Here is a 114942-nt window from a genome sequence, read left to right as displayed (position 1 = left end):
TCTCAAGAGATGGAGAAAATAGCATAAAAAGGTAAATTAAACAAGTTGGCATTTGTTAATGCCAAGTGAAGGAACAGGTATGTGCTACAAGAGTTCAAAGACAGGATTGCTCAGTGAATACCCAGGCGGTTCACAAAGGCCTCAGAGACGTTTAGATATATCTTGTGCCTTGAAGGATGGTAAGACTTAAGACAGAGAATATTCCAGGCACAAGAAAAATATTCTCCAGAAAGTCCAGAAGTGAAAATGTTGTTTTGTTTCTGGGGTTTTTTTTTTGACGTGCCTCGAAGCACGTGGGATCTCAGTTCCCCGACCTTGGATCGAACCTGCGCCCCCTGCAGTGGAAGCATGGAGTCTTAACCACTGGACTGTCAGGGAAGTCCTCAGAAGTGAAAATGTAAAGGACCATTTGAGAAACAATAAGTTTGACTTACAACCAAGGAAAAGAAAAACCAAGAAAAAGAAAAAATTTTCAGAATTTGGAGGTTCCTTAAATGTCAAGCAAAGGAATTTGGGCTTTGGACAGGGTAGGCAGTGGACAGAGGGGAAGAATGTAAACAAGTGAGTTGCTTCAAACTGTTTTTAACTTTTTAACAGCACCACCATGACCAAATTCATGAATAGGCTGGCCAGCCTCCTCTGGACCAACTTTCCCCTTTCTCTTTGGCCCTGTGTTCTGAAAAAATCCTCCTGGCAGAATTAGTAGAGCAGAAACAAAAGGGCAGAACTGATAGGATTAGTCTTTTTCTTCTAATGGAACCAAAAAAGAAGGGCAGAAATGAAGTGATAGGATTTGGAGTGTTGGGGGAAGAGATGAATGAGGCAAGGATTCTATCTTTCAAGGAATTGATACTGAAAATTTACCGAGTGTACCAAGCACTCCCCAAGGCCCCTACTGGTGAACAAGATGGTCATATTACCTGCCATCATAGAACCTAGCAGGATGACTCTGAATTTCCACCCAAAGAGAATAATGATATTGCTGACCGAAAGTCTAGAGGAAATGCAGTTGAGGAGTTGTTCGAGTTTTAGATGATGTACCACAGAATGAAGAGTTCAGTGGTAGAAAATGTAGAACTGAAGCTCAGGCTGGCGACAGAGCTATCGAGGTGATGGTTGGCTCCACACTTAAGACCTGATGAGTTCCCCAAAGGAGAGAAGAGACTAGACTGGGATAAGGCAGCAGGAGAACAAACAGCAGAGAATGAGAGGAATGACCAGAAGGCCAACCAACACAGGACCATATGGTGGTGTCTCAAAACCACAGGAGCCAAATAATGGTACTGAATACTGCAGAAGTCAAAGAAAACGAAGAATGAGAAAACACACTGGATCTGCTCACTCTAAAAACAGTTCCTGTTGTTTGTGACTTTACCGTTATGAAAAGATGCAGACCAGCTGCTGCTGTTGCCCTGCATTCCACTGCTGTCCTGGAGGCTTCTCTGGGGGCATCTTCTGCTTAATATTTCGTAGCATTGTTCTTGACACCCTCCTTTGTTCTAAGAGATGGAGATACCTTGAGCATCTTTATGTTCTTGGCACTTAAACTCTGCACAGTAGACTTTTATGCTGGTCCAAGAGCCATTTCATACTTGCATTTATTAATGACAACTGACTAATCTTTAAAGAATGGTAGAAAATAAACAAGATTTATCTCAGAAACAATGTTTAGAATGCTAAAAGTTTTGCAATATTTATGAGACCATCTAAAATTACAGAATTAGTTCAAATTCCTCATGTATTTGCAGACATCTGGAGATAGTGTCATTTAAAAAGCAAAAACCCAAAAGACACAGACCTACTAGAGAATGGACTTGAGGATATGGGGAGGGGGAAGGGTAAGCTGTGACAAAGCGAGAGAGTGGCATGGACATATATACACTACCAAACGTAAAATAAATAGCTAGTGGGAAGCAGCCACATAGCACAGGGAGATCAGCTCTGTGCTTTGTGACCACCTAGAGGGGTGGGATAGGGAGGCTGGGAGGGAGGGAGACGCAAGAGGGAAGAGATATGGGGATATATGTATATGTATAACTGATTCACTTTGTTATAAAGCAGAAACTAACACACCATTGTAAAGCAATTATACTCCAATAAAGATGTAAAGTAAAAAAAAAAAAAGCAAAAACCTAGCAAATGGTGGCTATAAATACAGGGTTTTTATTTCTATTTGGAGGATTAATCAACTAACTTTTTATTTATTTTGGCAAGATTCAAGGATGCAGAAATATTCACAAAACAATTAATATCCAATGTAACCACTGCCTATAATACACATTTGTCATTTCTGCTTTGGATAGATTTAAAAAAGGGAACATAAAAAAAGTTGAAATTCCCCTATTCTCATTCCTAATCCCATTCCCCTCCCTCTCTTGAGACAATCATAATTATCAACTTGATGTTTATCTACTGAGTCCACATTTTTATACATTGACTCTATAAACAGTAAGCACAATAGACCATATATACATACATATAAAAGGAATTGCTGGCCCATAGGGTATTAATCTTTATGGTAAGTTTCAATATCTAACAGGGAAAGCTGTCCTATCTTTTTCACTATTGTTTTGGCTCTTCTTGAATGTCACTTTTAGAATCAGTTTGTCTAATTCATAAAAAAGAATCTTACTGGGATTTTGATTCAAATTGCATTGGATTAATAGATTAAATTGACATCTTTTCAGTTTGGATTCTTCCCAAATGAGAACATATCGTATTGTTCCTTTCTTTTCAGGTCTCCCTTTTACATCCTTTAATAATGTTCTATCATTTTCTCTCTAGGTCTCTAGTACCTTTGGCTATTTTTTCTGAGGTAATTTATAATTTTTATTGCTATTATAAATTATATCTTTTTTCTGTTTTATTTCTAGTTGGTTATTTTTGACATATGGGACAATTATTGATTTTTGTATTTTGATCTTAGAGCCAGCAACACTGCTGCATTTTGTTTTATAAATATAACTAGCTTTTCAGTAGATGCTTTTGAATTTTCTATGTAACTAATCTCATCTGTAAAAATCATCAATTTGTCTCTTCCTTTCTTATGTATATATGTGTGTGTGTATATTATATGTGTGTGTATATATATATATATATATATATATATGCAGTTGTTTTTTGTTTTGCCAGGCCGCATGGCTTGCAGATCTTAGTTCCCCGACCAGGGATCAAACCTGGGCCCTGGGCAGTGAAAGCACGGAGTCCTAACCCCTGGACCGCCAGGGAATTCCCTTATTTTCTTGTCTTAAAATCATTATAAAAATTATTACTTCAGGGAATAGTAGCAATGATAGTGGGCATCCTTGTCTTATGCTGGACTTCAATAAAAAATGCTTTTAAAGTTTGATGTTTGCTGTAAGTTTTAGGTAGTTGCCCTTTATTACACTATAAAACTTTCCTTCTATTCACAGGTCTTTTAATTTTTAAAATATATGAATAAGTGTTCAGTTTTATCAAATACTTCTTTATGCATCTGGAGATGATCAAGTGTTTTTCTCCTTAATCTGTTAATATGGTAAGATTATAGTGATAGATCTGATAATATTGAATCATGCTTGTATTTACTCAGATAAACTCTACTTAGTTAATACTTAGGGCTTTTTCTCTCTTTTTTAAAGACACTGATGAATTAAATTTGTAACAAGAATTGTGCAACAGGATAATATGGAGCATAACTGATATCCTGTCCTCAGAGGTTACCAGAGGCTACAGTCCTTAGAGGATTTCAGTGGGGATATTGTCCTGTTGAGAATAGTTACTCAGTTCTCCAAGACTAAGTTCAAATTAGGCCCAGTTCTTGACTTGAGACTCTGGTTCCCACAGGGGCAATACAGGTTCAGCCAGTTTGATAACTTTTACCATTGAGGGTTTAAAGGGAGGACCATGAAAAAATAGGTCACCTTGTGGAGGAACAGAGAGTTTATAACATGCCATACCCCCAACTAAATCTGAAAGTTGTGATCATATCTTGCCTGGAAGTTGATGAACCACTCAACTGGCAGAAGAGACATAGTGAGTTTGAGTAGCATCCTCTGCCTTGATGTGGAAAGTTTGCAGGAGTTTCTCACAGGTCAGTGGTCCCTAAGAAGATGGCAGAGGTGTTAGGAGTTTTACTGGTAGCCCCTAAGATGGACACAGCCTTGTAATAGAACCCAGGCAGCAAAAGACTGTAGGATATGTATGGTGGAATGTGCTCAGTTGGGGCAAAAGAAATTGAACTTCGTTCAGATCCCCCCGTCCAACTTCCTGCCGGGACAAAGCCATAGGACCCCTTTGGAGAACTAGCTTTTGGACACCTGCCACATGGAGGGAACTGATGTGATGCCAACTGGTATTAAACAGGAATCCAGGACAACCAACAGAAAGGGGACAGAAATGTCTCCATCATTTAGCTGGGATTGTTCATATAAAGGAACCATGATTATGTACAACTCATATAAGGGAAACAAACTTCAAGGGCAGTCATTTTCCCCTCCTTCCACCTTCCCAACCCAATACCAAAGGAGTAATGTAGTGGTTCTCTATTGCTGTGTAACAAATCACCACAAACAGAGTGGCTTAAAGTAACACAAATGTATTAGCTCTCAGATCTAGGTATCAGAAGTCCAAGTGAACTCAGCTGGGTTTCTGTGCTCCAGGTCTCACAAAGTCGAACTCAAGATTGGCCAGCTTGAGCTCTCATCTGGAGGCTCTAGAAAAGAACCTGCTTTCTAGTTCATTCAGATTTGGGCCCATATTCAGATTGTGTTGATTATAGAACCGCGGCCCCCTTTTCCTTGCTGATAGTCAGTGGGGGCCACTCTTGCTTCCTGAAGGCTGCCTGCATTCCTTGACACATGGCTCCCTTCATCTTAAAGGCGGCAACAGTATTTTGAGTCGCCCTTAGATGCATATCTCATTTTATTGTGCTTTGCTTTATTGCATTTCACAGATGTTGCCTTTTTTTTGGTTACAAATCAAAGGTTTGTGGCAATCCTGCATTGAGCAAGTCTATCAGCACCATTTTCCCCACAGCATTTGCTCACTTCATGTCTGGGTGTCATGTTTTGGTAATTCTGGCACTATTTCAAACTTTTTCATTATTATTATATATGTTATGGTGACCTGTGATCAGTAATCTTTGATGTTAATATTGTCATTGTTTTGGGGCGCCACGAACCACACCCATATAAGAAGGCAAACTTAATCGATAAATGTTGTGTGTGTTTTGACTTCTCCACCAACCAGCCATCCTCCTTTCTCTCTCCCTCTCCTTGGGCCTCCCTATTTCCTGGGACACAACAGTATTGTAATTAGGGCAATTAATAACCCTACGATGGCCTCTTAGTGTTCAAATGAAACGAAGAGTCACACGTCTCTCACTTTAAATCAAATGCTAAGATTAAGATTAGTGAGGAAGGCATGTCAAAAGCCAAGACAGGCCAAAAGCTAGACCTCTTGCACCAATCAGTTAGCCACGTTGTGAATGCAAAGTAAAAGTTCTCGAAGGAAATTAAAAGTGCTACTCCAGTGAACACACAAACAATAAGAAAGCAAAACAGCCTTATTGCTGATATGGAGAAAGTTGTAGTGGTCTAGATAGAAGATCAAACCAGGCCACAATATTCCCTTAAGCCAAAGACTAATCCAGAGCAAAGCCCTAACCCTCTTCAATTCTATGAAGGCTGAGAGAGGTAAAGAAGTTGCAGGAGAAAAGTCTGAGGCTGGCAGAGGTTGGTTCCTGAGGTTAAAGGAAAGAAGCTGTCTCCATAACATCAAAGTGCAAGGTGAAGCAGCAAGTGCTCATGTAGATGCTGCAGCAAGTTATCTAGAAGATCTAACTAAGATCATTAATGAAAGTGGCTACACTAAACAACAGATTTTCAGTACAGATGAAACAGTCTTCTATTGGAAGAAGATGCCATCTAGGACTTTCATAGCTAAAGAGGAGAAGTCAATGCCTGGCTTCAGAGCTTCAAAGGACAGGCTGAATCTCTTGATAGGAGTTAATGCAGCTGGTGACTTGAAGCCAGTGCTTATTTACCATTCTGAAAATCCTGGGGCCCTTCAGAATTTTGCTAAATCTACTCTGCCTGTGCTCTATAAATGGAACAACAGTGCCTGGATGACAGCACATTTGTTTACAACATGGTTTACTGAATATTTTAAGCCCACTGCTGAGACCTGCTGCTCAGAAAAAAAGATTCCTTTCCAAACATTATCACTCACTGACAATGCACTTCGTCACCGAAGAGCTCTGATGGAGATGTACAAGGAGATTCACGTTGTTTTCATGCCTGCTAACCCAACATCCATTCTGCAGTCCATGGATCAAGGAGTCATTTTGACTTTCAAGTCTTATTATTTAAGAACTACATTTCATAAGGCTTTAGCTGCTATAGATAGTGATTCCTCACAATGAATCTGGGCAAAGCCAATTGAAAATCTTTTGGAAAGAATTTGCCATTCTAGATGCCATTAAGAACATTCATGATTCATGAGATAAAGTCAAAATACCAAAATTAACAGGAGTTTGAAAGAAGTTGATTCCAGCTCTCATGGATGACCTTGAGGGGTTCAAGACTTCATTGGAAGAAGTAACTGCAGATGTGGTGGAAAAAGCAAGAGAACTGGAATTAGAAGTGGGAGCCCGAAGATGTGACTGCATTGCTGCAGTCTCATGCTAAAACTTGAAGAGATGAGGAGTTGCTTCTTACGGATCAACAGAGAGTGGTTTCTTGAGATGGAATGAAGATGCTGTGAAGATCATTGAAATGACAACAAAGGATTTAGAAAATGCTATCAAACAGCATTGTGTGCTGCAGAGAAATCGTTCATGAAGAGAAGAGTCACCAATGTGGTAAACCTCACTGTGGGCGTATTTTAAGAAACTGCCACAGCCATCCTAACCTTCAGCAACCTGACCCATCAGCAGCCATCAACATCGAGTCAAGACCCTCCACCAGCAAAAAGACTACAAGTCGCTGAAGTCTTACATGATGGTTAGCAGTTTTTAGGAATAAAGTATTTTTTTTTTTGGAATAAAGTATTTTTAAATTAAGGTTTGTACATTGATTTTTAGACATAATGCTACTGCACACAATACTCTACAGTATAGTATAAACATAATGTTTATACTCAGTGGGAAACTAAAACATTTATGTGACTCATTTTAATGCAATATTCACTTTTCTGCAGTGCTCTGGAACTGAACCCACCATGTTTCCAAGGTATGCCTATACTTTGAATCTCTGACTCACCCCTCTGCTACCAGCCAGAGAAAACTCTGAGCTTACAGGCCCCTATGGGACTTCCCTGGTGGCACAGTGGTTAAGAATCTGCCTGCCAATGCAGGGGACATGGGTTCAATCCCTGGTCCAGGAAGATACCACATGCCGCGGAGCAACTAAGCTCATGCGCCACAACTACTGAGCCTGCGCTCTAGAACCTGCGAGCCACAACTACTGAGCCCATGTGCCGCAACTACTGAAGACCACGTGCCTAGAGCCTGTGCTCGGCAACAAGAGAAGCCACTGCAATGAGAAACCTGAGCACCACAACAAAGAGTAGCCCCCACTCGCCGCAACTAGAGAAAGCCCACGCACAGCAACCCAACGCAGCCAAAAATAAAATTAAATTAAAAAAAAAAAAGGCTCCTATGATTAGAATTGGCCAACCCAGACAATCTCCCTTTTGCCATGCGATGTAACATAATCATGGCCCTGCTGACAACTTGGTTTCAGACTTCTGGCCTCCAGAACCCTGAGACAATAAATTTCTGTTGTGCTGAGACCATCTAATTTGTGGCACTTTGCTAAGACAGCCATAGCAAACTAATATAGTTAGTTTCCGAGACTTACCACTCAGAATTATGACTACTGTATTTTGTATTGAGTGAAAAATTATGGTACAACTCAGAACTGAAAAATCTGGCTTAGGCAGAGATAAGTGTCTTTGAATGACAGGTCCACACGGACTTCAAATTAAAATCTCACGAAAGTAGTACTGCCCTGCAGGACTGTGAAGTAGTCTTTGATGGCATTAAAATCATCCTCCCAGGACAAGTTGGGGTGGTGGTTGCCATGCTCAGTGGATGCCTTGAGTGAGTCAGAGAATTCCTGCCCTGGAGGTCAGCAGTCTCTGCTTGACTACTCGCTTTAAACTGTTGCTGGTTGCTGACGTGTTTGCTATTGTCTAGCATCTACAACTGGCTCCAGATGATTCCACTGTTGATGCTCAAAGTGGTTAAAAAGACACTGTGCCTTCTCCATGAGAGGAACTGCCTCATGGGCACATGGACCTTCAAGTTTTTCCTCATGTGGCCAAACCTAGAAGGGGAAGCCAACTTCTATTTGTCTAGCTCCTAATTCAGGTCACCCTAACACTTGTGGGCTTCTTTTTTTTTAATGCCATGATATTTTCTGTTTCTTGTGAGCCAACACTATCACTTACATAGATTATGTCAGACATTTTGGGTCAAACTGTTCCCTAGAACCCAAAATAAACAGCAGAAAGTTAAACCAAAAAAGCACGAATGACCCACCTTGCAGTATATGCTCAACCGAGGATAGCTCAGGATACTCATTGGCTGAGAGTCTTGGCAGCATAGTACACTTACTCTCATTGGCTGGAGCAAACAGGACAACTGCCTTACCAGCTCTAATTGGCTGTGACCATAGACGGCACTGAAAGGATGAGGGAAATAGATCTGTAAACAATATTATAATGGATTATTATATAACTAATGAGGTTGAAAATTTAACTCACCCCAGCTCAGACAGGCAAATAAAAAATAACACTTTAATTTTGCCTACAATTATTTCTGAGGCTGTACTTGGAATTTAATAGGAAAATTAATTAAATGTCCAATATTATTTAAATCTGGTTATTTAAATCATTTGAACAGTGTCCAGTCTCTTTTATTTTACTATTTTTAAAGGTAAGTCATAATTATTTTTTTTTATTCTTGAAGTATAGTTGATTTACAATGTTGTGTTAGTTTCAGGTGTGCAGCAAAAGTAATTCAGTTACACATACATATATATCTTTTTTTTCATATTCTTTTCCCTTATAGGTTATTACAAAATATTGAGTATGGTTCCCTGTGCTATACAGTAGGTCCTTGTTCGTTATCTCTTTTATATATAGTAGTGTGTAATCCCAAACTCCTCATTTATCCTCCCCCATTTCCCCTTTGGTAACCGTAAGTTTGTTTTCTATGTCTGTGGGTCTATTTCTGTTTTGTATATAAGTTCATTTGTATATATATATATATATATATTTTTTTTTTTTTTTAGATTCCACATATAAGCGATATCATATGATATTTGTCTTTGTCTGACTTAGTTCACTTAATACGATAATCTCTAGTTCCATCCATGTTGCTGCAGTGTCCAGTCTCTTTTAAATAGAAATGTTCATAGGAGCTTGTGGTATTTAACAGTTTATCCTAAGAATTTCAATGATTAGTCATGCAATAAATAGTCTGGTTTTAAAAAATAAATAGGTAGGTAGGTAGATAAATAGAAATGCTCATCTTTCTTTTAGCTCTCCCTCATCCCTTGCTTTTCTAAGTTGGTATTCTAGTATTGGGGTGGGAGTGGAGGTGGTCCTGGCACGTGTTGTTCTGTCAATTCTGCTCACATCTGTTGCTTTCCAGCCGGCTGATGTCCTTTGACCACCTGGCTATTCCACAGTCTGTTAGTTTCTGATGCCACAATCTAGAGCTTATAGCCCCAACCCTACTAATAAAGTCTAACCCTATTCCCTTGCTCTGTGAGCCCCTTGGCTTTATCACTTACTCACTGCTTAGATTTGGGGGCTCCCTGTTTATTTCTGGTACAAAAGAAAACATCTCTTTCTTGATTTCAAGTTATGCTATATATGTACTTGTGTGTATTTAAATTTATATTTATATGTATTTAAATTTTATTTGATGTTTTATGCAGCATCTCTAAGTGTTTGAAGGGAGTATACATATTTCATCTACAGCAGTTATTAATCAGAAAACAGACTAAATTTTGAAAAATAAAATTAAAATAAGTAATACACAAATTATCTTTGTTAAAAAAGGGGGCATCATTATAGATAAGATCAAATCCCCGTCAAGTCCCACCCACACTCCTGTCCCTCATAGAAATATATCTGTAACTTGCTTTTTTACCCAACTGCATGCTGTGGAGAGCTATCCAGGTTGGCGCAGACCTACCATACCCTTTAACTCAAACCACCACATACACAGTTTGAGTGTACACGTTATAAGCCATTCTTCTATTCATGATTCAGTGTTTCCTGTTTCTCCCTATGAGGAACTCTGCAATGGACATGCTTGTACATGTTTTCTTGTGCACAAGTGCCAGTGTTTTTCAAAAGTAGAGACTAATATCTGGCTCACAGCATATGTATATTTTTATTTTATTCAATATTGCCAAATTTCCCTGTTCAACATGGCTGTCAGTTTTATATTCCCATTAGCAGTGTGTATGTATGTCTTTTCACACCCATGTCAACCCGTTTTATTAATGGCTTTAATTTTTGACAGTATAATGGTTGAAAATTATCTCAATATTCTAAATATAATCAAATTTTTTTGATAATTGGTGACATTCAGCTTCTTTTTATATGTCCATTGGCCAATTGTATTTATTTTTCTATAAATAACATCCTATGATTTTTTTCCATGTTCCCATTGGTTTATTTGAGTTTTCCATTTTTGTAGGTGTGTCTTATGGATCTAAAAACTAATCTTTTCTGCATTATATGTATAGCAAATATTATCTCCTAATCTGTTGCTTGTCTCTGAACTACACTTAAACATATTGGACATATTATTGAAGGCTTATGATGCCTTTTGTAGTAGAGAACTTTTACATGCTGTTCAAATTTATCCATCTTGATGCAGTCAAACATATCAATTTATTCCTTTACGTCTTTTGCATTTAGGGCCTAGTTTAAAACGACTTCTAGCTTCCCAGCCATAAACATATTCTCCTACGTTTTCTTCTGATATATTTACGGTTTTGTTTCTTTACATTTGGGTCTTTAGTCCCTCTAGAATTTATTTTCATGAATGGTGTTAGGTAGAGAATCTAACTTTAGCAAAACAAATGATCAACTGTCCCAAAGCCATTTACTGAGTTGTTAGAACTTCCCCACTGAAACTGACTCCATCTTTATTGTACATACCACTCTAACTTGGGTGAAATAGCCATCTGCAGGCATAACCCACACTATGAAAAGGCTTACATGTCGACTGCTGACACTAGGCAAATACACCAGACTTATTTAAGAGAGCAGGATGTATCCTTAAAATGAGAATAGTAACTTAGTTATTTCAGAGCCTCTCTGGAATAATACAGTTGTCCCTTGGAATCCACGGGGGATGGGTTCCAGGACAGCCCCACACCAAAATCCATGGATGCTCAAGTCCCTTATATAAAATTCTGTATTTGCATATTATCTATGTGCATCCTCCCACATAACTTTAAATCATCTCTATATTACTTGTAATACTTAATACAATATCAACTATGTGTAAACAGTTGTACATACAATCTGATTGCTATGTAAAAAGTTGCCAGTGCACGGCAAATTCAAGTTTTGCTGTTTGGAACTTTCTGGAATTTTTTTCCCCGAATATTTTCCATCTGAGGTTGGTTGAATCCCCGGATGCAGAACCTGTGAATACGGAGGGCCAACTCTATATAGTAAAGGAGGGTTACATTTATATACAGGAGGTATATAAAAAGGAGAAACAAATAGTAAGAATTTGATCAATTCACTAGAGAAATACATAAAATTTTCCAGGCCTTTCCATAGTTTGAAAGAAATAGCTTTCTACATTAGTCTACTCCCTTCTCTCTGATTATATGCCCATTAAACTTTCAACTAGCTTATCCAGTTTCATAGGTACCTTGATGCAAAAGGAGGGGGATGCCCATAAAGAAGAAATGAGTAAATCTATCTTTCTGAACTGAAAAATTGATACTCTGTTGTACAAATCAGTCCTTTAAGAGACTTTAATCGTGTAGTTTAAACAGGTCAAGCCATACAGTTTTCTGGAATTCTAATTCTGTGGTTTTATCTCCAGTGCTTGCATAGTGCCTGGTATATAGAAAATACTCAGTACATTTTTTGAATGAATGGATGGCTAAAACCATCACTGTTGTTTGGTTACGTTAACAGCTGAAATGCTATGAATCATAGTCGTTTCCCCCCCAGTATTACCGTGTAAATGATTTCTTTCTGCAGTAGAATACAGGCCTGCAGCTTGAAGTAGAGCTCATCACATTCAAGGCAGACCGCAAATACCTCATTCATTTACTCACTCATACAATAAAAATTAACTAAGTACCCATTAACCACGGTGCTACGCTCTGGGGAATACAATTAAAAAACCAAAAAACAAAACCCACCACAGTTCTTGTATTTAACCAGAGCGTAAGGTAGAGGGAACTGCAATTGCAGGTAGTTGAAGTTCTAAGCAGCAGATTGAACACAGTGGGGAAACCAAGCTATCTGCACTCAGAAATGAGAGAAGACTAGCAGTCCTTAACTGGAGAGGACCATGGACCTCCAGGGTCCCACTCATTCAGCTTAGGTTCGTGTGTCAAGTACAAAGTTAAAAACTCCAGCCCTTCCCAGAAGACTGGGGAATCACACAGATTAGCGGACCAAGAACTGTTGGACATTTAGGTGCTTTCCAATTTTTTGCTATTATCAATAGTTCTGTGATAAACTTCCCTAGATAAAAATCCTTGTGCACATCTTAACTTCCTGCAAGTGGATTCTTTGGGTCAAAGAAAGGCTATGTCAATTTACAGTTTTATGAGTGCTGTAAGAGGGTACTTGTTTTCCCATACCCTTGATTACTAAATTTGGAAAGATATGGAGTTCTAGGTCTCTATGAAAATGAAAACAAAATGTTTGCCAATTTTATATGTTGAAAATTTCCATTTACCTTTTCATTTCAGAATTATTTTCATCTGTTAAAAAAACTTGTATGGTGTTTATAGAAAAAGGAATTCACTTTACATTATATTACAATGATTGCTGGAGTCTTGTTTGTTTGTATTAAAATTCCTGAGTTGATGGGACTTCCCTGGCGGTCCAGTGGTTAAGACTCCATGTTTCCAATGCAGGGGGCGTGGGTTCAATCCCTGGTCAAGGAACTAAGATCCCACATGCCACTCGACCGGCCAAGAGAAAAAAAAAAAACAAAAAACTCCTGAGTCGAAGCAGAAGTGCGCTTTAACTTGTGGGTTTAAGGCAGAGGTGTCTTAGAAGGAAAAAAGATGGAAAAGGTTAAGACAAAAATGTAATACGATAGGAAATGGAGACAAAAAGAGCAAAAGTGAGAAAGGAAAATGATGGAGACATGAGAGGGCCCGACTCCTGCCACCATGTGCCCTGCTTGTACTTGCCCACTTTCTTGTGTAGTTGCCCTGTCTGATGTTTTCGGTTCAAACATTGAGCAACTACAGCTTCTTTTATCATTAGAGGAGGAAATGAAAGAGCAAGCATAATTACAGGCTGAGGAGTAATTACTGGAGCCAAAATGAGAAATCAGCACAGAATGTTTCTTTAAAGGGAAAATCCACATGTTGAGACTTGCTAAGTAATCAGGATTCTAGGGCTCTGACCCTCTGACATTAGTCATTCCTTCCTTTTCAACAGTTCCCTCTCTAGTTTTCTAACTGGTCGTTGTGTTGTTAATAAACACAGCAGGGCCCTTCAAATCTCTCTGAAAAGTCTGAGAATGAATTCAAATTCTAATAAGCAGCATTTCTGAACGTTGAAAAAGAAATCAGTTGACTACTTATTTTATTTTTCTTCCTCTTAGGATTTTCCCCCTTTAAGGGAATTCACTGAACTAACATTTAAAACTTTGAAGAGGCTTTAGTTTTAAGATGACAGAAGAGGAAGTTTCTCTATAAATAAGTTTAAGGTTTAGAAAACCAACGGTAGCAAAGTCTTCCTCTAACTACCAGAAAATGCTACAATCTAACCGTGGTTTTGTTTTGACCTTAGAGGCTCTCATTTCTTTTAAAAATCTTGGTCAGGTTGTTTTCTATCTTTCATCACCTTACTTAAAGTGTCTCATCACTTTTAAGTTATTTAGAGACATAAAACTAAATATGTCACATAAAAATAGGAATAGGGACTTCGCTGGTAGCACAGTGGTTAAGAATCTGCCTGCCAGTGCAGGGGACACGGATTCGATCCCTGGTCTGGTAAGATCTCACATGCCGTGGAGCAACTAAGCTCGTGAGCCACAACTACTGAGCCCGACGTGCCACAACTACTGAAGCCCGTGCGCCTAGAGCCCATGCTTGGCAACAAGAGAACCCATCACAATGAGAAGCCCGCGCACCACAAAGAAGAGTAGCCCCTGCTCGCCGCAACTAGAGAAAGCCCGCGCACAGCAACAAAGACCCAATGCAGCCAAAAATAAATAAATAAATAAATAAAAATAGGAACAAAAATTAATAGAGTAATTTCAAAAAGTACATTTCTGACTATTTTTTAAAGTAGGGCTGGGGTAGGGGGATTAGGGATATGTTGGTCAAAGGGTAAAAACCTGCAGTTAGAAGATGAGTAGGTTCCGGGGATCTAATGCACAGCACTGTGATTACAGTTAACAATATTGTAGTATATATTTCAAAGCTGCTAAGAGACTGGATCATAAATGTTCTCACCACGAAAAAGAAATGATGATTATGTGAGGTGACGGAGGTATTAGTTAATGCTATGGTGGCAATCATACTGCAATATATGTATCAAATCACATGTTGTACCTTAAACTGACACAGTTTTATATGTCAATTATATCTCAATAAAAATAAAAAATAAAAGCAAGTTAAAAAAAAAACCCAAAACAAAAAAAATACAAAATACAAGATAGACCAATGAATATCTATTTAACAGAGTATTCCATCACTGAAAACTTTCCAAACAATAAGTGCTGGAGAGGGTGTGGAGAAAATGGAACCCTCCTGCACTGTTGGTGGTAATGTAAATTGGTACAACCACTATGGAGAACAGAATGGAGGTTCCTTAAAAAACTAAAAATAGTAGCAAGCTCACTCCTGGACATGTATCCGGAGAAAACCATAATTCGAAAAGATATATGCACCACAATGTTCCTTGCAGCACTATTTACAATAGCCAAGACATGGAAGCAACCTAAGTGTCCATCAACAGAGGAATGGATAAAGATGTGGTACATATATCCGTATACAATGGAATATTACTCAGCCATGAAACAAGAATGAAATGATGCCATTTACAGCAACAGGGATGGACCTAGAGATGATCATACTAAGTGAAGTCAGTCAGACAGAGAAAGACATACATCATATGATACCACTCATATGTGGAATCTAATTTTTTTAAAAAAGATACAAATGAACTTATTTACAAAACAGAAACAGACTCACAGACACAGAAAACAAACTTAACGGTTACCAAAGGGGAAAACGTTGTGGGGGTGATAAATCAGGAGCTGGGGACGAACACACGCACACTACTATATATAAGACACATAACCCACGAGGACCCACTGCATAGCACCGGGAACTCTGCTCAGTACTCTGTAATGACCTATGTGGGAAAAGAATCTGAAAAAGAATGAAAATATGTATGTGTGGAACTGAATCACTTTGCTGTACAACTGAAACTAACACAACATTGTAAATCAACTATACTCCGATAAAATTTATAAAGAAAGAGTATTGTAAACCTAAAGAAACAGGAATCCAGTTCAAGAGGCAAAGCGTCTATTCGGGATCAAAGAATTGCAATTTGGGGTACCCAGATTTAGACAGAAACCCAAATAGGGTCTTGATTGCTGGAGAAGGGCTCAGGGTTTTTACGGGGAAAAGAGAGGAAGATGAGGTAAGTTGTTTTTTAAGAGGAGTTCGTTGGTGTAAGATGAGGTAATCGATCAGGTGAAGTGTTCATTGGTAAAAGATGAGGAAAAGCTAGCGGTCTCTAGGTCAAAGTCCATTGATATGTCCTGGTCCTTTCAGCAGAATATTCTCATTTCTTTGCTGACTTCTTGGATTGTTGGCAGTTTGGTCCAGTTCAGAAGTCAGAAAACAGGACATGCAAGGCAGTTCCTCTGGAATACCTGCTCCAGATCTATTTAAAATGGCTCCACTTATGTCATCTTCCATGGTACCAATTTACTTGATTTGTGATGTTTCTACATCAGTGGATGTTTAAAAACATTTATTTCTAAAATTTCAGTAAAGCCAATATGACTTCAGTTGTGGAAACAAGTCCCTTAAAATTTAAACACCAATTTTTAAAAAAAAGTAGAGTCCTTATCACAATTAAAAATAAATAAATAAGGTTAAAAAATAAAAAGGAAAGTAGGATCTAGATCAGAACTGTGTCCGGCATAGCCATTTAGCAATAATGTGGAAAGGAAAGCGGCCATGACCAGCTGTGTCAGGAGTCTCTTGCATTGCCACTGCAACCCTCTCAGCCAGGCATCAAAATATTTTAAGCAGGAATTTGGCTGTGGTCCTTAACTCATTTTTTTAAAACAAATATTTATACAGTGCAAGATGTTTGAAAGACAGCCTGATCAAGACATACAAAGTCCCTGCCTTTTTGGAGCTTGCAGGGCAGTGAAGGAGAAAGGCTAGAAACAAACAAGTAAATATATAATTGCAAATTGGGATGAAGATTTGGAAAGAAAAGAAATGGGTTCTTAAAAGAGAGACTAACAGAGGGGCATCTGGATGTAGATGTAGACACAGCCTTCCTGAGATCTGCATTAGGGGAAGCTATCTAAGCAGAGGGTGGGGAGAGCTTTGCAGGAGACAGAAACTCTGACAGAGACACCATGAGTAATGATCACTTGATTACTCAGAGAGCTGCAGCATTTGGGGACATGTTAATATTTTCTTCTTCATATATGTGTCACTGCACAACAGTTTAGTATTTTGCATAGGGCTATGTTCTCTGGCCTTTAGATTGACAGCTCTGCACAGTGTGGGTTGACTCACGCTACCCACTGAATAAAGGACTATTTCTTTGAGTCTGCCTAGTTGGGGAAGTCCCCTTGGTTAGATTGCTTCACCCATGGATTTTGCATTCCTAGCATCTAACGGAGTGTCTGCCATAATCAGTGCTCAATAAATATTTGTGGAATAGTGAATAAAAGACCAAGTGGATGAATAAATTTTCTACTACATTCAAATGTCTATTTCCATGTGTCCAGTGAAACCACTCATTTAGTTATTCAGTCATTAAATGAATAATCAATGAACAGGGCGTGCCAGGCATTGAGCCAGGGCTGGGGGTACAAAAGTGAGCAGAAACAGACAAGACCTTGCCCTCGTGGAGCTTATAGTCTACATATTACAAAAGTCAGAGGTAGAAAATTAATCAATCACATATTGTATTTTCTTTATTGTCAGGAGAGACTAGGCACAGTGTCACACCTTGATTTAGTCACATAATTTCCAGAAGCCCAGAGCAGGGCTCCTTGGTGAGTTGAAGCCAGAGTCTACTATTCAGGCTAAGGTACAGATGGTGAAACCCTGGACTGGGGTTGGCCTCTTATAAGAAACACGGTTCTGTTGCAATCCAGAGGACAGAGTGCCCACAACCAGGGAGTAAGTCTGATTTCAAGTGACAGTGACTTTTGGAGCCAGGCTCCACCCTTCGCCCAGTGCCTGCAGATTGGGGTGGCGATGAACTGAGAAGAAGCAAAGCAGAGAAGATTCCGCAAAGACGGGATTAGAGAGATGCCACGGGTCAGCATCAACATCTCAAGAATGTGCCATGGGTGGTCTCACTGCCCTTGTTTCCAGGAAGGTTGCCCTTTCCCATCAAAGCTGACCGTTAGGTCCCCTTACTGAGGGCTGGGGTGGAGGTGAGGGAGTGGAGGGGTATCTCAGGCCAGGTTTGCTCCTAGAAAGGGAATTACAACCTTCCTGCATCTCTGCATAGATTTGGCAGTAGGACCCCATCCTTTTGTAACCTCCCTATCAGACCACCACGGAGGTTAGACTAGTCACTCAACAACCAATCTGCACAGAGGAACTTGTGCCGAGTAGACTGCTCAGCTTCAAAGCTCACTGCTCTTTGCTTATATCGCATTTAGAATAAAACAAAAGCTTCATAAAGAATCAATGTATCTCGGACTGCTCACATTGAGAGAGAAAAAAAATTTTTTAATGAATTTATTTTTGGCTGCGCTGGGACTTTGTTGCTGGGCACCGGCTCTCTCTAGTTGCGGTGAGCAGGGGCTGCTCTTCGTTGCGGTGTGCGGGCTTCTCATTGCGGTGGCTTCTCTTGTCGTGGAGCACGGGCTCTCTAGGCGCGCGGGCTCGGTAATTGTGGCTCGCAGGCTCTAGAGTGGAGGCTCAGTAGTTGTGGCGCATGGGCTTAGTTGCTCCGCGGCATGTGAGATCTTCCCGGACCAGGGCTCGAACCCGTGTCCTCTGCATTGGCAGGAGGATTCTTAACCACTGCGTCATCGGGGAAGTCCGAGAGAGAAATTTTTAGGAGAATTGTTCAGAGAAACTCCTTTCACTGAGCTGATGGCTACTGTTCCTTCCTCAAATGATAGATTCCTGTGACTTGATAGCTCTAGTTCTCCAGACCCAAAGTAAAGAGGGATACATCAGATATACTACACACACACACACACACACACACTATGCATTTATGTGCACTAACAAGAAAGTTTTACCTATTGAGTGATTGTTTTCTAAAAAAGAGGCTCTAAAGATTACAAGTATAGGTTCCACGGCCATACTGCATGGTGTTCTAGCTCTGACACCAACTCTCCCATTCTCTGCATGCCTCAGTTTCCTCATCTATAGAATGGGGATAACAGGATTATTGCAAGGATTAAATAAGTTAATACACATACTGTTATTATTGTTTATGATAATAATAGGGAATCCCCCCTAAAGGAATTTTAAGGGCCATAAAAAATAGTGCTGTTATCCAGTCCTGACTGCCTTCTTTCTTGTCTCTCTCAAATGCTAAGCTCTTTCCTGCCTCAGAACTTTGGCCCTTGCTGTGTCATCTTAGAAACCTCTTCCCCAGTCTTGTGCATGGCAGACCCCCTTTCATCCTTGAGCTCTGGGCTCAGATGTCACCTCCTCAGAGGGGCCTTCTTAAAAGCAGCCCCTCCTCTATCCCTCGAGACTATCACATTCTCTTTTTTCTTTTTTTTTTAATTTGGCTGTACTGCACAGCATGCGGGATCTTAGTTTCCCGACAAGGGATCGAACCCGTGCTCCCCTGCAGTGGAAGCGCAGAGTCCTAACCACTGGACCGCCAGGGAAGTCCCCTACATTCTCCTTGTTTATGCTCTCCACAGAGTCGATCATGCTCTGAAGTCACCCCTGTTTACTTCTCTACTTGTCGATTGTCTTCCATCACCGGAACTTAAGCTCCACAGGGGCAGTGATGTTGTTGTCTTGTTTGCCATGACATCCTGAAGGCCTCGGGCAGTGGTTCTCAAAGTACGGCCCATGGACCCCCTGGAAGGGTCTTCTAAGGTCAAAAGTCTCTTCATAATAATAGTAAGACTTCCTTTGCTTTTTCACCGTGTTGACTTCTGCCCTGATGGTGCAAAGGCAATGGTGGGTAAAACTGTTGGCCCCTTGGCATGAAGTCAAGGCCGCGGCACCAGCTTTACTAGCAGTCATTATATTCTTCTTCACCTCCATGTACTCACAGGAAAGAAAAAGCCAGTTTCACTTACAAGTCACTTAAGAATGTCCTCGAAGAAGCAGTCAAAATTATTTATTTTATTTAGTCATTACCCTTGAGTACATGACTTTTCAGGATTCTGTATGATAAAATGGGAAGTACACATAAAACACTCTGGCTGTACACTGAAGTATGTACATTGGTTATTTTCAGGAAGAACTCACTCCTGATTGAGTTATGAGCTGGAGTAAAGTGCTTTTTTCATGGACATAGTTTTCAGTGGAAAGAACAACAATATATCATGGACAGGAACACGGAACTAAAGATGTGGTTTTGAGAATTACCAGCTTAGAACTGATAGTGAAAGATAATGTCTAATAAATATCTGACACTGGTTTACCCACTGGCTGACAGACAAGGTTTCTGCTCTCAAGGAGCTTCCTTTTTGTTTTTTTAAATTTATTTTTAAATTCTTTTATTTTTGTCTGTGTTGGGTCTTGGTTGCTGCATGCGGGCTTTCTCTAGTTGTGGCAAGCGGGGGCTACTCTTCGTTGCGGTGCGCGGGCTTCTCATTGCGGTGGCTTCTCTTGTCGCGGAGCACAGGCTCTAGGCGTGCGGGCTTCAGTAGTTGTGGCTCGCGGGCTCTAAGGCACAGGCTCAGTAGTTGTGGCGCGCGGGCTTAGTTGCTCCGTGGCATGTGGGATCTTCCCAGACCAGGGCTCGAACCCGTGTCCCCTGCATTGGCAGGCGGATGCTTAACCACTGAGCCACCAGGGAAGCCCCTCTCAAGGAGCTTCTAAGAGGATAAAGAAAGAGTAGAGGTCAGGATTGAGGTTTGCTGAATATTCGAAGCTAGGGGCAAGGAAGAAAAAGAGAAGTCAACAGGAAACCACTTAGGAAATGCATTAGTTAAAGAAACATTTCTGCAAGCAGTACTGCTTATTATTAGCAAAGCAGAGCGGTTACGGGCTACATGCCAAAATGTTCAGACAATCCTCTTATAACTGTAACTGTAATGGTTTTATCCAGCAAAATGAGATTCTACTCACACTAATACTACTTTAAAGGATCTTGCTTTTCTTCCTTTAATAGAGAATCCTTGCTTGCCCAGAGAATTCTCAATACGAGAACATCCTGAATTAATGGGCAAGTGTCAATACCACAGGTATCCCTAATTATGAACACTTTGTCAGATTCACAATAAGAATGACAATTAATTTTTCATCCCTGTGTCACATACATCGTTGTATTCATTCCAAAAGTGACTTAAGTAGATGTATAACTGATTCGCTTTGCTGTACAGCAGAAACTAACACAACATTGTAAATCAACTATACTCCAATAAAAGTGAATTTTTTAAAAAGGGACTTACATTTAGAGTGCAATCACAAACCTTATACTTTTAAAAATAATCCTCTTAATAAACTCAACTTGCATTTTTCTTCCCCAAAGACACTGGCCACAACCAGAGTTTAAACAAGACTTTCTCCCGTTGTCCATGTTGTGACTGTGCATGCATTCTGGGTTAGCCCATAGTCTGAGGCTGTTGAGCCTGAATCAGTGCCCTATGAGGCAGATGCTGGAGAAAACAAGTCTCATTTTCATAGGCTGAGGGCAGCAAACTGCATTCCTTCAACCTCAAGTGTCATGGAGAAAACTCTTCCAATTAGAAAAGAAGGCTCCCGGAAAAGCATATGGAACATTTTTAATTTTAATTAAGATTTTAGAAATTATGCATTGAGATTTTAAAATAAAATTTTAGAACTAATTTAAATAGAAGGAGTAACAGATCTAGGACAACCAGCTGTTCCACATTAGGAATAATACTAGAAATTGGGGCCAGAGAAGTGGCCCAAAATGTCCCTCTTGGTCACTCCATGTTTAGCAGCAACCCCTATTTATTTATTAATCACATGTATGTATGTATATATGCATTCATTCTTTTAATCTTCCTGAGAAGTTCTGCAAATGGCTTCACCATTTCCCTCCTCCTGAGCTGTTTTCCTCACGCTTTGCTTACATCTTTTCTGGTTCCAGACACATATCTTGGGTCAGAGAGTCCACTCCTAAAACTTCTAATCTCACCTGTAGTGACTTCCAAAGCCTCCTTGAAGCCACAAGATCACCTGGTTCAACACCTGTACCTTGAAATCTGATCATTCAAGATTCCAGTCCAGGGGGACATCCCTGGTGGCACAGTGGTTAAGACTCTGTGCTTCCGAGATAAACCCACGCACATATGGTCACCTTATCTTTGATAAAGGAGGCAGGAATGTACAGTGGAGAAAGGACAGCCTCTTCAATAAGTGGTGCTGGGAAAACTGGACAGCTACATGTAAAAGTATGAGATTAGATCACTCCCTAACACCATACACAAAAATAAGCTCAAAATGGATTAAAGACCTAAATGTAAGGCCAGAAACTATCAAACTCTTAGAGGAAAACATAGGCAGGACACTCTATGACATAAATCACAGCAAGATCCTTTTTGACCCACCTCCTAGAGAAATGGAAATAAAAAAAAATAAACAAATGGGACCTAATGAAACTTCAAAGCTTTTCCACAGCAAAGGAAACCATAAACAAGACCAAAAGACAAGCCTCAGAACGGGAGAAAATATTTGCAAATGAAGCAACTGACAAAGGATTAATCTCCAAAATTTATAAGCAGCTCATGCAGCTCAATAACAGAAAAACAAACAACCCAATCCAAAAATGGGCAGAAGACCTAAATAGACATTTCTCCAAAGAAGATATACAGACTGCCAACAAACACATGAAAGAATGCTCAACATCATTAATCATTAGAGAAATGCAAATCAAAACTACAATGAGATATCATCTCACACCAGTCAGAATGGCCATCATCAAAAAATCTAGAAACAATAAACGCTGGAGAGGGTGTGGAGAAAAGGGAACCCTCTTGCACTGTTGGTGGGAATGCAAATTGATACAGCCACTGTGCAGAACAGTATGGAGGTTCCTTAAGAAACTACAAATAGAACCACCATACGACCCAGCAATCCCACTACTGGGCATATACCCTGAGAAAAACCATAATTCAAAAAGAGTCATGTACCAAAATGTTCATTGCAGCTCTATTTACAATAGCCCGGAGATGGAAACAACCTAAGTGTCCATCATCGAATGAATGGATAAAGAAGATGTGGCACATATATACAATGGAATATTACTCAGCCATAAAAAGAAACGAAATTGAGCTATTTGTAATGAGGTGGATAGACCTAGAGTCTGTCATACAGAGTGAAGTAAGTCAGAAAGAGAGAGACAAATACCGTATGCTAACACATATATATGGAATTTAAGAAAAAAAAATGTCATGAAGAACCTAGGGGTAAGACAGGAATAAAGACACAGACCTACTAGAGAACAGACTTGAGGATATGGGGAGGGGGAAGGGTAAGCTGTGACAAAGCGAAGAGAGAGGCATGGACATATATACACTACCAAACGTAAGGTAGATAGCTAGTGGGAAGCAGCCGCATAGCACAGGGAGATCAGCTCTGTGCTTTGTGACCACCTAGGGGGTGGGATAGGGAGGCTGGGAGGGAGGGAGACACAAGAGGGAAGAGATATGGGAACATATGTGTATGTATAACTGATTCACTTTGTTATAAAGCAGAAAGCTAACACACCATTGTAAAGCAATTATACTCCAATAAAGATGTAAAAAAAAAAGGACTCTGTGCTCCCAATGCCGGGGGCCTGGTTAGGGAACTAGATCCCTGGTTAGGGAACTAGATCCCACATGCATGCCGCAACTAAGAGTTCACACGGCACAACTAAGGAGCCCACGAGTGCAACTACGGAGCCTGCCTGCCAACAACTAACGAGCCCACGTGCCGCAACTAAGGAGCCTGTGAGCCGCAACTAAGACCTGGGGCAACCAAATAAATAAAATAAATATATAAAAAAAGATTCTAGTCCATTCTCAGCATTAAGTATCCCAAAACAATAAAAGATGGCTTAAATTGTTTGTTTGTTTTTGTTTGTTTATTTATTTTTAGGCCATGCAACGCGGCTTGTGGGATCTTGGTTCCCTGACCAGGGATTGAACCACTGGGCCACCAGGGAATTCCGTTTTTATTATTTTAATAAATGCACACAAAACAAAAAACTCTTCAACCTACCAACCATTTATAATGCCATCTCTGTTAATCTTTACTGTTAAAGGTAAAGGTTCCACAAGCACTTGAAGAGAATGTGTGTCCTCTGCTTGTTGAGAAAAGGGTCCTCATGAAACCTATTAGACAACTTTACTCTCAGGCCACTTGCTCTATCCGCCTCTGATAGAGGTGTGTTAAAAATCTCGATTATCCTTTTAATTTTATTATTGCTTTTTATGTTGTTCATGATTGTTTTCTCTCTGTTACACTTTTTCTTTGCTTTTTTTTCCCCCCTCTTTTCCAACTTTCTGTTGAAAAGATGCAAGGGAGGATCTGGATGCCTTGTTCCAAACTCCTGCTCTGATGGAAAAAAACCCAGTAACTTCTGGCACAAATGTACTTTTTGAAAGTGGAGAGATAGATTTAGCCCCTCATGCACTCTCCTGCTTTGCCTACGTGAAGTCCAGAAGTTTGTCAAAGGATGATGAGTCCTCATCCTTCACCTGTCACCTCTGCGTTTCTGGCCCTTCCTGAATGGGAGAATGGAATACAGGAGCAATGAAAGACAGGGAGACCGGGAGGGTGAGGCAGAGCACAGGCAGCTCCTGTAGTTTTTAGTGGATAATTCAACCTTGGATTTTAGGGATAGCTCTTTTATTCCTCCTTCCCTCTCTCTCTCTCTGCTTTCCTTCCTCTAAAGTAACATTGAGGTTTAGGGGGAATTCTTCACGGAATTAATAAAAGCTGCTGTAGGGAAATGCATTCATTCATCTGTCAAGTATTTAAGTGCCTGCATTTGTATATAGCAATGAATAAAACAGACCCCTATCTTTGTGAAGCTTACACTCTGGTGTGGGGACGGACAGTAAACCATAAATATATGACTATGTTAAAATGGTACAGTATAAAGTTACAAGTTCTATGGAAAAAAGAAAAAAGTATAGGGCAGGGTAAGGAGAGTCCAGATTGCTGGGAGTGAGGGTGAGGTAGGCCTCATGGAAAACGTGAGGTTTTGAGGAAAGACTAGAAGGAAGTGAGTTAGCCACACAGACAACAAAGAAAGAGCTTCCCAGGCAGAGCTGGAGCAAACACCCCAAGCTGTGAGCACGCCTGCAGCGTGCAGGGACAGAGTGTGAGGGCCAATGGCGGGGGCAGAGGAGGGGCTGAAGGCTGAGGAGAGATGAGGTCATATGCTACATAGCCCTGAGGCCACCCCTTGGATTTGGATTTTTGAGTAAAATGGGGGCATCACTGCTGGGTTGCAAGCAAAGGGGTGACACAACAGGACTTCTCTGGCTGCTGTATTGTGAACTGTGGGGAGTTAGGGTAAAAGTGGGGAGATCCTTTAGGAGGCCATTGCAATATAAGTGGAAATGGATGAAGAGGTTGGATTCTGGATCTGTTGGGAAGGTAGAGCCAACCAGCCTGCCAGACTGGGCAAGAAGGTAAGAAAAAAAGAAATGTCAAGAATGACTCTGAGATTTTTCATCTGAGCAAACGGTAAGGGAATGTTGAATGAGGAGTGGGTTTGGGGTGGGGGAAGATCAGTCTGGTTTTGGGTATGTCGGTTTGAGATATCTATTGGACTGCCCGGCGGAGATGCTGAAGAGGTCATCAGACTAACGAGTTGTGTATGAGATGCTCCAAACTTTCCACTGCACATGCTCTTCTTGTCCCTCCGCTAAACTCCAAGACTCTCGTGGGCAGGGGAGGTCTGGGAATTCAAAGCCCCTAAGAGAAGACCTGCGGTAAGCCAAGTAACCGAGAGGCCAGGCTTTAATCACAAAGCTCCTCATAACCAACTCACCTCATGGCCCAAACTCCAGCCATCTCCTTCGTATTCTCCCCACATGGGTGGAGGCAATCCTGCACGAGCTGTTTGAAGACCAGCTTTTTACTTTCAGTCCATTGCAGAGTGATACTTTTGTAAAAGACAAAATCAAATGCCTGGCTATCACAGCAGTACCAAACTGCTATAGAGGTTTCTCAACACTTATTCTCAATTTCTGTACTTGCTTTGTTTGAACAGGTAACAAACTGCTCATGGGCTGGCACTGGTCCACAGACCATACCTTGAATGGCACTGGCCTAGAGGACTTTTATGGCCCGCATGATCCAGGAGTAGTTCATAAACCCTGCGATGGTCATTCTTTGAGTGAACTTCATTTCTAGCAGGTTCTAGATGTTCATCTTGACTTCCTGATTTCTCTGATCCCTTAGGGCAGGGAAATTCAGACTGTCCCACTTGGATGTGCATCTTCACACCGGGAAAAAGGGGGAGGCCAAGGTTGGGTTAGAATGGAGATAAACATGACAACATTCAAGAACCCATGATGAGAGGCCATACTTCTCCGGAGCCACACAGTGCTGTGTCAGGGGAAAAGTGGACAGAAGTTTTAGCTCATAGTTTCCTTGGCAAAATCCCTGAGTTTCAGAACAGCACTGAGCTTTTTCGAGGTGTAAGAAATTCGCAGGCTTGACACCCCTGTGAGGAATGCTGTTTGAGTACAAGCGCTGGATGTCCTCAAGATGTTCTTTGATTACAGAAGAATGGTCCTCTGTTTGGCTGAATTCTCCATGACAATCATTCTGCGATAATAAGCAGACATTTCCTTTCAGCACAGAGGTTCTCACCAATGTCCATAGTCCTGTGTGTGGTCACTGGGAGACCCTCTAGTGAAGCTCCCTCTTCCTATGGTTTTATGGAGGTCCTGGACCATTATTAGAGTGAGTTTTTCCTAGGTCCTCTTATTGAATATCTGTAGAACCTTCATATTGATGCCTGGCTCCAAGACCTAGACATGACCTTGTAGTCATTGGTGATACTGCTTCCTTCATCTACCGACTCAACTTGAAGAACTGGGGGAAGTAGTGGGGATGAGGTAGTGACTGAAGAGGTGTAAGGTTGCTGGGGCAAGGGGAGCATTGGGTAATTGGGGATGACCACAGTCAGGGAGCACAAAGAGGATGGTGGAGGGCAAGGTAGGCCACCTCCCACTTGGTTGGAAAGTTTGTTCCTGGTTGGAACTGGTTCACTCACCCCAAGCCAGCAACAGCCCCATGTTTGGACCCCATTCGTGAGTCCCCAGGTCCATCAGATCATTCCCTCTCTTCCATCCACCTCACTCGCTGGGGTTTGGCGCTCTATGGAATGCAAGGATGGCTGGCGTCAGGCTAGCCACTAGCCTATTTTCACTTTTAACCAGTTACGTTTACTTATTGCTTCCTGGATTGTAAAATCTATCAGATAGATCAAATCCTCCATTTTTACCCCTTTTTACCCTCAGAAGTTCACTGGCATGCTTTTAGCTGCAAGTATCAATTAAAAGTGGCTTAAACAAGTCAGGGTTTATTTCCATGTGGAAGAAGAAGACTGGAGACAGGCAGCTGATGACATTGCTTAAGCAGCTCAGCACTTCTGGATGAGGTTCCTTCACCGCTCCTTTACCAGTTAGCACAATTCCAGATATCCACGTTCTGTGCATGTGGCAACATGGTAATAAGAGAATTTAGCATGTCTAGCCTCTAGAGGGTAGGTGAACAAAAACAGGGATAGGTATTTGGTTAGTTGGTTAGGAAACCAACTGTGTCCTCCATAGCATTTTTGCCTATTTTTCTCTGTATAATGTTTTGGTAAATTGTATAAAGCATTCTGTTTCTAACAAATATGGCCAAGGCGTCACTCCGTAACTCTCTAAGAACTCCAGTCCCAAGGTTAGTCTTGCTTCCGAACTCCAGGCAGAGAAAAACCTGGAGAGTCTGCTCATTCCTGTGGTAAACTGCAGTTCTGGATATCCCAGGAGATCTCAACAGACTAGTTGATTTCGAGCCTCCCATCTCTTGGGTTAAGGCCCACCCATCACTCTCCTGCACGGAACTGCTGTCTCTAATTTTAAACTGAGAAAACAGGAATTGAGAAAACAGGAAACTGACTTTTTGCGGAGAGTGTAAGAACAAACAGGAAAGAAATGAAGACATTTGGTTGATACAGATCATTTGATTTTAAAAGGGAAAATAATCTCATGTAGGTAACAAAAAAATTCAAAATTTAGAAGTGAATATGAATCTAAAACTGCTCTTAAAAAATAAAGTCCTATTTATTTATTTAAAAAAATTTTTTTGGACCATGCTGTGTGGTAATTGTGGTATTGGTATTTCCTAACCAAATACCTATTCCTGTTTTTGTTCCCTGACCAGGGATCGAACCCGTGTCCCCTGCAGTGGAAGCATGGAGTCCTAACCACTAGACTGCCAGGGAATTCCGATAAAATTCTTTTTAAAAAAGGCGTAGTCCTGGTTGGTTAAATAAATATGCAGGCTTGTTCTTGTGGTATACCTAGTATTTATGAGATATTTTTAGTTAAATAGAAAAATGTGAATTACTTTGTGAATTACTATGCTTTGGGCGATGTGCTGTTTGCCAAATTAAAAACAGTATAGCAAAAAACATCCTCCAAATACCCATAAATAATTAGTTGAATTGGCAATAATTCACCTCCTAGTGATTTCATGTGAAGTGTAAAGCAGACTGGATAAATCAAATGAAACCGTGTCTTCTAATATAACAAATATGAAAATTAATGTTTTACATAGACTTTTAAAAAACAATATATGAGTAATGAAGTGCATATGAACAAGAAAACAGTTCACATAAGGACCAAACAAAACCTTTCTCATTAATTTAATCTAATATGCTCTCAATGTAAGTGAATGAGAAATTACAATTTTAATCTGAAAAAGCAGAATCAGGGGATTTTGAAGATGGAGGTTCCCTTGGAAATCACCTGGATCCAAACCCTCATTTTATAAATGAACAAACTGAGACCTAAGAGGCAAGGGAGTTGTCCAAAGCCAAAGGCCACCCTGGTCAAAAAAGGCAGAGTCTGGACTGGAAGCCACAATCCTGATGTCTAAGCCAGCCCTGCTCCCAAACAGACTGGCCTTTCTCTTGGCAGGTTTCTTTCCCCTTTGTTAATCTCAGCAGTGACAGAGACAAGAAAATGCGTAACTGATCACCCTTGCAAGATTATTTTTTTCCAAAGTATGCTGGTGGTTCTCAAAAGTTAACTGTTGATTTTATCAATAGCAACCCACATTTCAAGTATATTCAGGAGCCAAAAACAAAACTCCTTTTCAGAGTAAAAGATCATCACTGTTACAGAAGTATGTGCACTTCCTCCAGGGTTACGCAGGGATATTTGGTGCTTTACAATTTTAATCCTATAATAATAAATTAGCATTATGAAAAAAGTCGTAGACTCACACACAAAAAGCCCCCATTCATGTCAAGCAACATTCAATATTGCTTGAAATATTGCAGTTCTGCAAGAGCAACAGAATTGTCTATACCCTGGGATCCATTTCCTTAACTCTCACACACTGACCACTCAGCTTTCTCCAATCCACTTTTTGCCTCCATCACACCACTGAAACAGCCTTACTAAGGTCCACAGTAAACTGTCAATAAATACAGTGGTTATTTTTCTGTGCATGTCTACCCTGACCTCTCAACAAAACTGTCACCTTTGGCCATCCTCTCTCCCATTATATCATCATCCTTGTTTTCCTCCTACCTCTTTGACTCTTCCTTTTCAGTTTCCTTTGCAGAATTACCTACCACTGCCAGTAAATGCTGGAGTTCCTGAAGGCTCAGTTGTAGACTTTTTGCATTATACTGTCATCCTAGGTAAGCCCATCCTGGTCTATGCTTTCATCCTCATCAGGCATACTCCAGTTTATCTCCACTGCAACCAAAACTCTCCTGTCCCCAAGAAGACATACAGATGGCTAATAGGCACATGAAAAGATGTTCAATATTGCTATTAGAGAGACGCAAATCAAAACAACGAGATATCACCTCACACCTGTCAGAATAACCATCATTGAAAAGTCTACAAATAACAAGTATTGGTGAGGGTGTGAAGAAAAGGGAACCCTTGTGCACTGTTGATGGGACTGTAAATTGGTGCAGCCACTATAGAAAACAGTATGGTTCCTCAAAAAACTAAAAATAGAACTCCCATAGGATCCAGCAATTCCACGCCTGGGTACATATCCAGAAAAATATGAAAACTCTAATTTGAAAAGATCCACAAATCCCAATGTTCATAGCAGTACTATTTACAGTAGCCAAGATATGGAAGCAACCTAAGTGTCCATCGACAGATGAATGGATAAAGATGTGGTGCATGTGTATACACACATACACACACACACAGAGACATACAGAAAATGGAATATTACTCAGCCATAAAAAAGAATGAAATTCTGCCATTTGTAGCAATGTGGATGGACCTAGAGAATATTATGCTTAGTGAAATAAGTCAGAAAAAAAATGAATGTATATAGCAAAACAGAAACAGACTCACGGATATAGAAAACAAACTAGTGTTTACCAGTGGGGAGAGGGAAGCAGGGAGGAGCTCCTTAGGGGTATGGGGTTAAAAGAAAGAAACTACTATGCATAAAATAGATAAGCAACAAGGGTATATTGTATAGCACAGGGAATTATAGCTATAACCTTGTAATAACTTTTAATGGAATATAATCTGTAAAAATACTGAATCACCAAGCTGTAAACCTGAAACTAATGTTGTAAATCAACTATACCTCAATTAAAAAGAAAACACTCCTGACTTCTAGACTTGTATATTTGATTACTTGATTAATAATTGGATTTCTCAAAGATGCCTCAAAATCGAGATGGCTATGTAGGAACTCGGGCTCCATCCTCCCCACCCCAACCGTCTTCTCACGTTTCCTACCTCAGAGAGTGGCGCCATCCTCTAACGAGATGCCCAAATCAAACACGTGTGATTCTTGACTTCATCCCCTCCCATGCCCTCCATTTCCAATCCATCTCAAGTCTACTTGATCCCATCTACTAAATCCTCTTGATCTACCCACTTCGTCATCTCACCACCACCCCTTCAAGCTATCACGTCTCCTAGCATCTCTCTGGTTCTCTTCCAACTGTTTCAAAACGAAGGGGTCGACCGTGTTGACGTTCAGAACACTCCCTTCTTGCTCTTACTGGATGCCTAACAATGCCTACAAGGTATTCTATGGTCCGAGGCTGGCCTTCCTTTCCAGTCTCGTGTCATACCACATCTCCCCTTCCCTAAATGTAGCCGCTATGCTCCATCCTTTTTGCGGTTCTTTAAACTCATCATAAACTCCTCCAACCAATGGGTCTTTGTATGTGCTATTCCCTTTTATCAGAATGCAATCCCCCTCTTTGCTTAGCTAACTTCTATATGCCCATCAGATTTCAGTTGAGTTGTTCTTTCCTCGTGGACGCCTTTGCTGACAGCCAATCCTGGGCCAGATTCTTTTGTTACATGCTCCAGAGAACCACCTTCCTTTTACTATTTGAGTTTGTACTAATAAACTCACATTTTAATTAATGTCTATCTTTTCTGCTAGACCAATATTTCTTAAGATCACAGGGAACACAGGAGTGTCTTTGCACAGTGTCTAGCACAGTATTTGGCACAAAATATATGTTCAATAAAACTTGTTGAATGAATGAAATGATCATTGTATTCCTGATGTTAGCAAGTATAATCCAGTTCAAGTTTGGAAACAGAAAGTGCAAAACAGAATCTATCTAATAAATCTGGTCTTCATTCGTTTAATCAGACTTTCTCCTTTGGCCATTCTGCATATTCATTCACCCAACGACTATTCACCGATGGGGTCAATGTGGAGTGTCGATTAGTGCTCACTTTTAAGTAGATTATTTTAGAAAAGATGACCACTGATTTGAAACTAGCAAGATTTAAAAAGTATTTTTAAAAATGCAACAGGAAAAAGCTTGCTTCATTTCATAGAAAAAGATTTCTCCTTTATGTTATTTTAAAAGGGAGATGAGGATTTTGTTTCATTAGATGCTGCATATTTGGGGGCTGGACAGGCCACTGTTACCCCTGCATATACACAGATGCCATCCTTCTTCTGCCGGTCCTAACATGCGACTTGAAAGTAAAAACATCAGGTTCTCTTTATTTATAACAGGTAACAGCTGAAGTCCAGTCATCGAACATACAATAAAAAACAAATGCAGTTACATCCGTAACAAAAGGACAGCCAGCATGCTTTCTTCCATAGCACTGCATTTCTGGTTTGTCTCTGTGGTTGGTCCTTATGGTCTGGAACATTTTTCCCCCAGGAATTTCCTTTTCAATGGGAAGACGGTCTTCAGGGCAAAAACTGTTTATCAGGCTCTAGTTCCAGGAGTACATATTTTATTCACTTATAAATACGTACCCTCCCATGCTGTCTTGTTCCAACCTTCCTTGCATTCCTATTGACATCGGTCATTTATTATAACTCTCCCCCAACATTTATTATAAATCCCCTCCCCAAGTTGTATTTACAGTTAAGAAGAATTTGTACATGGCACAAATCAACTCAGCTGTTAGTGCACAGAAGTCGCATAATCCTCTGAAATACTTTTCTCCAGCTTTGGGGAAATAATTATATGTTAATTTAAACATACACAGAGAACATTTCTTAGACAAACATAACTCCTGAGGTCCATCTGGCAAGACAATCTGCTTTGTATTTCTTAGCACAATAAAATGTATCTTTGAAAACAGAGAAGAACCAAAAGTATTTAAAACAAAAACAGAAAACCACACATAAAAATCACACAACAGATTGACTGATACATTGAAATTCTGTCAAAATAAGATTTTCAGTGAGGCTTTTCACTTCAAACAGGCCAGGAAAAAAATAATCCTAAACGGCATATTTTATACACGTGGCTTTGTCCTCGTAAGTGTTGTGTTCTCACCTGAAGTTTCTAAACAATGTTTAGAAAAAGAATTATTTATTACAAGAGGGATTACCTGTTTCAGTCAATTTATGGTGAGAGGTTATCAACAACTGCTTTGAATTCTCAAATGTCAAAAGTTGGAAGGCAGAAATAGATTTTGCAATTAAATAGGTGGCACAATTATTTCCTTCAGTATCATGTATTTCCCCCATAACATTTTTTTAAATTATCCCTTTAAAAAACTCATGGAACTTGTTAAATATTGACTGTTTCTCTACTTCTCTCTCAAATCTTTCCTCGTATCTTCATCAAGCTTCTGCTTAGTCTTTGAGTACATTTGCCTTGACTTGCTGCTCAAGGATTTTCCTCAGCCCCCTTAGAAAGGCTGACATAGTTCACTCCAAATCCTTCAGTGCCAAAGAAAGCTCCACGGATGCCTCACACGTGGTGGGTAGGGAATGACGGCGGGAAGGTAGTCTTAAGAAATTACCAACACGAAATGCTCAGAGGCCAGAAGAACAGTCACCAGGATAAGAAGAAACCTGCTCAATTCCTCCCGTAGTCCTTTCTTTGAGCCATTTAAACATGGAGCTATTTTGTTTTTTAACTTCATGTATAGTTTCTAGAGTTCACTGAGAGCTCAAAACAAGAAAATACCTACAGAAACTGTAGTTTTTTTGATAACATCTAACTTCTTACATCAATTTTCTACTAGAGAAATGGTACTTTTAGAACCGGATTTTGGCTTATGGTCCCCTTTACTACACTTTGCTTTCTAGAAATGTTATTTCATATCTATAAATGAAAAAAGCAGGAAGTTATACTAAAACAACTAAAATATCAATAGAAATGCTAGCTTTAAATTCTGACTTGAATACTTTGGCCTAAATTCTAACTGGGCTCACATTGGGGACCACCTAAGAGCAAGTAGGGGAGTCCTAAGTGTCCTTCCTTAAAAACCACTACACGTTTGTAGTACAGTGATCTGAATTCCTTTGTCACCATTACAGAACTTTAATTTCATGTACTTCATTTGATATAAGCAAACATTCTGTGTGCTTCATAGAATCATCTTTGAAAAGAAGCATGAGCCATGTTTTAGAGAATTACGTTTTTTAAAAAAGGTACTGTAAAAGAGAAAGTCATATTTATTTTATTTTTACTTAAAATTTTTTTAAATTTTTGGCTGTGCCACACGGCTTGTGTGATCTTAGTTCCCTGACCAGGGATCAAACCTGCACCCTTGGCAGTGGAAGCGTGGAGTCCCAACCACTGGACCACCAGGTAAGTCCCAAGAAAGTCATATTTATGAATAAAATTTCCTTTGCTTAACTTCTTTCAAACCATCATTTAATGTATTTTGCAATATAATTTTTGTTTCATCTTTGAAAGTAACTTGCACACTTAATACTTTTTTTTTATCTTCTTCAGGCGACTTTCTTTTCTCTATGAAAACCTAATTAAGGACGTTGCATCAATTTACTCTTACTTCCTTCCTGTTCACTGAGTTTAATATGGGTATAGGCAAGAATGCCAAATAGTGTACATAACATGCCAAGACCCTGATTAATGGACAATGGATCCTTAAATAAAACATATCCTCCAAATAAAGTAATGCAGAACTTGAAGTGTCCAAACATGTTATAGCTGAGGTTTTTGGATAAGGATAAAAAAGAACAAGCCAGATGTTATATTCACACACACACACACACACACACACCACGAAGCATAAGGATAAAAAAGAACAAGCCAGATGTTATATTCACACACACACACACACACACACACACACACACACACCACGAAGCAAAAGCTTCCTGTGCCTGGAGAGAAGTGCACGAAACGCAGACTAAACAGCGGCCCCACCCCTGCCCCCATCGCCCCGCCTCCCACCCCATCTAAAGAACAGGAACTTCAGTGAAGTGCTGGCTTGATCCTAGCTTCTTCAGGTAGGTTTTAGCAAGTAATCAGTGACAGGAGACTGCCTCAACTCTCCTTGTTGACCTCTCCAAAGAAGAGAAAAGGGGCTGCAGTACAAGGGTGGGGAAGGGATTCAGAACAAGGTACAGAGAAGGTCTTTTGTAGAGCAATTTGTGATGCTGTTTCATGGCACCATTTCTAAACTTCCCTTGGCAAATAAGGTGAGACGTGAAAGGTGCCAGATGGCTGACACAAGGTCAACACAGCCAGTGTGCTTAAGTTTAAGAGGGAATCGGGGACAGGGGATGGAACACCACCGAGCACCAATACATGCCAGGCACTACGCCAGGTGCATATATAACACCATTTTATTTAAGCATCACATTTCCCTTCACTGTGGTATCACTCCTCCCATCTACAACTGCAGAGGCTTGAGGATTTTAAGTAACTTAGATCACAGAGTTAGTAAGCAGCAGAGCCAGAGGCCAAACATAGATGGGTCTATTTAACTCCAAAGTCCATGTTTGAGATGAGCAGACTGCCAGTAACTTGCTGCTGGATTAGGATGTTTCCAAATCACTGTTCATTTAAAAGACAAACTAAAGACACACAAATGGTTCCTTTATAAATTATTCTCTTCCTGTATTTTAAATAGTTTTTTATATATGGATTAGTACTTTATGATTTTTCAGATGTCTGATATGTACCCATCTACTCTTCCCAAAAACAGTACTAGAAAGAGCTACCACTCTGTACCTCAGCATCATTGTGAGGATTAACTAAGCTAATATACGCGAGGCTTCGAGCACCCAGTAAGCACCCGATGGGTCAGCTATCAACAGCAGTACTTACGCATAATGAACACCTGCCAGGTGCTGGACACATTCTCTCCAGCACTCACCCAACTCTGTAGGTACCACAACCCCCGTTTCATAAGTGATGAGAGTGAGACCCGAGATCTACCACAAGTCACGCAGGCCCACAGGCAGCGGCGGGGCCGGGCTGGCACACCTGGACCTGTGCGACCTCAAAGCCCAGGCCCCCTCCTCTGTTCTGAGCCCAACTAAGCAGCTTGGAAGTTGCTTCCGAGCAGGAGAGCACGGGCTGAGTCACCAGGGTACCTGTGCTGGCCCGACCCAAGAAGGGTAATTTTCCTGCGGGGTGGAGGACCTTCCCGAGGACGTTAATTATAACCATAATAAAGCAGGCTTCATTTTCAATTACGAGCTATCTTCAAGTGAACCGGCTCCCGCACTTCAGCATTTCCTTACTCCTCAGCCTCGCTTTGAAGTGCTCATGATCTGTTAACAATATTTACATGAGAGGAAAGGCAAATTTAAAGAAATGCTTCAGTGAATCCTTTTGTAAATTAGAAAAATAACACAGAACAAAACAGGTGCAATCTATACCCGACATCTCCAATTCCTCTCTCTAATTCTCCACTCTGCTCCGGTCAGCTTCCACCTGGACACACTGAAGTTCTTGTCAAAACCTCCACCTCACCACATCCCTTCCTCCATTCCTTTCCAGCCTTCCTCGAGCTTGACCTGTCAGCGGCCTTGGACACAGCTGACTCCTCTTCCTCCTCACTTGGCTTCTACACCCTGTCCTCCTTCCTTCCACCTTGATCACTCCTTCTCTGCCCCTTCTGCCTGGCTCCTGTCATCTCTCCAAACTCTAAACACCGAGGTGACCCAGGACTCGGTCTTTGGGCACCTCTTTTTCTTCCACTTGTTTGCCTGGTAATCTCAGCCAGGCTCACTGCTTCAAACCACATCTACACACTACTGACTCTCTCCGGAATACCTCCAACAGAGACCTCGACCTTGAACTCAGATTCTTTTTACCCAAAACTGAGCACTTGGTCTTCCTCCCCGCTCCCAAGCCTCCTGGGGGCTGTCCTATTTCAGTCCATGGCAACTCCACCCTGCCAGGTGCTCAGGCCCAAACCGGGTGGCAGCCATCTTTTCTCTCTCATTCTCCACATCCAGTCTGCCAATAAAACCTGCTGGCTCTACTTGAACATATATCCAGAACCCAATCACTTCTCACTATATCCACTGCGACTGTCCTGGTACCAAACCGCCATGGCTTCCTGATGGTTTCTCTTCTTCTCTTGCCACTTTCAGTACAGTGGTTTTCCCAACCAGGGGTGATTTTGTCACCTGGGCAAGGTCTGGACACAGTTTTGGTTTTCATAATTGGGGAAAGGGATGCTACTGGCGTCTAGTGGGTAGAGGACAGAGATGCTGCTAAACATGCTCCAATGGGCAGGACAGGCCTGTCCACTGGACCAAAAAGGCCAATAGCACTGAAGTTGAAAAGCACCCCCGGTCTGTTCTCAACACAGTAGCCCAGAAGGATCCTATTAGAACAGACAGAAAATCATGGCATTTCTCTGCTCAAAACTCCAACGCCGTCCCCTCTCACTTGGTGTAGGAGTCCTCGTGTGAAAGTTCTGCTCAGTCAGGCCCCCTGTTACTCTTCAGGGACAAAGAACCCACCCTTTGTTCTTCCCGCTCCAGCCACACAGACTTCTTGTTTCTTCCAGCCTCTCACCTGCTGTCCCCTCTTCCTGGAACGCTACCCATCCTGCCCTGCACAGAGCAACCTCACTTCCTTCAGGTCTTTCCTCAAAAGTACCTGTCTTGCTGAGGCCTTCCCAACTACCCTCTGTAAAACTGCAACCCTGTCCCCAACATTTCACATCCCTTTTCCTGCTTAACCTTTTTCTCCTTATCACTTAACACAATCTAGCCCTGTATATGCCCATTTCTTATTTTTCTTGTTTATAGCCTGTCTTCCTTCCCAGAATTTAAGCCTGTGAGAGCAAAGATTTTTGTCTCTTCGGTTCACTGCTATATCTCCAGTGCCTGACAGACAGTAGATATTCAGTATGTGAATATTTATTAAGTCAAAGAACAGTTTTTAGGGGGCATTCAATAAGTATTTGTTGACTGAATGAATGGATGCTCTTAATCAGGGCGCATACTTGGATGCCTTGATCTAGCAGCATGGAGCATAAATCCTGGGGCTAGACTACCTGGGCTCAAATCTGGACACCACACTTCTCAGCTGGGTAACTCCAAGTGAGTTATTCAACCTCTCTGTGCCTCTACTTCCTCTTCTGTAGAACAAAATGACAGAATTTATCTCTTCGAGCTGCTGCAAAACCTAAATGCTTAATACACACAAGATGTTTGCAACAGTGCCTGACACAAAATAAACATTTATTAAGTGTTGTTTAATTTTTAAAAAATATTTATTGGGCTTCCCTGGTGGCACAGTGGTTAAGAATCCGCCTGCCAATGCAGGGGACATGGGTTCGAGCCCTGGTCCGGGAAGATCCCACATGCCGCAGAGCAACTAAGCCCGTGCGCCACAACTACTGAGCCTGCGCTCTAGAGTCCGTGAGCCACAACTACTGAGCCCACGTGCCACAACTAATGAAGCCCGCACGCCTAGAGCCCATGCTCCACAACAAGAGAAGCCATCGCAATGAGAGGCCTGCGCACTGCAAGGAAGAGTGGCCCCTGCTCGCCGCAACTGGAAAAAAGAAAGCCCGTGTACAGCAACAAAGACCCAACGCAGCCAAAAATAACTAACTAAATAAATAAATATTTTTTTTTTTTTTTGCACAGGCTCTGGACGCACAGGCTCAGCGACCATGGCTCATGGGCCCAGCCGCTCCGCGGCACGTGGGATCCTCCCGGACCGGGGCACAAACCCATGTCCCCTGCATCGACAGGCGGACTCTCAACCACTGCGCCACCAGGGAAGCCCTAAATAAATAAATTTTTAAAAAATTATTTATTTATTTGGTTGCGCCGGCTCCTTAGTTGCGGCACGCCGGCTCCTTAGTTGTGGCATGCAAACACTTAGTTGTGGCACGTGGGACCTAGTTCCTGGACCAAGGATCGAACCCGGGCCCCCTGCATCGGGAGCACAGAGTCATAATCAATGCGCCACCAGGGAAGTCCCCAGGTATTGTTTTTTTAAAAAAATTATCATTATTATCACTGTTATTTACTGATAGTGGGCAAATATGCTGCTTTTTTACTTTGTTGACATCTCGGTGTTCACTCATTAAAAGCAAAATGTTAAAAATGGGCAGTTGAGTTTGATTCAGACATTCAAGTCATGACTCCACTTCTTGATTTGAAGTAATATCGAGAAAAGCAGGCACACCCATAGCCAGACAAGTACAAAAACAAGCTCAAAAGTCAGAGCAACTGGTCTGAAATTATTTTCTGTTATTTGGATCAACCACATCTTTACCTTATTATTATCAAACTATCGAGAACTGAAAAGTGATGGAAAACATAAGTATCCACCCCATTATTCACTCAACAAATATTTATTTAACCCCACTATGCACAAGGAATGGTGCTCTACGTTAATTCTGATAAGGGAAAAGGTCACCTATTCCTTAAAGAAAATTCAAAAGCATTCATCATACAGAAAGCTAACCCATTTCCCCAGTTCACAGTTCTTTAAATTTCCACAGACTCTAGTAAGAGACTAAAAATAACTCACTCTACTCAATTTAGGCCATGCAATAGAAAGTGTGAGACTCAAATAAGGAAATCAGTGTGACAGAGTTTTGGAGAATATAAAAGACTACACATTTGTAAGTTGTTAGGAAAAGGATACGTGACTGGTGAAGTGTTCCCAATGATCCAATAAATCGATAAGTTCACCATGAAAGCTATTACTCCAGAGAGCAGGACCATCAGCTACAAATAAACCAGAAGAATCATTAATGCAAAGCAGCTGCAATCATTGCAATCATCAAGTGAAAATACACTTCATCAGGCACTTCTATCAACCATTAAAAACAAGATTTTTAAAAAGAGAGAATCAAGTTGGGAGATAGCAAGAACTGAGGGTTAAAGAGCAGAATGAGTAGTATTCACAAATGTAATTTTGTCTACAAAATGCAATGGAAAATTCTCCAACAATATCCTGCCTCTGAATGTAAATCTCCAGATTCATTTTTCTTATCTATCCAAAGAAAAATTATTTTGTAATAATTTCTTATTATAAAAGTAATATATATTCATTACAGAAAAACCAGACAATAAAGATGAGCAAGAATATAAAGAATTCTTTTTTTCCTTCTAGTTTTATTGAGATATAATTGACATACAGCACTGCGTAAGTTTAAGGTGTACAGCCTCATGATTTAATTTACACACATTATGAAATGATTACCACAGCAAGTTTAGAGAACATCCATCATCTCATGTGAATACAAAATTAAATAATAGAAAAATAGAAAAAAAGTTTTTTTCCTTGTGAAGAGAACTCATAAGGAATTCTTTAAATCTCAACCACTCACCACTATTAATACGTTGGTATATATCCTTCCAGATCTTTTTTCCATTGAGTTTATATTTATTCTTATTTAAATTCAATCAGTAGGCATTCATCAGGTACCTATAAAGCTAGGCCAGGCCTTGTAAGGAACACAGTGGGTTCCTGCCCTCAAAGATCTTAGAAACTGCTTGAGCACATGATAAAAATCTTGATAATCATAGCTTATACTTATATAGTACTTATTATGCACCAAGAATTGTTCTAAATATTTTACATATATTAACTCATTTAATCATTGCAAACAGCCATGAGGGAGTAAAATATCTTCCCTTTTTACAGACAAGAAAACAGAGCACAGAGAGGTAAAGCAACTTGCCTAAGACACACAGCCAGTAAGAAGGGCCAAGGTACTGGAGGCCCTGCTCCTAACCTGCTCTGCCATGCTACCTCTTAACCACATGAAAGAGAGAGTGCAATACAAGGTGAACAGCTCAGGCAAGAAAAGAAAATGAGTCCTGAGCTCTACCTCGTTAATAGGCAAACAGACGATAGGTTCTGTAGGACTCTAGACAGGAGATGTCCTTCTGGGCTGCAAAAGCAAGAACAGTCTTTGGATTTCAAATGCATGTTTTGATTAGAGAAAGAAATAACAGGGGCAGGAAACAGTATGGGTCAAAGCATGGAGGCGTGAAAGCCCAGGTGTGTGCATGGGATGGCGAGTTAACCGACTTGGCTGAGGTGGGGGACCAAAGCAGCTGTACCACTGTAGACACACACAACACTCTGTCCAAACGTATCCCACAATTTCATTGTAAAAGTTATAAAACCATTTTCTATTTCTGAAATAAGAGAATCTAGAGAAAATATTAGTTACAATTTGAATAAGAAGTTTAAATTCCAAAGAAAATGTCATATTTGAAGATTCTTTCTGTCCCATGTGGGTTTTCTATTTTTAAATCAGTGCAGTCAGAAGACCAGGCCAATTGGATTTGCAGCCTTTTTAGGTAGAAATAGTAACACCTTATTTGTTTTACAACAGTGAGTTCCATTAAATTTTCAACTAAGAGAAACTTGCTCCTTAAAGATTTTAAAAACTGTTTCTAGAAATGTGTCCTTGTTAATTTTATTGAGTTCACAGAATGTCACATGCCTATTTCTTGATGACCTGGCACATCATTAAAAACACAATTACATGCTCTACTTTGAGGCAATGATGCCCTCTAGGGACAAGAAGGAATGCAGGTGACTTTCCCTTATTCAATGGCCTCAGACTGGCTACGCTCTTGTTTCTTTGACGTTTTTTATGGCCTTTCTGCTGAGGTCCTCTTTTCAAATCTGTCAGAGGGCCAGTCACATAAAGCCTCTCCCCTCCTAGTCTAAGGTGCTCAAGCTGCAGTGGTTGATAGGCAAGATGACCAAGATGGGTAACTTTTGTAAAAGTAAGAGGAGATATTACCTGAGAGATGGTCCACTGATTTCTACCTTGGGAAAAAAGTGCAAATGCTAAAGTATATGAATTCGAAACAACGATCAATCTGCTCCCAGGCAGCCTCGCAGGGTGGCTAAGAATGTGGACTTTGGATCTGGAATGCATGGATTCAAAATCTGGCTCTGCTGTGGACCTTGAGTCAGTTACTTAACGCTTTGTCTCTCAGTTCCCTCATCAGTAAACACCTAATAAAGTTGTTATGAGGATCAAATAAGTTAATATTTGCAAAGAGCTTAGAATAGTGCCTGGAGCAGAGTAAGGGCTATGCAAGTTTGATAAATCAACACCACCAGCAAAAAAGACGTTCCCACTGACTGTGTTAAAAGTATGGGAAGCAGGAGTTCCTTTCCTAAATAGGGGGATTATACTTTCTAACTTTATTAAAAAAATGTCCCCAAAGTACAGGTCCCTTTGATCTGGCAATTCCACTCTAGGACTCTAACCCATAGAATAAAAAGTACCAGTTCATGAGGACACATGTACAAGGATGTTTACTGTAATACTGTTCATAGGGTTAAGAACTGGAACTATTATACAGGTACTGAAAGAATGATTTCAAGGGATTTTCATGGGACATTGTTAAGTGAGAAAAGCAAGATACAGAAAATCATGTGTAATATGATCCCACTTCTGTAAAAAAACCAATGTGCAATTTATGTGTACATACGTGCATTTGTGGCTGTGTATGTTGTATGTGTTTACATGTGGGTATGCACAGCACGGAGAAAAACACGGAAGAACAAACACTAGAATGTTAACATGACTTATTTCAAGGGACATGGGTGAGGTAACGGGATGTTGATGTGTGTATGGGTAGGAGGGCTGAGGAAAAGGAATCCATGATAAAAGCTGCATATGTAGGGAATTCCCTGGCAGTCCAGTAGTTAGGACTCCACGCTTCCACTGCAGGGGGCACGGGTTCGATACCTGGTAGGGGAACTAACATCCCACATGCCATGCGGCGCAGCCACAAAAAAACCTCCCAAAGGGCTTCCCTGGTGGCGCAGTGGTTGAGAGTTCGCCTGCCGATGCAGGGGACACGGGTTCATGCCCCGGTCCGGGAAGATCCCACATGCCGCGGAGCGGCTAGGCCCGTGAGCCATGGCCGCTGAGCCTACGCGTCCGGAGCCTGTGCTCCGCAACGGGAGAGGCCACAACAGTGAGAGGCCCGCGTACCGCAAAAAAAAAAAAAAAAAAAAAACCCTCCCCAAAACCCAGCATATATAATACGGTTACATACATATGAAATTAAACATACACACACATGCGTGTGTCTGTGTATATGAAAGAGATCCATGAAATGACCGTCACCAAAACGGTAAAGGTGTTTATCTTAGTGTGGCAGGATTTGGGGAGACCTTCACTTTATAATTTTATGTATGTTCAAAAATGCATACAATGAGCATGTACTACTTATACTATTACAAGAAAATCAACAAAGTTATATTTTCATTATTTAAGAAACAAAAAAAATGCCCAAAGTATTGGTGGGCAATAGCCTGGCGGGCTCAGTACAGTAACCAGACATCAGAAGACCTGAATTCTAGTCCTGGTTTGGCCACTGACTGGCAATTTAACCCTAAGCAAGTCCCTCAATCTTTCTGTGCCTCAGTTTCTTCATCTAATGAATAATCCTTACCTTGCCTCCCTTAAAGGGTGATTATAAAGACTAAATGTGAGAATGGATCTGAGCTAGTGCTCTGAAAACTAAAAATTGCATTAATAATGGAGAAATTATTATTATCTTGTTTCTTAGACACCAAAACAATTATAACTTACCAAAGCAGAGACTGACCAGGGACCAAATATTCCTCCTTCTGCAAACACTGGCTCAAAGAAGGGCACGGCGACCAGCAACATGGCAGATGACATCGGGGCCTGGTAGTACAGCAGCTGCATCGAGTTTACTTGCAATTCATGCTGTTTGGCTCCTACCCACTGAAAATTAGGAAAGAGAACGAGTTAGGCAGAAAAAAACAGCATCACTCAACAAACAAAAGATGCAACTCTAGCCACAAACATGGGAATGTGAGGCAGGGCGGGGGGAAGAGGAAATGCCTAATGAGTCTATAAGATTTCAAAGATCAATAATATATATGTATATTATATTAAGCTCCCTGCATGAAAGGAGCTTTATAAATTCAATGTCTGATAATCTATTTTCTTCTCAATTATAAAGGAGAAAAAAAATCCTCTTTTCCCTCCTGATCTGAGTAGATGGGGAAAGTCAATGCATACCGGGGCCCACAGGCATCAGCGATCTTGGGAAAATTAGGCAGGAATGGAAATTTCTAAGCAGGGTAATATTTATAAGCAGGATAAGCAGGAATACAGATGCAATGTCAGACTTCATTTCTTTCTAAAAATGGCCCCCAAAACGAAGACTGGGGGGCAGGGCAGACTCTAATTACAGATTGACAGAAACCTCAGTTATCCCAGGTGGCTGCCAATATGTGTGGCTAGAAAGGTATGTGAGGTCTTTTCATCTACTTCAGAAAACCCAATCGATGGTAGAAGGAACTTTCCTCCTTATGGCTGACGTTTCGGTGGGTAATCCCACACCAATACTCCTCAATAAACTAAATAATCACAAACTTTAAAAGACTATCCTTCGGTAGAACCAACACCCCAAAGCCTCAAATCCCATCAGTTCTCAAAATGCTTCACAAATATAACTGAAAAGGAGGCTTTAAAGAAAGCTTGATAGGACTGTCTGAATAAGATCTGGCAGGAACAGCCAGGCTTTTGAATAACTGCTCCTACATAATCCTCTTTCCTGTAGGTCCGGGTATACTGTTACATAAACTCTAAGTCTATAGAAATTCACCAAGACAAAAAGAGAAGAGCAAGAAATCTGAAGCATACTCCTGTCAGCCTTAATGAGAGTCTGCTGTGAACATGAAGGACAAAGAATTGATTCTTTTGCTTGGGACACTGCAGCAAGCAAAAATGAATGCAGAGGGTATGTGCACAGCCCTGTGCTGCTCCAGCAGCCTCTGTGGGCAGCTGTGTGTCTCTGATACAGGACAGACAGCCTGGAATGGTGGTGACTCTGAGGCCACCACGTGCCCTCACTGCCGTGCAGCCTGGCTTCTGCCCACCAACCCTCTCGTGAAACTGCTCCCCAAAAGGGCACCTTCACCTCCAGTGGCCACATCAAAGGACTGCCCTCGGTCCCCTTCCGGCCGCAGCCCTCTGCAGAACCTGCAGATTTCTCTTGGAAGAACTTGGCTGCTGGTTCGCGCTGCTTCCTCGCTCACCTGTTCCTTCACTTACTACCTGTAAGAGAGATGTCTGGCTTTCCTTTTTTATCTCCCTCACTGATCTTTTACTATCCGCTGACATCTACAGCTCTGACCTCCTTCCTTGAGCATCCTTTAAGTCCCACCTTCAACAAACAGCTTACTGGCCATCTTCAGTTATATCACCTGAAGGAGCTTGTTTAAGATTAAGCGGATTAATTCCTTCTCCAAATTAGCTCCTCCTGTGCTGGTCCGATAATTAATGATATAATCTCCTCCAAGGATCAGACTCCTTATTTTCCTCATTCTCACATTCAGTCAGGTCCTACTAATTCTTTCTCCAAAAGGCCTCTGAAGTCTGTTCTTTCCTTTCCACGTCCAGTACCACTGTCCTTATTCAGGCCCTTCCTGTCTTCCCCTTAAACCATGGAGCACTTCCTGACTGCTCTGCCTGTCACCCTGTCGTCCCTCTTATTCATCCTTCACTGCCACCAGAGTGAAGTTTCTAAAACACAGGGAGTGATCAAGTCACTGCCCATCTGAACTCCTCTCCTGGTACCTGCAGGATAAAGGGCACATTTCCTCAGCATAACACTCAAAACTCTGCCATCTGGTCTCACCCACCCCTCAGCCTTGTCTTTCCACCACGCAACTCCAGTCCAGTCCCACCAAACAAATCAAGTTCTCCAAAAATGCTCTGTACTTTCACACATCACTGCAAAGAAAGACCTCTGCTCTATTTCTTTGCTAAGCGAATTCCTGTGCATTCTTCAATTTAAATTGTTAACCTTCCCATAAAATCTTACCTCACTACCGCCCTCGTGCAGAACTACCCCTTCTTCCCTGGTGCTCCTCAGAACTTTCCTCATACTCTGAGCTATACCACTTGTTATCAGCTGTCTCCACGTGTTTCTGCAATGCTGGATTATAGCTGCCCTTTATCTTTGTATCAAGGTTGAGCATAAAGCAGAAGAAATGTCTTTTGAATGAATGAAGGAGTCAACCATCTTTCTGCCACTAAAACTAATAGTTGGTCACTCATCTCTTAATTCTTTTTAATGCCCTAGCAGTATAAGAAGAAATAACTTAGAAATTATACCAGGTTACAATGGGAAAATACAACTTTCCTTAAAATGAATTTTGGGAGGGAATACACCTATTCTGTACCAGTACTTTTACCATTTACTGATAATCAAAAACTCTGCCCATGACTTAGTCTATAATCATTCCTTGGTCAATCTCATTTCAGATATCTACCTGAGAGATACAGAATCCTTTGATTCCACCCTATAGCAATTTTGAAACTTGTGTGAACAAAAACGGTCATATTGGCATGGGCAGTGAGTACTCTGAATTGAAGTGATGTGTAAAGAATACAAGAAATTCTAACGTTCAACAAATGAAATTTCTTGCTATATCTAATAAATAATCCATACTGGGTCAAAAATAAAGTCCGTTTAACAAAAAAGAGAAATAGGAATGTTCACTGACTGTATCTAATTAAAAAGTTTAACTTTAAACTCACTGAAGTATGCCCAAATGCAATTTTCTTAAAGCACAAACCTGAGCTTCCTCTGATTTCTCTCTGCAGTAAAAGACAGAATATCTTGAGGCCAAGTGACAAGATGCAGCGGGTGCCCCACCCTCTCATGTCACTGCTCTCTTTCATTTAAACTGCTTCTCTGCCACTAAGAAATGTTTTCAACCCCAGAATTTTCACATAACAATGTTTCTGAAATGACCAGTACTAGAAAATTTAAGATGCTAAAGCTGTATTATTAAACTCCTAACATTCATAACAAGAATGCCTTAGTTTATAACCAGTGGACGTTTGTGAAAAAAGTAAAACTGGTCACACATTTTGGCTCTGATTCCCCATACGCAGGCACTGGAAACCACAATTTCCAGTCCAAGGTTTTCAGTACAGAGAAAACACTGTTTCACTGTACCCTTCGCCATTCACTATTCTTTCCTCCAATATATAAGAAACAAACAAAAATACTTGTTGAGATTTTATGGTAATGAAGTAAGTGAATCCATGAACAAATGTCAAATAAATGGCTGTTACAGGCAAGTCACCGCGCTAGTGCAAGAAGTGAAATACCCATTGCTATAAAATATTGACGGAGAAAAATGATTAGAATATACGAGCTGTAACAGCAGCATATCTTCTGAGGCAAAGGTCTATAAATCTCAAATTTTCCTTTCCTGTTCAAATTTTTGCACCTGTACTCACTCCTTCACAGTAATGTCTTAATTAAAGAGTAAATGGTAAATACAACCAATGGACTCAATCCTCAAGTAAAAAGTCTTACTATTCATTTTGTAAAGATTTCCCAGAAAATAATATACCATCACCCCAAACTCAGACTGTTAAGCATGGGTAATATACACTTACAAACAGGTAGGGAGGTACTTGGTGAGCATCATACACCCAAGTTTCTCTGTCTCCTTTCTTCTCTTCAGTCAGACAATTTATGCAATTATGCTTTCTTCCCAACAGTCTATTGTCTCTATACTGTATTGTCTAAACCTTGGGGCACAGCTTCAAAATTTATGAAATCTGCTAAAAAGGGCACATAAAGAAAAAAAAAATTACCAACCACTTGATAAAGGGATGTAACTAAAACACCAAGAGCAGCAAACACCGTTCCAAGGAAATTAAACTTCACATCGTAATAAGAATTTAGGATTACACCTACAGTTATAGGAATCTGTAAAGAAAAAGAGGTAAACGTTGTTCAGATTAAATTTATGAGACATAAAATTAGTATTCCTTTCACAGTGTCTTGAAAGGTTAATCATAAAAACATCATTAGGAAACAATGAACCTCTATAAATATTTTTTCCATTTAAAAAAAAAGGACTGGTAATCCTATTTTTTCAAAATGAAATATGATAATTCTATATTTACGCTCACATTTAATTCTATTTAAAGTAAAATTCTGGGTAAAATGAGTCGATGCATTGCAGTTTGCAAGAAAATACCACATGCGTGCACATAGTAGTAAATGGACCCCAAAACCAGTGTCTAAACAATATATAAACATATAACAAAAGCATTAAGATTTTAAATGCTGTAAGTTATGAAGTGCTAAAATTATTTTAGTCTTATTTAAAGACGCTGAAGCCTCTGCAGTATGTCGCCGCAAACATATCCTGAGACTTAACATTTTACGTTTAGCATAAACGCTTTTCAGTTTGAGCTTTTGCACTTAATCCCATACAGATTTGCATCACCCAACACAGCTTTCTTTTCTTACCGATCATAGCATTTAAGGATTTCCATCAAACAGTAGTTATTAAAACTCACACAAGCACACTCTACTGGGCTAAAAGCCCAACAGAGCGCCAAGATGGCTTTTTTTCACCTTCCCCAAATAAGCCTGAAGTTCACTTGCTCACAAAGGACTCGAGTGGATTTCCAGACCACGGGAAAGAGCGTGGCGCAAGGGTAACCATTCAAATTTCCCGGGGAGAAAGACTGTCCAGGAGGTGGGTTGTTAAGAGGTGCGCCTCGCCCAGCTGAAGCTACTCACCAGCGTGAGCTGTATTTTGGTGGAGAAGGTTTTCTTATAGCAGAAGGTCTGGATGACTATGATCACCGGCGTAGTCATGGCCTTGGCCAGCTGATAGGTGCCTATGGTGTTGTTCTGCAGAGATAAGTTGGTGAAGACCACGAAGCCACAGAAGCTGAGGGCCAGGAGGAGAAGCTTGGAAGGCGGCAGACTTTTGGGGGCAAACATGTCCAGTTTCTGGCAGATGTACAAGCCCAGCCAAGTTACCACGAAGTGCACCAGGGTCAGGCTCATGTTGGGGAAGCCGTAGTGGACATAGATCCATTTATTGAGGAACACGATGCAGATGGACACCAGTAGGTTGAGCAGGAGCCCGGCGGCGATGCGCCCTCTGCCTCGTACTCTATCGGCCAGCGCTGCCATGACCCCCGCGGAGCCGGGGCCCTTCACCCTCGGAAAGGGGCGGCCGGCCTACCTCCAGCTGCCCTTTGCCTCCTCCGCCGCCGCCGCGTCCTCGCAGCCCCCGGCTTTACGGTCCGGCCGGGGAGAGGCATGCAACCTCTGGGTCCCTGGCAAGCTGCAGCCTCAGCGGATCACACATGCTCTGCCACCGCCCATTCAGCCGGCGACTACGCGGCAGCACGTCCCGCGCGCTCCGCCCCCTTCCGCCCTCGGCCACGTGACTCGGGGAGCCCGCGCTTCCGCCCTTGAACAGTTCAGGAAGCGGCCTCTACCTGCGCAGGCGCGTTGAGTTCTGGGTGCGGAGAGCTGCGTGCTTGGTCCAGTACCTCCTGGGTTACCTAAACCTGGCTGCGCCAATCTGGGACCCCTTTCTTGTTTGGTATTTTCTGTGTCGGTTGAGTAGACTTGCTAGGTATTCTTGGTGCTGAGCAAATTTAGCCCTCGCCAAGCACGGGAAAGCATTACTTCTTGAACATTTTACGTTCTTGAAACCATATTTTTAGACATTTTATTTTAAAAATCCAAACATAGAGTAGACAGTATGATGAACCCTCATATACTCATCATGGTTAGTAAACTATTCAGATTTTTTTTTTGAATCAATGTTTGGTTTTTCATCGTCCTAGAAGTGTCCATTTTACTTAGATGTTCTAATATACTTGGTCAGAGTTGTATATGGTATTCTACCATATTTTCAATCTATTTCATCTGTTGTCACATCACTTTACTTATTCTAAGCATTATGCATTTGAGTGAAATTCCTGGGTTAAAGGGTAAATTGTTGTTTATAATATTTGAAAAGGTCAATAAAATAGTTATCCACAAGAATAGAAATAGTCAAAACTTTCCCCAAAGATTGTACCATTTTACATTCCCCAGCAATATGTCCCAGTCACAGTTGCTCCACATCCTCCCAAACATTTGGTTGTTAGTCTTCGATTTTAGCCATTCTGATGAATGTATAGTGGTATCTCATGGTTTTAATTTGCATTCACCATTGACTTGAGCACTTTTCACAGGCACATGGTTAGGTATGTCTTCAAGAATCATCTGTTGTACTATTTTGTCCGCTCTTTAAATTTTTTTTGGCCTTTTTATTATTATTTTTTTTTGCTAATCAAGTGATGCATTTAATGAAAACCACCTAAGATAGTAAAGGAGACATGAGCTAACTGCAGAGAATTTCTGTTGTAGAATACTTCCCCTCCACTACCACGCTGGACACCACTGCAGAGCAAGTCATGGCCAGTGAAGCAGCGGAGCTGGATGTGAGGAAGCTCATTGGCCAGATGCACTGAATTCAACGAGGCACGTGGAGATGAGGAACTTGCAGATGTAATATCCCAGCTAGATGGATGTGGTTTGGAACCCGTGCTTTGCTGCAAGGGCTAGTAACCCTAGGGCAAGTTATCCAATATCCCCCAAGCAGCCTCATTTGGATCATGTCTGGTTAGACCCTCCTTATTCCAAAAGCAAAAACCAAACCAAAACAAACAAACAACTCCCCCTGAAGACAAATCAATCCCTACAGTCTCACTTTCTCTTCCTTCCTTCAACCCTTTTACAAAGGATAACACAGGGGCGACAGTTCTGAGCTCTCAGGAAATAGGGTCTTAGATGCTTTTGGAGGTTGAGAGGCTAGAACGGCAGTCTAGAAATTCCTTTCATCTTATGGCACTGATTCAGTTTAGACTTGATCTCTCCTCCTCTCCCTCCACCCGTGCTCTCTCACCCCCAGACGGACATATTGGCATCAAATAGCTCTAGCTTTCAATCTGTACTGGGATTTGCCAGCAGAAGAGACGTTGGTCGTTGTCATCCGTAAGTTCCCACTCCACCACCAGTTTTATAGAGGGGTATTCACTCTTCACGGGTAGTTTATTCAAGTAGCTGTAGGTCTTGTCTTTTTCAATGAGGCAGCTGATTCCACTCTTACAACCGTCAGGCTCAGGAATAGGAAAGGGAATGGCGAAACCCATCACAATGCCATGCACCACGGCTTTGCTACTTTGAGACTGAGTGCTACTGGTGAACGTGACATTGACACTGTAAGACTGTCCTTTGTGCAGTTGGCAGGGTTGGGTGGAGCATGGATTCACATTCACTTCCTTTATAACTCCGACCCCAGAACTGCAGTCCTTGAAATGCACCGGCTCGGCCAGGGCAGAGGCGCTGAGTGCCAGGAACAGGAACGCGGCACCCAAGAAACGCATCGCAGCTAAGACTGCAAGCTCAAGGAAAAAAGCCTAAGAGTTCTTTATATATGCTGGACACGAGTTTTTTTAGTCAGTTATCCTTCTGCAAATATCTTCTCCCAGTCTGTGGCTTACTTATTTTCTTAATGTCTTTGAAGAGCAGAGTTTTATATTTTGATGGTCTAAGTAATCAATTTTTTCCTTTATGGTAATTGCTTTCTGTCTCTTGTATAGGAAATCTTTACCTACCCTTGGGTCCCAAAGATATTCTCTATTTTTCTTAAAGGTTTTATGGTTTCAGCGTTTATATTCAGGTTTATAATCCATTTACATCATGTTTTCTCTTAGAGTCACATTCTCTCTTTTGGTCATCTCTCATTTATAAGTCCTACACGCTAGTCAATTCAACATAAATGCTGATTCATAAACATGCATTTACCATTTGTAGGCCTTGCTTATACTGATTTCCTAATCTGTAGTGCCCCACCCTTCTTGTGCTTGTATCTCTGTCTTTGCAAATTCAGTGCATTACCCAGACCCCAGCTCAAATGCTACTTCCTCAGAAACCTCTTAGCTGGAAATAGTTTCTCCCTGCTTGGATTACTTGTATTTTAAAATGGCATTTAAAAATATATTTATTGTATTTCCCCTACTGGAAGGGCTAGATGAGATCTTACGCACTGTGTATTCCCCAATTTATTCACTGCTTGCTGTGTGCCAAATACTATTCTAAGTCTGTACATGCTCCAACTTATTTTAGAGCAGGTTTGCTGAATGAGAGTTAATAAACTAGAAACATCATCAAAATAAAGAAAATAGCATAATATTATTTTAGAAAACATTCTTGCTATGTTCATCTAATTAACTGTAATATTTTAAAAACACCAAATTTTATGATGAGGACTTATATACCTGGCTTAAACATGTATCTACTTTCCATCCTCTTTAAGATTTCAGAGTACTTATGATCACAGGGAAAAAGGATAACAGGAAATTTAATTTCTTATTACATAATAGAGGGACGTTCCTGGAATTCATATGAACAGAAAATTTTAGTTTTTATATAGTTTTATTAATAAACACAGGGAATTATATAATACATTAAATTTTCAAAGTGTCACCATAATATTCTTAAAAGTACAAAATTAAATGCCTAAATTTCATAAACATTTTCCCCATAAGGCAAAAGAAAAAACCCAGTAATTACAAATATATATATTTTACAGAAAAACTTCCATTTATCATGGAAATTATTGAGATTACAAACAGCAGACGAATTATGACTGAATTTCATATCCTAATGGATCAAGTCCCTGGTCTAGGAGCATTAGAGAGGATTCTCTTAACTTCTGTAGCAATTTCCTTAGTTCTTCCTTAGAAAACACCTGATTTTTAAAAAAGAGAAAAATGTTAAGAATGAGAACAAAAAAGAGTGTGAATTTACAGTCATCTAATCAACCTGATTAGCTTAATGCAAGAAGAAATTCCTCTTTAAGGTTTATGTAGCCAGAGGCCAGTATATTAGGATAGCCCAGGACTTCAAAGCTACTTCTCTGGACCAGTCTATATACTTCAAACTGCTTAGAAATGTATACATATTTTGGATATAAAAGCACAAACATTAAAACTGGATCCCTACTTTAAGAAAGTCTAAGAACATCTAAAGAATATAAACACATCTCACAAACCTAAATATTATTACAGAGGTTATCACTAAAATTTAAAAGTGCAAATGCTCTAGAACTTACCAGATACAGCTTGTGGCGCTCAGAGGATACCATATCCGCTAACTGCAGGCATTCCTGATACTGACCGGTACTATGCAATATGGTGTGAAGCAGAAAACACAACATTGGCAGACAAAGCTTTCTCAGTAAAACCATTTGATATGTTCTTTCATGGTCTTCCTCAGCATCCTACAGACAGACATCAAGTAGTCATTCTAACAACTTTAAGCTAAATACCCTTACAAAAGAGTCAATGAATCAAACCAAAAAGCAACAGGTAAAAGCTAAAGTGTTTCTGTAAAGCTTGTCATGCTAACTAAAAATAAAACAAGGCAGGGTTTCTATCATGGTATCTTCAGAGGAGTCAGAAGTCTGAAAATGAAAACAGAATGCTTCTGAATTTGTACTTACTATGTTTAAATAAAAACATGCATAAAAGGAAAAACAGAGACTAGAGCAAAAATCAGAACAGAAAATAATAACCATTGCCCTGGATATATACAGAAGGAAACACAGATACCAGGAGGACGGAGAGGGCTCTTCATACCACCAGCAGTGATTCCTGCTGGGAATAAGCATCAGGATGAGGGGAGAGGTGCACAGGGAGGACAACTTCATTGCACATATTTTGTTTCTTTAAACAGAGAATGAATTTATGATGTCTTTGTATAATTTATTAAAAATAGAAAAATTAAAAGAATCTGGGGGGCTTCCCTGGTGGCGCAGTGGTTGAGAGTCCGCCTGCCGATGCAGGGGACACGGGTTCGTGCCCCGGTACGGGAAGATCCCACGTGCCGCGGGGCCCGTGAGCCATGGCCGCTGAGCCTGTGCGTCCGGAGCCTGTTGCTCTGCAATGGGAGAGGCCACAACAGTGAGAGGCCCGCGTACCGCAAAAAAAAAAAAAAAAAAAAAAGAATCTGAAGATTTGCATTGGGACAGAACTAACAGATACATGAGGATAACACTGTAGAGAAAACAGTGAGCATTCCTTTATAAGTATACAGGGGTCTTTCTAAAAAATTTTGTGGGTACTAAGAGTGCAGAAAAAAAAACAGACTTTTTTTTTTTTTTTTTTTTTTTGTGGTACGCGGGCCTCTCACTGTTGTGGTCTCTCCCGTTGTGGAGCACAGCCTCCGGACGCGCAGGCTCAGCGGCCATGGCTCACGGGCCCAGCCGCTCCGCGGCATGTGGGATCTTCCCGGACCGGGGCACGAACCTGTGTCCCCTGCATCGGGAGGCGGACTCTCAACCACTGTGCCACCAGGGAAGCCCCAGAACAGACCTTTCATGCCCACTACATTTTCTTATAAAAAATTGAAAACTAAAATAATTAAAATAATAAAAAGGTACCCAACCACAATAAAATTTCTGAAATAATCTTAAAAATTAGGAGGAAATCCATAGGACTCATAGTGTAAAACAAAACAGAAAACAGGACAAGCAAAAATACCAACTGGTCCTTTGAAAAGCCTAATAAGACACCTAATTAATTAAAAATTTTTTCCTTATGACAATATTAATCACTAAAAATCTCTTCATGTGAGAGACTATAATATTAAATTGCTAAAACATTTTCAAAGGTAGATGTAAGTGGAGGTTTGAAGCAACAGAATGTAATCTGGAAATTATACCAAGGAATAATTGTACTAAACCTGACATAGGTCAGGTTTCCACACATATGAAAAATTAGTGTCAACCTTTTTGTCCTGTTTTGAGATATAGATACATAGAAGCAAATATTAAAACGCATGCTTTGTATGTTCTTAGCTTTAAAAGGGAAAGCACCTTCATTTATTTTCTCAAATAGGAACTTACTACCTTTGGAGGTGGATTTAAAACACCTCAAGGTCTTACTCATAATTCATATTAATGAATCCTATAGGGGCCTAGTAAGAATAAGAAGACTGCTTCTTTCTGGGTCACTCCACTTGTGCTCCAATGTACTCTTTCCCCCTATGCTAAAGAAGCAAAGTACCCCTGGCCCCTAGACTCCTTTCCACCTGCTTACTGATAACCTCGTTTCATAGGATGGATTCTGGCACCTGCCTCTCCGAAATCCAGTTGCTGCCAAATATCAGGGTGTGATCTCTTCTGCTGACTATAGGCGATTTCCATACCAGTGGGTTGGCTGCTATCAACCATCAACCAACCAGAATCATGCCTGATGGGCCCAGCAATTTGCCACAAGGAAAAGGGAATAAATTGCTCTGCTACAACCTATGATATTTTTCTCATCTGAATAAAAAATCCTGTAAATTTGAAAAATCCTGTAAATATATAAAACAAAAAGATTCTTTCCATCAGGGACATGTAGTGCTTTATATGTGAGAAAAGCTCATTAACTGGTATGTGTTGATGTGTTTATGTACATATATGTGCATGTCCTATTTAGGATGGGGGTTTGGGGGTGGGGCAGGGTCTCTAAAGAGAGATGACGCTGGAGCAGACTGCTGAAGGAAGGAAGCCATCCATGCAGATATCTGGGGGAAAAGAGCACTCTAGGCAGAAGAACGGCAAAGAGGCCAGAAGGCTAGAGCAAAGTGAGGGGAGAGCAGTAGGATACAAGACTGGGGAGGCAGTCAGGGCCAGCGGATGTGTGATCTTGTAGGTCAAGAAAAGAACTCTGGGCTTTATTCAAAGTGTACCGAGAAGCCATCAGAAAGGTCTGAGTAGGAGAGTCATACCTCTTTGATTTTAAAAGGATTACTAGCTGATCTCTATGAGGAAGGGACTGCGTAAGGAAGAGTGGAAGCAAGGGAAAGACAGTTGAGGCTTCAACTAGAATGTGGTTGAGGCAGAGGTGGCGAAAAGTAGGTAAAGATGAGCTGCCTCCTCCATTCCCCCTGCCATCCCTGTGTGCCACCAGCCTCCAACACGAATGGGCCTGTTCTGCAGTTATGTAAAAAGTGAGGTACAGATGTAAGAGTCAGCATACAAGGCCAGGGCTTTGTTGAACAGCTGTGCCTTGCACATGGTGCTAGCCAGGTGAGTGAGTGGGGGCTGAAATCTAATCCATGCTCCAGTCTACAGGTCATGTGCACTTGGCATGGAATCTATCTGTGTAAGAGAATGGATACCGTTTCCTAATTTTTATACAAGTGATATAAGTGCTATCAGGAGCCCTGAATAATTTCCTGCTTTGCTGAGTATGTAAGAGTATTAAGCTAAACTCAACTCAAAATATCATTATTTATCATTTGATTGTTCAAGAAATCTCTTCTTGTTTGGATTAGATTTGAAGACATGATTGAGACTGAATATTGATTTTTAAATGTTTGGTAAAACAAAATGGTATCATTCATAGCCTTCCACTCCTACTCTATTTTTAAAACACTCCAGAGTGTCTGTTTTGTGACTTTCACTATCTTTTTTTAAAATTTATTTATTTGGTTGCTCCGGGTCTTAGTTGCAGCAGGCAGGCTCCTTAGTTGTGGCATGCGAACTCTTCATTGTGGCATGCATGTGGGATCTAGTTCCCTGACCAGGGATCGAACCCAGGCCCCCTGCATTGGGAGCTTGGAGTCTTAACCACTGCACCACCAGGGAAGTCCCTAATCTAACATTAATTAATACTTAGAATAACAAAGATTTATGTATAAATAAGGCATCAAGTCTTTTCAAACCTTAAATACCATTTAATTAGCATTTTGCAACACTAAAATTTTATCTTCGTGAGCAGCAGCATGAAATAGAAGAGAAAACCCAAGGAACGTGCTAAAGGTTCAAAACTATTTATGAAGTCAGCAGAGTTACTGTATCAGGAATAGTAGCAAACAGGGGCTCAAATCTAGTCTCCTGTCCCTAATGTTTTTGCTTCTGGTCAAAAAGGGAAGCCAGAGGAACTAGAAAAATGTAGTAGCAAAAACCAAAACAAAACAAACAATAAAAAAGGAGTGATGATCGCTTCTCAACCTTTTGGCTAAGATCAAGTGTGAAAAAGGAATGACTATACTAAGATTCAGGGAATGCAGAAGGAAGATACCAAACATACTCCTGTGATTTTTCTGTTCAAAGTAATATACCTAATATCCAAGAATCCAGCATTTACAATCCTTGGACAGATCATCAGGTCTGCAGAGGTAAAACTGAGTTACTCCATGTTTCTGTCATGCCCCATGAGCAAGCCTCAATGCCTTTCCCTCACACCATTATTACCTGCAGCATCCTTCCTTTCTCCCACCTCAGCTCATCCAAATTTACCCAATTCGTTCAAGATTCAGTCAAATGCTACACCTTTCAAGCATTCTGTCCAGATCTCTTCCAGGTAGAAGGAACCTTTTCTTTTCCTAAGCTCACAAAATGCTTCATCTGTGCTTTTCTTATGGTATTTGTTACTTCTGTAACTGGTTTCTCAACCCAGGCTACACATTAAAGCTCTCCAGATAGGGCTTCCCTGGTGGCGCAGCGGTTGAGAGTCCGCCCGCCGATGCGGGGGACGCGGGTTCGTGCCCCGGTCCGGGAGGATCCCACATGCCGTGGAGCAGCTGGGCCTGTGGGCCGTGGCCGCTGGGCCTGCATATCTGGAGCCTGTGCTCCACAACGGGAGAGGCCACAGTAGTGAGAGGCCCATGTACCGCAAAAAAAAAAAAAAAGCCAGCCAGCCCTATCTCAGACCAATTAACCCAGAATCTCTGGAAGTGGAACCCGGTATTTTTTTTCTAGTATTTAAAAAGATATTTTATTTGAAAATCATTTCAAACAAACTAAATTACAACAATAGTACAAAGAATATCTCAATACCCTCACCCTTTGTTCAGTCTTTGCCCTGTTTGCTTTATGATTTGCATCTGTATGTGTATCTATAAATACACATTTTTTTAACCCTTTGAGGGCAAGCTGCATAATCATGTTCCCTTACCTCTAAATACTTCAGTGTTTACTTCCTAATAAAGAGAAGTTTCTCTAATATAATCACAATGCAGTTAACGATGTCAGGAAATTTAACAGTGACATAATACCTTAACATCACTGACTCAACACTCTCCTTTATAGCATCTTTCTTCCTCCAATGCAGGAGCCAGTTTAGGTTCACATACTACATTTAACTGTCATGTCTTTTCAGGACTCTTTAAAAGTTTTTTTTTTAATACAATTTTTAAAGGCAACATTCCATTTACAGATATTACAAAATACTGGCTATATTCCCCATACTGTACAGTATGTCCTTGTAGACTATCTTACACCCAACAGTTCCTACCTCCCCCTCCACAACCCCTATGTTGCCCCTCCCTCCCCACTCCCCACTAGTGGTAACCACTAGTGGAACCAAACCAGTATTTTTTAAAAGTTCTCCAGATCATTTAAATGGACAGCTCAGAGGTGAGAACCACTGCTTTATATATGTCTTACTCATTCTACTAGACTTATCTTCATATCCATAAATTGAGTTGAATACATATATAATTAATTTTTAGGTCCAGAACTTTAAAAAATTAGATTTGGGACTTCCCTGGTGGCACAGTGGTTAAGACTCCACGCTCCCAATACAGGGGGCCTGGGTTTGATTCCTGGTCAGGGAACTAGATCCCCCATGCATGCTGCAACTAGGAGTTCACATGCCACAACTAAGGAGCCCACTGGCTGCAACTAAGGAGCCCACCTGCTGCAACTAAGACCCAGCACAATCAAATAAATACTTTTTTAAAAATCAGATTTTACTATCCTAAGTGAACATATTAAATATGGAAAAATAGTTTACCCAAGAGTCAAACATTCCTATATTCCCTAACAAGTATTTCAGGTTAAATTATGGGATGTTTAGTTATAAGTACAAAGGTTATATAGGATCTGTAGCTGCTCCTATTCAAAAAACTTTTAAAAAAAGACATTATTTTTGCTTTTAGCTATAAACAATGCACACAGCTTACCTCTCTAACATCCACCATCCACCCTCCATCAACAAACAACAAGACATTGTACATTTTCTCCTTCACATCAGCAGTTAGGGCATCCAAATGCCCTTTCCAAATACCATGATCCATCTGCAAAACAAACATAAGGCAGATATATAACAGACTATAATGTATCTGTAAAGTACAGACAGGAATATACATATATGGAACATCATTCTAAAGAGTTGACATTCAGTAAGCCAAATATAAAAACAAACATCGATGGATTGCAGTTCAATAAAACGCTAAAATGTTAACCATGTAAATGAGCACTATTGTCACCTGAAGGTATGTTTCATGTTTGGTTAATTATCTACAGAAAAGTAACTAAAGGGATGGTTTTTTTTCAAAGTAGAACAGTAGTAAGGAAGGTCACTTGTTATAATAGGAATATAACTGCTGAAAAAATGATCTCTTTAAATATATGACATGTATTTTTGAGATGCAATAGACATGTCTCATCTACATTCAACTTACTTCATATTTCTTTTCTTTGTGTTCATGAGCCACTTTCTCAGTAAAAGTTGCTTGAGGTGTCAAAGTAGGTTTTTGTGGAGCTGAATTCATATGCTTAAACCACTCATTAAAGGTTTCATGGGCTTCCTAAAATGCAAAATAAAAGAGAAATACAAAACAAAAAACTGTTCACATATGTTCAGCAAAGTTTTTAAAAATTTGATTCTTAGAAATAATTTTTCAGTAGCAAGAAGTAAAATCGTTTAATATTTCTTTTTTATACAAAAAAAAATCATGGTGAATAAGTGTTTTGTTTGTGATGTTCACATATTTACTTGTCTGTCTTCTTGACGAGCCTGTTAGCTTCTAGAGGGCAAGGATAGAAAGACATCCAGAATTAGTCCTAGAACCTAGCCAATCACTTCATTATTTGTTGAATGAATTTTGAATGAGTATGTTGTTATTTTAGTCACAATACAGAATATCTTGCTTTTTTCAGTTATTGCCAAAAGCAGAAATGTTAAAGTTGAGAGAAGCATTCAAAGAATCTTAAGAAAACATACATTTCAGACATCACACACACTATCTACCATGTGAAACGTCCTTAGTTGGTTAGCACTGATTAGAGGCTCAAGCAAATGAAGACCAGGTCTTGTCTTCAAAGTTCTTATGGATCAGTCAGTCCCACAGTCGCAAGGGAGCTAAGATAATGAGTCAATCACCACTTCTGGAAAAACAGTTCAAGGTCTGAGAGTGAATCAGGAAAGTCATCATAAAAAAAGGTTTTGTGGTTTTTACAATCTCACCAAGTAAGCTCTAATGCACAAGTGTTCTCGGATAGCGTTATCATCTTCAGCAGGAAGTGGGCTCTCCATTCCTTGCTCCTCCCACTGGTTATAGATTTCTGCTATTGAATCCTGAGGAATTTTCACAAATACTTCTTTTGCAGCTTCGTGCTTTTTTGATGCTGTGAAAAAGATATACAGTTTTTCAATACATATGGATTTCCGTGTAATGGTTTCTAAAGGAATCAAATTATTGGTTTGCAACTTTCACAGCTACCTGTAACCATTTCATGTCTCAAGGTACTTCTGTTAAAGGTCTGGGTGATCTCTCTACTTAATGGCTGGGCTTTTCCTTATTTCAATGTAACAGTCACAAAAGGATTCATTAAATGCAATTACTTTTACATACTTTTCTGTGTCTTAAAAAAAGGCAATTCAATTTTTTCAAAGCCTTGAGATTACATGCAAAATTGAGTAGGATATGAAAAGTCACTATTAAATATGTTTTGTTTCACAATACCAGCCGTAACAGTGGCTGTTTTGTACCTTACCCTACTGGAAGGGTTGGAAAAACAAACAACAAAGTTCTAGAACAGAACAAAAACTTAAAAAAAAAAAAAAGAATATAAAAATACAGCATACCCAAGAATTTCCTCATTATGGCATTGCCTTGTTTTAGTGCTTCCGCCCTCTGTGATGGGTCAAATACCAACCAGTCAATTACATCGATTTTTAAACGGTCCTCCTATTCATTTAATTGGAAAAAAGAAATGTCAACTGTGTTTTTTCTATGATATTCTACAAATTAGTAGAACCAGCTTATGTCTGTACTTCTAGTGAATATTTTCCCTCAGGTTATACAAAATAATGAAAGAAAATAGCTTTTCTTAGTTTATTTTCACATTTAATAGGTCTCTATTAAATTATAGAAAAAACTTACTGGACTGTGAATCTGGAATTATATATGTGATGTCCCACCAACTTAATCATGTAATTCCTTTAAGTGCTACTCTAAAATTTTTTTCTTTCCTAGATAAAACTTTCTATTCTTTTCTGAAAATAGGAATAAGTAAGCTACATAAAAGTTAGTGATTGATTGGGACTTCCCTGGTGGTCCAGTGGTAAAGAATCCACCTTCCAATGCAGGAAACTAAGATCCCACATGCTGCAGAGCAGCTAAGCCCACGTGTCTCAATGAGAGAGCCCATGTGCCGCAGACTACAGAGCCCATGCACCCTGGAGCCCACACGGCATAAACAGAGAGAGAAAACCCACATGTCACAGCTAGAGAGAAGCCCACGCACCAAAACGAAGAGCCCACCCGCCACAACGAAAAGATGCCACAATGAAAAGATCCCGAGTGCCACAACTAAGACCCGACTCAGCCAAAAAACAAAAAAAGTTAGTGACTGATCAAGTATCTAGAATAATCTGATGAGCAAAAATCCAATGCTCAGGTTTTTTCCATTAAAGAAACTTCCCTTAACATAATACTACTATTAAGCAATTCCTTACACAAGACCTTAAGTTTGCTGCCAATTTTTATAACTTGGCTGACAAATTCTTTAAAAAAGAAAGAAGCCAGAGTATTTTAAGGTAAAAGTTCACAAAAGCATAACATGAGGGATTATCAGGAGTTATATAACACACCTCTCTCTTCCCCTCATGTTACCTCAGTAGTGCCAGTATCTAGGGCTGGGGCCAGGTCATGATGACTGAATTCACCATTATCTTTCTTCCGAATATTCTCAACTACAGTTTTTGTTATAGTTGCAATATCCAAATCTAAAGAATTTTTTGAAGAAACAAAAACAAGAATTAATCGTTCACACTAATATCCTCTAAACAGTCACAATGATTTGGTAAATTTGGGATAACACTTCTTTAAAAATATGTAAAATATGAAAGACATTATAAAAGAAAATGCCAAAATTAAAAGATATTTCACATGAGTTACAGTATAGGTTATTTCATTCCTAAAACAGAATTTCACTGAAAACCTCATTCCTTTTTCACCTCGTAAGAGAAATAGGATTTAAAACTAGAAGGCTAAATGTTACCTAAGCCAAAATGATAATCTGCCTACAAAGCCCAGTAGATGTTCTCAACCATTTTTACCTGCTTCTTTAGCCAGCTCCAGGCAATGGTGGCGCTGTTCAAATTCTGTAACACCTTCCAAAAATAATGCATACTGGGCAACAGCGAGGTCTTGAGGCAAATGACAGGTATAAAATGCTATGAGATTTGTATGTTTCTCATTTATTAAAAGCTAAAAAACAAAAAAAGGATCAAAGTATGTCAATAATTAAACAAGTTCTAGGATCAACAGTGCTTTTTAAAAAGTTCACTTCAAAATTTCAAATATATTTAGGAGAGATTCATACAGATATAGATTTGTGCTGCTAAACAGAATTTTAAATTCCAAAAGAAAGTATTTATGACAATTAAAAGACCTTTATGGATTTTGATGACTCTCCTGCCACTAGATATTAAAATATTATCATTCTGATTTTTGTTTTCATTAAAATGGTAAAAAAATATATATAATTGTGGTTTCTCAAAGTTTACCTGTATGTATGTCTTTAAAACCTCAATGGAAACTTCTTCCTTCATAGGAAAAAAGATATAATTATTAAATTATAAATACAACTGCTTATGTGTACCAGCAATATATCTAATAAAAATTCCGCTATAATGATTTAATGACTTTTAATACTTACCACTGAGCAATAACTACATGTAATAACTAAGTGCTTAGCAAAGTTCATGTATTGCCTTACCCTAACTCTTTGTGGGTAGTTACTATTATTGTTCACATTTTACAGAGGAAGAAACTAAGACCTAAGGAGATTTACCCAGAATTACACAGCTAGAAGCCGCTGAGTAAGAATATGAATCCAGGATTCTTACTCCAAAACCCAAGCTTTCAACTACTGTATCATTCTGCCTTCTACATGTACTCTGACCAAAGTGTTACCATTTAGGACAGAAGAAAAAGAAAAAAGAAAACAAAGGTTTAAGATCTCAGAGAACTTAGTCTGGCTCAGTTACCTTAGCTGGTTGATTTAGAGTTGGGTACTGATGAGGATTAAAGTTATAAATTGTCCAAAATCCAGGTAACCACCAGCATTCTGCAGCCACAGATTAGAACCCTAACAAGTAACCTGCAGTGAATTATCATCGAGTGACCAGACCATATGAGACTATGGTCACCATTTCCAGAAAACAACAACCAAAAAGTAGCATGTTTTCCTGACAATAGGTGTATAAAGCATCAGTCTTGCAGAGAAGGGTATACAACTCATTTTTATTTACTTTGGTCTGTAGTCCCAGAGTGCGGAAAAACAAAATGAGGTGAGTCATGAAGCGAAGGAGGTGTCCAGGTAGATTGTTTCTGCTTTTGGAAAGCCATTTGCTAAATTCATCCATCAGACCTATAAGCAATCAAAGCAAAGATGCAACAATAGGGATAAAAATCAAAAGAAGAGATATAAACACTATCCAAGGACATTTACTGTATTCCTATACCACTACCAGTTCACTATCTCATTGTTAAGAACCATCATATAAAACAGACTCTGGATTAAATTCAAATTTTATTTTCTAAAAATTAAGTAAATAGTTGCATTCAGATACGTTTATATTTATACAGATGACAAAATGTGGTAAGTCATATGCACTGTTTTGATAACTTTTTACAAAATTACTAAAGAAAACAAAGAACTCATACAAAGTGAAATAAAATATATCTTACCATCAATGTCTCCCAGGATAAGGAATTTTTGAACTATATGATAATGTTCTTGATTCTCTTCCAGAACTCTCTGAAAAAGTTTTTACATTTTCCATAAATCTACTATGGTCATTCTGCAGTATGCACTCATTGGTAAGCTAAAAATGTCAACTTTTGAAGGAACATATACAAAGAAAAAGCTGGAGATGAAGGGTCTTAGGAGACCAAAATAAAGTAAAACATGAGAAAGATACTGCCCTTGGAAATATATACTCAAGGCTCAACGTTATCTTTGAAAGCAGAGAATTGCGATAAAACAATTTAATCTCTGTGAATGTTATGAAACTTTTATTTTTTATATTTTACTACAGTTTTCCTTGGCAGTCCGTGGTGAACCAGAAAAGAAGGGCACATGTGACCAAATCAAAATAAACTGTAAGATTTCCTTCAACATAAACAGTGGCTCTTGAAAGCATTCTTTGGGTATTCTCTTCTGCAAATGGCACCAAAAGTAACAAAACCAATCAAAATAGTGATTAGGCACAGAGCAGACAAAATTTACAAGTAACCTGCTGTTGGAATTTTTTCTGAAGCAAATAATTCATATATTTTTGGTCAAATATATTTTGATTTTTATTTGTCTAAATTTTCTTCCAATATTTTTTCTTTTTTACATTCAAATGTTTGCTCCCTCTGGAACTGATTTTAATACATGGCATGAAGCAGAGATCTAGCTTTGTTCTCTTCCAGATGGAAAGTCAATTATGTCCATACCATGTATGTAAATAAACCATCCCTCTTCCTCTGAAAGGAAACGTCATCTCTGTCATCTACAACTATTAAGTTCTCATATATATTTGGATCTAATATGGATTTTCGTATTCCGATGATCTATTTATTCCTGTGACAATTCGATACTGTTTTATTGTATCTTTATATTGTTTTATTATTGAGGAAGGCAAATACCCTATTAATTATTGTTCTTTTCTCACCATTCTCACTTATTCTTCTACTTGGAAATTTTCTGTTCAGAAATAATGCCCCAAAGCATTAGGTTTCAATGTTAATTTTGGAATGACTGATATTTATATCAAATCACCTCATCCAGGAATGTGGTATATCTATTTATTTGTGTCTTTCAATAGGATTCTATAGTTTTTTATGAAGGTCCTCAAACCCTTGGTTAATTTTATTCCTGGGTATCTTATAGTTTTGGTCAATAATTTAAATGGGACTTTTACAGGGAGCTAAATCCTTTTCTAACTAGCTGTAACAATTACAAAAAGGATATGATTTTTTTCATAACTTTGTCTTGAATTTAGATACTTTAAAAATTCTCTTATTAATTCTAGTAACTTACTGCATCTTGAGTTTCTAGATTTACACTCTCATCATATGTAAATGCTCCCCTGTTTCTAAATTTGTATCTATTCCTTGACTTTCTTGTTTTATTTTCATTCATTGGAATCTCCAAAACAACAGACTGGCAAAAAAACACTTGATAGAGAAAGCACTACATTTTTTTTACTATACAAAGAACTCTTATACAATAATAAGGAAAAGATAAAATCCAACAGAAAAATAGGTGAAAGCTCTAAATAGGAAATTCAAAAATGGTCAATAAACAGGAAAATTTGCTCAGCCTTATGAATAGACAGGGAAATATGAGAAGAACAGCGAGTTTCTATCTCCCAGCTAATCTGATGGATTGGCAAAAAATAAAAAAAAACTGTGATATCTGGGACTAGTGAGAATGCAGGGAAATGGCCACATTAATAAATTACTTGTAGGAGTATGAATTAATTGCTACAACAAGGAAATTAACTTAATATACATATACCCTTTAACCCAACATTCCTGCTTTCAGGAAACTTGTAAAGAAACAGGACTAGTAGATAAACATAAAAAAATAAGAATAAATAAATAAGAATGTTCACTGCAGTGCTAGAAGCAACCTAAATATCACCAAAAGGGGAATGATTAAAAAAAAGGATACGTCATTCTATAGAACATTATATACCTATTAAAAATAATAAGTTAGGCTGTTAAATCTATATCCACTAACTCAAAGACAGTATCATTAAATGGGGGGAAAAAAAGCCGTAGACTAATGTAGGTAGAATGATGTGAAAAACAACCTCAAAAACCAAAATCTTATACTGGAATATCTACATTATCTACATATATTTGTAAGATTATGGAGAAGGATATGTAGGATACATATCAATGTTTTATCATCTCAGTGAATGAGAATAACCATAAAGAGGTTGGGAGGAAGTTTTATAAAGGCCTTACTTATACATCTTTAGATTATTTTGTTTCAAGTACATACTTTGGTTATTTAAAAAAAAATTTTAAGAATATTACTTTAGGGCTTCCCTGGTGGCGCAGTGGTTGGGAGTCCGCCTGCTGATGCAGGGGACACGGGTTCATGCCCCAGTCCGGGAGGATCCCACATGCCGCGGAGCGGCTGGGCCCGTGAGCCATGGCTGCTGGGCCTGCGCGTCCGGAGCCTGTGCTCCGCAACAGGAGAGGCCACAGTGGTGAGGGGCCCGCGTACCGCCCCCCAAAAAAAAAAAAAAAGAATATTACTTTAAAAAATACTGGATTATTTTGAGATCTAGGAAAAGAAAGTCTTGCTAATTTGCCATTATATATTTTAATTTTTCAAAAAGAAAGGGATAAATTAGCTTACATGCATACCATATATTTAGATGAAACCAATCCTAAACCAAATAAACAGAAATGATGTACCATTTAAATATGCAGTTAAGTTTTTTCTTTTTAAAAAGTATCTCTTATATGAATAAGAGGTGAGGAAACAAAAAGAGAATATAACAAGATTTCACATACTTTTGTGCCTTTCAGCTACAGTGCACAATGTAACATTTAGTTTCGTATTCCAGTTATCCTAAAATATCGATATTTACCTTTTTATCAGTAGCTTGAAGTTCTTCAAAAACCTTTTCTAAAGTCCAACTTTGAAAGAAAGAACAAGGAAAGGGATAAAATAACGCTAATAAATAATATGAACAAAGACTACAAAATGAAACTTCACAGAGAATACTACAAATCCTCATGATGAAAAACAAACCAACTCACTCACTTTGCCTCCAAATATTCTCTAGGGAGTTCTTCAGTTTCATCTAGAGTTATTACTGATGTCCGGATCTCCTGTTCTACCAGACTGTCCACCATCACCCGAAAGTAGGCCCACACTGTGTCTTCCCAGGTGTCACAGACAGGAAGCAGCTTTACCCCATTCCAAAACAGAAACATGCATAGTCAACAAAAAAAAAGGAAAAGCAGTTACACCCACTTATATGGACTATAAAGTCACTATAATGATATAAGACATTGTGTATTGTAAAATATCATACCAAAATAACCTCCTCTCTCCACCCCTCAAACCACATCTCCTTTTTTTTTTTGGCTGCACTGCACAGCATGAGGTGAGGGATATTAGTTCCCCAAGCAGGGATTGAACCCGTGCCCCGTGAAGTGGAAGCTCAGAGTCTTAACCAATGGACCGCCAGGGAAGTCCCTCAAACCACATCTTCTAAGGAGTCTGAACTATTATGATTTTTTCCATGATGAGCACACAATAGCATAAATTTTCCATGCTGATATAAGATGGTGTTTCAGTGTTATGGTAACATTCCTCAAAACCACTGTAAAATGTAGGGGGTAGTAGGAGTTGTGAGCAGCACACACACATGTGTGAGACAATTCAGTCATTGTGCCTTTGTGGAACACTTCTGGATAAAGCTGTGGGAACCGTAAGTCATCAATAAATGTGTATTGGAATTTAATTTACAATTCTTAGAAACTGAAATTTGATTTCATGTATCAAACCATCATTTGGGGGACTTCCCTAGTGGTCCAGTGGCTAAGACTCCACGCTCCCAATGCAGGGGCCCCAGGTTTGATCCCTGGTCAGGGAACTCCATAGATCCCACAAGCTGCAACTTAGAGTTTGCATGCCGCAACTAATGATCCCATATGCGGCAAAGAAGATCCCTCGTGCCACAACTAAGACCCAGTGAAGCCAAATAAATTAATTAATTTTTTTAAAAAAGTAAGATTAAAATAAATAAATAAATAAAACATCATTTGGTGTATGAGATACATCAAACTAAGTACGTCAAGTTACTATTCTATTTCATGATTATCTCTATCATTGCTATTCTTAGTAGCTTAAGCTTATACGATTATTATATATGGTTATATATATGACATATATTATATATAATTTCATTCCATAGAAAAAAAAGAATTATTAAAATAAATCGCATACCTGCTTGAGATTCCCACTTAAAGCTGCATAAATTGCTCTCTCATATCTATTAAAAAGCTCCTGAAATATAATGAATATAAATAAAATTGAACTACTGTTTTTCTTAGTATGTCAACTTTTTCATAATCTGGAAATCTGCAGTGTCTTCTAAAATGAACTTATTTACTCACCTGACAGTTTCTAAACTTTAGTAAAAGATCTAGTAGGGGAATAAGAAGGAAGGACCCCTTAGTTTGATATAGCCAATGCTGAAATCTTCCTGAAAAGTCAAATATCTAAATTTCAAATACAGAGTGAAAGCAGATTCAAATCTAATGGATGCTTTGATTATTTATTATAGGCAAATTCTATTCCAGATAGACTCTGTATAGGTGTTTTCCCCTATAAAGTTTCTAAATACCTAATACTACCTGATAGTGACCTAAGAACAACATCCAAACAAGGCACACTTGGAGCCTGTCACGCATCAGTTTGCATCAAATTCCTAAGTAGAATTAATTATATTCATCAAATTATCCCATTTTACTTCTGGATTCTATTAATGACATTCCTGTTTTCTCATCATCCAAACAAGAGACTTCAGAGACTCTCACTATACAACTGAGTCCTCCTCTGCATTGTTTCCAGTTTCTGGTCCTGACCATTTTTGTTCCGTTCTTTTGTACTCTCCATATTAACCCAGGGCAGGCCCTTATTACTTAGTGTCTGAATAACTCTGACAGCCTCCTAACTAGTTTCTCAGTCTTTAGTTCATTCAATTTTAAGCCTATTTTCCACTGCCATGCTAATTTTCTTAAAGCACTGCTGTCATGTGCCCTCAAGGTTTTGATGGCTCACCACTATCTATGGTACAAAGTTCCCATTCCTTAGAGCAGCACTTGAGGACCACCACTGCCTGCTCTTAATTTACGTTTTTCAGTCATCTTCTCATTACAGTCAGTTCTGCTACAATGCTTGTTTTGAAAATGTGAATTTGTTCCAATGCAATTGATATATCAAGGAACGATTTGAACATAATATAAACTTCCCATTTCCTTATGCACAATTTCGTGCACAAGAAACATTAGCTGAATACTGAAAACACCTAAATGAACCAAGCCACTTGGAAATACACAAAACTGACACTCCTCAAACATCTACCAGCTCCCTGGGCTCTCCAGGTGTATGATAAGCTAAATCCATCCACATCAACTGTTACAATTTTGTTTCATTTCAGATAACCTCCTTCTATCACCTCTCAATAACTCACAAGCTGTAACCCTCTGACACCTCATTCCACAAGCAAACTCCAGTTCTTTTTCAAGGTAAACTGCCATATTTGTTGCAGTATTTATGTGTTTATTTAACAGTGTGACACTGTGCTATTATTATTAAGTTTTTAACTTTTTATGTGTCACTGGTGGTTTTTGAGTACTGTGCTCTTAATTCTATTTTCCCTAAAAGCCCTGTGGATTTTCTCCACAATTTGTCATGCTGTAGTGATTTTTAGGAATGTGTAGGTGGTGTCATGACAGAACTGACTATATTTCCCCTTGTGAGCCTTCTGCTCCAACCTGGTAAACCTACCTTCCCTTGACTTTTCCCAACCTAGGCATCCTACCGACAATTCCTTTCTCTGCTTTTCATGCCCAACAACTCAAATCCTAGTAATTTTTAAAAGATCGATTCAATTCTCTTTGGAAGCCAGCCCAGTGCTTATTCTGTGACTTCATCTGCTACCTTTTTTTGTATTTTTGCCTTATTTCAGTGCTTAATTCTTAGTACTCAGTGTGTCTGAATAACTCTGATTCGTAAAGCCTGCCCTGTTCTTCCGTTTGATTGGAAGCTCTTCAAAAACAGGAACTTTAGTCTTAAACTACTCTCAACATTTCATAGCATCTTCAGCAGGCCTTCAGTGAATTATAAGTAAAAATCAGTATCAGTAAATATTTTATTATATCTTACATCTTCTGCCATTCTCCAACAACTTATTTTCCAAATGCATCTATATGGATTCCCTTCAACATGTTCTAATTCTGTTCCTATAAAACAGTAAAAGAAATAAAGTTTATAGTTTAAAATGAGATCTCCTAATTTCAACAATTTCTAAAAACAAAAGCTATACTTCACAAAATTGCCATTTAGAGCTAACTCTCAGAATAAAATCAATTAAAATACCTCCATTAACATTGGGGTCATGATAGAGCTTCCAGCCTTCAAGTGTTGCAGCTCTCCATGCCTGACCACAGCGTTTGCAGAGTCGTTGTGCCTTCAGAAACAAGAAACAGTGGTTGGTCATATAACCAATGCAGTACTAAAGAAGTACTTGTGCCTTATAGAAAAGTACAAGCAATTTATGAGGATTAGATAACTTATGGCATAGATGTGACAAAGGATGGTGTAGACAATCAGTAATGGCGTTTCCCTTCAGCCATATGCATGTCTTTCTGTGGCCTCTGCCTGCCCGCGGGCCTGCCTGCCTGCCTGCCTTCCTGCCTTCCTTCCTTCCTTCCTCCCTCCCTCCCTCCCTCCGTCCCTCTGTCCCTCCCTTCCTTCCTTTCTTTCTTTCCCTAATAATCCATTTGCTGTTTGATTCTGGGCTTACCACTAGGTGCCCACGGTGCCCACAGGCATGTAATTCTGCTAGAAACAAATGGGCTAAAGAGGCTGATGACCCTTGATTTATGTAAAAGTATTACAAAAGCACTGTTAGTCTCTATAATGACAGGTGCTATTGCTCATTCAGCCCATAAAGATGATATTTCTTCATGTTAAATGTGACCAATCAGATGAGCTTGATATACCAGTGAGACAGAAACATGTTTGTTGGTCCATCATCTCTTTAGGAACCATCTCTCCCCATTTAGTTCATATGGTTTGAATAGGTCATATGATTCCATCTCTGAACTCAAGGATTAGGCATGTGATGTAACAAGAATCACTCCCAGGACCCTTGCCAGAGATATTGGGAAAGAGAGACACTCCTTTTGCTGGGGTTGCTAACTTGCAGGAGGATGTAAGGCTGGAGCTGTTGGTGGCCATCATGGACACAAATGGCTTCTTGAGAATGAAGCCACAGAGAGGAGTGTCAAGAGCCTGGGAGAGACAGTATCCTAAGGCCATCTTCTAAGTCCCCAAATCCTGCTTTTATAACCAGATATAACCCTCTATACTTCTCTGTTCCATGAGACAATCAATCCCCAACCTGTAAGTAATTTGAGTTGGGCTTCTGTCATTTGAACCTACAGAATCTGATTAATACAACCAGTTAAGGGACCTCCCTAGTGGTCCAATGGTTAAGACTCCACGCTCGCAATGCAGGGGGCCAGGGTTTGATCCCTGGTCAGGGAACTAGATCCCGCATGCTGCAACTAAGAGCCCACATGCCACGACTAAAAGATCTCACACGCCACAATGAAGATCCCGCATGCCATGACTAAGATCCAGCACAGCCAAATAAAAATAAATAAATAAATATTTTTTAAAAAATTGAACCAGTTAAAAAGTATCATACCCAAAACATCATTTTGGATTTATGACTTTTAAAAATTATGAAAGCTATGTAGCAACATGGAAAAATATTTTTAAAATATTTGATATGCTATCTAAAAAAGGCACGACAAAATCTGAATGCAAAACCTTAAAAACATTTTTCTAAGTGAAATTAGCCAGACACAAAAGAACAAATATTGTATGATTCCACTAACATGAAATAGCTAGAATAGGCAAATGCATAGAGACAGAAAGTAGATTAGGTTACCAAATGCTGAGAGAAAGGGGAAATGGGGAATTACTGCATAATGGTTATGGAGCTTCTGCTTGGGGTGATGAAAAAGTTTTAGAAACATAGTGGTGATGGTTTCGCAACACTGTGAATGTAATTAATGTCACTGAAATTTACACTTGAAAATGGTTAAAATGACAAATTTTGTTATATATCTTTTATCACAATGAAAAAATCAATACTGTAATATACCAAAACTATTGACTTGGGCTTCCCTGGTGGCGCAGTGGTTGAGAGTCCGCCTGCCGATGCAGGGGACGCGGGTTCATGCCCTGGTCCGGGAAGATCCCACATGCCGCGGAGCGGCTGGGCCCATGAGCCATGGCCGCTGAGCCTGTGCGTCCGGAGCCTGTGCTCCGCAACGGGAGAGGCCACAACAGTGAGAGGCTCGTGTAAAGTGAAAAAAAAAGATGTACAAAAAAAGGCTTGTAAGTAAATTTTAAAACCCCACTATCTGTGATTATGTAAAGGTAGTGGGACCTTGAGAGTTTTTATTTTTCAAGGCTTTCAATAATGTGATCACATTTTTGTTTTGTTTTTAAAAATACATCCTTACTTGCCATTGTGATTCCTAGTATCCTGCACATCACCTGGCAGAGTGGCTGGGACTCAAATATTTTCTGAACAAATGAGTACGTGTTACTTCTTTTCTTTCTTTCTTTCCTTTTTTTTTGGGGGGGGGGGCGCCGCGCCACCCACGTGGCTTACAGGATCTTAGTTCCCCAGTCAGAGATTGAACCCAAACCCTCAGCAGTGAAAGCTCAGAGGCCTAACTACTGGACCACCAGGGAATTCCCCTTCTTTTCTTAATTAAAAAATAAGAATGATGTTTAATAATCCAACACTTACTACTATAAAAATTACTTAATATATGCTAGTGGTTTGTAACACAGAAGAACAAACAACACTTTGAGCTAACATATTTCTATCTAAAGAACACTGCCAAGAGTACAGCAAAACAGGTACAGCATAATATCTGAAGCTTGAAGCTCCTATGCATCAGACTACCTCATCTAAAAAGTCCACAGAGGGCTTCCCTGGTGGCGCAGTGGTTGAGAGTCTGCCTGCCGATGCAGGGGACATGGGTTCGTGCCCCGGTCCGGGAAGATCCCACATGCCTTGGAGCAGCTAGGCCCGTGAGCCATGGCTGCTGAGCCTGCGTGTCTGGAGCCTGTACTCCGCAACGGGAGAGGCCACAACAGTGAGAGGCCCGCGTACCGCAAAAAAAAAAAAAAAAAGTCCACAGAGCCATCCAGTAAGCTGTCTAATCAGATACTTCACACCTTACACACAAGACCTTAACTATCACAAAGGAGGTTACTTTTTTTTAAAAAATAAATTTATTTGTTTTTATTTTTGGCTGTGTTGGGTCTTTGTTCTGTGCGCGGGCTTTCTCTAGTTGCAGCGAGTGGTGCGCAGGCTTCTCATTGTCATGGCTTCTCGTTGCAGAGCACAGGCTCTAGAGCGCAGGCTCAGTAGTTGTGGCACATGGGCTTTGCTGCTCCGCGGCATGTGGGAATCTTCCCGGGCCAGGGATCAAACCCAGGTCCCCTGCATTGGCAGGCAGATTCCCACCCACTGTGCCACCAGGGAAGCCCAGGAGGTTACATATTAAAGAGGTGAAGTTAAAAGGAAGAAATTTGAGGGGACCATAGTCTTCAAATGCTAGACAGTGTCAACTAGAAGAGCAATTAGGGTCAGACTTATTCTTAACTCTTAAAAATCCAAACTAGAAATAGGGACTTCTCTAGTGGCGCAGTGGTTAGGAATCCGCCAGCCCATGAAGGCAACACGGGTTTAAGCCCTGGTCCAGGAAGATCCCACATGCCGCGGAGCAACTAAGCCCATGCACCACAACTACCGAGCCCGCACGCCTAGAGCCCGTGCTCCACAACAAGAGAAGCCACTGTAATGAGAAGCCCACGCACTGCAATGAAGAGTAGCCCCTACTCGCCACTAGAGAAAGCCCATGTGCGGCAATGAAGGCCCAATGCAGCCATAAATAAATTTACTAAAAAAAAAAAAAAAGTCTTCATTCAATTTGTTAAAAAAAAAAATCCAAACTAGAAATAATGGGGCTATGCCTAGGGTATGCAGTACACTAACGGGAAGGCAAAGTTTGACTTCTTACAAAGGATTTTCTACCAGAGTTGTGCAAACTGAAGTACACTGCTTTCTGAAGCAATGTGTTCTTTATCACTAGAAATGTTGGAACAGGAGTTAGATCCAGAAATACTGTGAAAAAGATTACTGCATTGAGGAGGCATACTCAGTGGTCACAAAGATCCTTTCCAACTTACAGTCTGTGACTTTTTGATATTGGACAAGCAGGGTATATACATCATTTACCTCTTCTGTCATTCCAGCACGAATCAGAGTGAAAAGATATTTAAGTAATCTGACTTCATCTTCTCTATCCAGATCATCAAGGGGCATCTTCTGTCTTATGGGAGCATCAGGGTCCTACAAAAATTAATTAATTAATTAAATCATCAACTATAAATTCTTTATATGCACATACAATGTAAACATCAAGAGATGATAAATGTCTCCTGAATTACATACTGAAATAAATTCACTGAATTTACTTAAGTAACAAAGGGAACAAAGTGTCACAAGTGTCCCAAATAGCCACATAGTCAAAACAGACTCTATTGGTCCACAAAGGTGCATACTTCAGTCAGGCAAGCTGGAAACAGCCCTAGTCCAGCCCAGCAGCTCTAGAAATTCCACTCATAATTCAAGCTGACTTGAGCTTTACCCTGTTGTAGCAACTACATGGCCCAGTTAATCCTAAACAGAATTAGGCCTAGATGGAGAATGAGCAGAGGAGAAACTGCAGGAATCACAATGCACTCTGTGACTAGAAGGTGCTTAGCTGGTTCTTTCTGAGAACATATGAGAAGAGAGCCCAGTATGGGACTAATGCTACACAAAGCACACCAACACCCAACAAAAGAAATTTTAAAACAGATTTCTAATAAATACCTCCACCCTCAGTTATTCCTACCAACTACCTTTCAAGAATAAAAAGAAATGGGCCTTTGAACACTGGGGATAACACTGTGTCCTCATTTTTGCGGCAAAGAGCACACATGATCTACATCAGCAGTCCCCAACCTTTTTGGCATCAGGGACCGGTTTTGTGGAAGACAATTTTTCCACAGACGGCAGGGGGGGTGGGGGGGGGAAGGGGATGGTTCAGGCGGTAACGGGAGCGATGGGGAGTGACGGGGAGCGGCAGATGTAACTTCGCTCACTCGCCTTCCGCTCACCTCCTGCTGCGTGGCCCGCTTCCTAACAGGCCGCGGACCGGTACCAGTCCACGGACCGGTACCAGTCCACAGCCTGGGGGTTGGGGACCCCTGATCTACATGATGAATTTCAGATTAAAAGCTATTTTAATGTGACTTTAAAAGAGGAGTAATTCTTATTCCAAATGTTACTGAGTAATATGATTATCAATTAAAAAACTGGAAGGTGTAATAGGTCAATTGGCTAGTTTCACAAATATTTTGCAGACAGATATAATCATTCAATTTTGGAACAAATGGTTTCTTTCTGGCAAAAGGAAATCACCACTTTCCAGATGTTAAGGGTAAATGATTTTTAGTTGCTTGCTACAGGGGTAATTTTGCTACAATTTATTACAAGAACTTTCAGTAGTTTCCAAATAATTTTCATCAAAACACACTTTTGTTACCAAATGGAATTTTACCTATTTTTTCGACTGTTACTTACTTCTCTCACTCTTCACTATAAACATTTAATTCACATGCCTCCACCTATCACAAAGCTCTGTTCCTTCATTTCTACAATAATTAGACTCCCGTTCTTTTCAAATCCACTATTACTCCTATAACTCATATCCTAGAATGACCCTTCTAACCTCAAGCTAATTCACAAAGCTTTATTTTTTTCCTCTGCTTTCTATATAAAAGAACTTTCATAGGTCACCACCTTACAGCTGCAGAGTCGAACCTTGCTATAAAGTCAAAATTAATTTGTTTTAATGCTGGCAAATCAAGAACACTTTCTATACTTTCTTTTACAATTTACAATCTATAGGCCACAGATGGGTTCAAATATATGCCATCAAATTCAAACGCAACTTAGTAATTTTTAGAGTTAAACAGTATATGCAATCCTTCTGGAAACTAAAACAAGGATCCAAGAAAATAAAAATTCTCAGCCTTTAGGAATAAAAATCACTTAACTCTGAAGGCAACTTCCATTTCAAAGAACACTTACCAATTCAGTGACAAGAGGACGGACACTTCCTATGTAAGAAGAGAGCTGCCGCTGTTTCAAGGTATGCAGAGTATTTTCCCTGAAAGAATAAGTACAACTTTTTTTAAATGAGGAATTTTAATAGGTCTACTTAAAAAAATCAAGTCAAGGAAAGAAAGAGAGTACAAACTCAGAAAAAACACGCAAAACGCTAATATAAAAGGGCATTTTAGCTCAGATGACTAATGATGTTGAGCATTTTTTCATGCCTTATTGGCCATTCACCTATCTGCTTTTGTGAGGAATCTGTTCAAATCTTTGTCCTTTTTAATCTGGCTGTCTTCTTGCTACTGAGTTGTAGTTCTTTATGAACTACAGGTTCTTTATGTTTCTTCCAGTCTGCGGATTGCCACCAATTCCTCTTCTCAATGATGTCTTTTAATGAGGTTTTAATTTTGATGAAGTCAAATCAATCTCTTTCTCCTGATTACTGCTTTCTGTGACAATCACTTATTCGCCAAGTCACAAAAATGTCCTCTTATGTTTTCCTCTAAGAGCTTTACAGTTTTAGCTTTTACACTGGGGATTATGATCCATCTTGAATTAACTGTTGGGTACAGTGTGAGGGAGGTATCAAGGCTAATCTTTGTTCACATAGATATGCAGTTTTTTCCTGCACAGTTTGTTCAAAAGACATTGCTTTCCCCACTGGATTGCTTTGATGCCTCATTAAAAACTAAATGACCACAGAAGTGTGGCTCTGTTTTAGGATTCTCTATTCTCTTCTATTGACCGCCAAGAAAAGGAGACTAACTCGTAAAAAACTTGTAAAAACCTTAACAGGACATATTAACGTAAAAAATTTTTTTTCTGAAAATGAAAATTTCTCTTTCTCTCAAAAACCACAACTAACCAAGATTTAAGATTAAAAAAAAAAATTTGGTATCACTAATTTCCTAGTTAAGCAGAGAAAACACAATTGATTTATAGACTTGATACATATATAATGTTGCTGAATTCAAAGGCAAACTGAACTTTTTCTTTAAGTCTTGAAATAAACTGTCCCTTTAACCTAGGGGTACTTGCTTTCTGGTTTCAAGGTCTTACAATAATTTAGAAGCACTGAAGGATGCAGGGAAAAGCAATTAAAAAACAAAAACAAAAACACATACAAGTAGCTAGAAATATGGGACAATTGTCTTCCTGATAATCAATTATGATTATTAAGAAAATATGGCAGTGATTGTTTGAAAACTTGAATCAGACCATGTCATTCTTTTATTCTCAAGGTTTCCCATCACATTTAAAATAAAGTCCCAAACCCTTACCTGGGCTACCTGTAAAAGTCCTATATGAGCTGGCTCTCTTCAATCTCATTTCCTACCATTCTTTTCTTTGCTGTGTTCACACTGGCCTCCTTGTGCAAATGCTTTACCTTCTTAGAGTCTCTGTAGTTCCTGTTCTTGCCCTGAACACTTGTCCCTCAAATTTTTGCATGTCTGGCCTCCTTTATTTCTTAAAAACCTCTTACTCTTATTACCTGTTACTTCCTTAGAGAGGCCTTCCCTGGTCACCTCTTCTACTTAAAGTAACTCCCATTACCATCCTCTATCCATCAACTCTGATTCTTATTTTTCTTTCAAAGCTCTTAGCACCCAATAGGATATATACCTATTTGCTGTCTAACTCTCCTATACAATTATAAATTCCACAAAGGCAGGGTTTTTATCTGTTTTGCTCACAGACTGAGTTCAGTAAGAACTGAATAAATATTTGTTGAAAGATGAATAAACAAAACCAACATTAAATGACTTCAACAATAAAAGTTTAGTGACTTACCAATATACTGACTTTGCATAAAACTCAATATTATCCGAAAAATCTCCGATCTCATCTTTGGCAATGCTCTCCAACCAATCTACCACCAGCTAGGAAAGGAGGGGAAAAAGAGTATTAACTGTAAAATCTGTAAGTATTTTATTTGAAGTAGTATGACTCCTACCATTAATTTTAAAAAAAAGGTTTCTAATTCAAAAATACCAAGTAACAATTTTTTCTATCACTGTTTTTACTTTTTAAAGATGTATAAATATTATGGCAAAAGGTATTTCCTATAGGAATAATACAGTTTTTAACAGGCTATTCCTGGAAATGGTGGAGCTATTATTTGAAAACAAAAAACAAGGTTCTTAATTCTTTTTAATTATAAATTAAAAGATCAAAAAGAAAAAAATTAAGAAAAAAGTTTGACTTCAAAAACTTCAGGACTTCCCTGGTGGTGCAGTGATTGAGAGTCCGCCTGCCGATGCAGGGGACGCAGGTTCGTGCCCCGGTCCGGGAAGATCCCACATGCCGTGGAGCGGCTGGGCCCGTGAGCCATGGCCACTGAGCCTGCGCATCCGGAGCCTGTGCTCCGCAACAGGAAAGCAAAAAAAAAAAAAAAGGCCCGCGTACCGCAGTGAGAGGCACGCATACCGCAAAAAAACCCAAAACCAAACAAAACAAAAAAACTTCATTTCTTTTATGTCATTTACCTTTCTCCATATTTCACCAAAAAAAATGTAAAAATTCTAGTCATACCTGACTTTGTCGGACAAGTGAATCTCTCTGAAATAATGCTTCCACAACTGCTTTTTCACTGGCATTAAGAACCTATAAAAAAAAAAATGGTGGAAAGAAAGAAAAGAAGATCCTCAAGAACATTATTTCAACAGAAAGGTAAGAGAATCTGAAATAAGTATATTTAACCACCTATAACCATTTTAACATAGCAAATCTGTATATTCACCTTTGAAAAAATTTTATAAGTAAGTTTCAAACTGCTAGATCAATGTGCAGCTGTTCTTACTTGATATTTTAATTCTTGGTTATGCTTAAAATTTTTAAGTTCTATTTCCCCAGAGATGTTGTTTTTGGGAAAAATAAAATACAAAACAAAATGAAACAAATCATAATAAAGGGTAGGATGCAGTCATGGGGCATATTAGGAAATTAACATTTAAAAACTTTAGGACTTCCCTGGTGGCACAGTGGTTAAGAATCCACCTTCCAATGCAGGGGACATGGGTTCAAACCCTGGTCTGGGAAGATCCCACATGCTGCAGAGCGGCTAGGCCTGTGAGCCTGTTCACCACAACTATTGAGCCTGCGCTCTAGAGCCCACGAGCCACAACTACTGAGCCCACGTGCCATGACTACTGAAGCCCGCGCGCCTAGAGCCCATGCTCCACAACAAAAGAAGCCACCGCAATGAGAAGCCTGCGCACGGCAACGAAGAGTAGCCCCCGCTCGTCGCAACTATAGAAAGCCTGCACACAGCAACGAAGACCCAACGCAACCAAAAATAAATAAATAAATAAATTAATTAAAAAAACAAAAAACAAGGTACCTTCCTTCCAACTGGCAAAATCAAATGATTGATGGCAGAGTAAACATTTTCACACACTGTGAGAGTGTAAACTAGTACATTTCATTAGGAAGGCAACATGACAAACTCTATCAAACTTTGTCCCAACAATTCACTTCCAGAAATATAGGAAATACTCAAATATGTAGGTAAGTGTGAAGAATGTTCATTGCATTATAACTATAGCAAAAATACTGGAAACAAATATGTCCAGCAGAATGTCTGAAAAAAATTATGGCACATTTATACTTTGGCATACTATGAAAAAATAAGGTAAACGTATACAAATTGACATGAAAAAAACTAAGAAATATTGATGAATAATAAAAAACTCTCAGTATAAGGTATAAATGAAATCATACTATACAGTAAAAAAGAAAAAAACACCAAACCAACCCCCCCACCACCCAAAACTACATGTATGTATAGAGCAGGGAGACTAGATGAAGCTATTGCCATAATTCCTGCAAAAAATGATGAAGGCTTTGGCTTAAGTGGTGGCAAGAGGAACAGAGATGAGAGGTCAGAGTTGGAACAGAAGAGCTAAAGTGAGCAAGATCTGATGATGGACTAAATTTTGAGATGAGGCAGAGAGCAGGGTGTAAACCCTGGCTACTCAGAGTGTAGTTTACAGACCAACAGCATCAGTACCACCTGCGAGCCTCTTAAAAGTGCAGAATCTGGGCTTCCCTGGTGGCGCAGTGGTTGAGAGTCTACCTGCCAACGCAGGGGACACGGGTTTGTGCCCTGGTCCGGGAAGATCCCACATGCCGCAGAGCGGCTAGGCCCGTGAGCCATGGCCACTGAGCCTGCACATCCGGAGCCTGTGCTCCGCAACAGGAGAGGCCACAACAGTGAGAGGCCCGCGTACCTCAAAAAAAAAAAAGCAGAATTTTAGGCCCCTCCCCAGACCTACTGAACCACAATCTGTATTTTAACAAGATCCCCAGGTGACTCATGTGCACAGTAAATTTTGAGAAGTGCTGGCTTAAGGAACATTCGGGTTCCTTGGAAAGTTGGCTATGGTGCCATCCACTGAAAGACAAAAGTGGGTTTGACTTTTGACAGGTTGGAGTTACAGTGCTTGAAAATTATTTTCTTTAAAAGAAAGAAATACGGCTGACCCTTGAACAATGCAAGGGTTAGGGCACTGATCCTCCTTACAGTCGAAAATCCAAATGTAACTTTACAGTTAGCTCTCTGTACTGCTCATTCCTCTGTAACCGAGGTTCTGTACCTGAGGATTCAACCAACTGCAGATCATGTAGTACTGCAGCATGTATTTCGTGAAAAAAATCTGTGTGTTAAGTGGACCCACACAGTTCAAACCCGTGTTGTTCAAACGTTAACTGTAGAAGGTGCTGACTTTTGAAGGGGGGCAACGTGGCTGAGTTCCCCTGGGTCTGCTGGGAGGAAAAGAAAAATATGGAAAGACTATTTACAGAATGAGACAGAGCCGGGGGACTCATTCCCTTCAGGCTCTATCTTCTCTCTGCTTGGAGTCTCTAGGAGAGAACAAAATATATTCTAGCACTGCAGAGAAGTTTGCACAATTTAACAACTTGACTAATACCTTTACTAGGACCCAAGTCACTGAATCCTGCAACACTTCACCCAGACTGCATTAAAAAAAGGCTTCTGCTGAATGGCCTGAGGGACAACTCCCTCAAATTACCTAGGAGGTCAATGTTTGATTTCGAGGATAATGAGGCATAGCCTTCATTGTCTTGGAGGATCCTTTGTCTGAAGGAAGGCATCTCTAGAACACTGTGGTTGACCTTCTCAAGGTTTAACTAAACATTTCAAAATGACATTCTCAACTTGATCTTCAAAAAAAACCCCACAAAATTGTATGTGTATATATGTATAAAGATGCAGAGAAAAATGTCTGGTAGAATATGTACTAAATTGTTAGACTGAACTGTATGAGGGATAAAAGAGAACTTTAACCTTTTACTCTATAATGTAAATCAATTTTGATTATTGTATCTTTACTTGTAAAATGTTTAAAATGAAGAAACTCTAGATGGAGGGTCAAAAATCAAATTCTACTACTAAAAACATTTGAATTTTAAGCATTTATAAAGGAAAAAATTTAATATAAAACTTACAGTAATTACAAACATACTTTCATCTTCTAATGCAGACTGTATTCTGTCTCTGGGGAAAAATAACACAAAATGAAAAAGCCTTATTTCATATGAGTAAATGAAATCACCTTTTTAAGCTAGATACATGCAGAAACCTGCATTCCATCCACTGTAAACAAATGAGTTTCCAATTAACTTAGCCAACATGCTTTTAAAAGCAAAAATCAAGTAGTAAATGCCTTCTGAATCTAATATTGACATCTGAACAAAAATGATATTTACTGAAGAGACAAACTGCAAAGTCTTTAATGGCTACCTGCTAATTCATACACCTAACTTTTTAATATAATGTTTTCACAGGGCCCAAATGAAAAAATATAATTTTCTCTCAAGATTTTCTCATTAGGATGAGAAAGTAACAGAATGAGAGCCAAAACCAAGGAGCATCTGAGAGAAGAAAAATTTGGTTAACTTCTCTCGAACTTCTACTCTACATAAAGTATATCTGTCAGTTCTTTTTCTTAATCTATCCTCTTCTAAATATTGCCGTATTTTTAGCACTTTCCTTAAATCTTTACATGTATCCAATTTTTGGTAGCTACCAGCTTTATGATTAATATTCCCCTTTCCTTGTTAACTCACTTCTGACAACTAAGGCATTAGAAATGATAAGTATCACAAAATGGCAGAACCTATTTCCAAACACATCTTACTCTAACTTCCAAGTTAATCTGCCAGTTTATTTCTCTTTGAAGTCCTACACAACTTTACCTATACAAAGAAGCCAGCAGCCTCCATGTGACCATCTCCTGTTGAAGAAGCCAGAGCATACTGGCTGTTTTTGAAAACTTTTGAAGTCCAGGTGTTGCTCGGCTCACTATTTTACTCAGTATATTCACCTGAATTAAAAATACAAATGTAATAAGGTTTTCTATAATTTTGAGTCACAACTTTGTATTCTTCAAGTACATAGTGCTAAAACTAATTATATATATTTTATATATGTACATATTTATATTATAAATTTTTCCTGTCTATTGTGTTTTTTAAATTGAGTGTAATATAACATTCCCACTAGAAATGGCCTTAATTTGAAGTAAGGTGTGTTTATGTGAGTATATATGTAAAAGTTTAACAGACTCTAGAGTTCAGATTCAACAATAACAGCCACGAGTGCGTTTTTCTCCTTGTACATCAACCCAGAAGATAAGCTAAATCTAACCTACACCCAACAAAATCATAACATGAACCAACAGAGCAGCAATGAAAATTAAAAATAAGGTATCTGCAAATTTTATCTGAAAAATTTATACCATATGAAAAAAATCAAGAAAAATATTTTCCTAAGACTGGTACCAAAACATTGTCATTTCTAACCAAACCTTAACCAAAATCCCTCCTTGCTGTAAAACAGTAGTTCTTAACCATTTGAGGACTTTCTGCAGAAGTCTAATGAAAGATATGGATGTTCTTCACAGAAACACACACCAAATTATTTAATAGGAGGTTTAAGGACCCAAGGTAAAAGAAACCTTTCTCAAAGGTTATGAATATTACCTCCTTATCAAGGGCAATTAAGAAACAGGATTGGTCTCATTCAGAAAATGAAGAATCACTACCAAAACAACAGGTTGCCCCACCCTTTAAAAAGTATTCACAAAGTAATGTTACTTCTGTCTTAAGGCCAGTGTTTAATAAAAGTATTATCTGTATTTCTCATTCCTTTAATAAATTCTCTATTGGAATCCTAACTCCAGTGATTCACTAGGTGATTATTATTGCTTTTGTTATTTAATGAAGCTACTGCTTTTATAATGGAACAATTCAGAAACTGATTATTAACTAATATTAAATGCTCAAAAAATGTTGGCTATTACTATTATTTCAATTATTCTTGAATGCAATAGTTTCTTGAAGTCCTTTCCTTTCCTTTAAAAGAGACTTAATTTTTTGAGCAGTTTTAGGTTCACAGCAAAACTGAGTAGGAAGTACAGCGAGTTCCCGTTACTTTCTGCCCCCAAATACACACAACCTAACCCCCCACTATCAATATCCAGTACCAGAGTGGTAACGTTTGTTACAGTCACTGAAGCTACATTGACATGTCATTACTACTGAAACTCCATAGTTTACACAAGTGTTCACTCTTGGTGTTGTACATTCTATGGATTTTGACAAACGTATAATGACATGTATCCCTCATAATAATATCACACAGAATAATTATCACTCCAATAAAAAACCACTGTGCTCCACTTTCTATCCTTACCACCCTTTGAACCCTGGCAACTGCTGATCTTTTTATTCTCTTTAAGTTTTCCCTTTTCCAGAATATCGTATAGTTGCAATCACACCATACGTAGCCTTTGCATATTGGCTTCTTTCACTTAGTGATATGCATTTCGGGTTAATCCTCATCTCTTTATGGCTTGATAGCCCATTACTTTTAAGGGCTGTATAATATTCCACTGTCTGGATGAACCACAGTCAATTTACCCATTCACTTACTGAAGGACATCTTGATTGCTTCCACATTTAGGCTATTATGAATAAAGCTGCTATAAACATCTATGTGCAGGCTTTTGTGTGGACATATATTTTAAACTCTTTTGGGTAAATACCAAAGAGTATGAATGTTAGGTTACATGGTAAGAGTATGTTTAGTTTTGTAAGAAACTGAGACACTGTCTTCCAAAGTGGCTGTATCATTTTCCATTCCCACCAGCAATGAATGAGAATTCTTGTTCTACACCCTTGCCAGCATTTGGTTTTGTTAGTGTTTTGGATTTTGCTCATTCTAACAGGTGTATAGTGGCATCTTGTTGTTTTAATTTGCTATTCCCTAATGATATATGATGTGTTTTTTTTAATTTTTATTTTATATTGGAGTATAGTTGATTTATAATGTTGTGTTGACATATGATGTTAAGCATCTTTTCCTATACTTATTTGCCATCTGTAGATCTTCTCTGGTGATGTGTCTGTTTACATGTTTTGTCCATTTCTCAGTTAGATTGTTCATTTTCTTACTGTAGAGTTTTAAGTTCTTTGTATATTTTGGGTTTTCCTTTTTCAAAGATGCAGAATCCTTTTGTCCTTAAAAGAAATATTATATGGACTCTCAACGTGTAAAAAGCAGAGCTGCTCTGGCCGACCTTCTAACCATGCCACACTTGTCACTACACCCCAAGACATCCTCCTTAAATATAGTATAGAAATTCACAAGTTGATGCTGTTCAAAAAAAACTTAAAGAGTACTGAAGTCTGACCAGCAATGCAGTGAAATTAACTTACCTGACTACTACAAATGTTTTCATACTCTTCCACAAGGTCAAAAACTGTAGTTGAAGAGTGCTTCAAAAAAGACTGCAGGAAATCAGAAAACATACTCATGGATGCTAGAACACATTAAAAAGAAAAGGAACAGAAAAAGTTAAATGACATACTTCTAGGTAATTCTGTTTGTTTTAAAAACTTAAAAACATAGCTACAAATCCTTTTTTTAAACTGCTATATTTTTAAAAATATATAATTGTGGTAAAATATACACAACAAAATTTACCATTTTAAGCGTACAGTTCAGTAGCAGTAAGTACATACACAGTGCTGTGCTACCATCACCACCATGGGACCACAGAACTCTGCATTTTGCAAAACTAAACTCAGGATAGCCAAGGCAATCCTGAAAAAAAACTAAGCAGGAGGCATCACATTTCCTGATTTCAAACTACACTACAAAGCTATAGTATTCAAAACAGTACTGGCATAAAAATAGACACATAAACCAATGGAAAAGAATGGAGAGTCCAGAAATAAACTCCTACATATATGGTGAATTAATATTTGACAAGGGAGTCAAGAATATTGAACGGGGAAAGGAGAGTTTCTTTAATAAATGGTGCTGGAAAAACTGGATAATCACATGCAGAAAAACAAACTCAGACCCCTATCTTACACCACTCATAAAAATGAACTTGAAATGAATTAAAAACTTAAATAAGACCTGAAACTGTAAAATTCCTAGAAAAAAAAAGTAGGAAAAAAGTTTCTTGACACTGGTCTTGGCAATACTTTTTGGATATGATACCAAAAGCACAAGCAATAAAAGCAAAAAATCAACAAGTGGGACTATATCAAACTAAAAGGCTCTATACAACTAAACAAACAATCAACAAAATGAAATGGCAACCTATGGAATGAGAGAAAATATTTGCAAACTATATACCTGATAAGAAGTTAATCTCCAAAATATATAAAGAATTCATAAAATTCAAAAACAAACAATCCGATTTAAAAATAGGCAGAGGAGGGGCTTCCCTGGTGGTACAGTGGTTGAGAGTCCGCCTGCCAATGCAGGGGACACGGGTTCGTGCCCCGGTCCAGGAAGATCCCACATGCCGCGGAGCGGCTGGGCCCGTGAGCCATGGTGGCTCAGCCTGTGTGTCCGGGGCCTGTGCTCCGCAACGGAAGAGGCCACGACAGTGAGAGGCCCGCGTACAGCAAAAAAAAAAAAAAACAAACAAAAAAAACAATAAAAATAGGCAGAGGAACTGAACAGACATTCCTCAAAAGACATACAAATGGCCAACAGGTACCTGAAAAGATGCTCAACATCGCTAATCATCAGGGAAATACAAATCAAAACTACAATGAGATATCACCTCACATCTGTTAGAATGGCTATCATCAATAACACAAGAAATAACAAGTGTCGGTGAAGACGTGGAGAAAAGGGAACCTTTGTGCACTATTGATGAGAATGTAAACTGGTTCAGCCACTATGGAAAACAGTATGGAGGTTCCTCAAAAAATTAAAAATAGAACTACCATATGATCCAGCAATACCACTTCCGGGTATATATTCAAAGGAAATGAAAACAGGCTTTCAAAAAGGAATCTGTACTTCCACACTTACTGCAGCATTATTCATAACAGCCAAGACAGGGAAAAACCCTAAGTGTCCATCACCGGACAAATGGATAAAGAAGTGGTATATATATACACCAGAATATTATTCAGCCATGAGAAAGAAAGTGATCCTGCTATTTGTGACAGGACAGACCCTGGATAGACCCTGAAGGCATTAAGTAAGATAAATCTGACAGAGAGAGACAAATACTGTACTATATCACTCATGAGGAAATCTAAAAAAGCCAAACTCATAGAAACAGAGAGTGGAATGGTGGTTTCCAGGGGCTAGAGAGTGGGGGAGTTGAGAGATGTTGGTTAAAGGGTACAAATTTGCAGTTATGAGTAAATTCTGGAAATCTAATGCACAGCATTGACTATAATCAATAAACCTGTATTAGTTGAAAGTTGCTAGGAGACTAGATCTTAAATGTTCTCACCACAGAAATTATAATTATGTGATGTGAAAGTACAATGGAGGTATCAGCTAACACTAATAATATGCAAGTGTATCAAAGCAATATGTTGTATACCTTAAACTTATGTTATGTCAATTACACCTCAAAAAAAAAAAAAAGAAAAAAAAATCCTAAAACTATAACTCCCCATTCTCCCCTTTCCCTAGACCTTGGCAACCATTATTCTACTTTCTATGTCTATGAGTTTGACTACTCTAGATGCCTCACATATGTGGAATCATACAGTATTCGTCCCTATGCCACTGGTTTATTTCATTTAGCATAATGTCCTCAAAGTACATTCATGTTGTAGCATGTGTCTGAATTATATGACACTGTAAGTATATACCACATTTTGTTTATCCTTCATCCATCAATGGACATTTGGGTTGCTTCTACCTTTTAGCCATTATGAATAATGGGGCTATAAATAAGGGAACACAAATCTCTTTAAAATCCTGTTTTCACTTCTTTTGGGTATATACCCAGAGGCAGAATTGCTAAATCATATGGTAACTCTATTTTTAATTTTTTAAGGAAGCACCACTGTTTACCATTTTACATTCCCACCAACAATGTACAAGAGCTCTAATTTCTCCACATCCTTGACAACGTTTGTTATTTTCTGTTTGTTTGGGGTTTTTCTGTTTTTGTGGGGTTTTTTGACAGCAGCCATCCTAATGCGTTCAGGTGGCGTCTCGTGGTTTTGATTTGCATTTCCTTAATGCAAATTATTACTTAATAATGCAACATTACAGATGTTGAGCAAATTTTCATGTGCTTATTGGCTAGTTTTGTTTTTTTTTTTAATTTATTTTTGGCTGTGTTGGGTCTTCCTTGTTGCATGCGGACTTTCTCTAGTTGCGGCGAGTGGGGGCTGCTCTTCCTTGCAGTGCACGGGTTTCTCATCGCGGTGGCTTCTCTTGTTGCGGAGCACGGGCTCCAGGTGCGCGGGCTTCCGTAGTTGTGGCACACAGGCTCAGCAGTTGTGGCTTGTGGGCTCTAGAGCACAGGCTCAGTTGTTGTGGCACATGGGCTTAGTTGGTCCGCAGCATGTGGGATCTTCCTGGACCAGGGCTCGAACCCATGTCCCCTGCCTTGGCAGGCGGATTCTTAACCACTGTGCCACCAGGGAAGCCCTATTGGCTAGTTTTATATCTTCTTTGGAGAAATGTCTATTCAAGTCCTCTGTCCATTTTTCAACTGAGTTGTTTGTTTTCTGTTATTGTTGAGTTGTAGGAGTTCTTTCTACATACTGAATATTTATCTCTTATGAGATATATGATTTGCAAATATATTCTCCCACTCTGTGGGCTGCCTTTTCGCTCTATTGATTGTTCTTTTGACACATATTTTGATGTAGTCCAAGTTATTTTGTCTTTTGTTACCTACAAGTCTTTAAAGATTCCAAAATGCATTATTCAGTAGTCTGTTGACCATTACTACAAAACCATGAGCCAGATTTTGAAACATCTGAATTATATTTAAGTACACCATAACAAAGTAGCTGAGAAAGTTATAATAGATACTAAAATGACATGTTTTACTCAGGGAAAATACATACACTCTACTACAATACTGTATAATATTTAAGGCCTCAGCCATGGTTCACACTAAAAATGAAATATTTTATAGATTAAGTACAAAGTACTTTTGAGTCACTCAATATTTGAGTACTTATAACTGGCAAATACTACAAAGAAGCAGTGGTCACCAGAGAGTTAAAAGAAGGGCTCTGGGACTTCCCTGGTGACGCAGTGGTTAAGAATATGCCTGCCAATGCAGGGGACACAGGTTCGAGCCCTGGTCCGGGAAGATCCCACATGCTGCAGAGCAACTAAGCCCGTGCGCCACAACGACTAAGCCTGCGCTCTAGAGCCCACAAGCCACAACTACTGAGCCCGCATGCTGCAACTACTGAAGCCTGCGCGCCTCTAGCCCGTGCTCCGCGACAAGAGAAGCTACCGCAATGAGAAGCCTGCGCACTGCAACAAAGAGTAGCCCCTGCTCGACGCGACCAGAGAAACCTGTGCGCAGCAACCAAGACCCAACACAGCCAAAAATAAATAAATAAATAAATTTATTCGGAAAAAGAGAGAGAGAGAGAAGGGCTCTGGAATCAAACTGCTTAGTTTCAAATCCTGGTGCCATCACTTCCCAGCCAGGTGAGCTCAAACAGGTTACTTAATCCTTTTAAGCAGCAGTTTCCTTTCCCTGAAAATGGAAACAGTTACTGTATCTATTTAATGGACCATGAAAGGAGTTAGTGTTCATACAGTGGTAAGCATACTGACTAGCACTCATATATGTTAGCTTATAATAATAAAATGAAGAAGAACCTATGTCATAATGTGCAGGTACAGAGACACTAAAAGCAGATTTTTTTTCCAAAAGGGAATGGTAATAACCAACGTAAAGTTAGAATAGTCACAGTACTGTTTGAAGAAACAACACTAGCATCCAGGCCAAATAAAACACGTCAACAATGTCAGATAAAAATTAAACCAAAAGAAAAAGAGAAGCTCTTTCAACAGCACAAATATGGAAATAAAAATATTAGAGACTAGTCTAATAACCTAACAGGCTACTACTTATACTGAAAGATTAAACAGCAAAATGCCGCTCCAACTGAGAACTAACGTGAGGTTCTCAACCTCCTAGAGCTACATCAAATGTCGTAGCCATTACCATAACTAGTTGGCTTAACAAAATTTTTTTTTTTTTTTTTTTTTTTGCGGTACGCGGGCCTCTCACTGCCGCGGCCTCTCCCGTTGCGGAGCACAGGCTCCGGACGTGCAGGCTCAGCGGCCATGGCTCACGGGCCCAGCCACTCCGCGGCATGTGGGATCTTCCCGGACCAGGGCACGAACCCATGTCCCCTGCATTGGCAAGCAGACTCGCAACCACCGCGCCACCAGGGAAGCCCCCCAAAATATTTTTTAATGATGTTCAGGAATAGGAGATAATTTCCTTGATCTTAGTAAAACGACAAGCTACTGTGTTACAAACGAAGTTTTACCAGCTTCTCCAGGATCGTCCTCCCGTAACATAACAGCACTGAGAGTTACATCCTCTGTTACACTGTGGGGCTCTGTATTTGTGAAGAGCCCTGCACGCTGTGATGAGAATGCAGCGGCCCAATTACTGTCATCCAGATTAGTTACCTGAAAAAATAAAAGGAAGATACAGAAAAGTAATGTGGTTATTGCTGCTGAGTGAATGAAGACTTTAATACTATTAAAACCTTTTAAAGACCATAGGTATGTGTTTTTCACTTTTAAAAGAGAGCCATGGGGCCATTTTATTAAGGAAATCATGGCTTTTTTTTTTTTGGCCATGCCATGAGGCATGTGGGATCTTAGTTCCCCGACCAGGGATTGAACCTGCACCCCCTGCGCTGGGAGCTTGGAGTCTTTACCACTGGACCGCCAAGGAAGTCCTGGTGGGTTTTTTTTCAAAAAAGGCAGTATATTCCTTCTTTTTTTAATTAATTTATTTATTTTTGGCTGCGCTGGGTCTTCCTTGCTGCGCACAGGCTTTCTCTAGTTGCGGTGAGCGGGGGCTACTCTTCGTTGCGGTGCGCGGGCTTCTCATTGTGGTGGCTTCTCTTGTTGCAGAGCACAGGCTCTAGGCGCATGGGTTTCAGTAGTTGTGGCATGCGGGCTCAGTAGTTGTGGCTCACGGGCTCAGTCGTTGTGGGCTCTAGAGCACACGCTCAGTAGTTGTGGTGCACGGACTTAGTTGCTCCACAGCAAGTGGGATCTTCTGGAACCAGGGATCAAACCCATGTCCCCTGTATCGGCAGGCAGATTCTTAACCACTGCACCACCAGGGAAGTCCCAGTCCCAGCTTTTTAGTTTTCTTCTTTGTACTACTCCATACTTTAAAACAAAAAGCCAATAAAGATTCCATTTTGTAATATTTAAGCTGATATTAATAAGTAAACTAATATCAGCTTTAGTTCTATTGCTCTAGGACTAGTTCAAATCAATTTTTTAATTTTGGGAAATAGTACAGGATGAACGATCCAGTTTCTACAACAAATAAATGGTAAAGAAAAAAAGAATGATGGAGGAACTTATAGATTAAAATACTTAGGAGACATACCAAGCAAATGCAATGTGTTGAGCTTGTTTGGATTCTGATTTGAGCAAACCGACAACTGGGCTTCCCTGGTGGCGCAGTGGTTGAGAGTGTGCCTGCTGTTGCAGGGGACACGGGTTCGTGCCCCGGTCCGGGGGGGGATCCCACATGCCGCGGAGCAGCTGGGCCCGGGAGCCGTGGCCGCTGGGCCTGCACGTCCAGAGCCTGTGCTCCGCAATAGGAGAGGCCACAATTGTGAGAAGCCCGCGTACCGTAATAAAAAAAAAAAAAATTGACATAACTGAAGAAGTATGAACACTTAATGAAATACGTATTGTAATGGGAAAAGTACACATAAAATGGCTATTTGAAATCATAAAGGAATTACTCTGTGTGTGTGTAGGGAGGGGTTAGATGTGTTAACAATATTGTACTTACGTTAAAGAAAGCATCCTTATGTTTCAGAGATACCTACTGAAGTATTTATGGATAAAATGGTATGAAACCTGGGAACTATAATGTGGGAGAAATGCTTGTGGGTATAGATGAAACATGATCAGCCATATGCCGATAACTGTTGAAGGTGGGCAATAAATACATGGAGGCTTACTCTACTATTGTATTTTTGGACATATTAAAAAATAGTAATAAAAAGCTTTTTTAAATTTATCTTTACTTAAAATCTAGGCATGAGCAACAATAAAAATGTACCTTTAAATCAGTCTCCCCAAGGAAAAATGCTAAAGATGGGTGCTGAGGCCCTATATATTAGTGAGGTAGTAACTATGGGCTGAGGAGACCTTAGCTGCAGCTACTGAAGACTGATTGATAGCTTACTCCCTTCTGGATACTAATCATCATTATCATAAAGATCAAACTGAAAATCTTACACAGCAGTGATATCCTGCATTCAGAAAAATACTTTGGTCCATAACCAAATCTTGGCAGGTAGACACATGGTAAAATCAACATAGCAAATAACTGTACTTCCTTCAGGGCTATCTAAGACCACGTCTCACAGCTGATATTAAAATTGGCAAAACAGGGACTTCCCTCGTGGTCCAGTGGTAAAGAATCCGCCTTCCAATGCAGGGGATGTGGGTTTAATCCCTGGTCAGGGAACTAAGATCCCACATGCCACAGGGCAACTAAGCCCATGCACCACAACTATTGAGCTCTCGCACCTCAACTAGACAGCCCGCACGCCACAACTACAGAGCCCACGCACCCTGGAGCCCACGCACCACAACTAGAGAGAGAAAACCCGTGTGCCACACCTAGAGAGAGAAAACCCGCGCGCCGTAACAAAGCGACCACGCGCCGTAACGAAAAGATCCCGCATGCCCCAACAAAAATCCCGTGTGCCCCAATTAAGACCCAAAACAGCCAAAACAATAAGGAAAATATTCAAAAATAAAATAAAATAGGCAAAACAAATCAAGACAATATCTTTGACTACAAAGTAATTTCCAAACATTTTGTAATAATCAATACATATTTACTCTATCCTGGCCTTTAAAAGAGTAACAATTTTACTATTAATCTTGCAGTTCTGAAGCAGTAAATAATAAAACTCATTTTCTTTTGCTTAAACCCAGAAGCAGTCAATTCACTCATGTTTTTAAGAGGAATAAGAATAAACATTGCCAAAATAAACCAGTTTCATAAGCAAAGTAAAACTGTTCAATGACTAGATCACTGTTAGATATTAACACTCTAAAAATTCATAAGACTGTAATAAACATTGCTAAGATGGATTTAACCTTCTAAGACAAGGAGAGGTTTAACATGCAAAACCTCTTTTTAATAAGCACAGAGCCAAATAAAGAGCCATTTTTATCTTGTTTTTGGAACTAAATGGGCCATAATACTCTACTACTCCAACAAAAGTCTTCCATTTTCTTCTTCTCAGTTAGACACAATTCTTTCTTTTTCTATAGGGTATTTTAAGCACCTAGGTCAAGTCATTCTGTATCACAGTTTATAAGACATTTCTTTTGCTATTTTAAATATTGTACCATAGTGATTCCTAAAGAGTGTCTCATCTACTTCTCCCAAAATTTTCTCTTGTCTTTCCTTTAATGCTTTGTCCTCCTTCCTTATGACAGTCTTCATTGATTACTCCTGGCTTCCTTCTCTTCTATGCTTCTTGGGCTCAGCTTTTATACCAGTAGCAACCAATCAGAATTGATTTATTCTGATCAGCAAACTGTCAGATTAACACATTTTGTAGACAACTAACTGCCGCTGGTGCCACAGCTTCCACCTATGACATGAGTATGCTTAAGGGTCTCAGTTTTCTGAAAGTCTTTCTAATCAAAACCTGATTTCAATTAACATAACCAAATTACTTTATGACAAATAAGACTTCAATTCTCATTAAAAGCTTTTAAGCTAAATATCTTACGTTAATAAAAAGGAAGAAAATTTCAGCTCCATCTTTCTACATACCATAGACAGATTTCCCAAGAACCCTGAAGACTGTGTAAGCCGAGGAGACCTCCCTCCAGTTCCAAGAATGCAGAAAACATCTGGCTGCCTTAGTAAGCTTCGGTTTGTTGGAGTAACTACTAGGAAGAGGTTAGTAAAAAGAATTCGAAATGAGTGAGCCTTGATCATGGAAGAAAACAAGCAAACAAACAATAAAGAATACTTTTCACTTTTCAATTATTTAGATTCTAACCAAATAAATACTTTCAATATTAACATTTCCACCATATGAAGATTCAACTTATTTTTCTAAACATGAATTTTTGGTACTACTGAGCCCACCAAGAAAAACTTTACTGCAAACAGAGATGATTTCATTATAGCACAACTGAGCATAAAAAAAGGGACACAAATGAGTCCATGAATTTGCCAAATTCTAATTTTATAAAGCATACTATAGTATAGAGGACATGGGCCCTGGAGTAAGCAGATTATGGTTCGAATTTTGGTTCCATTACTTACATACTTACCTAGCTATGTTATCTGGGTTAATCAACTTCTCTAAGTCTCACATTCAGTCTTGGCAAAATAGAGATAATACCTATGTCATAGTTAGTATGCATTTATGTAAAGAACAGTGACTTACACATGGTAAGAGTTCAACAAATAGTAACTGCAATCATTATTATTTGTTCTTAATTAGAGATAATTTATAAAATATAATATATATTATGGTATTAGTTGCTATTATTATCATTATTAAATGCTTTAAAAGCAAAAAAAAAAAATCTTACAAGGTTGTCTAAATGAGCTGGGAGTTCGGGGGATAACCTGGTTTCTTGGTGTAGTATTAGCAAAAATTTCATCTTGGGATGCCCGAACTACAGGAAAAGTTAAGAAAAGTTTTTCATGTAGAAAAGACACCATCAAAGATAGAGTGAACCATATTTACACTATACAAAATATGTGAATACATTTTTCAAGGGCAAAGTATCTTATGGCTACCACATTTTCTATGCAAAGAGTAAATAATTCCCTCTCCCCTTTAAATTCTCAGTTATCAGTCTTAGGTTACTACACATTGAACTAAAAGTTGTTAGTCAGATTTCAAATAATAAAAAAAATCTAATCTCAGCAGAAGCGAACCACAGTATGATGGTTAGCAGTAAAATGGAACATCCTTATTTTCAGGGAAACATGAATCTCACTGAATTTCAGCATTATACTTACAAAATAACACATCTGGGAAGTTTAAAAAAAAAACAAACCTAAAACTAATGTCCATAGCATTTTATTATTATAGCTAGTGTTTAATATCTCTCATAAAAAGAAAAGTCTATAATCCTGATTCCGAACATGCTGCAATTTTTATAATCATGCTTAAAATGCAAAGGATACTTAAAACTCTTTTTTGAGCACTCTGTTTTCGTGCAGTCCGAGTCACCTCTGCCTCCCGGATCACAGGAGATGCCATCTCTCCAAAGCCACTCCTAAAATGGCATAATCAAGCTCATGTGAATGAAATGAGAATGTAGCATTTGCAAAAAAATTTTATCATCATGATTGGACCAAAGGATCCTAAGTCAGTCAAGATGCAGATCATCCCAGTAGCCAAGTCTTTGATATTTTTGTTGACAATGCCCCTATGGCTCCAAATCCTGCTTATCCCTCAAAGTCCTGCTCAAATTTTACCTGCACAAAGACTTCTATAACTTTCTAATACTTACTTGTTATTTTCTCCTATGGAATTATTTTAACACGTGGAATCTAAATCTATATTATAACACTGTTTTAGATAACTGCTTCATGAAGGTAAACCTTTCCTCTTTGGATTGAGGTCCCTAAAACTGCAGGAACTCTTAAAAGGATCTTCTGTAGTTTCCAAAATACTTCAAACCATGGATACCACTATTTAAGTTGGTGACTTGGGAGGCTAAGTAAAAAAGAAATCTAGTAAATTGGAGAGAAATGATCCTTCAAGTTCCTTCTCCCCAGACTACACTAAGGGTGTCTCCTGTCTCAGCACTACTGTAGTCACAATGCCCCTGTCATTCTCTGCCCAAAGTCTAGAAAATAAATTGTGTGAATTAAGACGCCTGTATCTTAAGACAAGAATTTAATATGCATTTCCTCCACTTGAAAATCTTCAGATACTATCTCTGGCCTACAGAATCAAGTCCAAATTTCCTAGCATGGTTTTTACAATCTGACCCCAGCTTACCAGTTCAGCCTTATATTCAGCCAAAACATCACTCCATACAAACATACACTGCACGTGACCATTCAGCTACGCTTTCATATCCTTACACCTTTGTACATGTTGCTTCTTTTACAGAGGCCTACATTTGCCCCCTTGGTCTACCTGGTGAATACTTACTCATCAAACAGCCTCCTGGAGTCTAGAGACACACAGATCCAGGTTGGCAACTTGGTTCTTCTATTTGTTAGCTTCCTAACTGACCAAGTTCCTTAACCTTTTTTAGCCCCAATGTTAGGTGTAAAAAGAGGATCACAGTAGCTATCCTCACAGGATTGTTAGAAAGATTAAATTAGCTAATAATATATTTAAAGCGTTTAAGTTACTCAGTGTAGGCTACTGCTACTATTCAAACACCAACTAGAAAGTATTCTCCTTTGAGAGGTCTTCCTGATACCTCCCATGACAGGGAGACTTCATTGCTCCCCAATTCTTTTCCCACAGAGCAGTACAAAACACTTATCACTCCGTACTGCTCGGCTGTCTCCTCCACTACACATTCCCCCGAGGCCAAAAACCTTGAATAACTCATCTTTAACGCAGATGTCTGGCATAGTGCCAGGGTCATAGAAAGAACTCAATAACTATCTGGTGCTGGAACCTGTAATCAGAAAGTCTGGGCTGAGATCCCTGTTCCATCACTGACTGGCTCTGTGATCTACGGCAGGTCACTCAGCATCTCGAATGCCGGGCCACCTCCTACCACGCCCAACCCAGGAGCGAAAAATGTTGCGCCAAAGTGAGTAGATGGCAGAGCCGCCGTGGGAACCAGGAGATTATCATTAGCCGTATCCCTTCCCGACCCAAGCGGCCTTTCTCCCATCAGCTGCAGTCCCCCCAGCCCGGAAAAGGAGTCCTAGGGTCAGCACCCGGGCCCTCGTCGGCTTCCTCTGGGAGTCGGATTTCACCTGTTTCGTTCCTCCAACACCCTGAAGGGACAAGTGTCCGGGCTCGGCCGTCACCACCAGAACTGACCTGTCCATGGCTATAGCCTTCTCCCACCGAGAACCTTGCAAACTCAGTCCCAGTTTAACCGCCGCGTTTCAGCCTTCCCGCTCTCCGGAAGCAAATCCTTTGACCCGGAAGCACGTCCTCGCTAAGCCGCTGTAGAAAAAAGAAGCGAGAGGCGGGAGGGGAGAAGGAACAACTTTCCCATTCGGCGCATGCGCAACTTCTTCAGCCCGCCGCCGTTTGTCCGGTCTGCGCAGGTGCAAAGGTGTGCCGGCGGTTGACGTCACTGGGCGGGGCGGGGCAGGACCGGGGCGGGGCAGGAGTGTTTCGCCTCGCTGTGCGGCCGCCCCTTTGCTTGACTGGCATTTATGGGCGTGGTCCAGGCCCCTGGATTATCCTGCTGGGATACTTGATGTATATTGATAGTCTAGAAAAATGTGAAGTCATTTCCTGGTATTCTCTGTCAGAAACAGCCTGGACCTGGAATTCTGACGTGCAGTCTCTGCGCTACACCTCGGGGGTCCCTGTCTCTCTTACTGTACTCACCTTGTTTGAACTGTAGTATAAACCCCCTACAGTTTTTGAAATTGTTTTCCATAATGGCTATTTGTTCTTTACTTAGTATTTTTCCCTATTAAGGAGAAAAGATCACCTGTCTTAAAAAAGCATAAAAGATGTTGGTATTGCCCTCTATTTCAAAATGCAGGATAGGCAAAAAGAATATTCTGGCCCTGAAGGGATCAGTCGAAGTTTTGCCTTAGGCATTTACATTCCACTCTAATCCTGGGAAATGTCATTCTAGGAAGGCTTCTTCATAGCTAATTTCTGCTGAGACGACGTGGGGTTTTGAAGAAACGTGGCTTTGGGCTCCATCTAGGCTCGAAACCCCTGCGCTGCAGATTCCTCATCTGTAGAACAGAGGTAACGCCTTTATCGAAGAGTTGTTAGGAGGATTAAAACAAAATGTTAGGGCTTCTCTGGTGGCGCAGTGGTTGAGAGTCCGTCTGCCAATGCGAGGAACACGGGTTCGTGCCCCGGTGCAGGAGGATGCCACATGCCGTGGAGCAGCTGGGCCTGTGAGCCAATGGCCGCTGAGCCTCAGTGTTTGGAGCCTGTGTGCGAGCGGCTGGGCCCGTGAGCCATGGCCGCTGAGCCTGCGTGTCCGGAGCCTGTGTGCCGCAACGAGAGAGGCCACAACAGTGAGAGGCCCACGTACCGCAAAAAATTTTTTAAAAACCGAGATGTCAGATGTGCACTGCACATAGTACTCATCGAAATGTTAATTTTCTCCTCCTCCAATAAATACTTGGGTCTCACTCTAGTGCACTCTCATTTTTCCCATATCCTAATTTTCTTGTACAGAAGAACACTTTTCTCTTATGGAAAATGAAATGTGGTCTTAATGGTTTTTGTCAGTGCCAGAGGCAGGTTTATTCAAAATATGAGCCAGTGTTTCAGGTTCTTGCCATGTGTCCCCTGGCAAGTGAATTCCAAAGCGTTTTATTCATGTAATGTACTTGAAGTGATTGACCTTAAGGCACACAATAAAAGTGAAGAGCAGCTTTGGGCAAAGGATTAGCTTAGTGTTCAGTTCATATGCAAAGAGGGAACACTTGTTAAAAAGTGCACTGGGGTTCACTTTTGAAACAATCGACTAGTAGGTATAAACACCATACCGAAACTGCACAACTCGGATGGAATTCGAACCCAGCCAGAACTCAGACTGGGACTTGAACCCACTTTTTTTTTTTTTTTTTTTCCGGTATGCGGGCCTCGCACTGTTGTGGCCTCTCCCGTTGCGGAGCACAGGCTCCGGACGCGCGGGCCCAGCGGCCATGGCTCACGGGCCCAGCCGCTCCGCAGCATGTGGGATCCTCCCGGACCGGGGCACAAACTCGTGTCCCCTGCATCGCCAGGCGGACTCTCAACCACTGCGCCACCAGGGAAGCCCTTGAACCCACTTTTAATTGAAATCCGACACCTGGTCTCAGGACTTAATGAAGCTCAGGGTCTTTATGTCTCGTTACAGAAAGAATTCAGTGAGAGACAAAGTGATAGGTAAGGAGTGGATTTATTTAGAGAGACACACATTCCATAGACAGAATGCAGTCCACCTCAAAAGGCGAGAGTGAGCCCCGAAATATGGGGTGGTTAGTTTATGACTGAGTCTCCTTTTGTTCTCCATATAAAGTAGCTCAGTGGTTATAATCCTGAAGAATCCTTTATTCAACCATTCACAAATAATTATCAAGTGTCAATTATGTACCAGGCACTGTGCTTGTAGCTGGGAGATATTGACTGGGGAAAAGGACATTTGCTGATTAAAAAAAAAAATCATGTAAACTTACCTATTCAAATATACATAATTGATCGCAAACTTGGAATACATAAATATTTTAGATCACCATTATAGTCACCAAATAAAATTTGGCGTTTATTTTTTTTCCTTTGGTTGTGCTGTGGCTTGTGAGATCTTAAGTCCCTGTGGAGTCAACCAGTGGACCTCCAGGGAATTCCTTGGCCATTATTTTCTTAAAATATTCATACTTAAAACCTGTTATGAGGTAAAACCGTTAGATCTCGTAAATTGATATTAGGGCTTGATTGGCAATGTTTTATTCTTTTTCTTTTCCTTTTTGATGTCGACCAGCTCTTTCAGCTCTTTTATTTATTTATTTTAAAAAATTGTGATGACATATATATCACATAAAATTTACCATTTTAGCCATTTCCACGTGTGCAGTTCAGTGGCATTAGGTACATTTCACATTATTGTGCAAGGAAATATTTTAGCCTTAAACATAGAACCAAATTATAAACCAAAATAAATCCAAAATTATTTTTTATTTAATTTGGCTTCCTGCTCAAGATGCATCAGATCTTGGTAGTCAGAATAAAATGCTGACACACATTTCATGCATAAGTAGCAGTGATATTGTAAAGCAGTTATACATCAGTGATGGGAAGGAAAACAGAGCTTTGAATGGATTTTAGGGGGAATCTGCAAGATATGAGTTTGGTCCGGAGAGATCAGGGAGCAAAAAAGATAGAAAAAATGTTAAATTTGAAGAAGAAGAAGCTCATGAATCAGGGGAGTAAAAAAATATTTAAGTGTGGAGCGTAAACCTTGTGTGCCCTCGAAGATTCAGATGTGTTATCGGAACCTCACATATAGGAGAAATGCTAATGGAAGGACTCCCTGAGACATTGATAGAAGTCTAGGAAAGGATGTGGTCGTGGTGGTGATAGCACGAAGCTACTGATTGAGTACATTATGTCTTTTCCGTTATGACATTTTTTGCCGGGGGTGGGGTGGGGTTAGTATCTGGTTTGAAGGAAAATGCTTTACCTTGAGGTCAAATGGGGTCAAAGTTTAAATACGGAGCTTAGTTGACCCTTGTGTGTCTATCTTGCCTGTAAAGCAGAGAGTGTAGTGTAGTGTAGTGTGGTGGGTAGGGTCTTGTCAGTTCATATTTGATGAGTTATTTCACCTCTTTACACTTCAGTTTCCTCTTCTGCAAAACTGAGATAAGAGTACTGTCCTCAGAAGTTTGTACTCGTGATTAAATATTATTTACGTAGCAATTTTTTTTTTTTACATCTTTATTGGAGTATAATTATGTAGCAATTTGAGAGGTGACACAGAACACAGACTCCTTGGGTTGAATCCTGGCTCCTCCACTTACTCAGTGGAGCCTTGAACAAACTACCTCTCTGTTTCCGTATAACATAAATGATAGTACTTACCTGAGAAATTTATCGTGAGGATTAAATGAGTTTACACAGACAAATCACTTAGAACAGCGTTTGGTCTATAATAATAAACATAGACTAATATTATAATGCACCACGTATAGTAAATATTTAGTATGTGTTTGCTCTTTTGTTCAGTTCCAAGAAGACAGGGACCATATCTGTTTTATTCATCTCTACCTTTTGTCACTTTGTAGGTGCTCAAATTTTTTTGAATGAGTGGGTCATTTCCAATCAATACAACTGCATTCAATTCCTCAACAAATATTCTAATAAGAATATCTACATTTATATACTCAGACTGAATTTATTTTCATTTATATTATATTCTATCATATACAGATACCTCACAGTACTCTCTACCACTTCAAAAGAGTTGTCATCTCAGTTTTGTGGAGCTTAAAAACAGGAAGAACTCTTGAATAATTTATATGTTATAGCTTCTCCTCTTAATCCTTTCAAATTTTGTTCAATGTGAAGAGGAAAACAGAATGGTGAAATGTAAAACTTCGTAATTTCAAGTTACTCTGTTATTGCTAAATTGTGATTTAAACAGTGATGTCTGGGAGATTTCTAACATGAAATCATAAATATGTTATTGCTTATTAGAATTCTGACAGTAAGGGTGAGCTCAATACAGTTTTCACTGCAGCTTGTGCTTCTAGTGTTGAAAGCATAGAGCAGTCAGTGACATTTTTAAGGTGGTAGTGAATTTGCTGACAAAAAGTTTGCTGGACAAATAAATCAATGGCAGTGACTCTTTACAGACATCTTAGGCGTCATCAATAGTGAACATGATCTTGGGGGCGATCAAAAAACTAAAATCGTTAATCCCTGTTGATACAGGACATGCTCCAGCTAAACGAAACTATTATTGCAGCTTCTGCATTTTGCTTTGCTGTTTTCGCATACTTCTCTGCTTGGCATAGAAATTCTGTAAATCAAATACGCACTCGCACTCCTGATGAATGATTTCTTAGGGCCTTTGAGACAGCATTGCTTTGTTCTCTTTTCTCTAAATAGCATGATTTATACTCTACTTAGCTTTTAATATGAAGAGAAGGTAGCTAGCATGAACCTGACCCCATAAATTCGACTGGCTAAGAAAAGTCACATTAAAAATTGTTTTTCTTATAATGGTCTTACTTCTGACTGAGCCCTCATCCTCCCTGGTTTGGTGGGTTGAAGGCAGGAAATTCAACCTCACACATCACAGAGGGTCTTTCCTCTTCTCTAGGGTTCGCATAAGAATCCATGCGGTGGCTTCTATGGTGCTAAGAACACAGATAATGGCATTCAGCCTTCAGTCCACTTTACCAAATGCAGGTCATTGTCCAGGTCTCTGTGTCTGACAGTCAGAAAGATGCTGCATACCCAGTGAGTTGGAAGAGGGTAGGGAGGGGTTAAAAGAACACAGCGAAAACAAACACATCATTATCTAAATGAAAACCTTTTCAGAAACAATATAACAAGTAATTTAAAAACTTGAATGGATCCCATATATGTACAGTTATCTTTTTCTGTAAGTAAATATCTTCTAATTAGATCATCTATGAAAATGTATGCTATAAATCTGTTCTTTAACAACAACACAATTTTCAAGAGGTTATTTATTTATTTATTTATTGGCCATGCTGTGCGGCATGCGGAATCTTAGTTCCCCAACCAGGGGTCCAACCTGTGTCCCCTGCATTGGGAGTGCAGAGTCTTAACCACTGGACCGCCAGGGAAGCCCCAAGGGGTTATTTTAATGATTGAAAATGTAGTATATTTAGTTTGTAAATACTTTGAGGATATTTTGAGCTACAAACATATTGACATATAAGAGCCAACTATGCAGGTTCTATAAATAGAAGAGCATTTAAAAGCATAAAATGATATAATGTAAGTATTGGCAGTGCACTATAATGCCAAGAAAAACCTGCGTCTGTCTTGAACACTGCCCTTGAAACTTGTTAGGAAGCTGGAGTCTGTGCCGTGAAAGGGCATTAGGTACGTCTGTGCTTAGAAATCTGTCCTGGCTTCCTATTTGCAATTTTTAAAAGATTGAGTTTAATCTCAGGAAACTGCCTGCCATCCTAGGGGAGTCCTTCTGCTTCTTTGTCCTTCACAAGATCAACTGAAGTTCTTCAGCTGTGTAAGAAGATTGAATTTCAGGTCACAGAAGAAAGTTAAACTCCTTTTGCTTTTTGAATGATGACTTATTTTTTTCTGATTTAGCTATGAAGTTATTACTTAATTACTTAATTTTTTAAAAAATTATTTTTTACTTAAAGATAGCATAAGAATGTTAGGGAAAAAGAAATAATTCAAAAGTCATCCATATTACTATGGCTAGGACAGTTATTTTTGTTATAGCACATTATTCCCCCATATGTTGATATTCATATTTTACATATAGCAATGAGATTCATATAGCTTTTAAAATTTATATTCCAGAAACTGTTATTTACTTGACACTGACAATGAGGAATTCTCTATGCCTTTATGATCCTGTTTTGTTTTCCCACAGCTGTATTTTTGCTATTCTTCCCTTATCTACTCAGATCCCCCTAACTCTAACTTCCTCAACCCTCCCCTCCTCTAAAACCATGTTAACAACCTGGGATGTATTTTTCAGTACCTTTCCCAGGCTCATGTAACACACACACACAAACGTAACACAATCCTTCCATGTATTTTGCTTTGTTCACTTTAAATACCTCATAGAAATCCCTCTAAATCAACCATTAAAAATCAAACTTGGATTGCCCTGGTGGCGCAGTGGTTAACAATCGCCTGCCAGTGCAGGGGACACGGGTTCGAGCCCTCGTCTGGGAAGATCCCACATACCGCGGAGCAACTAAGCCTGTGCGCCACAACTACTGAGCCTGTGCTCTAGAGCCTGTGAGACACAACTACTGAAGCCCACGTGCCTAGAGCCCGTGCTCCGCAACAAGAGAAGCCAGTGCAATGAGAAACCCTTGCACCGCAACAAAGAGTAGCCCCTGCTTGCAGCAACGAAGACCCAACGCAGCCAAAAATAAATAAATAATTAATTAAAAAAACAAAAATCAAACTTTTTTTTTTGCCTTGTAGGGTCTTAGTTTCCCGACCAGGGATTGAACTCTGGCCTTCTGCAGTGAGAGCAGCGAGTCAACCACTGGACTGCCAGGGAATCCCCTCAAACTCATTTTTAATGGCTGCATAATATTCTATGTTATGAATGCATCATAATTTATTTAATCATTCTTTTGATGGTCATTCACCCTATTTCTGTTTTTCTACTACACTGTAGCAGTAAAGTACATATATATATATACTTTTATTTCTTTGGTGTAGCTATCAGGAGTAGGATATAGCTGGGTCAAATAAGCCCACTTTGACTTTCAATAGGTAATGGCAGATAGCAAATTAAAATTTTTGCTTACCAAAGGCTCTACAAGGCACATTTCCATCAGCAATATATGACTCCTTTCTTGCCCTCTAACCTCTCTTCTGGGCTTGTAGTGTTATCTCTTTGCAAATTTTCCCCGTGTGTTGGGTTCTTTGGTATATTGTTTTGCATCTCTCTGTCTACAAGTTAGTTTGAGCATTTTTTTTTTAATGTTTATGGGCCATTTGAATTTGCTCTCCTCGGAACTGCCTAGTAATATCTTTTGCCCATTTTTCTTTTGGATTGTTTCGTCTCAATTCTTAAGAACATTTTGTATTTTATAGATATTAACCCTATATATTTTGTTATATTTTCCCACATGAACTTTGTAATATATTTTGTCAAATTTTAAATCTATAAATTCTTTAATTTCATTATCTTAATTTAAATATATAAAATATTTTTAGTATATTTATTTATTGGCTGCTTCAGGTCTTAGTTGCGGCATGCAGGATCTTTCGTTGTGGTGTGTGGGCTCTTTGTTGTGGTGCACGGGCTCCTCTCTAGTTGTGGTGCGCGGGCTTAGTTGCCCCCTGGCACGTGGGATCTTAGTTCCCCAACCAGGGATCGAACTGGCGTCCCCTGCATTGCAAGACGGATTCTTAACCACTGGACCGACCACCAGGGAAGTCCCATAAATATATAAAATATTTTAATTAAAAAATAGCTTTTTAGTTTCTTAAATTGGCTAAGCAAATCTCCCCTATCTCTAGACTACGCTTCCAGTCTGTTAGATTTCTTTTTGTTTTACTTTATATTTAATTTAAAAAATTTAATATATATGGAATTTGCTTTTTGTGCGATATAGGGGTTGCACTTTCATTTTCTTCAAATGGATAGCTAGTTGTGCCAGCATTTACTAAGAAACATTCTTTCTTACTGAAATACAACTTTGTCATATATTAATGTTATATACTAGAATCTACTTCTGGACTCAGTTCTACTCTACTAATTAATGTTATTTCTTTTAAAAAAATATTTATTTTTGGCTGTGTTGGGTCTCAGTCATGGCAGGCAGGCTCTTAGTTGTGGCACGTGGGCTTCTCTAGTTGTGTGCAGGCTCAGTAGTCCTGTGGTATGTGGGAGCTTAGTTCCCTGACCCGGGATCGAACCCGCGTTTGCTGCATTGGAAGGTGGATTCTTTACCACTGGAGGGCCAGGGAAGTCCCTTAATGTTATTTCTTCTTTCACTTGAACTTTAAGATCATTTAGTTCAATTTCAAAACTTCACCAGTTGAAATTCAAATTGGAATCATATTACATTAAAATGTTAACTTGGGGGAATAGATATTTTATATTGTCTTCCCATTCAAGAATACAGTTTGTTCAGATCTTGATTTATGTTCTTTAATGACTTTTTAGTAGCTCTTTCTTCTTTACTTTATTCCTTGAGACATTTATAATTTTTGTCTGTTACAATATTTACCCTCATATCAACTTTTAAGTGCTTATTGTGAATATAGAAAAAAAGCGCTATTGATTTTTGGCATATTTATTTTGTATCCAGCTACCTTCCTAAGTTCCTGAATAATTCTAATTGACTTTTTGAGCTTTTCAAGTATTTATTTATAATAACTTCCTTTTCTAGTGTTTATGTTTTATTCTATTGATTTAAGGCATCCATTAGCACTAATTGGGGACACTAATATCCCCTATTTCACAGCATCGTTTTGAAGGCTAAATAAAAACCTGTAAAGTGCTTAGAGCAGTGGGTGGCACATGGTAGGGGTCCAAGAAATAACTAATATTGTTATTACTTCTAAACTATCAGAGTTGATGAGTTCTTGAATCCCAAGTTTCTCATCAGAACATCATGCCAAAGAACAAGAATTCAGCTATCACTTGCTGGTTTTTCTTATTCTTTCATCATTCTGCATTTAAATTGGTTTTTGGGGAGCATGGGTAACAGGTTTCTTAAGCTTTTATTTGTGATTCTCTCACCTTGATAGGATGACAGGAAAAGAGAGCAGAGAAATAGTCTATGTTTGGGGATGATTCCATAGATTGTTATTATGTAATAACAGATTAAAAAATAAAAATTATTACATAATTATTTTATAACAACAATTTCTGGAATCATTATCATTCCACAGGTTACCTTCCTTTGGAAAAGAGATGTTATAGTCAAACTAGGTTTAAGGCTAGATACTGAATTATGTTTTGGTTTAACTCATGGGGTGGTTTTGAATTTATTGTGTGCAGGTCAAGGAGACCTGTCACAAAATCTTTTGCTTCCTAGAATTTGTTACCTTTTTTCCTCGAAGTGAGATAAAGCAGTTGAGCCAATTGTGACTAATTCTACTGCTCCTCTCAGTGAGTTTCACAAGCAACTGAGCCAAGAAAAAAGTACTTCCTTATGATGTAATAGCCTCGGGGAGATGAACTCTAGGGTAGCTATAGCTCTCTTCCGGCAGACAGTGGGGCAGGGAGGTGACACTGTAAATTGTCTTCACTTTCCAGGGCTGACATGGTTTGACATTTTAGTTCTTATTTGGATGACAACCTGAGACCTGTCCTCTTTACCCTCCTTGAACAAGAACCTTGGCAGGGGGCCCAGGGCTAACTCTGTATCTGGATTAGCCACATCCTGCTAAGGAGAGGATGCCCTGCCCATCAGAATATCCTGTACTGGTTCAGAATGGAAGGATGAAGGGAGGGGTGATGGGTGCCTCTTCCTTCTTTAGTGCCATCCTCTATGACAGCACTGGTGGAATGAAATTAATGGCATGGTGGTAGCTAGCTAGTATCATCTCTTTGTTTCTGAACAAGTTAAGAGCTAGCTGTTAGGTGTTTGACATAGTAATTACCAGCTGGTCTAGCTTCTGCAGGAGCCCAAGATGCATTTCAAGAATCATGACTTTTAGTCTAATAAAATAGACTCTATGTCTCCAGTTAAAATCTTGCACAATCCAAGTCATGCTTTAGTGAAGTCAGAAAACCCAAAGGAATAAATGAACAAAGTGAGAACTTTTTCCAGAATAGTTCTGATAGAGAATGACTGAATCAACTTCTGGGAACTGTAAGTTTGTATCTTAAACACATAAACCCCACAGATGGTTACTGTCCCCTTTTACCATTACTTCAAATAGTTACCAGAAATAAGGAACAGATAAGGCCTATCTGGAGAAGGTTCAAATTCATTTTTGAGAAACCTCACAGAAACCTAATGCAGGATGTACTAAAAAATATAAAACCCCCAAATCCCACTGGGTTGAATTAATCCCTTATTTGCTTGAGTGTTCAATGTACTTTATTCCAACCAAATGAATTTTTATCATTTAATTCTTGTGCCCATCCATTGCTCCCATTTCTAAAAACAAAGAAAGGAAGGCAGTAAATGAAACATGCAATTCAGTGCAGAGACTGAATAAAATCTAACTCATGACACTTGTTTCAGAAGCACTCGTTTTCTTCTAATATGAATCATGTATGTCTGACTGAAGGTGAGGGGGTGAGGTGGAGGCAAAACCCTTTTTGTTGTGTCTAGAAATGAAAAGCAGAGAAAATAAAGTTTACTATTTATCACTCCTAAAAGTCAGTCAGTAGAAGGGGGCAATTTCTGTCATCGCTGAATACTATAAAATGTCGGGTAGAATGGATGTGTGCTAACCCAAGTGGAAGGTAATTCAGTGGGATAATGATTAACAGCATTTCATGGACACTATGTTGGTTCTGGAATTGTGGAACTAGCCCAGACTGGACCTCTTATTGATTCATGAAGGTCTCCTCTGACTTTAGGTTTCCCTTAGAAGGATCTCTGCAGAGTAGCTTAATTCTGGGGCTTTCCTAGGCGGGATCTCTCTAGGGAGACCCTTAGGTCTGCTAATTCAATTTGGCATGTTTCGGATTATCCTAGAGTAGACCCATGCTGGTCTTTGTTACTGCAAAATTAGTAAAACGCTGTGTAGTAGGTTGATAAAGGCTTCCAAAGATATGTTCCCATCCTAATCCCCAAACCTGTGAATGTTACCTCATTTGAAAAAAGGGTCTTTTCAGGTGTGATTAAGGATCTTGAGATTATCCTGGATTATCCGGCTGTGCCCTAAATGCCAACATAAATGTCCTTAAAAGACAGATGAGACACAGAGGCGATATGAAGATGGAGGCAGTTTGGAGTGATTGCGGCCTAATGCCCAGGAATGCTGGCAGCAAGGAATGACTTCTCTCTTGGAACCGCTAGAGGGAGCGAGGCCTCACCAACACTTTGATTTTGGACTTCTGGCCTCCAGAACCGTCACAGAAAGTTTGTTGCTTTAAGTCACCAAATTTGTGGTAATTTGTTATAGTAGCCCTAGGAACTAACACATACTGCTTAGCTAGGACACCAATGTCTTTTTAGAAAATAACAAACAAGTCGACAACATATGAGAACCCACTTAATAAATAATAATTTACCACCCTAATGCATTTTTGCGGGTAAAACACCAAAGTGCCATTTAAAAGAGGAACAAACATGTTTATATCATTGGAAATGCAGGTGGAGAAATATTTCAATGACATGTATTTGAAAGATGCCTTGGGGACGTGGTACAACTGAATTTGAAAAGAAGTTTGTCAATACTGGCTCTGAAACAGACTTTATACAGGCATACCTCACTTTATTACAATTAGCAGATTACTGTGTTTTTAACAAACTGAAAGTTTGTGGCAACCCTGCAGCAAGCAAGCCTACTGGCACCATTTTTCCTACAGCATTTGCTCACTTCGTGTCTTGGTGTCACATTTTGGTAGTTCTTGCAATATTTCAAACTTTTTCATTATTATTATATTTGTTATGGCAATCTGTGATCAGTGATCTTTGATGTTACTATTTTAATTGTTTGGGGTGCCACAAATCATGCCCATATAAGGCCTCGAACTTAATAAATGTTGTGTGTCTTCTGACTGTTTCACTGATTGGCCATTCCTGTCTTGCCCTTCCCATTCCCTGAGACACAACATTATTGAAATTAGGCCAATTAATAACCCTACAATGGCCTCTAAGTGTTCAACTGAAAGAATGTGTTGCATGTCTCTCACTTTAAAAGCCAGAAATGATTAAGCTTAGTGAGGAAGGCATGTCCAAAGCCTCTTGTACCAGATAGGCAAATTGTGAGTGCTAAGGAAATTAAAAGTGCTACTCCAACGAACACACAAATGATAAGAAAATTAAACAGCCTTATTGCTGATATGGAGAAAGTTGCAATGGTCTGGATACAAGATTAAACCACCCACAACATGCCCTTGAAACAAAACCTAATCCAGAGCAAAGCTCTAACTCTCTTCAATTCTAAGACGGCTGAGAGAGGTGAAGAAACTGCAGAAGAAAAGTTTGAAGCTGGCAGAGGTTGGTTCTTGAGATTTCAGAAGCCATCTGCATAACATACAAGTGCAACGTGAAGCAGCAAGTGCTAATGTAGAACCTGCAGCAAATTATCTAGAAGATCTAGCTAAGATAATTAATGAAGGTGGCTACACTAAACAACACATTTTCAATGTAGACAAAACAGTCTTCTATTGGAAGATGCCATCTAGGACTTTCATAGCTAGAGAGAAGTCAATGCTTGCCTTCAAAGCTTTAAAAGACAGGCCGACTCTCGTTAGGAGCTAATGCAGCTGGTGACTTGAAGTTGAAACCAATGCTTATTTACCATTCTGAAAATTCTAGGGCCCGTAAGAATTATGCTAAATCTACTCTGTGATCTATAAATAGAACAGTAAAGCCTGGATGACAGCACATCTGTTTACAACGCGGTTCACTGAGTATTTTCAGCCCACTGTTGAGACCTACTGCTCAAAAAAAATATATATGTTCCTTTCAAAATAGTACTGCTCATTGACAATGCACCTGGTCACCCAGGAGCTCTGACAGAGAGGTACAAGGTGATTCATGTTGTTTTCATGCCCACTAACACAACATCCATTCTGCAGCCCATGGATTAAGAAGTAATTTTGACTTTCAAGTCTTATTATTTAAGAAATATATTTCATAAGGCTATAGCTGCCATAGTGATTCCTCTGATGGATCTGGGTAATTTGAAAATCTTCTGGAAAGAATTCACCATTCTAGATGCTATTAAGAACATTCCTGGGCTTCCCTGGTGGCACAGTGGTTAAGAATCTGTCTGCCAATGCAGGGGACATGGGTTCGAGCCCTGGTCCGGGAAGATCCCACGTGCCGCGAAGCAACTAAGCCCATGTGCCACAACTACTGAGCCTGAACTCTAGAGCCCGCAAGCCACAACTACTGAAGCCCACATACCTAGAGCCCGTGCTCTGCAACAAGAGAAGCCACCGCGATGAGAAGCACACGCACGGCAACGAAGAGTAGCCCCCGCTTGCTGCAACCAGAGAAAGCCCACACAGCAACGAAGACCCAATGCAGCCAAAAATAATTAAATAAATATATTAAAAAAAAAAAAAGAACATTCCTGATTCGAATGGCTATCATTAAAAAATCTACAAATAATAAATGCTGGCAAGGGTGTGGAGAAAGGGGAATGCTCCTACACTGTTGGTGGGAATGTAAATTGGTGCAGCCACTATGGAAAACAGTATGGAGGTTCCTTAAAAAACTAAAAACAGAGTTGCCATATGATCCAGCAATCCCACTAATGGATATATACCTGGACAAAACTATATCTGGAAAAGACACATGCACCCCTATGTTCACAGCAGCACTATTTACAATAGCCAAGACATGGAAGCAACCTAAATGTCCACTGACAGATGAATGGATAAAGAAGATGTGGCACATATAATACAATGGAATACTATTCAGCCATAAAAAAGCAATAATGCCATTTGCAGCAACATGGATGGACCCAGAGATTATCATACTAAGTGAAGTCAGAAAAAGACAAATACCATGTATCACTTATATTTGGAATCTAAAATATGACACAAATGAACTTATTTACGAAACAGAAACAGACTCACAGACATAGAGAACAGACTTATGGTTGCCGGTAGGGGGCAGCGGGGAGCGTTGAATTAGGAGTTTGGGATTAGCAGATGCAAGTTATTATATACAGAATGGATAAACAACAAGGTCCTACTGATACCAAAGGGAATTATAAACCATAATGGAAAAGCAAAAAGAAAGAACATTTCTGACTCAGGGAAAGAGGTCAAAATATCAACATTAACAGGAATCTGGAAGAAGTTGATTCCAGCTCTCATGGATGACTCTGAGGGGTTCAAGATTTCAGTATAGGAAGTAACTGCAGATGTGGTGGAAACAGCAAAAGAACTAGAACTAGATGTGGAGCCCAAAGATGTGACTGAATTGCTGCAATCTCATGATAAAACTTCAACGGTTGATAATTTGCTTCTTGTGGATCAAGAGTGGTTTCTTGAGATGGAATTTACTCCTGGTGAAGATGCTGTGAAGACTGTCGAAATGACAACAAAGAATTTTAAATATTACATAAACTTAGCTGATAATACAGCGGCAGGGTTTGAGAAGATTGACTTGAAGTTTCAAAGAAGTTCTACTGTGGGTAAAATGCTATCAAACAGCACTGCATGCCACAGAGAAATCGTTCATGAAGGGAAGAGTTGATCCATGTGGCAAACGTCATGGCTGTCTTATGTTAAGAAATGTCCACAGCCACCCCACCCTTCAGCAGCCATCACCTTGATCAGTCAGCAGCCATCACCACTGAGGCAAGACCCTCCACCAGCAAAAAGATTACACCTTGCCAAAGGCTCAGATGATGACTAGCATTTTTTTAAGCAATAAAATACTTTTAAATTAAGGTTTGTAGTTTGTTTTAGACATAATGCTACTGCACACTTAACAGACTACAGTATAACTTTTTGTTTTGTTTTGTTTTGCGGTACGCGGGCCTCTCACTGTTGTGGCCTCTCCCGTTGCAGAGCACAGGCTCCGGACCCACAGGCTCAGCGGCCATGGCTCACGGGCCTAGCCGCTCCGCAGCATGTGGGATCTTCCCGGACCGGGGCATGAACTCGTGTCCCCTGCATCGGCAGGCGGACTCTCAACCACTGCGCCACCAGGGAAGCCCTAACTTTTATATGCATTGGGAAACTAAAAAATTTGTGACTTGCATTATTGCAATATTCACTTTATTGCGGTGGTCTGGAACTAAACCTGCCATATCTCTGAGGTGTGCCTGTAGTTGCTGAACAGACATCCACAGACCTGGTACTAATCCGAGGATGGTATTTCTAAAACTATCCTATCATCTCCTTAAGATTAATAGCTAATTCCCCACCAAGAAGTATATAAAGAGACAGATATAAATTATGATGCAACGAGAGAATGAACTACTGCTGGCCTTACCACTGTAAACCAAGTAGAGGGGTTGCCATTAAGAATGCTGTATTCTCTGGCTATAGAAGGCTATTTGCTGCCTTCTACGCCCTTGTCTTTGTAACAACAATCCTTTGTACTCCAACCTTTCTCCTCCCCATCCCACTGAGGCCAGGCTTTCTTATATTTCTTTCTCTATATTTAATCCTTATGAAAATAATTTCATTCACACTCATGGTTTCAGTTGCCTCCTGTATGTCAATGACTTCAAAGTCTAACTGTTAAAATCCACCTCTCCTCAGAAGATACCCTTTAAAACATTTCACTTAAAATAAACTTCATCATACCAAAAAGTTGTTTCGCTCATGCACTAAAAACCACGATTCCTTGTTGGCTTCTGTATTTTATCATCATTGGTTTCAATCCCTCTGGTTTGGCTCATATGACCCGGTATTTCACTCTTCCCTTCAGCTCCCACATCTAAGCCATTAAACAATTCTCCAGTTATTCCTTTTTAAAACTTTGTGGGCTCTCCTTCCCACCACCGCTCCAACGCTATCACTTCATGCTTACACACCCAAGCAGCCTCCAAGCTGGCTGGGTTACCTCCAGCTTGACCATTTCACCTCCTGAGCTCTTTCACACAGCTGTCAAAATCTGCTGCTGAGTCATATTGCTCCCACTCTATGCTGTAGCCATCTGATCTTGCTCCATTTCCAGTATGGAAAGACACTCATTTCTTTCTGCCAGCCATGTAGTTCTCCATCAATGGTTGATTTGCTCAGAGAATCTAATTAACACTGACCTGAGTAAAACGCATAGAAATATAAATCAAATAGTCCATACAAGCAAAATACAATTTTTACTCTTAGTCACTTGGATTAGTGTGGATAATGGAGCATGAACTCTCTGTGGTTAGATATGAGGTACTAGATTTTTGCTTATGAGATACTTTCTGACTGGCCTTCCCCACCACTGATACATAAAGCACCTTGCCAGCAGGGACTGGGTTTATTCTCTCATTTACTTTTTCCTACTCCCCTCTCCTCCAAACACAGCACATTTCACGTCTGACAGAAACAGTTTCCTGTTCTGAACTTAGTGCTCCCAGGGGGCATAAACTACCACACTATAAATAGAAAGTTCAATGGGTAATAATGGTAGATGACAAAAACACTGAAGGCTTTCATCTCTGCCTATTTAAAAAACTGCTGTACCCTTTTGATTTAAGTGAATACTCTATTCACATTAAAATCTTGTATGATCTGCCTTGTTTAGTATTCAGGAAAAAACCTGCATTTTGACCCAAATGCTGAATATGGATAATTATTTAAGCCACTGTATCAGGAAAATCTGGTTAAACTAGGTTTGTAATATAACAAAACAGTAAAAATTCTCTCCACACCCTTTCAAATAAATCAGAATAGAGAAATTAACTGCCTACAAATGATAACATCTATATACATATTAAAAACGATACCATGCTTTTCTAAAATCATTAAGTTGTCCCAAATAGAAAGTTCTGAGACAGTTTGTTTTACACCAATTGAGTTTTGCTCATTTGTTGACTCCCCCCTCCCCCCAATAGAATGTAAGCTCCACGTGAGCAGAATATCCCTGCTGTATCCACACTAGCATAGTGAACAGTGCTTGAACCATGGTAAATATGCAATACTCAATGTGTTTGTTGGTTCTTAAGATACAAAAATCGGGTGGATATCCCTAATTTTGGAAAGAATCTTTAATTTTTAAGGTCAGTAATCTATAGGCCACACAAAGGGTGTTTTAAGGGAACAAGTTCAAAGTATGTGCAACATATGCATTACTTCCGTAGCATTTAGAAAACCGACCTATTCAGCAGTATTTTATTTCTACCTTTCAAAGATAAATTAATGTCAAGCCTACAAACTTAGTTGCTCCATTAATAGGTTTAGAATTTTGACAAGTATCATCAATATCATAAAAAGGACTCATACGTTCTTCTTTCAATGGTCAGTTAAAGGAAGAGAAGTTTAGTTCTGTTTTCTATTTCACTTCTCTCATACATTCATAAAATACCAGATGTACTGACGCACTGTAACAAATTATAGAATAGATTAAAAAATTTTTGAGTCTTATAAGTCACAATTTGTTAAGGCTCACTGCTAGTTTGAGAGATAAAGACTGCAAACACACTGGGACTTCCCTGGTGGTGGTGCAGTGGATAAGAATCCGCCTGCCAATGCAGGGGACAAGGGTTTGATCCCTGGTCCAGGAGGATCCCACATGCTGCAGAGCAACTAAAACTAAGCCCGTGCGTCACAACTACTGAGCCTGCGCACCACAACTACTGAGCCTGAGTGCTGCAGCTACTGAAGCCCGCGTGCCTAGAGCCCATGCTCCACAACAAGAGAAGCCACTGCGATGAGAAGCCCACGCACTACAATGAAGAGTAGCCCCTGCTCACCGCCAACTAGAGAAAGCCCGTGTGCAGCAGCAAAGACCCAATGCAGCCAAAAAATAACATTAAAATTAAAAAAAAAAAGGACTGCAAACACTATGATTATTTCTAAGATAAGGTTGTAGGAGTATTAATTATAAAATACTGTAACTCTACATTTCCATGATTTAAAGAGTGGCAGAATAATAGATGGGGATTAAATTCAATGAAGACACAGACAGACAAACCAGAAGAAAAAATGTTGCAGTAATGAGTTTTGATTCTCAGCTATCTGCCCCACATCTAGAGACGATTTTAAAAAAAGCAAAGCAAAGTTATTCTCATAAGCAGAGGTTTTAAAACTTCCTACTCATAATATCCACGTGTGGTAAAGATTATATATTTAAGGAAAAGAATCAACATGCAAGTTAAAACAAGGTTTTTACACTTTTTAGAAAAATTACGTGAAATACCACTGTTATTCTCCAAAAATTTGCTTTTCTCCAAGTATCCTTGGGGACATAAAAAGGGACTCATTAGTTTTCTGACTTAATTAATATTTTTGTCCATTTAAGTACCAGAAAAGTCAATCTACATATGATTTGCATTCCTAAGCTGCAGTTGTTATTTTGTATGGGAGACAATGGTGCTTTTTGCCAAAACCACAGCCCCATTCCTGTTAGCAAAATACAAAATAAAAAGCAACAAAAATATTGACCTGGAGGATGACACTGGCCATGTACTTCACTCTCTTTAACTCCTGTGAAGTAGATGCTACTATCATTCCCATTTTACAGGTAAAGCAACTGAGGAAACTAACCAGGGTCACAAGCTAGGAGGTGGCAGAGCTGGGATTAGAAACCTAGGAAATCTGGTTCTGGAGCCCATCCTTATTCACTATAGTAAACTATTTTTTT

General features: G+C 39.6%; 2 protein-coding genes and 1 pseudogene across 3 annotated transcripts; all 3 read right to left on the bottom strand.

The window, feature by feature from the left end:
• Positions 1-31769: 31769 nt before the first annotated feature.
• On the bottom strand, positions 31770-48660 carry SLC35E3 (solute carrier family 35 member E3). Its single transcript, XM_022571584.3, has 5 exons — positions 48081-48660; positions 47145-47255; positions 43079-43237; positions 39145-39227; positions 31770-34218 (listed from the first exon to the last, which is right to left on the bottom strand). Exons 1-5 carry the CDS (start codon positions 48480-48482, stop codon positions 34032-34034), a joined length of 942 nt encoding a protein of 313 aa, XP_022427292.1. The 5' UTR covers positions 48483-48660; the 3' UTR covers positions 31770-34031.
• Positions 48661-49612: 952 nt separating this feature from the next.
• On the bottom strand, positions 49613-50794 carry LOC111173650 (NPC intracellular cholesterol transporter 2 pseudogene; annotated as a pseudogene).
• A 954-nt stretch (positions 50795-51748) lies between these two features.
• NUP107 (nucleoporin 107) lies at positions 51749-96338 on the bottom strand. 2 transcript variants are annotated; one of them, XM_022571586.2, is made up of 28 exons: positions 96206-96338; positions 94372-94463; positions 93768-93854; positions 92995-93110; positions 89480-89624; positions 84389-84492; positions 81866-81993; positions 81116-81164; positions 78179-78250; positions 77438-77526; positions 75620-75698; positions 73718-73831; positions 69763-69853; positions 69550-69626; positions 67606-67665; positions 66415-66560; positions 66239-66287; positions 63330-63399; positions 62891-63009; positions 62144-62182; positions 61694-61844; positions 61248-61360; positions 60218-60320; positions 59597-59757; positions 58812-58937; positions 58311-58424; positions 52465-52632; positions 51749-52101 (listed from the first exon to the last, which is right to left on the bottom strand). In XM_022571586.2, the coding sequence occupies exons 1-28, from the start codon at positions 96211-96213 to the stop codon at positions 51994-51996; spliced, it is 2778 nt and encodes a 925-aa protein (XP_022427294.1). In that variant the 5' UTR covers positions 96214-96338; the 3' UTR covers positions 51749-51993. The 2 variants fall into 2 exon arrangements, with proteins under 2 accessions (XP_022427294.1, XP_022427293.1); XM_022571585.2 differs by having other exon boundaries at positions 51750-52101; positions 92995-93113.
• Between the last annotated feature and the right edge of the window lie 18604 nt (positions 96339-114942).

Source organism: Delphinapterus leucas, chromosome 11, assembly GCF_059928025.1.
Source record: "Delphinapterus leucas isolate spDelLeu-1000000601 "Yukka" chromosome 11, BTC_Dleu_Yukka2, whole genome shotgun sequence".
NCBI classification, from domain to species: Eukaryota; Metazoa; Chordata; class Mammalia; order Artiodactyla; family Monodontidae; genus Delphinapterus; species Delphinapterus leucas.
The sequence above is the reverse complement of the archived record's forward strand: the minus strand, read 5'-3'. Positions and strand labels throughout refer to the sequence as shown.

Coding starts and splice junctions, on each gene's coding strand:
- SLC35E3 (XM_022571584.3), bottom strand. CDS start 48,482: ATGGCAGCGCTGGCCGATAGAGTACGAGGCAGAGGGCGCATCGCCGCC. Junction 43,238..47,144: donor TTACATCCCTTTATCAAGTG/GTTGGTAATTTT, acceptor CCTAATTTTCAG/TGGGTAGGAGCCAAACAGCA. Junction 34,219..39,144: donor GGGAACACTTCACCAGTCAC/GTATCCTTTTCC, acceptor CAAAAACCTCAG/CTATAACATGTTTGGACACT.
- NUP107 (XM_022571585.2), bottom strand. Junction 61,361..61,693: donor GGAGCTGGCTAAAGAAGCAG/GTAAAAATGGTT, acceptor AAAATTCTTTAG/ATTTGGATATTGCAACTATA. Junction 60,321..61,247: donor TAGATACTGGCACTACTGAG/GTAACATGAGGG, acceptor TTAAATGAATAG/GAGGACCGTTTAAAAATCGA.